General features: G+C 46.6%; 1 protein-coding gene across 2 annotated transcripts; it reads right to left on the bottom strand.

Annotated features, from left to right (window-relative positions):
- Window positions 1-53,960: 53,960 nt before the first annotated feature.
- On the bottom strand, window positions 53,961-122,604 carry NUAK1 (NUAK family kinase 1). Of its 2 annotated transcripts, none has more exons than XM_030856182.2 (7): window positions 122,091-122,604; window positions 92,745-92,865; window positions 77,039-77,190; window positions 74,390-74,455; window positions 63,268-63,387; window positions 61,350-61,482; window positions 53,961-58,535 (listed from the first exon to the last, which is right to left on the bottom strand). In XM_030856182.2, the coding sequence occupies exons 1-7, from the start codon at window positions 122,343-122,345 to the stop codon at window positions 57,382-57,384; spliced, it is 2,001 nt and encodes a 666-aa protein (XP_030712042.1). In that variant the 5' UTR covers window positions 122,346-122,604; the 3' UTR covers window positions 53,961-57,381. The 2 variants fall into 2 exon arrangements, with proteins under 2 accessions (XP_030712042.1, XP_060161635.1); XM_060305652.1 differs by lacking the exon at window positions 122,091-122,604 and adding an exon at window positions 102,019-102,088.
- Between the last annotated feature and the right edge of the window lie 21,575 nt (window positions 122,605-144,179).

The raw sequence follows: 144,179 nt of genomic DNA, 5'->3' as shown, positions 1-144,179 counted from the left end.
CTAGAGCTAATCAATGAATTTGGTAAAGTAGCAGGATATAAAATTAATGCACAGAAATCTCTGACATTCCTATACACTAATGATGAAAAATCTGAAAGTGAAATCTAGAAAACACTCCCATTTACCATTGCAACAAAAAGAACAAAATACCTAGGAATAAACCTACCTAAGGAGACAAAAGACCTGTATGCAGAAAATTATAAGACACTGATGAAAGAAATTAAAGATGATACAAATAGATGGAGACATATACCATGTTCTTGGATTGGAAGAATCAACATTGTGAAAATGAATATACTACCCAAAGCAATCTACAGATTCAATGCAATCCCTATCAAACTACCACTGGTATTTTTCACAGAACTAGAACAAAAAATTTCACAATTTGTATGGAAACACAAAAGACCCCGAATAGCCAAAGCAATCTTGAGAAAGAAAAATGGAGCTGGAAGAATCAGGCTCCTGGACTTCAGACTATATTACAAAGCTACAGTAATCAAGACAGTATGGTACTGGCACAAAAACAGAAATATAGATCAATGGAACAGGATAGAAAGCCCAGAGATAAACCCACACACATATGGTCACCTTATCTTTGATAAAGGAGGCAAGAATATACAACAGAGAAAAGACAGCCTCTTCAATAAGTGGTGCTGGGAAAACTGGACAACTACATGTAAAAGAATGAAATTAGAACACTCCCTAACACCATACACAAAAATAAACTCAAAATGGATTAAAGACCTAAATGTAAGGCCCGACATTATCAAACTGTTAGAGGAAAACATAGGCAGAACACTCTATGATATAAATCACAGCAAGATCCTTTTTGACCCACCTCCTAGAGAAATGGAAATAAAAACAAACATAAACAAATGGGACCTAATGAAACTTAAAAGCTTTTGCACAGCAAAGGAAACCATAAACAAGACAAAAAGACAACCCTCAGAATGGGAGAAAATATTTGCAAATGAAGCAACAGACAAAGGATTAATCTCCAAAATTTACAAGTAGCTCATGCAGCTCAATATCAAAAAAACAAACAACCCAATCCAAAAATGGGCAGAAGACCTAAATAGACATTTCTCCAAAGAAGACATACAGATGGCCAAGAAGCACATGAAAGGATGCTCAACATCACGAATCATTAGAGAAGTGCAAATCAAAACTACAATGCAGGGCTCCCCTGGTGGCGCAGTGGTTGAGAGTCCGCCTGCTGATGCAGGGGACGCAGGTTTGTGCCCCGGTCCGGGAAGATCCCACATGCCGCGGAGCAGCTGGGCCCATGAGGCATGGCCGCTGGGCCTGCGTGTCCGGAGCCTGTGCTCCACAACAGGAGAGGCCACAACAGTGAGAGGCCCGCATACAGCAAAAAAAAAAAACCCAAAAAACAAAAAAAACCTACAATGCAATATCATCTTACACTGGTCAGAATGGCCATCATCAAAAAACCTACAAACAATAAATGCTGGAGAGGGTGGGAATGTTGGTGGGAATGTAAATTGATACAGGCGCTATGGAGAACAGTATGGAGGTTCCTTAAAAAACTAAAAATAGAACTGCCATACGACCCAGCAATCCCACTACTGGGCATACACCCTGAGAAAACCATAATTCAAAAAGAGTCATATACCACAATGTTCATTGCAGCTCTATTTACAATAGCCAGGACATGGAAGCAACCTAAGTGTCCACTGACAGATGAATGGATAAAGAAGATGTGGCACATATATACAATGGAATATTACTCAGCCATAAAAAGAAATGAAATTGAGTTATTTGTGGTGAGGCGGATGGACCTAGAGCCTGTCATATAGAATGAAGCAAGTCACAAAGAGAAAAACAAATACCATATGCTAACACATATATATATGTAATCTAAGAAAAAAAATGGTCATGAAGAACCTAGGGGCAAGATGGGAATAAAGGCGCAGACCTACTAGAGAATGGACTTGAGGACATGGGGAGGGGGAAGGGTAAGCTGCAATGAAGTGAGAGAGTGGCATGGACATATATACACTACCAAATGTAAAATAGATAGCTAGTGGGAAGCAGCCACCTAGCACAGGGAGATCAGCTCGGTGCTTTGTGACCAGCTAGAAGGGTGGGATAGGGAGGGTGGGATAGGGAGGGTGGGAGGGAGGGAGACGCAAGAGGGAAGAGATATGGGGTATATGTATATGTATAACTGATTCACTTTGTTATAAAGCAGAAACTAACACACCATTGTAAAGCAATTATACTCCAATAAAAACGTTAAAATAAATAAATAAATAAGAATCAGTAGCCAAGACAAAGCAAGTTTGGAAGGGAGTTGCAGGGAATTCAATAGGGGCAGCAGGATCTGTGAAAAGGGAAAGATGGGAGGTGACACAGGAGAAGCCAGATGGTAAAATGTCTCGTGTGCCAATCAAAGCAGTACTGGAATACAAAGAAGAGTAAACATGGATGAGCTGTGGATTAGTGGAGTAATGTCTGTGTTAACGTGACAGAAGCTGAGACCTTCTAGATATGCCTTCTCCAAACCTCCGATCTAAATGCCTATAGAGATGCACCAAAAGACAAAATCATCCTCAAGGGAGTGAACAGAAGATAAACAAAGGTTGTCAATTATATAAGTTGTGGGAGAAGTTCCACGATCCACTTCATGGGAGGAGATGCTCCTACAAAGTACATTCTAGAGCTTTGTCTCACGTGCTCTACCTTGAACCAGAAGAGCAGAACCCCCCAAAAGGCAGAAACCAACACTCTAACCCACTCACACTGCCTCTCCCTATGGGCCCAGAATCCAAAGAGAGAGGTGCCCCTGCCCCAGGTACCCAGAAACTGTCTTCGGAGCCAGCCAGATCCCTGATCCTCTTCTTGCCTACATCAGCTCCTTCATTTATAGATCCTTCTAGAAAACACTATTCCCAGCATAGAACATGCTACCATCTCGGGATACTTGGGTGCATTGCAAATGAAAGGAAACAGAACTGAGGCAAGAGGCAAGGGCAAGGTTGTGGGGGGACTTCTCATGGCCTTCAGTCCTTAAAAGTAGCTACAAAGTGCCTATAACTCAGAGAACCCATTGGTGGGAACAGGAGATGACTGGTCTCCCTCAGGCCTACCCACACTTGAAGAAGGGCAAACCTGTATAACATGCAGTTAATAGGCCAAATAAGATAAGAACTAAGTGACCATTGGATATGGTCTCAGTTAGGCATTAGGGATCCTAACCACAGTTGTATTAGTGGAACGATGGGGCAGATTGGAGTGGACTTAAGAGAGAATGGGAGGAGGGGACGTGCAGACAGAGTATAGACAACTCTTTGAAGCAACTTGGCTACAGAGGGAAGCAAAGAATAGAAAGACTTTGGGAAAGTACTGTCACAGAAAGCTCATTTGTTTTTAAGATGGAAGGGATAACAGCACGTGTGTATGTTTGCGGCTTTTGTACAAGAAAAGGTAAAGATTGATCATGTAGGGGAGAGAGGGGAGAACTGTTGGAGATATCCTTGAGTGGTTGGTTTTAGATTGAAATCACATTTACAGTAAGAAGAGGGTAGGCAAAGAGGGTGGGCATGGGTACTGGTACAGCATGGATGGGAGACAGAATTGTCACAAAATAAAAGATTGGGAACATGGACACTTGCTAAATAGATTAAGGTACATAGGAATAACCATTGCACATATTTTAACTCAAAGCCCTAAACTATAATGAAAAATAAGATGTACATGGTTTAAAGTACATAATAAAATAAATATAATGAAATAAGAAGAAAAGTAAAATAGTAATAAACTTCTTATAGTAAAATAATAAGAAGAAGAAGAAGCAGCTGGATCTATTACTCCAGTTTAAAGATTTAAAAGACTAGGAAGGGCTTCCCTGGTGGCGCAGTGGTTAAGAATCCGCCTGCCAATGAAGGGGACACAGGTTCGAGCCCTGGTCCGGGAAGATCCCACATGCCGTGGAGCAACTAAGCCCGCACACCACAACTACTGAGCCTGCACTCTAGAGCCCGCGAGCCACAACTACTGAGCCCACGTGCCACAACTACTGAAGCCCATGTGCCTAGAGCCCATGCTCTGCAACAAGAGAAGCCACTGCAATGAGAAGCCCGCACACCGCAATGAAGAATAGCCCCCGCTCGCTGCAACTAGAGAAAGTGTGCGCGCAGCAACGAAGACCCAAAAGTAAATAAATAAATTTTTTTAAATTAAAAAACAAATAAAAGACTAGGAAATGAGTGGTGGGGGAGGCAGAAAATGGAAAAGTAAATCCCTCAGGTATTCAAGGATTAAGTCATTGTTTGGCCCTCAAATCTGATAATTAGGGAAATATAGATTTCAAGACATTTCATAATCTCAAAACCCACAAAAATCAGTAATAGAATATAAAAACAGAATGCTTAGCTTCCAAATCACTACCGAAGATAAGTAGCAAACAGAACCATCTATATCACCTGGAAAAGATGAGATGAGAGGAAATAGGAGTAGGTAAAAATCAGAAAGGATAAATAAAATTACACATGTGGCACCAATAACATCAGTAATATCGATAAACTAAATGTGTTAATTAACCCTATTAAATGGCAAAGACTTTTAAGGGGTATAAAAGAGAAAAAAGAAAAATATTGAATTATGTGCTGCTTATAAGAGTTTCTCCTAGATGAAAATGGCCTAAAATGATTAAAAACAAAAAGATGGATGAATACATTGTTGACCAACTGACATGCAATGTCTGGGCTAGTGCTGGTGGGAGAATCCATTCATGAATTCTCAGTTTGACACCACGGCAACTAACTCCAGAGAAAAGCATAACCAGAGCCAGTAAAATCAAACTACCACAGTCATTACTAATCTTTTCATCTCCCTCCTGGCTCCTTTCTTTGATTTCTACTGCCTGTGTGCCTCTTACTTGCCCCCAGGATCCAGACCTACCTGGGCATGCTGTCCTACGTTTAAGGTTACCATCGAAGCTCATTGACTTAGAACTGGGCACAAGATCTTCCTTGAACAAGGCCATCCTCCTGTTCTACCAGTGTTCTTTTGGCCACGAAAGATCAATGAAATGTATGGAAGTTGTCCAACCTCGACTTTTTTCTACAAATCAACCTTTTAAATACATGGTCCAGTGCAGAACCCGTGTCCTCAGATACAGAGGCAGACATGAACAAAGAGAAAGCAGGGGTGCCAATAACCAGAGGATACAGAAAGCAAAGCAAAAGTGCGCTGTATATGGGACAAAGAGGGTCATTTTTGACTGATACAAGGTAAATGCCACTGCAATGAAATCACTAATTTTTATGGACCTGGTGACAGAGCATCAGTGTTCATAAAGTGAAAACTGCCATTGCGTTATCTCAGAGCCGCTCATTTCTATTTGTATTCTGCCAGCCTCCCAGTTGGTCTCCCTACCTTCTCTCCTGCAACTCTCTAAACTCTCTCCCTACTGAAGACAGAATGAGATTTTTATATGCAGTCTGTGAGTGTCAGGGCTGTAATAGCAGGGATTACACCTTATGCTGTTCCCTTCTGAACACTCAGCACCCAGTGCCTAAATGTTTTAGAGTAAATGAGAGAGAGAGAGAGTGATGCGGGATGAAGGGGTGGAAGAGGAAGGAAGGAAGAGAGGGAAGAAGGAAGGGAGGAAGGAAGGGGGGAAGGAAGGAAGGATGGGGGAAGGATGGGGGAAGGAAGGAAGGAAGGGGGAAGGAAGGAAGGATGGGGGAAGGAAGGAAGGAAGGAAGGGGGAAGGAAGGAAGGATGGGGGGAAGGATGGGGGAAGGAAGGAAGGAGGGGGGGAAGGAAGGAAGGAAGGAAGGGGGAAGGGAGGAGGGAAGGAGAAGGAGGGAGGGAGGGAGAAAGAGGGAGGGAGGGAAGGACCACTTGGAAGAGCCAAGGACAGAGAACTAGTAAATGTCTTCAACAGGAGGGAAGAAATGGAGTAAGACCCCACTGGAGAGAAGGCGAGAGTCAGTAGCTGAGTGTTTTCTGAGTCTTCTGTTGGGGGAGCAGGGAGTCTGCTCCCAGAAAGCTTCCAAGAGGAACAGGACAGACCCTCAAAGGGATGGAGCAAAGCCAGGAAGGTCTGTCAAATGAACCAAGTATCTGAAACCAGGACATCCTAAAAATCCAGGAATTCTGGTCACTAACCAGATAACCCACATGGGACAGACTGAAACCGTACCTAGAATGAGACCCCAGAAATTCAAAGGGCTCCACTAGAGAAGCAAACTAGCTAAACAGCCTATTTTACTTTCATTTCTCCTTTCAGGGGACATGAATCATTTGTGAGATTTGCAAATTTGAAGAGAAGCATCCATTGGGTAAATAAGGACAGGTCCTGTCACCTGGTGGCCACCATCATTGCAGGCCAGGATCGTCATCTTGTGGCATCCACGGAGGGCGGGCTGCAGGGACATTTGTGCTCCTTCCTAAGGACAGGAAGAAGCTCACATTCCTCCTCTCTGCTCCAGTCACCCTCCCTTCATCCCCTTCTCCCCCATCCCTACCCCTCCCTACACACACACACACACACACACACACACACACACACACACACACCACCCAGCCCCACTCCTTCCCTACAAACAGCTGTGTTCTCATGATTGGAATGATATGAGGTCTATTGATTTGGGGTTAAGAAGAAAATGTTTATAATTCACAAAGTCAGTGAATGGTTTCCTAGCAACTTTTTATATAACTATTATGAAATAATATTCTTTCGCTTTCTCTGTTTCTGTCTCTGTCTCTCTCTCTCCCTCCTTCCCTCCCTTTCTCTCTCATATCCTCTCCTTGACCACCAAGGATTCTTTTTCTGCATTAAATAACAGAACACATTGAGGGTTTTATAAAAAAACTGCAAATCTCTCCCTAGAAAAACACATGTAAATAGATACATGTTCACTCACACTTCTGTACATACAGTATGAGGAGCTCATAGCACCCTTGAAACCTACCCATGGAACTCACTTAATAACCCTTTCCTACACAGGTAACATCCCATAAGTTTGATCCCTGTCTCATCCAGGCAAGAAAAAAAATGGCCATGGGTTGGTTATCCCTGCAAAAATGTGATGAACTCAGCTTACTTCAAACTATCTCCTCCACCCATCTCCAGCATTATACATTCTAATCCCAAAGCATCAGTTCTCCTGCCCGGCAGTATCTCATCTTCCTGCTTCTCCCTGCCTCCCCACAGCTAGCTAGCCAGCAGCTAGGAAATGTGAACACACTTTATGTCCGCCTGAGGAAATGCCATTAACACAAAGCACCTGCAAAGCTTTCCAAAGCCCAGTACGCGTGGCATCAGTCTCCTCTGTGGGCCTCATTCTGCACCAGCCACCGCTGGGCATTGGCGAGAGCCATAGCCAGGTGCAGATGCTGGGATGCTCTCCTCTCCCTCACCTCCAAACACAGCCCAAGGTCGACTTCACTGCTTCACGAGACCCAGGAGCCTCATAAATGTCAGCTGGTCTGGGGATAGCCTGAGGTTCCCCATCAGGCTTCAATATCATCAAGTTGGAGCAAGTCCTTCATCCAGTCCTTTATAAAATGAGAAAAAAATGGAGTAAAGGAAGATATTAACAATTATCTCTTAGTATTTACTATGTGCCAGGCACTGGGTTAGATGCTTGCCCTACGTACCCTTCTTTAGTTCTCATAAAAACCTTCTAAGGTGTCACTTCCAGGAGTCAATATGGTGTGGGAATTAAACAGGCAACCTCTAGAGACAAAGTAACCTGGTTGGAAGCCCATCACTGCTACCTACAAGCTGTGACTTCGGCCAAGTTGTTCAACCTCTCTGTGCCTCAGTTTCTTCCTCTGTAAGAGGACTCTCCTTTTACGTTCTTTACATTATTATTCTAATAATGTTTTAAAACATCTCTGTTAGAGGGGTGTCATGAGGATTAAGTGAGCCATTGCATATAAGACATTTGGAACAACCTCTGGCAATAGGTAAGCACCCAATAAATGTAAGCCAGTACCAATCTACCCATTTTGCAGATTAGAACACAAAGCCTGAGAGAGGTGCAGTGACTCTCTCAAGGTCGCATTTCTAAATTGCATCTCTAGCAAGTGAGTCTAAGGCCTGGAGTCATAAACACTCTGTGATGCCTCCAATCTTTCTCAAATGCCAAACCCTTTGAAATGCTCGCCTTTTCAAAGTCAGTCTTTATGACATCACATCATTCCTGTGATATTCCTGTCCAAAATGCAAACCTGCATCTAACTATAAGGAAACGTCAGATAAATCCAAGTTGTGGACCATTCTAAAAAATAACTGGCTCATACGCTTGACAAATGTCAAGGTCATGAAAGACAAAGCCTGAGGACTATTCCATGTTACAGGAAACTAAAGAGACTTAACAATTACATTCAACACATGAGCCTGGAATGGATCCAGAGCCAGAAAATTTTTTTTTCTTTTGCTATAAAGGATATTAATTCATCAATTGGCAAAACTGAATAAGGTCTGTGGATTACAAATAGCATTATATCAATGTAAATTGCCTGATTTTGATCACTCTAAGAGACTGTCCTTGTTTTGAGGGGAAATACACATTGAAGGATCTAGAGGTAAAGGGACATTGTGTCTGCAACTTCCTCGCAAGAAGGTCAGAAAAAGAAATGATAATATGTATACAGAGAGGGAATGATCAAATGAATGTGATAAAATGTAAATTTTGGGAAATCTAAGTAAAGCATATTGGGAGATCCTTATACTATACTTGCAACTTTTCTATAGATCTGGAATCACTTTGAAATAAAATGTTTCGGAAAAAGAAAGACAAAGAACCAATCTTTTCACTGTCCATGCCTGCCCTGAGCATACTAGCTGTGAAGCATATCTTCTTACGGTCTCACCTATAGACACAGCTTCATTCCAGAGAAGGCTTCCTTGTTGCTGTTAAGACAATAGATTTGCTTTTCTAAGAGGGAAAATACTCCTAAACCATCCAGTGGGCCCTTTACATTAAAAGAGAGACTTTTAAAATTAGAAGGCATTGTTCTCTCTAGTCCAGGAGGATATAGCAATTCCTCACCCCTTTCCCCACGCCTAAAAAATGTTCATGGCTACAGTCATCATCTGACACCCACTCACAAAACCCTCTTTTGTCTGCCAGATTTTCACAGGCTTCTAAAGAATGTGGTGAATTTGCTGTTGCTGAATGTGGTTCATTTGTGTAAAATTCCTCAGCCCCTTTTTTCCATCCTCACTTTCATCATCCCTGCCCTTTTCTCCAATAGGTCACTTAAAAACAGAACCAGAGAGTGAAGGGTGGAATGGCAAAGGTGACGGGAGAGACTGCAGTTCATTCAGTCAGCAAGCATTTGTTTAGTGAGCACCTACTATGTGCTGCCAGCCGGGCCAGGGACCCAGCAGGGAAGGAGGCAAGCCTGACCTGCCCTCATGGAGCTTGCACTGGGAAAGTGAAGTGGGAGCGGCTAACCAAAGCTTGGAGAATGTTCCAGAAAGGGAGGTACAGGGTGCTGGCAGGGCATGTAGGAAGGGAGTCAACTTACTCTGCTGAGGTCCAGGGAAATCTTATGCCTGAGGGATGATCACATGTCACTTAGATCAGAGAGAGTTGGGTGGGGAGTGGGAAGGAAAAAGAATGCTTTTCACTCATAAAAATAAACAGCCATACTTTCTTAAAGCAAAACAAACAGCCCACAGTTAGTAGAAGGAAGGAAATAATACAGATCAGAGCAGAAATAAATGAAATGAAAAAAAAAACAGAAAAGATCAATGAAAGTAAGAGATGGTTCTTTGAAAGACAACATTGATAAACTTTCAGCCAGACTCGCCGAGAAAGAAAGGGAGAGGGTCCAAGTCAATAAAATCAGAAATAAAAAAGAAGTTACAAAATGACACCACAGAAATACAAAGGATCATAAGAGATTACTAGGAACAATTGTATGCCAATAAATGGACAACCTAGAAGAAAGGGATAAATTCCTAGAAATGAATATCAAAACCTCAAGTTCTAACCCAAGCTGAAGTTTCTCCCTCCACACCCTAGCCCTTCCCAACCACTCAGTTCAAGCCACATCCCAGCTAGGAAGCCTCCAGTGAGCGGTGGGGACAGAAGGGTCTTTTCTAGCCCTGCTCCAGCTCCTCTCTTACTGGCTAATGCTGTTTCTTGCCCCTCCAGGGCAGAGGGAGAGCAGGTGTGAAAGGAAAACCCGATTTGGTTGGTGCTGGAAATGTGGCCATCTGTGCAGCAGATGAGGATGCTTTGGTGGTTATTGGAGACTCTCTCCTTTGTACTTCCCGCTGTCCCCTTCTCTGGCAAAGGTGACCTACCCCGGCTAATAACCACCACCTTCTCCCATACACCCCACACCGCCCTCACCTTACCTCAAAGTTCCACGCAGAAGGGTGAATCTGCCATGATGATCTGCCATGGGTTTCCCATCCCTTCCCTGCCACTGTAGCCCTCGCCCTTTGCTGTCCTGTCAAGTGTCACTCAAGCTAGTGTCTCGCATTTAAACTTCTCCAGGCCAGGGTCTGGCAACAGTCCCTGGATTTCTCCAAACATCCAGGCATCCCAAAGTTCTCCCAAGAACTCTCTGACTACACTCAACTCCATCCCAGTGGAGGCCTGGAGGCCATGAGTTTGCACAGCCCAGCCAGTGAGTGGGGGGGCTATGGGGACATATTTGTTTCTTCCTGGTGGCCTTCTCTGCTCTCTGTGAAGGGGAACTCCCAGTCTCTGACAACTTTCTGCACAGAAATCCTCCCTCCCCTTCATTCCGTGATCTGTCTCACCTTCTCTTAAACATTGGCTGGGGCAAGTGCTGGCTACAGATCACAGAGCTCGTTTGGGACTACCCTGTACATGGACAGTCTAGCACAGTGGTTCTCAACTAGGGGCGATTTGGTGCCCCGTCTCCTCCACTTCAGGGACGTTTGACAATGTCTGGGAACACTTTAGGTTGTCACACCTGGAGGGGTGTTACTGGCCTCTAGGGGGTTGAGAGGCAAGGATGCTGCTAAACATCGTGTGATGAGGGGGACAGCCCTTCATAACAAAGAATTATCTGGTCCAAAACGTCAACAGTGCCAAGATGGAGAAACCTGGTCTAGTAGCTCCCTTTCTATAATGTTGCGGGGGAGTGGAGAGGCGCCTCTAGTTTTCAGGTTTGGGACCTTGGTCAAGAGTAGGAAAAAGCTCCATTAGACATCTATCCCTTATTATTTGTATTAAGAGCTCCTGAGGGAGAGTAGCTCTAGACTGGATTAATCTAGCATCTCAACTGTGCTTCAAGAGCCTTTGGGGGGGTGGACGTGGGCTGGGGGGTTCACGGTGTCATGCTCACTGTGCTGGCCCATCCGCTTAGCCTGGCTCCCCTCATGTTCCCAAGATGGCTGCTCTACCTCCAGGTGTCGTCTGCTGACTCCAAGGTCTAAGGGCAGAAAAGGGAGTGATTCCTCCTTACCTATTTAATCCACAAGGATAGCCATTCCCAAAGCCCCTGCCGACACGCCCTCCTAACTCCCTGCCAGCACTGCATCATCTAGCCACACCCAAACCTGCAGTGGCAAGTCGAAGTAGGGCTCCTCGACTGGCTTTCACCAATCAGGATTCGAGGATGGGTAAGGGCCAGCCTCTCCAGAACAACACAGTCACCCATTACCTAAGACTGAATTGTTGTCCTGCCAGCAAGTACAAAGGCAGAAGGAGAGCTGTTGGGTAGGAACCCAACGGTGCCTGCTACGTCCTGATCCGACGTACCTGGCCTTCCCCTCTCACAGCTTAGACAACTTGTTCACACAGCGGCTCTAGGGCAGTGCTTCTCCAACTTCAACACACATCATTGCGGCCTCGGGACAGAAGCTTCTGGACTTGGGACCCTTGCAGATTTTGCCTTATGTACCACTTCATCTGGCTGCTCATTTGTATCCTCATCCTTTAAACGGTAATCATTAAGTATAGCAATTTCCTGAGTTCCATAAGGTCATTCTAGTGAGTTTTCAGACCTGGGGCGTAGGGATCGTGGGAACCCCTGAATCGGTAGCCAAGTCGGATAGGATGTGGGTAGCCTGGATTCACATTCCCACGATCACATAGGAGGAAACTGTAGAGTCCAAATTTACACTTAGGTTTGCACAACGCTGGGGGTACTGCTAACATTGTGTTCATGGGGATGACCCTCCTGCCGCTGTGCATCGTTGTGCAACGAACAAGGGCACTTCCCCAGTGCTGGCCAGACTCTCCCGAATCAGCGTCACCTGGGGCATTTATACAATAGGCGTTCCCAGCCACACGCCCCGAAGATGCTGATTCAGTAAGTTTGGGGTGGGGCCTGGGAATTTTTATTTTTAACAGGCTCCCCCGGTGATTCTGACAATCAGGCGGTTTGGCAAACACTGTGCTGTGCTGTGTTTACCAGCCTCCTCACTCAGGTGTGTCCATCTGCCCGAGAGCCCAGCCCTTCTGTTGCCTAGTTTGGGTCGAGGACCTGACACATTCCTGGGCAGAGTCTCTAAGAGCAGGATATAGTCTTTTCCAATCTCCACACTGTTGCTCAGTCTTACACTGGGAAGAAGTTTAATGAATCGGGCAATGTGAATCCCACTCAGCAAAGCCATCGACAGCCCCCCTCCTGCTTCCTGCTCTTCCTCCTAAATTCCCCACCTTGGCAACTGACCCACCATTCACCCAAACGGAGGAGGCGGGAATGTTAGGCACATCCTTGCCCCACTTTCTCCTTCACACCTCATTTCCTCATCACCACTTCCTAGCGATTTCTACCTCCTACGTAATACCTATTAGGCTCTCCTTTTCTTCTCTTCTTTTTTACTGCCTGTGTGATATCCAACTCCACTTTTCACCCAGACCGGCTTGCTAACAAGGCTTTCCGCTTTCATCCTTTGCCACCGCCCCATAGGAGGCAGATTGTATAGTCCAAAGATGGTTACAGAATCTCCCATCTCATGTATTTTTCTAGAATCTTGCCACTATCCATCAAAAGGTAGGGTTTAATATCCCTTCTCTTGAATACGGGTGTGTTTTGTGACTAATTCAATCAATAGAGTAGGCAGAAGTGATGCTACATGACTTTGGCTAATTCCTAAAAGGCGATTCAGATAACACTTTGCCTACTATGACACTCACTCTCGATACCCTTGGTCTCCATTTACACCTCCACGCCAGCAGTCAACTGCCCTGAGACCACCATGCTGGGAGGAAGTCCAAATTAGCCCACGCAGAGAGGCCACATGAAATGGTCCTGAACCTACACAGAGAAAGAGAGGTGCCTGACCAGCCCCCAGCTGCTCCAGTCCTACACCATTACAACTCCAGCCACCTCTGACTGCCACTGCATGAGAGACCCCCAAACCAGAATTGACCAGCTGTGCCCCTCCCAAAATTCCTAACCCAAAGACATCATGAGAGATAATAATAAAATAATTGTTTTAAACCAGGAAGTTTTGGGAATGACTTTTTTATGCAGCAGCAGCTAACCAGAGCCCCATTCGATGGGCACACAGTGGCCAGAACCGTATGAAACAGAGCTACTCAAAGTGTGGTCCCTGGCCCAGGGCTGGAAAGTGAACTGTATGTTACCAGTTAGTATAGAAATTGAGTAAGTGTTTAGAAGCTTTCACAGGGTGATTTTATGTTTGTTGAATCTAATAATAAAAAAAAAAATTGGACTTATGTTTTGTCTGGATTTGGTCAGACCTGGGTTCAAACAGCAGAAGGGAAACCGCTTTTGATTGGTTGATCAGACACAGCCCCTTTTGGAAACTGCAGGGCATTGAAAAGATGGAGTGAGACCTTGGGTGAGGAAGGGGAGGGGAAAGTGGACCAGGCAGAGACATGAGTATGAGGGGAGACCCTATCTAACGCAAGAAAAAGAGGGACATGTTCGGTGGACTGAAAGAAAGTGACGTGTCTTTAGACCAATGCTCACCTTGCGAATCTCTTCTGCTGCAAGTAACAGAAAACCCTACTACAGTGGCTTCAGGAAATGGTGGTTTTTCTGACTGCATCAGAATCTTGTGGAGACACCTCCATATCCTCTTGCCAGTGGACACTTCTGTGCACACTAGCCAGTCTTCCAAAGGTCAGAACGTACAACTCTTCGAGAGCTTTCTCCAAAGTCGCCGTTCACTCTGCCCTTGGGGGGGGATGAGAAGTGCTGTTCTATACGGGCTCCCACGACCCCAAGCAGGATTAAACTCCGGGCGCCCAGAGGGGTCATTCCTAATAACTCACTCTTTATTGCCTTTCTTCTCTTCGTTGTCTCCTGCCCCATCTCCCTCGTCCACATTTCCTGGGATCACTTACTAAATAAACTACTTGCATTCTGCAAAGCTACAGCAGCCTGAGCAAGACAGAGGATGGTAGGTGGCAATGCTGGAAAGTAGACAGGGACCAGAGAGGTAGAAAGGTGCGGACTTGCCTAAAGACAGACAGAAGTAGTGACGCAGCCGGAATTAGAAGACGCTCCCGGGATGGCGGGTCTGTGCATTTCATGAGGCTGCGCTGTGCTCACTGAGAAGTCAGGAGCAAAATCGCCAACCTCAAGTTGCCTGCAAAATGACCCCGGTGATTCTTCCTACAAAGGACCTCACCCGAATTCTGGCTTCTCATGGTTTCCTCTAGCCAAGCAGCACCCACCTCAGAGCATGTCCGATACTGAGGCTCTGAGACCAAAAAGAAACCAAAAGAGGCTCGGAGAGACTGGGAGTGCCGCTACAAGTATATCCACATCAGTCAGCTTAAAGTGGAAGAAACGGAGCACTTGAAGTCACAGACTCTGCTGTGCGTATGCCTCCTTCATCTGCTTGCTGTGTGACTAAGGGCAATTTTCTTAACGTCTCTGTGCCTCCCCTGTAAATAGACATAAGCTCATAATGCTACCTTGCTGAATCATTTCAAAACGAAACATAAAACATGGAAAAGTGACTTTAAGTCGTGCCTGATATACAGTAGGTGCTCGGTAATGGCCAGTCTCCTCTCTTCCCACACACTCTCTTTCACAACAGAACGAAAAATCAAGCAAAGATGTACTGACCAAATAATCAACTGCATTTGTCTGGCATTTCTCAGCCCGCTTGCTTTGCACGATTGTTTCTATGAGGCTAATACCTCATTACAATAACTCTACACTCTAATACCAGTGGGCCCATACACAGAGGCCCAACTTTTAAAAAAAAAAACCCATTATAATCATGGCTAGTGGGCTCCCCGGTGGTTTGACCAAGAGCCAGGCCATAGTCAAATAATCAAACTGCAGATGCTGGGATAGCAAATCAGCTTAAATGTAAACAGTGGCAGAGACTCAAACTACAGAGGGGAGAAGCGAAGAGGAGGCTTGCACAATGTTGGAATTTCCCTTCCATGTCCTCCCAAGTTAATTGGCCCATAAAATAACCAGGCTTGTTAATGAATAATAAGCTCATTCCTGAGAGGCACCTGGGTCAGGCGGTCACTCGGGGCCCGCTGGCTGTTGACTCTGCTCTTTGAGCTGAAAGGAACCCCAAGGGTGACGTGAAAGCAGAGGCACTGTGATCTCCATCCTACTGACTGCTCACGGCTACTCGGCTAGTTGGAAACAGGATCACAAGTCGCAGAACCAATCAGCAGAGGGAAGAAGAGGCAGATCAGTTTGGGGAGCCTGAAGCTTATACTTCGGGGTGGGGGGACCTTTTTGAGAAAAATCACACAAAACTATGCCTATAAAATATGCTTGGCCATCCAGTACCGCCTTGAAGGAAAGAGTGGTCACCCCAATACGACCTAGCCCAAGGAGTGTGAGGGGAGAGGGAGAGAGGAGGAAAGAGACAGCAGACTGAGTCCACTGCAGCTAAAACCGCTTACAGAAACACATGGCCAGGTGAACACAAAGCCAGGGCCACCCCAGGCAAGTGAGGGACCCCAAAGCTTCAATAGCTTCATTGATGGAGATGGAGAACTACGACCTTGAACTCCTGCGTTTTCCACATTTTGCTTCCTGATGTCATTCCATCAAACCAAGAACCTGATGCTATCTAACTTCAGAGCTGGGCTGCCAGTAAGGGCGCGGTTTAACTAGTCATGGTGGGCAGGGCAGAGGATTCCCAAGTGTGAACGAGGGCACCTGAGATCGTTTCCAAAACCAAACCACCAAGGGCTTTTGATTCCCCAGGCTGTAGTTCTCTCTTCTATCCATAAGAAACTATTTCAAAACTAAATACTTCAGGAAATAGGCAGACACCAAAGCCCAATTCTTCCAAGGAGCCTGGACATTCAAAGAGAATTGTGGTTTAGACCCTCACCGGGGTAGGCTTTCAGTGGCTGAGAGCATCATGGTTAAAGGTGTAGGCTTTTAAACTAGGCAGATTTGGACCCGAGTTCTGGCTCTGCTGCTTGCTAGTTCTGTGACCTGAGATAACTTACTTAACTGCCTTCAACCTCGATTGCCTCTTATGTAAAACTGAGGTGAAGATAATATCTGTTTCGTAGAGGAGGAAGGGTTAATTAAGATAATTCACATAAAGCCCTTAGCTCAATTCCTGACACATAATCATAGGAGACAGATTCAGTGGGATTAAGAATAAATTTACTGCCCCTTCCTCTAGGCTGAAAGTTTGTTTCCCCCCAAAGGCGGGAAGCCCCAGCCCCCAGGGGAGATAGGGCTTTAATGGAGGTAATTAAGGTTAAATAAGGTCATAATGTGGGTATCTGATCCAATGGGATTATGTCCTTATAAGAAAAGACATCCACCAGACAGCTCTCCACCATGTAAAGACACAGGGAGAAGGCAGTTGTGTTTAAGCCATTAAGAGGGCTCTCACTAGACACCAATCCTACTGGACTTTGATCTGGGACTTCCGGCCTCCAGAACTATGAGGAAATAAATGTCTTTTGTTTAAGCCACTCCATGCACTATCTGGGGATAGCCAGATAGCCAATCCCCCCACCCCCTCTTCCAGTTAGAGGGGTGGTCCAGGAATCCAGGATGGCCAATCAGAACACTTTATCTCTCCAGCCACAGTGAATGGACAAGAAGTGGACACATGACCTGAGCCAAGCCAATCAGTCTTCACTGAGACTTTTCTGCTAAAGCAACCTGGGAAGATAACTTCCTGTTTATGTTGGTTCTTGGGAGGATGTGTAGTTATGGCTTCCAGCGGTCGTCTTCCTCCATCACAGGGAGTTAACCTGTCTATAGGAGGAGAAAATAAAGCCAATACAGAGAGGGAAAAAGAGCAAAGAGATGAAGAAAAAGAGGGCACTCTGAAGATGAGTGTGGCCTGGATCCAGCTACGCCTGAAACCTACATTGGACTTCCCAGTTATGTGAGCCAACAACTTTTATACCTTTTCCTGAAGCTAATTTGACTTGGGTGGTTGCGGGGTTTTTTTGGTCACTTTTGTCAAAAAGAATCCTAAGACACTTCCCATGATATGCACTCTGACTGAACATTTTTGGCCTCATTTGGTCAGATGGGTCACCACTGGGCAGCATTCTGCCACAGTACGTCATACTGAAAAGTGGCCATTCTCCCTTGCCACCAAGTGGCATGGATGGCATCACGCCTACAGACCTCTGCAAAGCACGTGGCTGGCCCACACCACAGCATTTAAAGCAGGAAAAACCAAGTCAGGCTGCTCTGCTTAAGTCTATTCCAGGAAGCTTTAAACCTACAAGTGCAGTTATCTGAGAGAAAGTTAGAGGAGTCTGCCAGCCGAACAGGTTCAGCCAGAGGGAGTGGTCAGAGTTTTCCTGCCTCTCCCCAACAGGTGGCTTCCAAAGCTGGGACCGCGTGTCCAGCATCTGCTCTGGAGAGAGATGCAGTTTGTCAGTCTTGGCTCCTATGTGCTGATGGGGTCGGCGTAGGAGGAGCCGGCACTTCTATCCACAGGATACAGAGAAGTGAAGCCAGCTTGATTTGAAGAGTGTCCAAGCCATCTGATGTGGGATCAGAGGGCACCGGCTCCTGGGGAAAGCACATTCCCACGTGTTTTTCGACAGCCCAGTGCAAATGGAACAGAGCCACTGCTGGGCCGCCACATCACTGCCCCAGCCTTGTGGGTGACAGCCCACCTGGGAAACAAGAAAGCAGAGCTTGAGAGCATTTCCTTCCCTCTCAACCTGTAAGAGGCTTTCACAGATGTCAGCTCATTTGAGTCTCCCTTCGAGCTTAAGGACAGGAGGAGGGGACAGGGCAGGGGTGAGCCTCTCCCATGTTTTACCTGGGGACACTGAGGTTAAAAGAGATTAAGTTGCTTCGTCAAAGCCACACTGCCAGTCCCATGCTTCAGTTTCCCTGCCTCAGCCTTTTCCAACTGTGCCTTATCTAGGCCCACTGACCCATCCTCCCGCAAAACCCATGAAGGCTTAAGCGATCCCTGCATTGTCCTGCCTGACCTGCTTGGAATGAAGCAGAAATTTCCTCAGTACACAGACAAGCACCCCGACACATGCACACATTCTTACGCATCTACATACACACATGGGCTTACACTCATTCACATGTTCACAGGCATGTACATATGCTCATACGTTCATGCACCCAGGCTTATCGCAAACACATACACAAATACCAAGGCAGGATACACAACAAAAAGACACACACATTCACCTATGGTGTGAATGTACCCTGGCGCCCCTTGAGGCAACTTCACAACACTGACCCCTAGAACTGATGCCTGCTTTCCTCTGTTGAGCTGAGTCTTCCAGCCTGCGACCCCCTCCGCTACACCCCCTGATTCTAGTGATTTTATCCAGGACCAAGATCTGAGTTTTCTTTACTTACAGCCTCTCACTGATGCTCCAGGGCTATAGATCCGTCATGACAGCTGGAAAAAAATGTGTCACTAACATATGTGGAAACGCAACAGAGAGGAGGTATGATCCAGTGGCAAAACCAGTGACTGTGCACTCGTGCCGAAACTAAACAAGGAGAGAATGCAAATAAAAAACCGTACTCCATATTCACTAAAACAGATGATAACTTCCAAATAAATATTAACAGATCAGATTTAGCACTGTAATAAAAGAAATACAAGAATCATGAAGAGAGACGTGTATCATTGTAATTCATTACATTAACTCATTCAAAAATACTTATTGTATTGTTTGGACATTTAACTCTTTGCCAATGTAGTACTGGCTCAAGTACAGAGCAACAGAACAAAATAGATGGATGAATATGATTAAGCCTACAAATATATTACTGGAACAGGAGATTCCAGAGACAGATCCATATCTAGACACTTACCATACTTTTTAGATAAAGGTGACAATTTAAGAAAGAAAAGGACCATCGAATACATGATATTGACACAATTTCTCATTTACAAGGGAAAAAATAAAATTAGATCCTACTCAATGCCATCCAAAATAATATATCCCAGATGCTTTAGACTTCAACATAAAAACCAAAACTACAGAGTATCCCCCATAACAAATGAATTCAGATATAGCACGACCAGTGATTGGCAACTAATTCTCATCTTCAGCACTGGAACACCAACCCCACCTCCTAAGTGACAACGTTTTGGGCCCTGCTTCCAGGACCATAATGGGGTTTTAGTATACCAGAAGAGAACTTGCAAGAATATTTTTACAACCTTGAGATGGTGAGAAGGCCTTTGTAAATAAGACACAAAACTCAGAAGCTGTAAAGGAAAGATTGACAGACACAACTACAGCAAAATTTAAAGTCCTGTTGCATTAACACCAAGTGAAATTCAAAGGTGAAGCACTAAAAACAAACCAAACGTTCTCAATAGAGTAATCACTAGTAAATTTGATTACATAATTTACCCTACAGCCATTTGATGGAATCTTAATAGTGGTTACCAAAACTAATGCAAAGTTATATACATATATATACAGGTGTAGAAAATTTTCCAAGGCATAGAGCTAAGTGTCAAAAATGAGCCACAGAACTGGATAGAGGGATAGATAACAGATGATAGATCTCACTCACATTTAAAGAGCATGGCCTGGAGGGGTGGGATAGGGAGGGTTGGAGGGAGGGAGATGCAAGAGGGAAGAGAGATGGGAACATACGTATACGTATAACTGGTTCACTTTGTTATAAAGCAGAAACTAACACACTATTGTAAAGCAATTATACTCCAATAAAGATGTAATAAAAATAAAAAAAATAAAGAGCATGGTGAAAATTATTAGGGAAGTTCATAGAAAATGGGCAACACTCATCCATAATGAATTATGAACAGTTGTTATCTCTGAGGAGGAGAGTAGGGTCAACAGATAAGGGACAAATTTTACTTTTCACTCTTCAGCTTCTGGTTATTGAGTTTTTACAAAAAGAAAGCATTCGTGAATTTCACGTACTATGTAAGAGACAAAGAAAATCATAACATGTGGAATCAGTCGGCTGCCATCCTGGCTCCGACGTCTATCAGCTTTGTGAGCTCTGGCAGTTGGCTCAGTCAAAATGGGGCAATAACACCTTCCTCCTAATAATGTTCTGATCACCAGATAAGTTATAACTACTGTTTATTGAGCACCTACTGCATGCCAGGCTCCTTAAATGCACTATTGCCTTTTAAATACATTATCATGCTGAACTATAGTGGCAGCCTCGTAGCTACTGTGTTTTGCATGTAAGGAAACTGAGGCCCAGAGAGGTGAAGTCATTTGCCCAAGGTCACAGAGCTGGTAAGGAGCAGGCAGAGCTGGGAGAAAACCTAGATCTTTTGGACGCTAAGATCAATGCTGATTCCTCCCATATTTGCCACTAGAGGTCCTTTCGTCTTCTCGCTCAGATGGGTGGTGCTTACACTGGGCTTAAGCAACACTCTAGAATAAATCTTAGACTAGCTCCCGGACAGCCCCCAGCCTAGACCCTGCAGAAGGGGGACCAGGAATTACTGACTCATAGCCGCAGCCGATTGCTCACAGACAGTGTCTGGAGGCGCCTATCTCCCACTTCCTCTGAAACAGATAACAATGGCTATTTTAGTCTGAAATGCCCCTGGCATAGACACACAAAGAGTAATAAATCTGGATGGAAAAAAAAAATCCTTGTAAAATTGCAGTCAGGGACTTGCATTTTAAACTCCCTTACCCTGCTACAGCCAGTTGGGACACCCACTCTGGGGACCGCCTGCCAAAGAAAGGAGAGAAAGAAGACCAGGAGACAGATACCACAAACAGGGGCAGGCTAATTAGAACCTTTAGTGGCAGAAGCTGAACAGATGTAATTAGCCAGGAATGGCTACTTGGCTATTTGAATTGTTTACAGCAAGGTACAGATTTCCCTCTGTGAACCCGAAATTTTCAATATACCTACAAATATTAACCTACCCCTTTCAAGGATGTATTACATGCCAGGAACTGTCCTAGGAATTTCCACAAATTAACTCATTTAATCCCCACAACAAGTTAATTATTATCTCAAATTTCCAGATGAGGAAACTGAGGCACAGAGGAATTAGGTGAGTTGTCCAAGGTCCCAAAGCTTGTAAGTGACAGGCCCGGGCAGTCAGACTTCAGGATCCATGCCCTTCACGGCCGCGCCACACTGTCTCTCAAACACTTGGTGGGCGGCAGGGTTGGGTGGAGTAGGGAGTGTTGCTTTGCATTGAAATCAAAGTAGGAGCTGGAAGTCAGGTCGGGGTTAATGTAGTTCAGAGAGGTTAGTCTCAAGGCAAAAATGGCTTGGAGGATGTCAAGAGTATCCAGAAATCTGCAGGAGAGTGCTGGACTGCCCGGGGAATGGAACGAGTTTTCAAACCAATCTTATCTGGATCTCAAGGGTTCCAGAAACCCAGCTGTTGTCTGAGTTATGTTTCTGAAGGACTTGACCATTTTCTCTCCCCCAGATCTCTTTGGGGGTCAAGGATTCCTACTGTGTGCTGGGCCTGGCGTCCTCGGGTCCTTGGCAGCTGGGCCCCTCCCTTCTAGTTCCCCTTTCGGTCTCCAGTTCTAGTACACCCTTGTCCTCGCTTGATTGTGTTGCGATTTGAAGGGATCCATCTCCCCTCTGCCCCATTGCCCCCAGGGCAAAATACCTCAAGAACTATAAACACAGAAGTCAAATGGAGGATAAACTGCCAACTTGGTGTTGTCTGGCTGGAGAACACGGCTGATACCCCCCGGCTGATGCGGTTCCTATGACTTCCCCCAGTGTCCAGCCCAGTGCCATCCAATCAAACTTTCTATGATGATGAATATGTCCTGTACCTGCGCTGTCCAATAGGTAGCCACAAGCCACCTGTGGCTCTTGAGCAGTTGAAGTGTGGCTAGTACAATGGAGCAAGTGAATTTTAAATTTGTGTTTAATTTTCATTTTAATAGCTACATAGGGCTAGTGGCTACTGCTGTGAACAACACAGCTCTAGACCTTGGAGCGCAACTCATGAAGAAGAGCCAGACACCACGGCAGCAAGAAGGGGAGCTGCTGTTTAATACCAATTGAGTCTGTATTAGTATCTACTGCTGCTGTAACAAATTACCAAAACCTAGTGGCTTAAAGCAACACACATTTTTTATCTTATAGTCCTGAATGTCAGAAACCCAACATGTATTAATTTCACTGGGTTAAAACGCTGTGGTCACAGGGCTGTGCTCCTTTCTGGAGGCTCTAGGGGAGAATCTTTCCTGCATTCCTTGACTCACGGCCCCTTCTTCCATCTTCAAAGCCCCCAGTATAGCATCTTCAAGTCTCTCTCTTTCCTTATCACATCACCTTCTGTCTTATAAGGATGCTGTGATTATATTGGACCCACCCAGGTAATCCAGGATAAGCTTCTCATCTCAGGATCCCTAACTTAATCACATCTGCAAAGCTCCTTTCACCATGTAAGGTAACGTATTCAAAGGTTCTGGGGATTAGAATGTCGACATCTTTGGGAGTAGGAAGCCATTATTCTGGCCACTAACAGAGCCCTATCCTGGGACAGCAAGAGATGCACTTCCAGAACTGCCTCTAAAAACTGTCTCGGAGCCCTGATCCAGAGGTGTTTACTCCACTGGGGGCTGGAGCTGGAGGCGAATGCAGGGCTAGCACCCTGCTCAACTCTAGGGAGTGCCATTTGCCCTCATTATGCAAAGGACCACGTGGACTTTTGCAATGCACAGCACGAGCAGCTGCATGTGGGGACCCTGGGAGAAAACTTGCTCTATAGACAGACCATCATGAAGGAAGAAAAAGGGGAAGAGGTGAGCATGCATATTCACTTCCTTCTCCTGGTTTGGCCAGTCAGATTAGATCCTCTTCATCCCTTGGGGGAAGATTCAGTGAGCAAAGGTAGGAAATGCATTACTTCCAAATACTTTCACCTCCTGGAAAGTGGGGCAAAAGTTCCTCATGGAAATGTGAGAGCAGAGGAAAATGTTTCTCCTAAAGGGCTTCCTGGCTCAAAGCGTCCAGACTCTACTTAGCCAAAGATTCCTCTCCACATCACAACACACGCCCGCCACCTTCCCACCCCAAACGCTCCTCGGACTGATGCAGCCAGAAGATGGATAAACCCAAAAGTCCCTCATGACCAAAATCACCCTTTACAGCGGCCCACAAAAATGTCCTGTGGGGTTGGCCTTTCCCCACTGCGGAGGACCGAGTGAAATCAGCATTCCTTAACACTCTCTCGGCCTCAGTCCAGTTAACCATACCCCACCTCACTTAAAGAAGAGGATTTGTCATTTTAGCCACAGTTTTCCCCTCTACCCAGTACCGGTAACAAACAGAATTTCTCTGGCTCCAGACCCACACAGTCAGGGGAGATCCAACCACCACCAGATTCCCCCCAGTGAGTTGTGGGAGCCCTCGGCAGGGCTCAGATGTGCTCACCAATGTCGCCTCCCAGCCACCAGGTAGCAACGGACACTCTCTTTCTCCTACTCCCACGATGGCATCTCCTGGCCCTCCTGGTGTCTGGAGGATCACGTCCTCTCTCTCCTCTGACTGCATTATAGGCTGGGGCAGCTCACAGCTCAAGTCACTCTTTGTTCCAGCCCCTCTCTCAAAGGCTACAGTGCTGAGTTGCCTTGAGTCACTGGGGTCTGACAAGAGCTACTGACATGGTCCTCTTAACATCTCCCCCTACTTCGTTACCATGGCCTCTTTCTGGGGCTCTGCCTTAGACAGTGATGAGTGTTAGGAAGATGATGAAACAGGGAGATAATATACCTGTGACTTGAGGGCAGGGGAAGGGCAGGTTGAGGGGCGTGGGCATGATGTCTTCTCTGAGGAACATGATTTGAGCTAAGACCTGAGGATGGGAAGAACAGCCGTGCAAAGGACTTGGAGAAAGAGTGCTCCAGGCAGAAGGAAAAGGTTGTGCAAAGACCCTGAGGCTGGGACAGGCTGGCTTTTGTCTGAGAAACAGAAAGAAGACCAGTATGTCTGGAGCTGAGTGAGAACAAGACAGCCAGAGACAAGGTTGGAAAACAAAAGAGTAGAAAGTGGTCAGACCATGTAGGGCTTTGTCAACCATGGCAAGACATTCGAATGATTCCTAAGTTTGGGGACCTTAGAAACTGAAGAGATGGGGTGCCACTTACTGAGGTGGAGAAGTGGAGGGGAAAGGAGTAGGCTTGGGAGGATTGTGAGATGGAGTCAAAAGTTCTGTCCAGGGCTTCCCTGGTGGCGCAGGGGTTGAGAGTCCGCCTGCCGATGCAGGAGACATGGGTTCGTGCCCCAGTCCGGGAAGATCCCACATGCCGTGGAGCGGCTGCGCCTGTGAGCCATGGCTGCTGAGCCTGCGCGTCCGGAGCCTGTGCTCTGCAATGGGAGAGGCCACAACAGTGAGAGGCCCGCGTACCGCAAAACAAACAAACAAAAAAAGTTCTGTCCAATGGAGACAGCAGGGACTGACCGTCAGAACACTGGACACTTGGGATCATTCACCCAGCAAGAAAGGTGGTTTGAGCAAGGTCGCCCACTCTCTGCCGTGATGTCCCTCTAGAAGTGGTCAGATAGCATTCTGGCTGCAAAAATAGAATGAAACCCACAGATGCATGGATAACTGAAAGGTTCACTCACTTCTTTAGAACTAGCCCCTCACTCAGTCAGCTAACTACATCCAAAATCTTAAAGCAGCCACAACTTAAGTGGTATGGTCTTATGCTTCCGCTAAAAATCTTCTAATGGTCTCCCATGCACTCAAGAAAAAAAATTCATGCTACTTATCCAGATGTTAAGGCAGCTCTAGCAGCTGTATCAAGCACCTCAGTGACAAAACCCAACAGAAGTTTAATTCTTACACTTGTGCTATGGACTGAATGCTTGTGTCCCACCTACCCCAGACCCACTCAAATTCATATGTTGAAGCCCTAATCATCAGTGTCATGGTATTTGGAGCTGGGGCCTTTGGGGAGTAATTAGTTTTAGGTGAGATAATGAGGGTACAGCCCCCATGATGGACTTAGTGTCCTGCTAAGAAGAGGAAGAGACTAGAGCTTTCTCTCTCTCCCTCTCTTTCTCAGCCATTAGTGGATACAGCAAGAAGGCAGCCATCTGCAAGAGAGCTGGCACCCGATCTTGGACTTCTCAGCCTGCAGAACTGTGAGACATAAATGCCTGTTGTTAAAGCCACCCAGTGTGTGCCAATCTGTTATGGCAGCCCAGGCTAAGACAATGTCTAAAGGCCAAACAGGTGTTCCTGGTCAATGGGCAGCTGACATCCAAGTAATGATTCAGGATTCGGGCTCCTTCCATCTTATGATTCCACCATCTTAAACATGTGGTTACTAAACCACATTGTGGTTGAAGAAAGAGCATCAAGCACTGGGGAAATGGAGGTGCCATTGGCTAGAACTCAGTCACGTGACCACACCTAACTGCAAGGAAAGCTGGGAAATGTAGTCTAGCTGTGTGTCCAGGAGGGTGAGGAGGACATCTAATGGACCTGCCCTCCATGCTTACAATGTCCCTCACAATCTGGCCCTTCTACGTCTCCAACCTTATCTGCCAAGATTATCCCCTCACCCAATATGCCTCAGCCCCCTTTCTGTTTCTTGAATACCAACACCCAAATCTCCCAAGTTTTTCTTGCTATGGAACCTTTGTACAAGTTGTTCATCTGCCTAGAAGCCGTTCATCTTCTCCTGATCTCTCACTGGCTGAATTCTTCTCGTCAGTTTCATCTTTATTTAAAGGACACTTTTGCCCTAGAAATTCCATGGCATACGACTTTCTGATATATTAGCCAATTTCCTAAGTCCTTAATATATTTCATAACTTTTTTGCACAGCAAGCTATAATTGCAAAACATCAGTACTTCCAACAAGACAAATAAAAAGAAATTATATGGACAAATGTCCTTATGGTGGTGATTGGGAAATGGTATGGATTGAATTGTGTCTTCCCCAAAAACTTATGTCAAAGGTCTAACTCCCAGGACCTCAGAAGGTGATGTTATTTGGAGACAGAGTCTTTACAGAGGTAAGCAAGTTAAAAGGAGGCCATTAGGGTGGACCCTAATCCAATATGACTGGTATTCTTAAAGAAGGGGGAAATTTGGACACAAAAGACAGATCCATAAGAGGGAAGATGACGTGAAGAGACACAGGGAAATGTTGGCCATCTACAAGCCAAGGAGAGAGGCCTGGGATAGAGCCTTCCCCAACAGCTGTCAGAAGGAAACAACCCTGCTGACACCTTGATTTTGAAATTATGGCCTCCATAGTATCTTGTTATGGCAGCCCTAGCAAGCTATTATGGGAATATCTTAGTTCATTTTCAAATTTTGGACTGAAACTAATCATGAGTTTTTCTTTATTTTTTTAAGTTTGGCACATGATTTGAAATCTGTCTACCATCTCGGGTAGTACAATAAAAACTTCACAGCCATAGCTATAGAAAAATGATTAATAAAGCAAGATATTCCCATCTATTGCCAAATGAAGTTTGGAGTCAAATTGCCAAGGTTTAAATACTGGCTCCATCACTTGCTGCTGTGCCACCTTATTTAACCTCTCTATGACTCAGTTTCCTCATCTCTAAGTCGAGGATGATCATATTAATACCTACCTCATGGTGTTACTATGAGGATTAAGTAAGCTAGAACATACAAAGACATTAAAATAAAACCTGCCCATAGGAGGTCCTCTATAAATATTAGCTATTACAATTAGTAGTGCAATTTGATTTCTTGTTTGTAAAAATCACTTACATATATATATGTAATATGTATAGGTAAAACTTACAGGTGTATATATATGTATAGGTATTTATTTATTCATTTATCTATAAATATTTTTAAATTTTTGATAAATAGCAGTGATTAGGTCTGGATGGTAGGATTACAGGTGATTTCTGTTTTCCCTTTTTTTCTTTGTATTTATTAACTATTCTACACGAGGCATGTGTTACTTACATAACATATTTTTAGGGATTTTTTTATTATTCTAGAAATGTCTTTTGAGACTCCAAAAATTATATTGCAACACAGTGATATATACAAGTTGATCACCAGCCAGTGAACAAAAGAACATTTTCATCTCTGCCACCCGGGCTTGGATTGTTGGTTTCAGGGAGAGAGAGACCTGCAACTTTGCTGTTGGCAGGGTTGAACACTTCTTCCTGTTCTTGGACTGGTTAGCATGGGGAGGAGAGGTGTAGGGAAAAAAGAAGCGTCCATAGACCACAGCCCAGGAACAGAGGGGAAAGCTAACCCTTGCAGATGGTGATCTGACTTTTGATGATTGCTCCCTCCATATATGATGTGTGTCTACACTAGGGATGTCTCAATTACTTACTAACTTATGTTCATTATATTTATGAATTCAAGAAACATTTACTAAGTACCTACTACACACCAGGTCTTGTGTTGACGATAAAACGATGATTCAGATGTAGTCCCTGCCTTCAGAAAGCTCATGTTGCTCTTGACATTTTGTTCTTTGATAGTTACACAACCAGCTGAGGAGACGAAATCAGACATCCGAAAACAGAAAACATTCCAGTCCCACAAAATGCAAGCATTCCGTCTGACACAGGTACACCCCTGCCAGGTTAATAATAGCTAATAAAACACATGTATAAAGCTCTTTGCAAATTTGATAAAAGGCATTGTAAAAGAGCCTGGCCAATGTGGAGAGGTACATAGATGATCAATAACAAGCGGTAATAATGGGATAGCTTTCTATAAACTCTCTCTAGACTCTCAGGCCTCAAGCCAAGAAAAACCTGCTGCTTCACGTCATTGTTTCCCAAAAGCCGAGCTGCCTCCTTCTGAAAGCTCTTCCTGTGGGTTGCTTTCTTTTTGACCTGCACTGCCTGTTATCCTCAAGATGCCTGCAAGACACAGGGAGAGGCTCTGCAGCTGAGGAAGTTGAGAAAAGAAAAAAATTTCTGAAGCCTGGGAAGGAGGAGATGAACAAGTCCTCATCACCTCCAATGTCACTGCCAGCATGACCATCATCATTCTCGTCTCCAGGAGATTTTACTGAGCACCAACTACGTGCCCAACATGAGTGAGGCTACAGCATGAGCAACACAGAGGAGGTTTCTGCCCTCATGGAGTTTCCATCCTCATGGAAGAACGACAATAAAACAATTCCAGAGAATGTCAGATAATGATAAATGTTATGAAAGAGATAAGACAGGGTCATGTGGTAGAGAGAAGCTTGGGTCCTCAAGGGGGAGAAAGCTTAGATAAGAAGATGAGAGGAAAGCATCCTTGGAGGTGAGAGCCTAGAGATAAGAAGGAGCCATAAGGCTGAAAATTCATGCGGACAATTCTCCATGCAGAGGGAACAGCACATGAAAAGGCTTGGAACTTGCTTGGCATGTTGGAGGAGCCAGAGAAAGACTGGTGTTTGCACACTGTGTACTAAACCACAGGGAGGGGAGAGGAGATGGGATGGGAGAGATCTGAGGGGCCAGAGCACGTGGGGCCTGCAGACCATGTTGAGGAGATTGGATTTTGTTCATAGTTTTACTGAACACCTATTATGTTCCAGGCATTGTACAGACACTCTCTCTTTAAATCTCAGGGTAACCACACAAGGTCCGTGTCATGACCGCCATGTTATAGATGAAGATGATACAATGCAGAGAGGTTACAGGATGTGTTCTATATCCCACAGTAAAGGGCAGAGCTGGGATTTAAATCCACATTTGTCGGACTGCAAAGCCCGTGCAGCTAACCACTGCACCACGCTGGGTAGAAGGATAGGATTTTAGTGGTTACAGTGCCTCTGTGTTTTCCCCTCTCCTCCCTCCTCAATCCCCCCAACTCTTTCCCTCAAACATCTGTGGTATGTGAACAATTTGAGGGCTGGGGCAAGGCAGCTTCCCTAGAACCTTCCATGAATCTCAGAGCCCAGGACTCTGCATCAGCAAGCAATTCTGACCCTTGAAGGGGAAACTTCCTCTCCCTCCCCTGGAGTAACACTCTCAGCTTCTCCAGCCCCTCTCCCACCTCTCCCCAGGGAAGAAGGGGGCACTTAACCTGATAGGTGAGGTTGAAAGGAAGCCCTTTCCCCTCCCCTCCCCTCCTCTCACTTCTCCTTTCTCTTCCCTTCTTCTCAGGACCGTGTTGCCCACTTGGAGCATTCATTCTGCTCTCCCACCTCCCAGCAGCTCTGATCTCACTGGGTAATCTGGTGGAAATCTGTCTCTTCCAGGGTTAGTATTAGGACGCCCATGAGTCTGCCATCTGATCCAGAGCTAACTCATCTCCTGCTGCTTTTTGAGGGACAAATGGGGGGAACACTTTGTAGGGGGACCATTAATGCTCAAGGTTGTGATGCCATTATTAGGCACTCACTGCACACCACCATCATCAATGGGCCTCTCTGCTCAGGTCCCCTGGGCTGTGGTTGTCACATCAGTAACAGTTGAGTTAATAATCTGAGCTCTGGGCTTCCCTGGTGGCACAGTGGTTGAGAGTCCGCCTGCTGATGCAGGGGACCCGGGTTCGTGCCCCGGTCCGGGAAGATCCCACATGCCGCGGGGCAGCTGGGCCCGTGGGCCATGGCCGCTGAGCCTGCGCGCGTCCGGAGCCTGTGCTCCGCAATGGGAGAGGCCACAACAGTGAGAGGCCCGCGTACCGCCAAAAACAAACAAACAAACAAACAAAAATAATCTGAGCTCTGCTTACCTCCCTGCATTATTGTGAGGACAAGCTGAAACAAGATAGTGAAGGCAAGGTGGTCCCTAAAACCACAAAGCCCTATTAATAAGGGTGGAGGGAGGAGAGCATGATTAATACATATGTACAGACCTCCTGAGAGTAAAAGTAGGATCTCAGAACCAGGAGTAGCCGGAGAGGGCAAGAAGCATGCGGTGCAGCACGTCTTCAGAAGTAAGCAGCAGGCAGGGCGGGGGCTTTGGAGTTAGGGGGACCTGAGTAAGAAGCTCGGTGGCTCTATTTACTGGCTGTGACTTGGGCAAGGGACTTAACCTCTTGGTCTAAGTTAGCCTCAGTTTCCTCATCTGTGAAATGGATGCATCATCTCTTCTTCTGCAGGCTCAGCATCCATGGTCCCTTCTGGATATAGGCTCCTGAGTTTCATTGCAAGACCACCTGCCTCCAGTCTCAGCCCATGTTGTGAAGCTGACCTCACCCTCAGGTCCAAGTTTGGCATCTGACAGAGACCTGAATGATTTGAGCATGAAATTCCCATAGCCACAGCGAGTTGTTCAGAAACCAACATGTGAACATGTGAACCTATTCTCATTCTGAGAACTTTATCAGGAAGAGAGAATCTCTTCAGATTGTGAAGTGGGTAGATTATAATAAAACTGGAACTTCTAGAAGACGTGTTGTCACAGTAGGCGGCCTGGTTGAGAAGCAGATCCAGGAGATGCAGAAAATAAGAGCAGGACTCGATGACATTTTCTGAATCCCTGGATCTAGCCATGCAAGAAGCCAAGACTTTTCCAATGCCAATAAATAAATTATCTTTATTTTGATGAAACCAGTTTAAGATGTCACCTGTTGCCAAAAGTCCCAACTAATAGAGCATTTAATTGAATAATACATATATTCCAAGGGCTTAAAGCCATGCCTGGCACACAGTAGCTACTCAATATCTGAAGACCGTTATTCTCAAGCTTACATGACTCCACCTTGGTGATGAGGTCTGAACTGAAGGTCTTAGGGAGGCCTGTGTTTTGGGAAGCAAAGGAGACACTAGCCTCCTCTGGCTCCCTGCCTCCCTCCAGGAGCCTGTGAAGTATCTCTGATAGGAGCCTCTGGCTGCCTGCCTGTCTGCCACACTAAAGTTCACATCATCCCCAGGACACTGAAGGAAAAGTCTCACCCCTTGTCCTGCCACAAAACAGATGCAGTGACTGCCTCCCCCATTATATCTAAGCCAGGGTTTCTTAACCTTGGCACAAGTGACATTTGGGACCAGATGATTCTTTTTTTTTTGTTTTTACATCTTTATTGGGGTATAATTGCTTTACAATGGTGTGTTAGTTTCTGCTTTATTACAAAGTGAATCAGTTAGACATATACATATGTTCCCATATCTCTTCCCTCTTGCGTCTCCCTCCCTCCCACCCTCCCTATCCCACCCCTCCAGGCAGTCACAAAGCACCGAGCTGATCTCCCTGTGCTACGCGGCTGCTTCCCACTAGCTATCTACCTTACGTTTGGTAGTGTATATATGTCCATGCCTCTCTCTCGCTTTGTCACAGCTCACCCTTCCCCCTCCCCATATCCTCAAGTCCATTCTCTAGTAGGTCTGTGTCTTTATTCCTGTCTTACCCTTAGGTTCTTCATGACATTTTTTTTCTTAAATTCCATATATATGTGTTAGCATACGGTATTTGTCTTTCTCTTTCTGACTTACTTCACTCTGTATGACAGACTCTAGGTCTATCCACCTCATTACAAATAGCTCAATTTCATTTCTTTTTATGGCTGAGTAATATTCCATTGTGTATATGTGCCACGTCTTCTTTATCCATTCATCCAATGCAGCTCAATAACAAATAAACAAACAACCCAATCCAAAAATGGGCAGAAGACCAGATGATTCTTTATGGTAGAGGCATTTCTGTGCATTGTCGATATGCAACAACATCCCTGGCCTCCACTGTGACAACCAAAAATGTCTCCAGACATTGACAAATATCCCCTGGAGGAGAAAAACAGTCATCCCAGTTGAAAATCACTGATCTAGACCAAAGCCACGAATGTTAAATCCATCAAGTAAACTTGGTGGTGAAATGTACAGCCCAGAGACCCCAATATTTTCAAGGGCACAGCAGTGTGAGGTTTGGAGAATTTAATAGGCAGCTTGGAAATGCAACTTACATGATAGTGGTGAGGGCAGCAACATAGGTAAAAATTAAAACAAAGCTTCTAAAGGCATCATCTTCTTCTTCATCGCCATCATCACCATCATCTCCTTCATCACCATCCTAACAAGCTGGCATGTATCATGTGCTACCAGGCACCTTTCACTTCTTATCTCTTTAAATCCACATAATAGCCCCATCATATTCATAAGAGGAATGACTATTAGAGGTGAATCACAGACGAGTAAACAGAGGTTTAGAGATACATATGACCTTGTATACTCAAGGTCATACAGCCATCAAGGAGCAAATGGCAGGTCTGGGATTCAAACACAGAGTCTGACTTCACAGAGCGAAGTTTTAACCAAGATACTATACTTGGATTTTGTCTGAGATCCTGTCAACTGAATCTGCTGAATTTATCTAATAATAACCCTAGGTGCATCAAAGGAATTCCTGAGATGTAAGCCTAGATAGATAGATAAATAGAAAGATAGGTAGATAGATAGATAGATGATAGATAGATAGATGATAGATGACAGAAAGATAAAATCAGAAATATGGAACCAGAAAAGTTCTTAGATATTATTGAGGTCTGTCAGTCCCGTCCTGGAGACCAAGTATACCAGCACTACTTACTAGATACCGATTAGAAGCCCTGATTGACTATCAGGGCTATCATAAGAATTCCTAAAATGTGATTTTATTATATTATAGTTAGAAATATTTATACATCTGAATCATAAATAGCAGAAAAAGAAAATTGGTTATTATTTAACAAACAGTCTGTTCAGAAGACAATATCTTTTAAAACACAGAGAGAAAAGGAATTGGAAAAAAGTCCCCAGGCATTGACAAGTGTGAGACCCTACTCCAGCCCATCTTGTTGCTTCTAATGAAGGTGGGAAATTATGGGAGCCAAGTTGGCCAAAACTGTCAAAGAAAAACTCAATTTTTCTAAATTCACAGTCCTGAGGACATTGCCAGAGGAAGATGTGCCGGTACAAATGTATTTCTTTTCTCTAACTATAAGCGGATTGAACTTTCCAAAGAGCTTCTTACTATGGCCGGTGAGTTGGCCAACATTTCTAGATATGGAAACATTCCCAGAGAACCTCATTAAATGTTCATGTGACCAGCAGGGGAATCTAGAGAAGACAAAAGAACAAAACCACCAGCCTCCTTCATCCTGCTCTGACTTGGGCAAGAGTAGGAAGAAAGGCTGGCTTGGCCAGTTCACACAGATCATCCATGTGACATGTGCTCATTTGCAGATGGAAACAGAAATCCTGACTGTGGCCATTTGCTTATTTACTGATCTCCCCTCCCAAGACTATAACCTCCTCTTTGTACCTCTAGTGCCCATCATCCTTCTTGCATGTAGTAAGCACTCCAAAAATGTTTGTTGAATTAATTCATTTTTTTATAGAATAAGGTATTAGCAAACAATGATTAATATGGACTTAAAAGACCAGGTCTCAAATCCTGGCTCTTACTGGCAAACTTTGTGACCCTCCCATCCCTGATCTAGGTCTCATTGCCTTATCTGTAAAATGAGTAAATTAAAAAAGTAAAAACTCTATGCCATGTTGGTGGAAAGGTAAACATTTCAGAAACATTTCCAAAAGCAATCTGTCAGCCCTGAGTGAAATTAAACGTGTCCAAGTCCTCCTGGGTATGTATATCCCAGAGAAATTCTGGTTCACAGTAATGCTTTATGGTAATGGTTGGCGCCAGGGGAAATTACAAGTTAAACATAATGAATGTGGTCTATGGAACACAATGCTACAAAGAGAATCGACAAAGTATACATCCCTAGAGCAGCGTGGATAGACTTCAGAGGGGCAGTATTAACATGAAAAATAAGCAAGCAGCCAGAAACACAGAAAACACCTACACCCTCACTCATAACAAGAAAAAAAAAAAGCCAATTAAATCTATAGTAAGATACCATTTCTCACCTATTAGATTGCTACAAACATACAGGTATGATTTCACTCTATTGGCAGTACTGTGGATTAACTGGCATCCCATGCATTTCATCATGTAAAGGATGCAATCGCTATGGAGGGGATTTGAAAATATCTCATAAAGGGATAGAGCATTTGTCCTTTGACAAATAAGTCCATTGCTAAGAATCTACACTGGAAACGCACCTCCCTAAATACAATATATACCCAGGGTTATTCATTGTGGCATTGTCTGTAACAATAAAAAATGGAAGCAACCTAAATTTCCAACAATAGAAAACTGGTTGAAGAACTATTGTACATGGTCACAATGGGTTTCTATTTAACTCGAAAAAGAACAAAGAATTGAGACTTCCCCGGCAGTCCAGTGGTTAAGGCTCTGTGCTTCCACTGCCAGGGGAGGCGGGGGGGGCGGGGGGGGTGGGTCGTGAGGTGCAGCCAAAAAAAAAGAAGAGCTCTATATACTGATTTGGAGTAACTCCAGGGTATATTATTAAGTGAAAAAAACAAGGTATAGAACACCTTGTATAGAACATGTTTATACATGTACTATATTTCATGAAATGAGAAAGAGAAATAAGAATATATATACATGTATATGTGTTTGCTTTTGCCAAAAAAAAAAATTTGCCAGAAACCAGTAATAAAGTTACTCTTACGAGTATGAGGACCAGAAATAGGATGGAAGGGTACAGATGGAAAGGAGACATCTCTGAGTTCAACTTTTAATTTGGTTTTATCTTTTGAACTATGTGTCTTACATATTCAAAAAATAAACTGAACCGAAAAGAGGGGGAAAAAAGACATACTCCAAAATTGAAAACAAACTTTTGAGCACAATATCCGAACTATTCATCCTTAGTGGGATCTATTCTAAGAACCAACACAATAAAAAAATTTTGCAGAGAAATCTTAAACTTCACTCAGTAGCTTTATTATTAATAACAATATTTGTGTGGTTTTTTTTAAAAAAACATGTATTGTGTGAGAAAATAAGGAAAGAATAAGATTTATAGCATAATACTATTTGTGAAAATTAAAAACACATACACCAGCAGTATCTCTCAAGGACACACCCATATGTAAGGATATATCACATTAGAATGAGTACCTATTGAAGGGAGAGAGAATGGACATGGGTGTTAGGACAAAGGAAGGAAAAAATAAAACAAAAGAGAGGTTTTGCCGGGACTAATTATGATAATGTGCTATGAGCTGAGAGGTGTGACTTCCAAAATTCTCGGACCACGAGGGGAAATGTAGTACAGATACTACCTAAATAAAGCGAATGGGTTGACTTTAGTAGTTGCTGAGGTTTCTCCTAGCTCTGATCTAAATTTCAAACAAAGAGAAATTGACAAGACCATGAGCTACATGTTGCCATCCTTTTATTTCCAGAAGCCAGAACAATGTCTAGCTTGTAATAGATGCTCATTAAATGTTTACTGAATAGATGCATATCAGTTATGAATTGCATTTGACTGTTACTAACACAGATGGAACTTCATAAGAAAGAAGTTTACTTCCCTCATACCTAAAAGTTGTCTCGAGGTAAACAGTCGAGGGCAAATATGGTGAACCCATAGTCACTGGGTACACGGGCATCTGTCTTTCTGCTCCACTGACCTCATTCTATGGCGTAGGCCTCAAGGTCACATCATGGTCCAATACGAATGCCACAGTTCCTGTCATTTCATCTGCATGACAGGCCAAATGAAGGGGGAAATGTGAAAGATCAAAGGGAAGGAAAAACAGCTCGTCCCCTCCCTTTTAAGGAAACTTTCCAGAAGCACCAAACAACACTTGTGATTACATTTCATTTGATATAACTTAGTCACTTGGTCACACCTAGATATAAGGGCTCAGTAAGGGAAGCCAGGAAACGTCGTCTTTTATTCTAGATGGTGTGCCCAGCTGGAAATTACTGTTTGTTACTGAAGAGAGAAAGTTAAGAGGAGTTTGGCTAGGCAGCTAGCAGTGTCTGCCATAGGAGAAGGAAAATAGGGTTTTTGAGCACAAACTACCTGCCAGGTATTTTAACAGACTTTGCATGTCTATTACATGGCCATAGCGCATGAGATATGCTCATATTAAAAATTTATTTCTGGTGTATCTGAAATTCAAATTTAATTGTGCATGCTATATTTTTGTTAGTGAAATCTGGGAATCCTACCCCCTCAGGTGGTAAAGGCTAGCAATTAGCTGGGAGACTATATGGTTTAGCAGCAAAGCAAGCTGACTCCGGTGTCTGAGTACGAGGGTTCAATCCCCACGGGTGATGGGACCTTGAATAATTTCTTAGTGTTTCCAGTCTCTTCCTATGCTTCAGGTTCTTTGATTGTAAAATGAGGATAATCATAGGCTCTCTTAGGGTATAGTTGTTAGGATTGGATGAGCTATGTGAACAAAGTACCTGGGACAGGGTGTGTCTAAATAGATATGGCAAGTGGGTTTTGGATAAAGAACCCGGTCCATTATCTTGTCCCTCCTGGCTGTCACCCCAACAGGCTATGGTCCAGAGAGCCTCTGTTACCATTGACCCTCTATATTTCACAGTCATTACTATTGCGAATTATAATGATTAATCATAACAGCAGTAATTTTAATCATGCACCCACTGTGCTTTACAAGGTAGGAAAACAATCTCCCTCATATTAGCTCGTGCGCTCAGCCTCCATTTTCTCATCTGTAAACTAGCAGCTGATGTAACTAGAAACTGAGATCACGTGTGTTGAGTGCTTGGCACATGGTAGGTATTCAACAGTCCTTGTGCTTTATTACCGTGCCCTACTGCGTAGCCCTAGGTGTGCACCAACTATCGTGTTTATATATTGAATCTTTATTTCATATATATTTGGATATTGAATGCATATTAATATCTGAATATATATTGAATATATAGGTTTATATTGAATATTTATTTTATTTGAAATAAATATATTAATATATTATATTGAAAATTTATCATAAATAAATGTCTAAATGAACCAATCCTTGTCAGTGCCACTAGTCATCCTCAAAGATAACTTTTATAGGGGGAATCATCCGAGGCACCTTTGAATTGGGGTTCCCTCTCTTGGGGGTCTGAGCTTAGCTGTTTCCATTTAGCCTGGCCCTCACGCCAGTACAGTAACTCAGACCTTTTTTTAATCACTGTCCTGCGCCTGGTCGTGCTCCCAAAACCCCGAGTCAGAAAATAGGCTCCAAATGAGAGGAGGTTTTTGTTGCTGTTCTTTCTGGTGTTGGCCTGGCTCAGAGCTAAGAGAATGTGGGGCAGGAGAAGAGAGGATATGGTGAGGATGCTAGGTGGTGCCTGGGGTGCTGAGCGCACCAGGTGGGTCCCGTGACCCACGGAATGCTGTGACTGCTGGCTATTCCCGGGTGAGAGGGATTCTCAGGACTCCGGCCCATTTCCTGGCGATGCCAGGTGGAGAAAGACAGCAAAGGGGATGGGAGAGCTGGTGTCTGGTGTGGGTGGGCAAGACAGACAGAAGTCTGAGGCTTCCCCATGGGGTTCTCACCAGAAGGGCCTCAGACATCCCTTGTCTATATTTGAGGTTGAGAGAGGGCAGGCCGTGTCACACAATCAACAACAACCAAAGAGGACTGACTCAGAACAGATGTTAGAAGGCATATTTCACCAAATAGGGAAAGTAAAGTTCTGCCACACCCAGGCCTCACAAGCCAATGGGTCAGAACTGTATCTGGCCAGATACACTTCTGCCCACATTCAGTCTATCTACCCAGAGTCCTCCGGACCAAGGACCAAATGGTACGTACCTGCCTCATCTTTCCTCGGAAGGGATCAGAACCTTGACTTTCACCCAGCTGAAGTCACAAGAGGGAGAACCCAAGTGATGGGCTCAAGACTTTGGTGGCCTGGCTTCAAGTTTTAGCTCTGCCCAGTGCAAGCTCAGGAATCAAGAAAGCAGGTTCACCTCCCCAGGGCCTCAGTTCCCTCACCTATTAAATAGGGATCATAGTAACCCCCTGCTGGGTTGTCATGTGGATGAAATGAGTCGATGTAGGATAATTTGTCACTAATTGTGAGTCATTTTCTGGCTTCCCAGCATCGGAAACGTCTAGGCCTATGACCCAGGCCAGAACAATCAGACACACCTGCCCAGGATCTCAAAACTCAAAATAAGGATCCTCGGAAGCAGGGAAGGGGGAGAATTCATTTTAGCAGCTCTGACCAGGGCCATTGCCTTTTCTAGGGCAGCGGTGCCCAGTGGCCGGAGGTAAGACCTGGCTGTGGTGGCAAAGCCAGCATGAGGGCAGTGTCCAGCCGTGGCCGCTACAGTCTTTTCAGCAAACAGGCTCTGTGGCCCAATTTTGGCTGAATTCTGGCCACTTTGCTTCCTTTATATCCCCAAGCTTTCCGTTTTCCAAGACTTGTTTCCCAGACTTCCTGGAGATTCTGGGAGCTGCCCCATATTCTTTCATAAATTCCTTTTCTGCTCAGATCAGCTGGAGTTTCTTTCCGTTGCTTGCAACTCAGAGCCCTGTCCCCGGCACAGCAGTGGGAAGGACTTGCCACAGTGCCTGGTCAGCAGCAGGCGTTCAGCACATGCGCATCTCCCTCGGGATTAGTCTTCTGGTCCTGTTAGTTTGCCAGGGCTGCCAGAACAAAGGACACCAAATTTAGGAGCTTAAAGCAACACCCAGTTGTTCCCTCAGGGGCTCAGGAGACTGCAATCAAGGTGTTGACAGAGCTGCATTCCTTTCTGGAAGCTCTGGGGAAGAACCCACTTGCAAGCTCATTGAGAGGTTGACAGTTCAATTCCTTGCTTCCGTAGGACTGAGGTACGGGTTTCCCTGACATGTGGTCTCCTCTATCTACAAGCCAGCAACGGGTATTGAATTCTTTTCGTGCTCCCAATCTCTTTGACTTTCCCTTCTGCTTTCTCCTGCTGTGAAGGGTTCGTGTGACTATTTGGGGCCCACCTGGGCCCATCTTCCTACCTTCATGTCAACCGATCCTAACCAAAATCACATCCATGAAGTCCCTCTGCCATTAGGGCTGGACTCTTACGGGGGCTGTAATTCTGCCCATCACCCCCTCGCCCCCCAACCCACTCTGCCATGCCTCAAATTTCTCCCCTTGCTAATGAAACAGCAGTAAAACATTGACCAGGTTAAACGGGGTTTGCATCCTTAAATGGGTTGATTGATTAGTCAAACCTCGAGTTATTCTACAGAGACAGCACTGCACATGTACAAGACGGGAGGCCGGGTCTCCAGGATGACCCGGGAATCTTCAGTCCACAGAGCTCAAAGAATAGAAATGCTGCCACCAGAGCCCTTCACTAAGCGAGAAGTGCTTCAATAAGGAAATTCTGGCCTCCAGCAGCCCGAATAGCTAATACGGACGGATTGGAGACTAGCCAATCAGCCTCCGAGTTTGGAGACTAGCCAATCAGCCTCCAAGTTTGAAATTCCCCTGACCGTTTAAATTTCGCCCTGGACGCTGGATCGGGGAGATAGGTTTGCGAGCTTCGCCTTCTGTCTCCTTACCAGTGGACCTTGCAATACAGCTCTTTCTTTTCTCAAAAGCCAGCGCCATGATATTGGCTTCTTTGCGCATCAGGCAGCGAGCCCCTCCTCAGTAACACTAAGACTGTTGATCTCTCCTAGAAAATGTTTTCAAGCAAGGTCTGATCTGCATTTTAGAAAGACGACTCGGTGGCAGTGTGTACGAGGGAGTGGGGAAGGAAGAAAGCAGTCGGGGAAATCAACTGGTGTGGGAGAGAATGAGGGTGAAAACCGGGGGCCTGGCAGTGGAAGCAGACGGCATGGAGAGTGATGGAGAAACCATCTGGTAAACGGAGGTCGGGAGGCGGGTGGGGAGGAGAAGCCAGGCCGAAAGAAGGCTGGTTCTTCCCAGTTTCCATCCTTCTTATCTGGTGCCATTAAGCAAAATGGGAAACCAGGGAGGAAGAAAAGCGGGTTTGATGGGTGGGAAAAAATGGTTTTAATTTGAACGCATTGCATTGGAAAGGCCTAAAGAATATCACAGTGGGGCTTCCCTGGTGGCGCAGTGGTTGAGAGTCCGCCTGCCGATGCAGGGGACGCGGGTTCGTGCCCCGGTCCGGGAAGATCCCACATGCCGCGGAGCGGCTGGGCCCGTGCGCCATGGCTGCGGAGCCTGCGCGTCCGGAGCCTGTGCTCCGCAACGGGAGAGGCCACAACAGTGAGAGGCCCGTGTACCGCAAAAAAAAAAAAAAAAAAAAAGAATATCACAGTGAACATGCATCCCCAGGTCCCGGGAGGAAGCAGGGGGACCTTGAGAAAACAAAAGTTAAAGCCAAAAGCAGTGAACACAAAGACAAGGGAAGGCGGAGGAACTCAGAGGGAGTGGAAAGTGCAGTCACGGGAGGGAGGATAAGAAGAGTCTCAAACATACTGACAGCGCTGCTAAGGAGTCAGAACCTGCTGGCTGTGCCCAGTCCGACCTGTGATTTTTAAGTCTCCATCTGCTGCGGAATCATGCACGTTGTCTTCCTGCCCCATGAAACAGTGGAAAGATCATGGGCTCAGGAATCCAACAGACTTAGGTTAGTACCTTAACCAGCTGTGTGGGCTCAAGCAAGTTATTTAACCTCTCTAGGGCTCAGATTCTTCACACATAGAATGAAATCAGTAATACCTGTCTCAATAGGCCTGTTGCAAGTAAATTGCCTATTACAGTGCAGAGTAGAAATCCAATCGATGTCAATCCCTGTCCTCCAGCCTAGCACACACGCCTGTGGATCTCTTTTCAGAGGCAGTTAAGGTACAGCCAAAGGCCCCAGCGCCAGAATGACAGCGGTGAGCACAAGCCTTACGGTGAGAGGGACTGAATTGCCACCTGTCTTTGCCACTTCTTACTAATATAACCTTAGACTCATTATCTGACCTCTCTGAGCTTTGGTTTCCTGGTCTAGGAAATAGAGGCAGTAGTAGCATGTGCCTCTGCTGAGGATCTGCCCTGAGCCCGTCCAGATGTACTCTCCACCTTTTGCCATCTGCTCTGAGCCCTTGGAAGGTGACAATTACATCAGCAGATATCCCTGCCCGCTGGCTCCGGTTGAAGCTCAGCTGAGGGGGCGAGCTGGCAGATGAGAGGAAGGGAGAAGAGTGACGTGGCCATTTCCAAGTTTCCTCCCTGCAGGATCAGTGTGGAGCAGAGTATGGTGCCGAGGTTGCCAGTCCCAGGGAAGGGTTCTAAACACTTCTGCCCACTGCATCTTGGTGCCAGAGTCACCAAGAAGAACACGACGCAGTCAAGTACTGGTTGGAGCAAAGCTTTACTGACACAGAAAAGAGACAGGACAAGATCAGCTTCCAACAGTGGGTGTGGGTCTCTCCTGGCTGGCAGGTCTCTCCCAGTGGCTGATGCAGGGCAGTTGGCCTACGTGCACTCCTCTGTGCCACCGTGGAAGGAAGGACAGCTACAATAGTGGGGCTGGCTGGGTGCCATGTGACACACATGCTGTTAGACAAAAGAACACTCATTGTGCCTGAAGCAGGGAACGCTAATCCCACCCAAAGTGGTAGGCCCAGCGCAGGTGGGGTGGGCCCTTTCTCTCTCTGTAAGGTGGGGTGGGCCCTTTCTCTCTCTGTAAGGAAGCGGTCCTTAGGCAGCTGAGCGGAGGCTGAAAGACTGCCGACCAGAGACTAACTTTCCCAACAGTCCCCTCAGGCTGCTGCTTCCCTCGATGACAGCTCCTATCCTTCCAGAGACAAGGACCTGCCCCCTTCCTCACATCATCCTCACTATCGCTCGCTACTTCGGAAACTGTCCTTTTATTAAAATCTCCAGGTGTCCTGTTTCATACCAGGACCCTGCCTAAAGCTGATGAGGAATGAATTGATAGATGCCGAGGGCTTAGAAAATTTTCTGGCATAAACACTAAATGGTAGCTCTTACGTTATTTCATAGGGTTCTCATGAAAATTGAATGAGATAATTTTTGTAAACTGCTCGGTAGCGTGTCTGACACAGAGGAAGACCCCAATTAATGGCAGTACTAGGAGAGTGTTTATTCCTTTCGTGTTGACAAAGGGAGAGGAACTCCTTTTCTACTTAACAGAGGGAATGTTAGAAAGAGGGACACATCTCATCCTTCTCTTCCCACTCTCTCCTGCAGCACAGAGTGATCGATTGTCTAGCTGGTGAGACCAGAAAAGGGGCACAGGGCAAGGTCACCCAAGGCCTTTTGGGGTCACTCTCTTGCTCAACACCCATCCACAGGAGTCCCAGCTTCTTCCCTTGGTCCCAGGTGAGGTACCCTACGTGGAGGAGGCTTCTCTGCCTCTGACAGCTAGACAGGTTCACCTGAAGGTAAGGAACAAAAAAAGCCGCATATGGCCTAAGGGCCAAGCTGTAGTCGCTAATTTTGCCTGATCATCAATAAAGCTAACACCTGGGTCGGTTTCTCAATGGAGTTAGAACCTGGCGCAGAAAAAGTGAAAATTGTTATCCTATCCTACACTAGAAGTTGATTTGGTATCATCATCATCATCACCATTATTATTATTATTATTCTACCAAAAGATAACTTGCAAACAAAAGAGAAGCAGCATTCATTGCTTGGCTTTTTGAGGAAATATGCCATGGGAGCCTGTTTTGCAAAGTCTGTCCGACCCGGGTCTCCCCATACAGCATGCACCACAGTTCTTGTAGTTGGGGCTGAAGATGCTGTGTGTTCACACTTAACCTTCCTTAATATGGTCAACACTGTGGATATTTGTTATCCTGGCTGCCGAACATCTCTGAACGCTCATCCTTTGTCCAAAGAAGTCCCCATCTTATGAGGTTTAGTGCAAGGTAGAGGTTACTGTAGAAACCAGATAGTCACTTCCCTTGCCCCTAGGGTACAAGCATGTGACCCAATCCCCACCAATTAGACAAACCCATGCCCAGCTTTGACCCACGGGCAGGCCCCACGTGTAGTCTATTCTAGGAAGGGCAGTGGCAGGTACCTCCAATTTTCAGTGGCATCTGTGACAAATATTGTATCATTAATGGCCTGCCCCCAGCATCACCCTGTCAGACGTTGGCAGGGCAAGGGACAATGTCTGTGACCACTGGGGCTGGCGGGGGTGTCTCCACCTAACGAAGTCTACAACAGAACCGTTTCTGCACTTGCAGTCTCAATGTCTGAGCCTCTTGAAGGTTCTGTGTTTACTAAATAGTCTTTAATAATTTCCATTTCTTCATAAAAGAACCAGAACTTGTTTCTAATGTTTGAAGCTAAGAACTCTGACTGATAGAGCCATTGAAATGACAGCCCCTTGGACCGTGAACAACATGAGGGCAGAGGCCAAGTTTGCCTTGATCACCATTGTACCACTAAGAGTTCCCTTTGGCTTTATCTCCCAGGTTATGCTCAGAGACTCTATCAGTCAAGAATTCTTTGGTTGCAAGTGACAGCAATCCAAAGCAAAGTAACTAAGAACCCCCTAGAAAGGGACTGACTCCCATAACTGTAGTCTTGGGTTAGAGTTTGCTCTAGGAACAGCTGAACCCAGCAGCGCAAACGATGCTACAGTGCATATTCCATGTACTTTCTTAGTTCTTTTTCTTTTTTCTCACTTGGCTTCATTCTCAGGCCATCTTTCTTATCACTTGGTTATAAAACTGCCACCATTAGTACCTCTAGGTTTACCTCATTCTAATGATAATTCCAGAAAGAAAAGAAAAAGAACACAAATCTCTCTCCCAACATTCACACCTGATCACCCAAATGGCACTGATTGGCCTTGTTTGTGTTTTGGAGTAAATCCAGGACCACTCACTGGGCTCAGGAGAACAGGAATTCCAACTAGATAGAATGGGTAAGGAGCTTACCCCTGCAGTGTAGAAGGCAATGACAGCTGGGTGACGCCCCACTGGAGTCGCGTTGCTTTGGGCGGGACTGTTCCCCAGAGTGATGCAGAAGTGACAAAAAGGGCAGAATTCCACCTCGGAACCATAAGTAGCACAGAGTTTGTAGTCAAAAAAAGCTACTAGAATGGAAAGGAAACATCTCCTAAGATTAATACAGTTCGCTATCTCTCCTGCCTCACTGGCCCACATACACACACAGAAGGAAGAGGATTCAGACAGTTCTGGGGGCCCTGGAAAATGGCAGAGGAGCAATCCCAGTATTACTTAGGGGACAAAGCTAACGTCTCTTGTTACACCAGGAGGGAAAGGAAAAACCACGAACTGAAGCATAAACTTCCTAACTGTCAGGACCACGTCTGGCAGGCAGTGAATACCTCATCATTCTCAAATAGACCGTAAGCTTCAGGAAGCCTTCAGTAAATATCCTATTATATTGACAGGAATAAAGTTGAGAAGGCGTGGGCTATGTTTGAGGCAGTAGAGGCTGAAAGAGAAAAGAAAAAATCCTTGTTTCTGATGTCCCTTTGTATCTCACTCATATCCAGATACTGAAATTGAACCACCGCAATGAGCCAAGTATCATATTCCCAAAATATCTGCCAGACATTCTTGCCATTTCAGCCTCATTGAATTACTGTGTGGTGCAGCCTTAGAAATATAAATCATGGAGAAGCAGGAAATACGTTTATTTCATTAACCCATCTAGGCCTTCATTTAAGGCCTGCTTAAGCCTCTCTTAGAAACAGCTCTGCAACCTCACCCTGCAAATATTGGGTTGGCCAAAAAGTCCGTTTGGGTTTTTCTGTAAGATGTTACAGAAAAACCCAAACGGACTTTTTGGCCAACCCAATACATTGCATTTTGTTTTCCAGCAGCAGCAAACCTGGTGATAGACTATCCTTTAATTCCTGCCTTTCCTCAAAAGTCCTCTCTTTCCAATATAGTTGCCCAAATGGAGTGCAGAGCTTTAAGATGAGAACATCTTTGTACGGTTTCGTTTGTCATTTCTTGGTCTCCCGGGCAGTCGTTGGCCAGACTTGCTTCTCACTTCCATTCCAATCAACCAGTCACAAAGGGGAAGAAATTATTCCCAAGATTGGCAACAAACATCTGGATGGCATGCAAGAGCCCAGATGACCTTCGGCACAGAACTTGGTGCTCCGTGGAGGGGTTGCACAGACAAAATGTTCAACTGATCGCACGAGTAACGAAGACAGATCATTCGGTCATAGCAAGCAACTTTGCATGCTTAGATGACAGAGCAGATTTTAGGATCAGAGGCCCTGGAGTTAGATGGCCTGAGCTCAGATTCAGGCCATGCACTTACCAGCTGGATGACTTTTGAGCCCATGACTGCCCTTCCCTAGCTTCCATTTCCTCAGCAGTATTAATGTTTACCTCCAGGGACTATTGAGAGGCAGCCTCGAGGAAAAACTGTGTATAGGGGGAAACTATAACCTACAAAACATTACTCACTTTGTTATTATTATGACACCCAGACCGAGGAAGGCAGGAGACGCATACTTAAGTGGCTCTGCTTAAGGTAACATTTCAGAGTATATCCTTGCCACGTTTCCTGTGAGAATTCCCTTGCTTTCTCATCCTGTCCCGTTTCCCAAGAGGCCTATGTTGTTCTTCATTCTGATTCTCAGCACTTAATACGTTTCTCCTAAAACATTCATGGCTGGCTCAGGCTTAGTGGCTTGATGTGTGATTCCTCCCAGGGGTATTGACGTTTAATAGGGAAGGAGACCCTAACTTCTCTCCTAACCCCTAGAAGCTTCACCAGGGTCCTGGGAGACATCCTGAAAATGTCACCATCTGGGCCTTTCCCACATGATCATGTTAAAGGTTTGGGAGAGTGAACAAGGAGAGGAAGACGAAAGCAAAAGAGAACCCGTTGGGAGTGACTTCTTGCTCCCCAACGTGAAGAAGAGCCTAGTGCCTGGAACGTGATAGCTGTTCCATAATCTTGAATGGATGAATAAATGATAGAATGAATGAACGAATGAACAGATAAGTGAAGAGCTGCCCCAATAGATTCTTCACTCACAAGGAAAACATCAGTGCAAGCTCACTTTGGCAGGGCACCTCTGAGCAGTAGCCAACTACCATGGCAAACTCCCTGACTAATCATTTTTACTGGAATTACCAGTAAGCAGAATAACTGACTTGCCTTTCACTGATTGGATTTTTACCTGCCTTCTTTCTGGAATGTGTTTTTAAAAAGAGGATGGGGGTGGTGAGGAAGAACACGATTTTCATAACAGTGAATGGCACACGCTTTGAAGTCTGTCATATCTGAGGCTAAGACCCAGTTCAGCCATGAATTATTTCTGTGATTGGGCAAATGACTAAACTTCAACTTTTACTTCTATCCACGAAGGAGAAACTCCTGTGGGATACTCCTTTGCCCCACTGTTTTTAAAAAAAAAAACCCTGCAAGACAGAACAAAAATATTAAACAGTTGTTTTCAGACATTAGACAACAAGCAACATAGGTCTATGATCTCCAAAGGAAAGGAAAAAATAAGGTAACAATTTAACCTGGAGGCAGTTTCTGGTGAGAATCACAAGGAGGGGGAACCCAAACAGAGAAAGTGACAGCTATCAGGGAGACCAAGTCAGCTAGATTTGGGGCACAGAGTACTGGAGAGGAGGGCTCTATGCAAAGAAAGAGCTCCAGAAATCTGCAGAGGGATACCTTGAGTTTTTAAATACTGATCTGCTAATGTGTAGGGAGAAAGTCTGTGAGGCTGAGCAAAGAAAAATAACATAATAAAGAACTTGTCGAGGAGCAGCAGGCCAAAGGACTTCTGAGATCACCCAGGGCTGGAAATATTCAAACTCCCACCAGCCAGAATAGAGAGATATTGCTGAATTCATATATGTACCCAAGAGAAACTTTAGAGATGAAAATTTCACCGGATGGAATTAAAAGCAGATTAAATGCTACTAAAGAAAACATCAGTGAACTTGAAGACATACCCCCTCCAAACAAATCCAAAACAAAGCAGAGAAAGAAAAAAAGACTAGAAAAAATGCCAACAGAGCCTCATTGTCAAAAAAAAGAAAATGTGAACAATATCAAGCAGTATAACCTATGTAACTAGAGTTCCAGAAAGAGAAGAATAAATACAAAGAGTATTTGAATACATAATGGCAATTTTAAAATCCAAAATTTGACAAAAACAATGAACGTATAGATGTAAGTAGGTCAATGAACCCAAAGAAGGATAAACACAAAGAAAACCGTACGAAGAGAAATCACAATCAAATTGCTAAATAAAAAGTGATAACTAGAAAATATGAAATGTTGCACAGAAAAAAAGACATACCATACATGGAGAACAAAATTTTCACAGGCTTCTCATCAGCAACTATGAAAACCAGAAGACAGTGGAATGATTAAAGAACAAAAGATAAAAACTGTCACCTAAAATGTTATAACCAGAGAATATCTTTCCAAACTGAAGTTGAAATAAAGATTTTTTTTCAGACAAACAAAAGCTGAGAGAAGTTGTCACCAGCTAATCATCACTAGAAGAAATGTTAATGAAAGTTTTTCATAAAGAAGGAAAATGATAACAGAGAGAAACTTGGAACGCAGAGGAGTGAAAACACAGCAAACATGAAATTATGGTAAACATAAAAGATATGGCCTGATTTTTAATTTTTAAGATAATTAAAAACAAAAACAGTAATAATGTATTGTGGGGTTTAAAACATGTAAAAGTAAAACATGTGAAAACAGTAGCATAAAGAACAATGGGGGAAATGAAAGTGGCATAATATTGGAAGGTAGACTGTGATTAAAGATGGATGCAGTAAACCCTAGAGCCATCAATTTACAAAAATAAGAAGAAAATCTGTCTTCACGCAGCTATGTAGCTGCAGAAGGTCTGGGGGATTTCTAGCAGTCCTCAGACCATACCTTGCAAACCGCAAGAAAAAAAATCTCTCCATATGTTCCATAGTGGGGTTCTGTGGCTTAAGATGCCCCAGCTACCTCTTTACATCATCTCTAGCCATTCTTCCTACTGCTTCCTCTGCTCCAGACACCCGGGTCTTTGTTGTTTCTTGAGCCCCTCAAGTGTACTCCTTACCCGAGGCCTTTGCACTTGCTGCTGTCCTCTGGCTGAAGACTTTTTCAATACGGAGCTGTAGGGCTTACTGCCTAAGTGTCACCTAATCAATAAAGTTTTCCCTGTTGACCACTCTACCAAAACTACTGCCCCTCATCCCACCCCCATTTCCTTGTCCTGCTTTATTTCTTCCATTGACTTATCATCATCTGTCATATTATTTATTTGAATGTTAATTGCCTGCCTCCTCCCACCCACCACTATTCTGGATCCCCAAAAGACCTTACCATGTGATTATGAGTTGTTTCTCTCAAAGGGGAGGCATTTTTCCATGCCTCTTAGTTCATCATCATTATGCCCAAAATGGTGTTTATGAGAAGTCAGCCTAGGCAGCACCCACTACCACGGACCATCTGTACTTCACAGGGGTTAAACCCACAACCACGTCCTCTTTGGAGCTAACCAGCAGGCCTGGTTCAGAGGTCTGTATCGGGCTTTCTGCTTTGCACACATCCTTTTGTGTAGACTCCAAAGTCTGATGGCTGAAGCTTCTGCAAGACGCTAGGCACGGCTGAATCAGATGTTTTTCAGCTTCAGTGATTCACAAGTTCCAATTTGCAGAACTTTCTCAAGATAGCTATTTTGGGGAGCTCTTTTTCTCCAGCTACCTCTGAAATGAACTGTTCCCCACACTCAGTTTCACCTAACAGCAAGGTGTTCCTCTGGAAGCCCAATCTGGGGCCATGCCTGTATAATGGCCCTGGTCTAGGCCTTGAAGACATGGCGATGCTCTGTGTTTAGTGTGATAAAAGTTGCTGTTGCAGTGCCTGACCCCAGGCAGGTCCATGCAGCCAAGCCTGACATCCTGTGTTTTCATGTAGCTCCAAGAAGTTGCTTTGTGCTCTCAGCTCTCTAGAAGCAGGGTCCCCTGAGGCACATCAGCACAGGAAAGAATTGTAGAGCTCTCTTGGGGGGTACATGTGAATACACAGTTTTGGACAGAAGGGACCCAGCCACTGAAGACATACTGTCCCATCTACTGAGTTCTAAGACACAGCAGGTTCTCAGGATGGGGAAAGACTCACTCTTCCAACCCATTTCACTCTAGAGTAATTCAGAAATCTGAATCAACTCTGTTAACTCCATCTGCTGAGATTGGGTCTTCTAGAAGCTGATACCAATGGGGTGCGGGGGGATGGTCGCTCTCCTGTCCATGTTTGTTTGGAGAATGCACAGACTTGGGCCAGTGTCTTCATTCCTCATGCTATCTGCTTAGCTCCTGCAGGAAAATGCCACTTCCATGAACAGGGATGGTGACAGGATGGGGCATATGATCAAGGAGCCTGACTTGAAGAAGGATCATCTCGGGCGCACAACAGAGCAATTAAAATCCTGGGCTCAGAATCCGGTCAGCCCACCCTGTATTTGAATCCAGCTCCACATTTAACCGTTGGATGACCTGGGCAAGTTACTGCATGTTTCCAACACTGTTTCCCCATCTTGGAGGTAAGGGAACACGAGGAACATTAAAAGAGGCGATGTATTAAAGGGTAGGCACACCGCCTGCAGCTCAGTCAGCACTTGGTAACTATTAACAATAATGCTTTCTGTTTATGCTGGGACCACCACCCGCCAACCCACGGTGAACTGACAGAAGCTGTGACAGGCATTGTTATGTGCCCATCTATTCCATTTTACTTCTCACTTTCTAAGTACTATAGACTTGAAGACTATGCAGGAAGTTAGGTTGGGGTCAGGTGACTGAGTTCTGGCCAGTGGGATTTGAGCATAAATGATGGATGCCACGTACAGCCCTGCTCCTTAAAAGGCCCTGACTTGTGCTTTCTCTCACCCCCATTGGCACAGCTGGAAATGAAGGACCTCAAGAAGGCAGGACCACAGGATGAAAGAACCGCAGGACGAAAGTGCCTGCATGGAGACAGCATGACAGGAAGAGCTGCCCAAGCTGTACTGCACTGGGTGAGAGTAAGAAATAGTCGTTCACCATATTGTGCCCCTGACATTTCAGGGTTTGTTACTTTCACATAACATAGCCCATCCAGACTAATTCAGAAATGAAAACTAGCTCAGGGAGTGGATGGAGGAAACTACTGGTGAAGATGCAGTGGATATTCCCAGTCAGGTAGAGATGGGCAGTGTAAATTTTCATCAATAAGAAAATAATTGTCATAATTTTCAAACAAAATTGATTGCTAATTTTCTATACAATTCCCTACTGGAACCAGAAAGTTGTAATAGCATGGGGCAGGTTTTATGACATGAAAACCTTAGACCCCACTTTCTGGTCTTTACAGAGCATCACTGCTGCTCCATTTCCATACCCCAAACTTCACAGGATTCTGAGGATTAAAAACATCCTCTCCATAAATTTCAGTAAATTAGCAGTGAATTTCTGCAGTGAAAACATATCCTTCTTTTAAAATTGCATGTGTCTCATCTGGGGACCACCTGTCAAAGGAAGCAGCCACTTGTAATTAAGGATACACAAAATCATAAATGATCACAGCCAGTTCATGTTAGAATGTGGCCACAGATGTTTAGCAAAACACCAGACTTCCTGGACCATGGTTGTCATATACAGATGGACCAGATATTAACCCTGTAAAGCTCTGTTTTGAAGACATCAAGGCCTTTGCATGTACTGTTCCCTCTGCCTGGAACGCTCACTCTTCATATAGCTAATTCTTCATCTTCAGACCTCTCCCCAAGGGTCCCTCTTCAGGTTTGCCTTCCCTGACTACCCTTTATACAAGAGGTATCCCCTCCCTTAATTCTTGACTCTGCACGCTATCCATTTCCTTTATAGCACTTACACAATCTGTAATTTTCAGGGATTTTGTTTACTTGTTTATTATCCATTTCTCCCCCTAGACCTACGTAACCATGAAATCCACCATTATCTCTAGAATTCCAAATATATGAGCTAATAAAGCCCCTGTAGTGTTTAAACCAGTTTCAGCTGAATTTGCTGTTACACCTGATTTTTACAGCTAAAAATCTTCCTAACAAATCTCTCTCCTTTCTATAGTATCTTTCCTGATCTTTTGTATATAAATTAAAAATCTTGTATGTGTCAAGTCCTGTATTAAGTGATTTACTTAATCTTCACAATAACTCTGAAAGTTAGGAATCATTTAATGCTACTTTATAGGTGAGGAAATTAATGTCCAAAAGTTGTAACTAACATGGGTTACTTTTTGTCAAGCTTGCATCCCTTCTTTTGGGACAGGTGCCCTCCCCAACTATGTGATTCTGAGGGAGTTGTCATTCAAGTGTACCACAAGGGTAGGCACAGGATCGAGGCTAGCCAATTGGAGCATCTCTCCACCTGGACTCTGTGACTGGGCCAGAGGGAGACAAATGACCCAAAAAAAGCCAATCACAGTCCTTTCTTGGCACATAAATGCTAGGATAGTAAGAATCTCTCTCTGACTCTAGGATCACACAGTAAGAAGACCTCATAACCCTGTTACTACCGGGAGATCTCTTGCTGCCATGCAGAGAGAGCCTGCCTAAGAATGAAGCCCACATCCAGCGACAGTGAGCAAAAAAGAGGCCAAGGGCATCACTTGAACCCCTGGATCCAGCTGTGCCTGAGACATGCATCTTGGACTTCTCAGTTGCAAGAAGCAGTAAATTCGTCTTATTACTTAACATGGACTAAGTTGGGTTTATACCACTTGCCACTGAACAGGATGAAGTGAGCACCATGTAGAAGCTCAATAAATATTAATTCTCTTGATTTTCCTCAAAGTGACCACTTCCCATTAACCTCACTGACCTATCAGTTGACAACATGTCAGCTGTGCCAATCCAGCCACCCCTATTTCCTCTCTACCCCTTGCATGTCACATTTGGTCCAGCCTCTAGAACAGGCATATGCTATTCCTCCTATCTGACTGCCAAATTATGCCTTTCTAAAGGGGTTCACTTTTATTTTTTTACTTTTTTGTTGACGTATAGTTGATTAACAATATTGTGTGTCAGATATACAGCAAAGTGATTCAGTTTATTTTTCCAGATTCTTTTCCATTCTAGGTTATTATAAGATATTGAACATAGTTCCCTGTGCTATACAGTAAATCCTTTGTTTATGTACTTTATGTATAGTAGTTTGTATTATTAATCCCATACTCCTAATTTATCCCTCCCTCCCTCTCTTTTCCCCTCTGGGAGCCATAAGTCTGTTTTCTATGTCTGTGAGTCTGTTTCTGTTTGTATTATTTTTTTAGATTCCACATAAAGTGATATCATGTAATATTTCTCTGAGTTACTTCATTCAGTATGATCATCTCTAGGTCCATCCATGTTGCTGTAAATGGCAATATTTCATTCTTTTTATGGCTGAGTAGTATTCCATTGTGTGTGTGTGTGTGTATATATATACACACACACACATATGTCACATCTTCTTTATCCATTCATCTGTTGATGGACACTTAGGTTGCTTCCATGTCTTGGCTATTGTAAATAGTGTTGCTATGAACATTGGGGTGCATGTATCTTTTCAAATTAGAGTTTTCACCTTTTCCAGATATATGCCCAAAAGTGAGATTGCTAGATCATATGGTATCTCTATTTTTAATTTTTTAAGGAACCTCCATACTGTTCTCCATAGTGGCTATACCAATTTACATTCCCACCAACAGTGTACTAGGGTTCCCTTTTCTCCACACCCTCTCCAGCATTTAGCCAAAGGGGTTCACTTATAGGTGAACCTCCCCTTAGTCTCTTATCCTGCACGACTGACAGGCCCATTTGCTAACAGCAGTAGAGACCAAAGCAAGAATTAAGAGTCTCCAGACCAGGCAGATTGTCTCAAACGTCCTGTTTTAAAAGTCAGTGAATACTGCCCTGTAAAGAAAGGACCATAGTTTCCCATTCATAATGAGTTTTACTCTCAGGCTAACTTCACAGAAATACTCTCCTTCCTTCTTCAAAGCCCTGTTAAGAGTTTGGCAAAGGTAGCAATAACATACCCACGAGTCAGATGAGAAAACTGAGGCCCAAAGAGGTGAAGAAATTTGACTCAGTAGCCATCATCATGTCCAAACTGGAAAGTTGCACTTTCGTTGGAAAGTCAGACTTCTCTTGCTTGGATCCCTAGCACTGATATTCAGTGCACAGCATGACTCTCTAACATTAGAGACTAGGGGTAGGATTGGATGTCATTTGATATCATGACGGGGATCCAGGAACTCCTCAATCTTACCCTGTTATTCATCCCTCTTTCCAAGAGCTTCCTGAGGGTCTGTTAGCACAAAAAACAATGGCAAATGGGACTAAGGACGGCATTTTATTATAGGCAGAGCAGTGGCCTTCCCCATTAGGAAATATGGCCCAATGATTTGGACTCAGAGCAACCATATGATCGCTTTGTCTGCCCTTGGGATAGAGGGAGGCCGAGGCAGGGGGCAGGCAGAGGAAACTGACATGTGGCGAGCAAGTATGGCTAAGGGTTAACCTTTGATGCCATCTCTAGTCCAGACTGTGGGAAAAGGGTCAACTTTTTGGAAACCAGAACTGAGAACATGTAAATTTGGAAGCTATGGGGTAAGCCAAGGTGGGTCATAAAACCAGGGAGGAGAAAGTGAGGCTACAGAAGGAGAAGAATGAAACCGGCATGCAAGGAGGAGCAGAAAAGAGGGACTGGGTCCTACTTTTCCAGTTTCTGGTTGCAACTGCACGGCCAGCTACATTTCCTCTTCTGGGAACTTCGAAGAAATTCCCCCTTTGTGCTTAAGCTAACAGGTGGGTTTCTGTTACTTATACCCATTCTGTCATTCTCTTAACTAAGAAAAAAACAACCAAATAAAGAAGCAACGTCCCAGTTCAGTTCAGTTCATGGCAATTTATTTAATTTAAAAATAAAAACAGAAACAAAAACAAAAAACAAATCAGTTTCCAATGAAAATACAAACACTTTGGGTGGTTATCCAGCTTTTTTTTTTCCCCTGTAGGCTGTCCTGGGCTCAAACCAATCAAATGAATGAAAACCAATTTTGACTGGAGACATAAAGCATGTTGCACCGTTTAAATTACACCAATATATTATTATAATACCTTTGAAATGCCTTTCAGACCAATAAATAAAAAAAGACAAATTCAAATAAAAAAGTCAACTTTTTATTACCAAAAAAAAATAGAAATTAAATAAAAGTCACAACACGGATTAAAAAAAATGTGCAGTCAAGTTTCTCTCTTTTTTTTTTCTTCTAGGAATGATACCATGCCAGTAAATCCCTACAGAACATTTCCAGTTTGGCAATAAGCAGTCAGTCAGTCATTCACATTTGTACTCAAGACCGCAGGCGTGGCCAACACTCACCAGAGTCTCACCCTGAAAGATGCACCTTGCCATCTGCAGAAGCAGCACCTTGTAACAGGGATGGAAATTCAGAGAGTACTTGGCATTTTCATTTTGCCTGGGGTCTTGAAGCACTTCCTGAAAACTGATCATGCCTTGAAATTTACCTGTAACAAGAAGTATAAGTCTACTCCTTTGGCAGATGTGTAAACTAAGACACTGAAAGGCCCACAGAGGCAAGGAAAGGACCAGGAGAGCTGACCTTGAATCTCCTGCTTGGTCCACCAGGTCATCAAAGTGTCTCTCACTTGTAATTCCATGGAAATGAATCAAGCATAATTTCCTTGGCTGGGATTGGCTGGAAGGGATGATAGGACTTAATCAGGAAGCAAGGGAGCTGCTTTGAGGGCCTGTCCCTCTATTCCAAGTTTTTCCTTAAAAGGACAGAGTCAGCATCACGTCCAGAATCAGAGGATGTTAGCAGAATGTCAGAACTAGGCAAGGCCTGAGAGACCAGCTAATCTACCCCTCCAGCCCTCACTGAAGGGAAAACTCAGCCCCGGAGATACTGCAGGTGCCTAAGGCCACCAGCACACCAGGATTAAACTCAGGGTCTCTTCCTCTGAGTGGAGGACTGTCTTTACCACAATCCACTGTCTGGTTCTACTGACAAAAGAGAACATACATGTGTTTTGGGGGTGGGGGTAGAATGACGTTCCTTAATAGTGTCATTTGTACTTGAAGATTGTAAGGATGGAAAATACCAAACAGACACAATCACTTGGGCAAGAGGAAAATACACCAACCAGTAGGTAGGTGTTATACCTAAGTCATACTGACAGCTACCAACCAGGCTGGCTGCCATGCGTGAGGGACCAGCAGTGTGGCAGTGCAGGCTGTCCAGAAGAGGTTGCGTAAAATGAGACAAGGAGGGAGCTTTAGAGATTGCAGAATGCCCTCCGCGCACCCACACGCCGCATACACAGTTTGCTAGCTACGGAATTTTTTTCCCTTTGAACCTATCTTGGAGTTCAGGAAGGAGGTGGAATTGAATGAAGGGAAACCGGAAAGCTTCCCATATTACACTACTCAGCTCAACCCGAAGGGACGCACAAGCCAAAGCCCCAGAGCTGGTGACAAGGGGAGAAATGGAGCCATCTCCTTAGGGAAAAGGGCAGTTTCATTCTAATCAATGTTCTTAGTACCTGAAGGTGAATGCCTTCTCTTCTCCCCATGAACTATGATCTGTTGGTTTTCCCCAAAATACCCCCAAGACTAGTTCTCCTTAAATGTCTAGCTGGCTTTCAGAAGTCAGCCATCCTGAAACAAAAGTTTCAATTAGCTGGGGCCAGTAGAACCTGAAGTTGTCCCAAACTCCCAAATAAGACCATTAATTCCAAACTCGGTATCTGAAGATGCCCCACTGTGGGCGTGACATCTGATCACCTGTAATCCGGGTGTCTAGAAGTTACACTATGTTAGCTATGTTACTTTTCAAGCTAAGAGTCCTGTCACACCTCTTTTCTGCCTCCTCCAGAACCATCTGGAGGACTTCCAGGGAAGTGTTCCCTCTCCGCTCTGCTTCCTCCCAACCCACTCTGCTCTTGAAGCACCTTATTCATCTGAGTGGCTGGAACGCTCCCCCTAAAGCCTAGGAGTTCTAGGCAGGTAGGACACAGAATACCTAGATTCGTACGGGGAAACACCTTCCGCCTGACTTACCTTTCCTCATCCAAATACCCCACCTACACACTAACTCCCTAGAAGGAAACTCGCCTACCTCTGAGGATTCTACCCTTAGTGGATGGGGAAACCGTTTGCTACGAGTAAACAAGGTTAATGGTTGAGCGAGTTACTCCTTTGGGGACTATGGACGATATCACATCCAATTCAAAACATTCACACAGGTCAGAACCCACAAGGCAGCATTCCAGTTAATATTGAGATGTTAAAGAAATGGACAAGTTGTCCCCTTGCTGGTGTGGATCAACTTCCACTCATCTGCAAAAGATCACAGAGGGTTCCAAGCTCTGTTATACACCATAGTTTTGACCTCTGACACCACCTCTTTTTCCCTGTCTACCCTTGGAGGTTGTGCTGAAGAGCCAGGAAGACACCAGGAAAGAAGAGGCAGACAACAGAAAGCCAAAAAATCACCATGGGCTGGCTCTAAGTCCTTAGCAGTGTTCAGAGCACTCTCTCTCTGACCAAGGCCCTGTCTTCCATTCAAGGCAGAGTAGCAAATTAACAAATGCCACACCAGTGGCATGAAAGAGATAACATAGATCCCACGGGATCTACACTAGCACTCCCAGGCCTTAGCCAGGTCAAGGATGGCAACTACACGGCAAGAGTGCTACTGCACCCCTTCCCATCTCCATGGCAGCCATTACTATTCAATCACAGCACTCCTTCCCACTGTCTGGGCTACTCAAACCAGCACACCCAGCAGCCCCTATCCATCGATTACCGATTCAAGCTCAGATGAAATCTACGTGCCCACCCCCTGCAGGCAGACCAAGCCTGCTAACGCGGGAGGAGAGAAGGAGCGAGCTCTGAGTTCACTCAGAGCAGATGGCCCCAGTCTGTCTTGCCCTCCTCCAGAAGCACGTGGACGACTTCTAGGGAAACGTTTCCTCTCCCATATGCTCCCTCCCCACCCCCTAAGTGCTGGCCAACACCACCTCCCCTGGACTCTAGGAGGTGCCGTAAAGCAAATGCCAATGAGGATCCCACTTCTGACTGGCAGTTGGCAGGACTGGCCAAGAGCCCACTTCTCCCTCATACGCACTGGCTCAAGGCTGCAAATTTGGCCAAAGCAAGACAGCACCGATCCTTTTTCAGTCTGTTGTCATGGCCAGCAAAGAGGTAACCAGCTCTGTCCATAGCCCAGTCACCACTCCCACTCCTCCCTTGTACCCACCCCGACCCACCCCTGCACCCTGGGGAGCTAGTTCAGTTTGTTACAGATCTCCAGCGCTTTCTTGTAGACCTGAGTCACATCGTCCATGTCCGTGAGGAGGGAGAAGCTGCTGTCTCCCAGCCGGTTCCGGTACCGCTTCAGGTACTGGGGCCGGGGCCGGTTCTGGAGCCCCTCAAAGTCCTGGATCTGGAGGAAGTTTTCGGCAGAGACGCAGCTGCGGATGCGCTGGCGGGCAGGGCGATTCTCCTGCAAGTCGAGCAAGTCGAAGGAGTCGCTGGACAGGACGCTGTCGTCGCTGATGACGCTGGAAGGCCGGCTGTAGCTCCGGGAGAGGCCCTCGGCAGGGATGCCGGGCTCCAGCAAGGATTCCAGTGTGGGCATTTCGGGGCTGGCCAGGGCCGGGTCCATGGTGCCCTCTGAGTACTTGCTGCTGTGTTTCAAGATGCCCTTCCTGTGGCAGGAGAGGCTGTGGGACGTCACCCTGGCCGGATCCGGGGGGCTCGGGGAGGGGATGCCGCCACCCAGCCCATCGTTACTGTCCAGCAGCTCCGAAGACTCGCTGCGTTCCGGGGACGAGTAGTAACCCGATTCTCTCTGCTGGGTCTTTTTCAAGATGCCTTTCTTGGGCATCGTGGCCGACTGTTTGGGGCTGAGTTTAGCGGGCACCTCCGCCTCGGGGGCGCTTGGCAGGGGCACGGCAGTCCGGCACAAGTCCTGCTCCAGCTTGAAAGCGGGGGGTAAGGCGGGGCTGACGACGCCTTCGATGAAGCCGGTGCTGTGAGAGCGATGCTCGCTGTTGCTCCGCTTCTTCAGGATCCCTTTGGGCCGCTTGGAGCTCACCTTGGATGGGCTCTCAGGCACCGAGTCCTGGCCGGACTGAGCAAAGTCGCTCTCCTTCTTGGACTTCTTCAACGACCGCTGCCGCTCCAGCATGACCTCGGGGGCCCCGGGTTTGGCCAAGCCCTTAATTTTGGCTTCGGCCTCAGCCTGTAGCCCTGTGGAACGGTGGTGCCAGTCGATAATGCGGGCCAAGAGTGGGGACTCGGCGCTGTGAAGGGCATCGCAGTCGCAGACGCTGCTCTTGTAGCCCCAGTTCACCCACCAGTGGTTGGCAATGTCCTCGATGGTGGCCCGGCGGTCGGGGTTCACCATCAACATCCACCGAATGAGGCCTCGGGCATCTGTGGGACAAGAAGCAGAAGGAACGGTACATTTTACGGGAGTTTTGGGCTTTCCAAAGCGGACGCTCCGGGGGCGCAAAGGAGACACACTCATTTGAGGAAAAGGCCAAATGGAGCCCTGGTGCAGCCACGCCATGGAGCAGGAAGCCGTAGCCTTCCAGACTGTCCATCAGGAAGCGTCATCAGGACTCAGAGCCACAGGCCAGTGGGCTATCAGAGCCCGGCATGTTTCTCCATGCTACTGACGGAATGTCAAACTGCTGCCTTTCCATCAACTCAGATCTGTATAAAATGGGGAAGGCCAGGTAACCAGGAAAGAATCCAGACCTGACCCCAAGCAGGGCCCCACCATTCCTTTGGCGGATATCATTTTACTAAATGGGAAAACAGGTATAGATTACCATGGCTTTTAGTTCTCCAAAGTTAGGTTTATATAAACACACAGCGCTCAGGTCACCAGGAAAATGTGTCAGCACAAAAAGGAAATTTAGGGCTGAGACGGCAAGGAAAAGGCTTCTCATCAGAGAGGGAGAGACAGAGAAGGATGGAGAGGTGTTCACACCTGGCACGCCTGGGCCTTGAGAGGGGGCCATCCCCAAGGCTGGCCGGGCCTTGGCCAGGCTTGGAATCCCACACCCAAGTGCTCACCTCCTGTCCCTCTCTGACATAAGCCATAGCCTACCAAGCTGTCAGATCAGGGAGCTGATCTCTATCTGCTATCCGTTTACGGCCTGTCTGAAAAACTCCATTTGTCAATTTCTGCTGCCAAAGAATTAGGGGAAACCCCAAAGGGATGTTGAGGAGGCCACAGGAACCAACAGACTCTCACAGCTTATAAATCGCCTTTTAAGATCAAACCGTGCTCCCCAAATGGGGGTTGAATTATATCCTGGGAAGGCGCCACCTCCCCTCAGCTACTTATGTAGCTAATGAGTAGCTGGCCGGGACCTGGCAATGGAGCCAGGGGTGAGCTGCAGCCCTGAAAAGTAACAGGATGTTCATTCATTCAGTCAATAAATATTTTCTGAACCCCTGTAGTGCACCAGAAACTGTGTTGACACAAGTTAGCTGGTCAGGCAAAAAGCCTCCCATAGATTTCACCCTGAATTTGCTAAAAACAAACAAACAAACAAAAATACGCGGGTTAGCTTATTGAAAAAATGTACAGATATAGATATCTGCGTATCTATACCTGTTTATACATATGAAATACTCAGTGCTCATTATTCACAGATTCTGTATTTGTAAATGCGCCTACTCATTAAAATGTATTTGGAACCCCCAAATCAATACTCAAGGTGCTTTCCACGAACTGGCCAAAAATGTGAATTACCCCCCCACACACAATGCGCATGTGTGTTCCCAGCTGAAGCAGAACCAGGTGACAAGGCACTGCCTTCTTGTTTCTGCTCTCATGCCGTAAGCAAGTGTCCTTTTCACAGTCCGTTTAGTTCATGCTTTTCACATATTTGCGCTTTTTATTGGTGATTTCACTGTTTAAAATGGCCCCCAAGCGTGGTGCTGAAGTGCTATCTGGGGATTCTAAGGCCAAGAAGGCAGTGATGTACCTTACGGAGAAAACATATGAGCCAGATAAGCCTCATTCAGGCACGAGTTAAAGTGCTGTTGGCCGTAAGTTCGATGTTCATAAATCAACAATATATTTTAAATGAGGCGTCTTTAAACAGAAATATACATAAAACAAGGATATGGATTGATCAGTTGACAAAAACGTTGTGACCAGAGGCTCCCAGGAGTCGAGCCCTGTATTTACTCCCTACGAGCAGTGCTTCAGTATTCACAAACTCAGCGTTCATAGCAATGTTATAGGACACAACTGCGGCAAATAATGAGAATCAACCGTGTGTGTGTGTATACACATGTGGGATGCGCGGACTGCAATATACGAAGTGTCTGTTAACCACATTCCAAATATGGCCACCTGTACACACCCCTTCTGCACTCAAACAATGCTCTCCCATCAAGAGATGGAGCTTATGGCCTTGGTCGCTTTGACCAATAGAACGTGGCAGAAGTGACATCATCTGGCTTCCAAGCAGACGTTAAGAAGGCCTGGCAGCTGCTTCTTCCTCCATCTTCGAGCCCTGAGCTGCTATGTAAGAAGTCCACGCTCCTTCCTAGAGAGAGAGGCCTGGGGAGGCAGCTCATGGGGAGAGAGCCCACACAGAGGGGCCCCGAGGTGTCCCCACAATCGGCCCCAACTCCAGCTACCATCTGATTGCAACTGTAGGAGAAACCCAAGGCAGGCCAGAAAAGCTCTAACCAATCCAGGGAATCAAGAGATAACGGCTAATAGATGTTGGTTAAACTGCTGAGTTTGTTTGGGTGTGGGAGCGGGACGGGATAGACTTGTTCTGTGGCAACAGGTCATGAAACAGCACCCATGTGCCACACCCCCCGGCCAGGGCAAGGTGTGCAGAAGAGCAGCTGCCACCCTTAGAGTCTACTGAGGGGGTCTCATGTCTACGTGGACTGGAAGGGACTTCACGTAATACCTTTTCCAAAATGTGAATTTACAGTGGAGAAACAGAATCTAAACAGGGTAAGGGCCTTGCCCAAGTTCACACAGCAAGCAAACAGGACTCCTAGCCAGCAGAGTAGAACAACTGTTCTGGAAATATCACAGCGGGAAGGGTTGGGGAAAGTGGCCTAATAAGCCAGCTCTGCCGGAAGGCAAAGATCTGGGGGGAAGAAAGAGGAAAAGCGGGAGTCTTCTTACAGACATGGACACAAAAGGAGAAAGCGTGAGCTGGCCTTGCCCGGCTTAGCCGCCGACCCTCTGTAGGCACACACCTGAGGGCTGCGTGGGCTCCCGGTACTCTCCGCTGCTGATCTGCCGAATGAGGTTTTTGTGATCGAAACCATCGAAGGGCATCGTTCCATACACGAGAGTGTAAAGCAACACGCCCAGGGCCCAGCTGTCCACCTGGAGCAGAGAGACAAGACATATAGGAGCTGGGAAGTAGATTCCCTTCCAAACCATTAGCATCACAGACCACGAGCAGCCACCCTCAGTGACCCCAGGAATGGAATTTAGCACCTGGCAGACAGGTTCCCACCACAGCCTGACACCTGATACGCAGTGCACCTGGGGCCTGTTTCAGAGCCTGACTTTTTCGTTGCAAACTGAGACCAACGGTTCCAACCCATAGAAGAACTTTCTCGAATAGACGATATTCTTTGATCCTCACTATAATTTTGTGAAACAGGTAGGGGCCCCGGATTATTTTCAGCCCTATTTGGCAGATGAGAATACTGAGGCCCAAGGAAGTTAAATGGTTTCTCCAGAGGCCCCTCCCCATCCCAGTGATGGAGGTATGACTGGAACGTGGGGTTCTTGACTCCTAACCCAGGAATCCTGCACCTTCTTCAAATGGATCAGGGGTTGCAAACTCAAATGCTTACAAGAGCCAGGCAGACAACAAACATGAACAAAGAAAGAGAGACGGTGGGGTCCCACGTGGAGTGTTGGTTTGAAGACAAACTGTAGAGGGCATTCACCCATCTTACACAGGCAGCCTCCTCTGGCTAGTTGCTGTCACATAGTAATATAGGCCCAGCACTGCTAGATCCTTTGTTTTTTCAAGAGAAGTCAGAAAACAGACTTTTATGCGAAATCTCCCATTTATTAAATGTTCAATTTTTTTTTTAGAAAGATGGCCAAATAAAGCACTCTTGCTGGCCAGATCACAGGCTGCCAGCTTGTAACCTCAGAAACGGATCATCGAGGATCAAAGCAGCATTCATTATCTGTGATAAATTTACAGTGTCAAGTTTCTGCAATGTTGTAGATTGGACCTTAGGCTCCTCCCTTACATTCTTGTTTTGGAAAGACTTTCTCCTTACTGCAAGTGATGGAGGATCTTGGCATCCATCTCTTTACCCTCTTGCCCTGCCCCAAACACTCTCAAACAGATAAATACTTGGAAGGAAACATTTCAACCCACTGAATGGCTGCTGCTTAAGGTATCCTGAGTGGATGAATCTCTCTATAAATAGAACTATCTCTTTAAAAGTGAATAATCAGTCACAACTCACCCATTTTCAAAACAATATTTTCACATACCTGTGTCTTACAACGGCCCTGAAAGCTTTAGGCACACAGAGAAAATGTATTTCTCATGAATCAGAAGATGCAATTAAAATGTATTTCCTTGATCAGAAATACATGCTGTCAAAGATACACGCAAAAAGGTTCGCTGCAGAGTGAGGCTGTTTGCTTTCTGTTTTGCTTGTCTTATTACAATAGGGAACAACTGAAAACAATCTGTCTAACACTAGGGAAGTGATTAAATAAATTACAGTATATTCATACAATGAAACATCATGTCATCGTTAAAAACCATGTTTTCAGTAATAACAAATTCAGAAAAGTCACAATTTTAAGTTAGCAATAAAAGGAGAGATGTACACCTATAATAGTGACCTCAATTGTTTGAAATACAAGATCTACACTGGAAAAAAAAGCCTAAGAAGAAGTCACATAAATATTACGTGGTTATCTCTTGTGGGGAGATTGCAGGCAACTTTATTTTCTCTTTTAGGCTGTTCTGGATTTTTCTCCCAGGTGTGTATATTATGGCTTTTATAATCATATAAGGAAACTGTTTTTTGTTTGCTTGCTTTTATGTTTGGTTTTTTAAAGTATTCCTAGGTTCAGTTCTTTTCTCCTCTCCAGCCCCCCACCGTACACACCAGGCAAGCTGCTCACCTCTGGCCCTCGGTAAGGCCTCCCGTTGACAATTTCGGGAGAGGCATAGAGTGGGCTCCCACAGAACGTTTGCAAGAACTTGTCCTTCTGGTACAGGTTGGAAAGCCCAAAGTCGGCAATCTACAAAGAGGAGCAAGACCCAGGGAGCCTGTTAGCGTTACAGTCAGCGTCTGCATCGGCTCAGCTCACACCACACGGACCAAAGCAGCTGAGGCGCCCCTGCGTGGCTCTGCCAGCTGGGTCACCCTTTTCTTTTTTCTTTTTTTTTTTACTTTATTATTTTTTATTTTTTTTAAACATCTTTATTGGGGTATAATTGCTTTACAATGGTGTGTTAGTTTCTGCTTTACAACAAAATGAATCAGTTATATATATACATATGTTCCCATATCTCCTCCCTCTTGCGTCTCCCTCCCTCCCACCCTCCCTATCCCACCCCTCCAGGCGGTCACAAAGCACCAAGCTGATCTCCCTGTGCTATGCGGCTGCTTCCCACTAGCTATCTACCTTACGTTTGGTAGCGTATATATGTCCATGTCTCTCTCTCGCTTTGTCACAGCTCACCCTTCCCCCTCCCCATATCCTCAAGTCCGTTCTCTAGTAGGTCTGTGTCTTTATTCCTGTCTTACCCCTAGGTTCTTCATGACATTTTTTTTTCTTAAATTCCATATATATGTGTTAGCATACGGTATTTGTCTTTCTCTTTCTGACTTACTTCACTCCGTATGACAGACTCTAGGTCTATCCACCTCATTACAAATAGCTCAATTTAGTTTCTTTTTATGGCTGAGTAATATTCCATTGTGTATATGTGCCACATCTTCTTTATCCATTCATCCGATGATGGGCACTTAGGTTGTTTCCATCTCCGGGCTATTGTAAATAGAGCTGCAATGAACATTTTGGTACATGACTCTTTTTGAATTATGGTTTTCTCTGGGTATATGCCCAGTAGTGGGATTGCTGGGTCATATGGTAGTTCTATTTGTAGTTTTTTTAAGGAACCTCCATAGCTTTTGCACAGCAAAGGAAACCATAAACAAGACCAAAAGACAACCCTCAGAATGGGAAAAAATATTTGCAAATGAAGCAACTGACAAAGGATTAATTTCCAAAATTTACAAGCAGCTGGGTCACCCTTTTCTCTGCAGCCCTGAGCTTTCATGAAAGGATCAGTTGACATAACTGGGCCAGTGATTCCCGACTGCAGTCCCTGGCACCCACTGCATGCTCTGTTACTTAAAATCACTCCTTGCAAGGACTCTATTTTCACGTCAGTGTAGACTTGTCCTGAGAAATACCCACAGAATCACATGCTCGATGTTTCTGATGAATACTACAGTGTGTAACTATTAATCTGAGATCCGTCCGTCTGTGGCCTACCTAAAGTCTTACTGCCTTCCTCCACAGTGGTATACGTACCTACCTGTGCACTGGACATCACCACCTTTTATAGACCTATGCACCAATCAGAACTGTATTCTGCCCACCTTGGGACCCTAGATGAAATGGACCCACAGCACCGGGTTCTGAGTCATCACATTGCAGCCCAAACTCTGCCACTAGCCATCTGTGTGACATGGAGCAGGTCCCTTAGCTACTCTGAGCCTCTGTTTACCACCAGAAAATGGAAACCCATGATCCCTATCCTCTTCTGGATCACAGGATTATTGTGAGAATGATTAAAAAAAAAAAAGAATTAATCAAGGTGAACGAAAAAGTGCCTTGAAACTTTGTCTACAAGTTCCAGGCAAATGTTTTCCCTAACCTTGCTTCTCTTGTATCGCACACCCCTTGGAATCACTCTCTTCTCCTTTGGCTTCTTGAAGTGTTTTACTATCCTTTATGGCAGCGCTCTTCTGTGTGTGTGTGCACCTCTTCATATATACATATAATGTATATATGTTACATGCATATATGTATTATCATATATGTATAATGTATATATTATACATGTACATATCATCACATATATCACATACATTCATATAATATATATTACATATGTACTTACATATGTATGTACATATGTATATACAAATATATATATTATATGTATATAAATTCACCTTGCCTACTAGGCTGAGTCCCCCGAGGCAGGTGGCAGGTTCCACATCTGCCCCTCATCTCTGTAACATCCACTGCTTAGCACCTGCCCTCACCCAAGAAACACCTGTCACCAGAATAGGCATTATATTTTGAAAAGCACAAGACAATTAGTAGATAATACAAAATAATAATAGTAAACTTAGTTACCACTTACAGAACAACCTCCAATTATCAGGCATGGTTCTAAGCACCTTACACTCTCTAATCCTATCTAAAATCCCATTCACACAACCATGTGAATGTATTTCATGCCACTGACATGGTACATTTAAAAGTGGTTAAAATGGTAAATTTTATGTTATGGATATTCTATCATAATTTTTTAAAGACCCACTTAACAGATGAGAAAACTGAGGTTTAGGAAAATTAGGTTATTCGTCTCAGGAGAGCTACCTAGCAAGCAACAATGTAAACCGAGTGTCTCTAAAGGTTCAAACCACTGCCCAGCGCTGCCCCTGGGTAATCTGCAAATCTCACCCAGTCTAAGCCAGCCGTCCACGCTGAGCCTCTGCGGACTTCTGCCCTTCCCCAAACTGATTTCCACTTGAAGCTTATAAATAGGATGAGTGATTCACACACAGCCCAGCTGAGGCTCTGTTTTGAAGGCAGCGCCCAGAAGAAGGCTACTTTGTAAAAGTCACCCCTGAATGAACGGAATGGCACTGAAAGCAGCTGGCGCACAACCGCCCTCAGAAAACGCAGTCTCGGGGCTCAGCTTGCACTTAATTGCCCTGAATTCCACTTTCTTATCAAGGACCCTGACTGGCTTGCAGGAAGTTGGTTGCAAGCTTTATGAAGTGTGCCCTGTCAATCAGGACAGGAAGGGACCAGCTGCAGCCCTGGAACATCCCGAGAAGTCGGCTAAGGCAGGACACAGCACTGTGAACGTCGGCGGCATCTGGGGCACTGCATGAGCTTCCAAACACAGGCGCACACGCACACACACGTGAGAGGCACCCGCCACCACCACGTGCAAAACCCCACACACACACCAGGAGTGCTCGAGTCTGGGCATCCCTGCTTTCTTTGTAGCCCTTCTGAGAAGTGTGTTTATGTTACGGCCCACTCCCATCCTCACAGACTAATGTTTATCAGCCTCTCCCAGTTAAACTGTCATTGTTGCTGACATAAGATTAATAGAAATCTAGATTAGTCCCTGTTCTTGGCACTTCAGTGGAAAAGAAATATTAACACACACACACACACACACACACACACACACACACAGTTCTCCATCCTTGAGCCACTTAAACTTGGGCTGCAGCTCTAAGATTCCACGCCGTATGGAGCTTATATCAACTATAAGACGGGAAATGGCCACTGTATAAAACTTCTCAAAGCCTCAATTTCCCATCTGTAAAATGGAGGTAGGAATAGTATCCAGCCCCACGGTGTCATAGTGAAAATTAAATGATGTAAAGTATGTGCCAATTACTATTTTAAGCATTTTACAAAGTTGGAGCTCAAATACATGTCCCACCTTTAAATCCAACTGGATAGCTTTATTAGCTTCACGATACTCAAAACAATACTGGTTTTCCATTGGAGGTAATTATGTAAGGTTTCTTTTTCAAATACACATGATTTCTTAAGTGAATTGCACTAAATAAAAGTATTAAAGTGAAATAGCACAGAAGATACTAGGAAAAGGCAAAATCCATGAAGAGAACAAAAGAAAAGACATTTGGGAAATTTGGGAAATAATGATTTTAAACATAATAAAACAAAAAGGAATCCCAGAAATGGTTCCAACCTGGAAGAGTCGTAAGCGGTGAACTAATCCTGCCCCTCGCTCTGTAAGTGAAGCAACTGAAGGTTACAGGACTTAAGAAGCTCCGCTGAAGGTCACAGACAGAACAGCTACGTGAACATTGGGTTCTGTACGATTCTCTGTAACAGAACATCAGTTGTGTATCGAGGGTGACTCCACCAACGAGGCATCCAGCTTTGCTTTCAAAGTTGTATTTTGCCGACACGCTGGTAACCTTTGGAGAAAGGTAACCACTTTGCTGGTGATGGGCTGTTGCCCTGCCCCGTTCAGAACCACCCTCTGTCCTCACACTGGGCTATTCAGTTCAGCCTGGACTCTGAAAAGGATATCAACACTCATGTCCTTAATTTCTAGAGTTTTTGTTGTTTTCAAACCTTTCTACAGGTGTGCCCTGCTGGATGAAAATCAGAGTTATACAAAGTGGGAAGTGATTATTCACATTTCAAAAGAATTAACCTCACTACAACATGGATGAACTTTGAAGACATTATGCTAAGTGAAACAAACCAGACACAAACCGATAAATATTACAGAATTCCATTTATGTGAGGTACTTAGTGGAGTCAAGTTCATCAAGACAGAAGGTAGAAGGGCGGTTGCCAGGGGCTGGGGGAGGGGGGAACGGGGAGTTAGTGGTGAATGGGCACAGAGTGTCTGGTTGGGAAGATGCAAAAGTTCTGCAGATTCATGGTGGTGATGGTTGCACAACAATGTGAACGTACTTAATGCCACTGGACCGAAAACCTAAAAATGGTAAGCTTTACGTTACATATATTTTACCACCATTTTTTTAAAAGGGGGTTAACCTCGGATCACTGTGACTAATCCCTGCGAGCTCACCCAGCTTGCTGATGACTAACCACTGGGAAAGGATGCTGATGTGGATGATAATAAAAGCAACGGTCTGACAGTCATTTGCAGTGTCTGACAGGAAGTGCACTGCACAGATCAGAGGTTGTGGAGCCAGAAGCACCTGGGGCTAACCCTGGACTTGGCACTGCTAGATCATGGGTGGGAACTGCCACCAATTTCCTCATGGGCAAAATGGGAATAATAATAGAAGCCACCTCTAAAGCTGTTCTGAGGATTGAAGACACGCACGTAAAGCCCCTGGAAGAGCCCTGGTACTGGCTGACTCTATGAACTACAGCCGTTAGGATAACGATGGTGGTTGGTCTAGTTAACAATTGTTTGCGCAGAGCCAATGCCCACCGAAGACCCAAGAGAAATGACTATGATTCATTTCCGAAATAAGCACGTCCAGCATGAGAGGCTGTACCGCACGACAGGAGAAGTAAGGGATGCTGGGTGTGAGTTCAGATCCTGGCCTCGCCTTCTACCGGCTGGACCAGCAACATCAGCACCAGCTGGGAGCCCCACCCCAGACCTACTGAGTCAGCATCTGCGTTGTCACACGGTCCCCAGGGGATTCGCTGCCCGTCCATCACTCTGAACCTGTGTTCCTTCAACTGTAAAATGAGGGCGGGGGGTGATGATTATAATGTAACCTACCTCACAGGGCAGATACGAAATCAAATGAATTGATAGATGGAACGTGCCTTAACCCACGCCTTACACATGGTAGGCCTTCGGTCAATGTTAAGCGATCACTACTTTCACCTGAGTCTCAGTTTCCTTTGTTGGAAAAGGGAATTGCAATAGCCTCGACCACACGGTGTTGTGAAAAGCAAAATCAGATTAAATGAGATAATAATAATAACAGCAGCATTGCTACATGCCAGTCATTGTTCTGTGAGCACTACGTATATTAAAACCTAACAACCCAATGAGCAGGGTTCCGCTGTTATCTCCATTTTGCAGATGAGGAAGCTGAGGCCCAGGGCAGGAAAGCGGCTGGCCTGAGGTGTGGGTGAAGAGCTGCACTGGCTGTAAAGCTCCACATTAAGGGGATTTAGTGTTCTCGGGTGGCTGAGGAGGAGACGGGCTTTCTGTGTCACTCTCCAGAAAGACACACTCCATAGCTCTGTCGGGCCCTGGAGTTCATTGCTGTGGCCTTCCCGTGACAGCCTCGCTCAGGTCGTCAGGAAGTGAAGGTACGGAGTGAAATGGTGAGCAAAAGTGAGTGGGGTCAGCTTGTATCGTCAGATCTAAGGTTACACCTCCTCTCGAGAGAGATGGGAAATAACGGATCCCAAGCCATCTGGGGAAGCTCTTCACTGAGGTACCTCCAAGAAGCAGCCTCTCAGGGGACGCGAACACACAATCACCCAGCTCATTCGACCCTGGCAGCCCCGCATGGCTACTCTGGCCACAGTGACTCAGGTAACCTGGCCATGGCCACCATCAGCACTTGGAGAGTCTCCCCCAGGGACAGCTGTCTGCAGGCTGCCTATATACAAGGTAAGGCCAGCTGAAGCAAGGATGAAAAAAGTGGCCTCCCCTTGTGAGTGTGAGGATGCTCTGTTGGATTTAGGGCAAATCTGGGTGGGTGTAGTAGAGAATTTATCAGGTGCCCGGTCTTTGGAGTCAAATAACCTTAGGTTTGTAAGGCAACCCCATTGCTTATTAGCTGCAGGAGCTTCCTCATCTGTAAAATGGGGGTAATCAGACCCACCCCAGTGGAGATATTCTGAGAACCAAATGAAATAAGGCGTGTGGAAGGTCTGCCACAGGGTTCTGGCTTCTAGCAGGGGCTCCAAAAAGGTTACTTTCCTTGTCTAGCCTCCATGCCCTGCCCTGCTCCTGTGCTTGCTGCTCCTTCCCCTTGGAAGCCCATCATCACATCCCTTTCTATCAAACTCCTAGCCATCCTTCAAAACCCAGTTCAATCGCCGCTGCCTCGGCAAAAGCTTTCTGATCTGCCCATAGTTCAGACCCACCACTTCCTCCTCAGCACTTCCACGACAGATTACAAAGGGACTATGAGGCACACAGCAGAGTCACCTGGGCCTAAGAGATGAGGATCAGGGAAGGCTTCCTGGAAGAAGAGGCCTTCAAGCTGAAACTCTAAGGAGGGGCAGGAAAAGAGCAGTAGGAAGAGCATTTCAGGCAGAGGCAACTGTGTGTGCAAAGGCCAAAAAGTCTAGTGGATTTGAGGAGTTGTGTCCTAGGCAAGGGAGCTTCTCTGACTGCCCCCCACCCCCCACCCCCTATAGCTCAAATAACACCTGTCATTCCCCATACTCATCCCGCATGGATTTTCATCACCTCCAGAGAATTACACTACGTATTTGTTTATTGCTTGTGTCCCCAACTGGAATTCTAAGTCCATTAGGACAGGTACCTTACCCTCCTCATTCACCTCTGTATCCTTCTCACGGCTCATTATTACTGCTGGTTTAACAACAGCTAGATTCTGAGCTCCAAGAAGACAAGGACCTGGCCATCTGGTTCACTATTAAATTCCCAGCATCCAGCACCATGCCAGGTACACCGTAGGAACTCAGTAAATATTTGTGGTCAAATAAATAGTGCTCACGGGAGGTATTCAATTTGCTGAATGGATAAGTGCAGGAATGGAAGAGTGAATGCAGGCATTCATGGATATGTATGTATACACGCACATACACATAAGTGGACAAATGAACAAACAGATGAATGGATTCATTAATGCATGACTGCAGCATCCTCACATTCATATAGTCAAAGCCCAGAGGCCTGTACCCTGAGCTGCCCTTCTTGGCCTTGTTAAGCCTCGGGGTTTCCATCTTGACTTAGCCCTGGCCATTCAAAGCTGCTCTTCTTATCCACAGCAGCAGGCATTTCCATTGTCATCAGGGGCAACGGGCCATTTCCCCTATGTCCCTCTACTCTGAGCCCTGGGAGCTCACCAAATTCCCAGCCCTCTTTGTGGAGGTCTGCTGACCCTGATGCCTGGCCCTCTTCTCATTGTCAGGCACTTTTACAGGAGCTGTCTATGGGAATTGTCAGCATTCCATTCTCCCAGAGAGTGGGATGTGAATCTGGCCCATTTTTATTAATTGCAAATTAATGCTGTGCTGGGTGTCTATTTTAGTAGACATGCTTCTCCGCAAAGTACAGAATGCAACCCAAAGAAGCACATTGCTCTCATTCTTTCTGCCGACCGACTGTGTGAATATTTTTAGAAGCCACACCCTCGCGCAGTGGCCAGAAAAATAATTCCCAGTGCCAGATGCGCTCTTTGCAAATCAACATCAGGCAGGGAAGGGGAGAGGAACAAGAGCCATGGCTCACACCAAAACTGCAGCGACAAGTTTCAACCAGTAGCATTTTTATAGGTCTTCTGGGCAAAAGCCCTCCACCCTCGAGATACGCAACATGGACCCACATTTTGAGAAGCACCTCACTGCTCATACTCTGCTGGTTGGTAACAGGCCTTCAGGGTCAGTGGTCCCCCGGTGCAGACACTGATGACATGGACTCTCTTGAGCATGGAGGCCAGCTTGTGGCCATGTGTCTGCCTGCCTTTGCTACGAGTGCCCTTTCTAAATATGTTTCCAGCAAAATGCTGAGTCAGGAAGAGTTGAGCATATGCAGCCGGAAGACAGATCAACAGCAGCTGAAACACATTTTCAAAAACCTTGGAAGTGGGTGTAAGACGATATAAAGAGAATCTGCCTGGAAGTCAAACATGTGAGTTCTAATCCTGGCTGTCACCCCTTCACTCCAGAATCGAATAGCTTAGAGTACCGACTTACGGCGGCGTGTGACAAGCATTGCGCCGCATTCCAAGGAAACAAAGACACAATGACATACTGATTCATTGTGTACGACCTTGCGCAGGCACATCACTTAGACTTTCTGGGCCATAATCATGAAAACAAGGGGTTGGAAAATGACCCTCAAGGTTCTTTCAAGCTCTAGGATTCTCAGATCCTCGTAGGATTCCTTGAACAAGCAGAAGAAAGGAACAGCGTCAGAGAAAGGGGAGGTTTTCGCGCGCGCGCGCGCGCGCGCGCGCGCGCGTGTGTGTTTTACCTTGGTAAACGCCAGGAGTAGACATTCTTAAGGATTCAGAATCCTAAGGAAAAAGGACCCAACCTTACTTTTTATAATGTTCTATGTATCTGTTATTTCCCTACCTAATGGTTAGGGACCCTGGGATGAAGGACTTGGTCCTGGGAGCTGGGAGGCCCCCATCATTGCCCTTGTGCTTTATGCAAATGAGCCGTTCTCCCAGGCTCCTGCCCATTGTTCCCCGCACAATTGCTTTCAGAATGGTGACCATTCTTCTCTTCCATCGGGGAATTCTATGACTCCGTAGGAAGCTATGTGCCTTATCACTTCTGGGACTACATCATGGGACCATGAGGTCAAGCTGTACCACAGAACCCGATCCCCAAGTGACAGGCTCACATTCCAGGCCTTGTAAAGACCACATTTCGTCTTGAGAGCTCAGGGGCAGGTGGCAGGAAGACTCTGCAGAGAAAGTTACCAGGGTGGATGACACAAACCCTTAGAATGTGCCCCTCAGACCAGAACCCAATTCTCTAGCCGTGGCCTGACCACCGCGCCCCAGCACCTTCAGAGAGCTCACTTCCTGTTCAGTGCCCTCCGCAAATGGCCAGCCTTGTCAGCTGGGGCCTTGGATATTAATAGGTGAGTGCTAAGTGCTTTGACCACATATTGTCTAAAATCCTCACGTTTGTCACTGACTGTCCAGGGCTGGCATCCTTACTAGACAGATGTGGAAACTGAGGCTTAGATATGTGAATAATTAATCTAAAACACTGCCGTTAGTAAGGGGCAGGGTTGCACTGCAAACCCAGGCCACGCAACTCCAAAGCCACCGCTCTTAACCTTGACTCACTGCACTGTGCTTAGACAAAGCCAGAGGCAGAGCATCTTGTTCAGTCCTCAAAACAAGCCCGTGGGCATTACCCTCTCCCCATTTTATGGCTGAGGAAACAGGGTTTTAAGTGGCTCTCGCGATGTCAAACAGCTAGTAAACCACACAGGACGGAATTTTCTAACTCTGCAGCCACTGCTCCTTCTGGAATAATCCAACCACTTTGCCAGAAACAGAGAGACCCTGAGATTTCACTTCCTGTTCCTAGAAAGACTAATTTGACCGACTGTTTCCTCCTTATTCTGTGGGCTACGGAGAAATATGTGATCACGGTCAACCTCTCACAAAAAAACAAGAGGTCACCCGGATGTGGCTTCCAGGGGCCTCTCAAAGGACGATGGTGACTAATGGTTGCCACCGTGATCTGCAACCAGAATGCAAACACCAAAGCAACTCCAACCGTCCCAGCAAGGAAACAGCCTCCCTGTGATGCACTCCCTCAACGGAAAGCAACAACAACAAAAAAAGGGGATGATGCAAGGTCACTCCCATGCTTGGTCCAGGGACCAGGGATGAGGCACTAACGTCACCGGCGGCCAATGAGAGGGACCCCTGGTGCTGGGAGTACTAAGGCCATTTCATAATGAAACCCATGCGGCAAGCTCCAGTTTATTTTGAAACCGTATTTGCTTACTTTGCAGCCATGATCAAAAGGCCATTCGGAGTGCTCTGCAGGGGGCACTTGAACCCTGTCGGCCAGGAGAGCTTTCTCTAGCTCCGTCAGCAGCCCGCATTAATACTCCCCGTGAGAGTCAACCCCATCACTTGCTGGCATGTTCTTTCCCAAAAGCCACCACCGCCACCATTTCAGTCGGCTTCCCAGTTCCACAGCTGGCGGGGGGCGGGTGAGGAGACAGGGGGTGGAAGTGACAGAGAAGTGGCAGGGACAGATAATAAATTGCGGGCCTGCGGGCAAATTCCAGCAGAATGGTTCAAACTTGGGCTCAGTGGGTCAGAGAGACAGGGGCTCAAACCCCAACTCCACTACCTACCACTGTGTTATCTCAGGAAAGTTACTTAACGTCTCTGTGCCTCAGTTTCCCTATCTGTGAAATGATGTAAATAACAGTATCTATCTCGTGATTGCTGTGAAGATTGAATTTAAGTGATATCGGGCAAAGATGCTATGAAACACAAACGCACTAGGTTATTGTTGTTAAGTATTTTGATGGTGCTAATTACAGACTATGAGCTTCCCGAGGACAGGGACTGTATTCTAGTCAAATTTTAGGACAATGTCTGGCATGTAGTTGGAGATCGATAAATGCTTGTTGAGTGAATTCAACCACTGGAACTGAACTGAGGGCTCAAACACAGTGATTCTCCCCACCCGCCTGCCGGGAAGGAAGTGGCCGCCTTATTCGTAGGCTGCAGCTTGGAGCAGAGTGTAAGCCTTCAACCAGCTGTAATCCCCAGGTCTGGCATATCAATCAATGAGGCAAGAGCTTTACCTTAATATTACAGTTGTCATCGAGCAGTATATTTTCCAGCTTCAAGTCCCGGTGGACCACACCATTCTGAAATGAGAAGACAGGCAGGGAATTGAATGGGAGCAGTTGGGATGAGAGAGAAAGTGGGAGAGGGGGAGGAAGAAGGAGAGTGAGCAAAGGGAAATCTTTGACAGATTAAAGAAATGCGTCAGCGCCGGTGGTCTTCACCCCCATCCTTCAGGGCCTCTCTCACTGTCATGAAGCTCCCTGCCAGCGACCAGCACAGCACCAGCGACAGGAGAGCATTAGTCACTTGCTGTGTGGTTAAGGGAAAAATGACAGGAATCCATTCTCCCCCAGAGCCTGTAAAACAGCGGGGGGGATTCTTTGTCGGAATGTAATTCCACTGTGTGAAAGCCGTATAGTCCCAGGCAGTGGCAAACATTGTCTGTCTGTGATGCGATTCCCAGGGAAGCAGCAGATTTCTCTGCTGGGGACTCAGAATGTGGGGCTCACAGACCTTGCTTGTCTTGTCTGTCTACCTGTCTCCCCAGTGCCTGGCTCAATCTGTTCTGACCCAGGAAACCATGCAGATCTGTCCTGAGGATAACAGAAGCATTCCCAAGGGTTATTTCCTAAGCAGCTGGAGGCAAGGTTCCTCTCTGCTGGGCAAGACTCAGTGTGGAGTGAACGGTGAAGGTGGGAGAGGCCACTGAGACCAAAGCAAGCTGCCGCCATACGGTGGGACCTTTCCATGCAAGCAAATGCTGGCAAAGCTGGCAGAGGAGCCCAGTGACAAGCAGGCAGACAGCCAGCTGAATGGTGAAAAGAAGTCCTTAACCACCAGGCTGTTGGTCTATACAGCAGTAACAACTGTCCTGCTCAATTCTTTTCAAAACCCAGTGATCTTTTAAGGGGATGGGTGAGCAGGGGAAGAGGAACTGAAAGAACCAGCTATTGGGGCTGGGAGGACGTTTTTAACATCATTCAGCATAAAGGACCTTGGCAAGTGAAGCTGCCCTTTCAAGAAAACCAACTGGCTAGGAATTCTTTGTCTTCCATTCAGGATTTCTTTAGTTCAGAATCTGCATGTTCACAGCTAGTACTTTATTGCTTATTTTCCTTTCTATTTGACAGTTCCTAGTATCTCTAAAGACACTTGAGACTGGAGAGGTGAAAACATGTATTTCTACCACTCTTTCTAACCCAAACCTTCAGGGATTCAGAAATGCACAAACCAGGGCTCCTGGAGGAAAGATACGGAATGCAAGGTAGCTGATTTTGTTTAATTTTAACTATTGGGAGTAGTTTGGTTTACACTGTTGCATTCCCAGTTTTCATAAGATGGAATGAGCATACTAAAGCCCCATTCATACAAAAGCCAAGTTTCACACACTTCAAATAGTGAAAACAGGATCTGTGGTGCTTTATGATGACGCCTGATGATAAAATACAAAACACTGTGCGATCTGAATCATCAGTGCCTTTTGAGTCAACAGAGAGAAGTTAAATAATGTCCACACGGGTGAAGGGTTTTAGATTGTAAGTAATTAGAAGATGATCATTCCAGAGCTGTTCTCAGTTAACCAGCGTATTTAACAAACCAGAAGGCCCCGTGCTACAATCATTCAAATGAAGAAGCTGACTCTATTTTGGATGGCATGTTGGGTTCAAGTCACTACTGTCCTCAAAGTGAAGGACTGTTCCAGGTGTGCAAAGTATGAATGGGATGGAAATCAGGACTAAAATGATAAATAATAATTTGTTGAAGTATGGCTTGGAACTATCTGTGTACTTCATTCCCTTCTCCAGAGACCAAGGGTAGCTAAACTGGCTGGATTAAGAGCACATCCCATTAGTTGTGTTGCAATAAAATTGTACATGTGTGTATGTAACCTCTGTGGATATAACCTACGCAAGGAAAAGAAACCAGGGCATAGAAAGGTTCGGAACCTATGGCCCGCTAATTGCACTTCTGGAATTTCTCTTAAGTAAATTATTCAAATGAGAGGAAAAAGGTTAATGTATAAAGACGTCAATCGCTATTTCTAATAACCAGAAATTAGAACCAGCCTAAGTGTCCAACAATCACAATCATTCCAGAGACTTTTCAGTAACATAGGAAAATGTTTAGATTAAAATCCTAAGTGAAAAAGCAAGACAGAAATGTAAAAATACATGCAGTGTGTACCACATTGATTGCATATGGATTGCATCCTGGAAGGGAGAAAGGTCACTGGTGTAAAACTGGCGAAATCCGAGTAAAATCTGGAGTTTTGTTAATAGCAATAAATGAATGTGGGTGTCTCCATTTTAGCAAGTGTCCTACAATCCTGTAAGATGTTAGCATTAGGGTAAACTGACTGAGAGGTGCATGGGAACTCTCTGTACTATCTCGGAAACTCTGCTGTAAATCTAAAATGATTCAAAATTAAAATTTTGAATGAAAAATAGATGTGAGGAGCAGGGGGAATAAGATTGGAAAACAACAAACAAAAATGTCAATAGTGGGTTATCCCTGGATTCTGGGTGACGGTGATTTTCTTCTTTCTGGTTTATGAATTCTCCATACATACTACTATGAACAGATGTCACCTTCATAATATGAACAGAATCACGTGATGCCATGAAAGCCGTCTGTGAGCAAAGCTGTGGTAGGGCCGGCCGTACCTTGTGACAATGGTGCACGGCGGAGACGATCTGCCGGAAGAAGTGTCTGGTCTCCCTCTCGCTAAGGCGCCGCCGCTCGCTGATGTAGTCATACAGCTCCCCTTTGCTGGCGTACTCCATGATGATCACAATCTTATCTTTGTTCTCGAACACTGCGGGAGGAACGGCGATACACAAACACCCTGTTTAACTGACAAGCTCGCTAATAACTACAGACCGTGCGAGAGGGGACAACAGAGATGTCGCTGGACAAACAAATCAGTCCACAGCGTCACGAGGAGATGGGCAAGTTTCCCAGCCAGGTGGGCAATGACACCATCGCTGCTGTTACTGGACTTGCGTCTGTAATATCACGGGGAATGTGCCTCTCTCTTCTGAGGACCCCACTACTCCCTTTACCAGGTTCATTTCCCACAAGAGCCTCCCCCCAGAACTGCCTCCCTGTAGATGGGGAACAACAAATACGACTACCATTTATTAACCATTTGATAGGGACCAGCTACCCAGACCCCAAAACGGGTGGCGAAACTTGTCGTCTCTTTGCTCAAAACCTTCCAGACTTTCCATTTCACTCAAAATAAAACCCGAAGTTCCAAATGTGGCCACCAGGTCCTACACGCCCTATGGACCCCTTTTAGCCCTCTTACATTTATTCTGTCTGCCTCACTAGCATCTAAATGAGGGTTGGTTTATTTCATTCACTGACGTACCCCCAGCACTCAATGCCTTTTGGCAAAGGGGCTCAATTCATATTTATTCAATGAGGGAATTCAAAACCTCACAAATGCATTCTGGACCATTCTACTAAATAACTACATGGCACTCAATGCTTCTCTCTCCCCCAACCTGATATTCGCTAGCAGTAATGCTCAAACTCTGCTTGACTGAGTCCTAGGAGTTCCAGGCAGATGCCCCTGGGGGTAGGTCAGGGGAGATCATGAAGGACAGGCTCTAGGTCCTCAGCTCCGCCCCAGCCGAAGCCACTCCACTGCTATCTGCTTTATAGTTGGGGCTTTACCAAAAGACATCCTTTGAGCAAAGACAAAATAAGAATTGTGTTGAAATCCATCCTTCCAAGGGATGTGGTATAAAAACGTTGGTAGGGTACCCAAGACCCTCCTTCCCTGAAGGACCCCTGCCTACCTCCCTCCATCTCGTCGGCTTCTTCCACTGCCTGTCAGGCCCCCTATGCCCACTGATGCCAGACTGTTCACTGCTTCTCCCAATCACACACAAACACACTGCTGTTTCCCACCTCCATGCTCTGCCCTCTGCCTTTACTCCCACCTGTCTTACCTGCCAGGGACACTCCAACTCATCAGTCAAGGATGAACTCAAATCTGATGCCCATGTTGCCTCCCTTCTACTTCTCATAACGGATACTTGCAACACAGCACTTTCGAACTGTGTGGATATATTTGCTGATTTACATATTTATTTCCTCTGCCGGGACTGTGAGCCTGGACTTGGAGAGGTAAAAACTGTAGTTTTGGAATCAGACACTCCTAAGTAGATTCCTAGACCTCCCTCTTACTTGCTGTGTGACTCTGGGGGAATTGCGTACCCTCTCTGTGCCTCACACTTTAGTCAATGGTAAAATGTGAATAATATCAGTAAGTACTCCCTAGAATTGTTGGGAGGGTTTATTGATATCAGGTATGTGAAATGCTTACAACGGGGCTTGTACTTATGGCATACATTCAATAATGTTAGTTATTATTGTTGGTATCACTACTATGGGACCCCAGGGCCTAGCACTGAGCCAGACACACTCGATGAACTGGAACGTGCTCTCAGCCTGGGTCCCCTGTCCTCCCATACCTTGTCACTGGCTGCTAGAAGCTCAGGCTCCTCCAGTTCCTTTTTGGCTCCTTCAAGTCAAGCCAAACCTCTCTAATAAAACGAAGCGGGGGCTTCCCTGGTGGCGCAGTGGTTGAGAGTCCGCCTGCCGATGCAGGGGACATGGGTTCGTGCCCTGGTCCGGCAAGATCCCACATGCCGCGGAGTGGCAAGGCCCGTGAGCCATGGCCACTGAGCCTGCGCGTCCGGAGCCTGTGCTCCGCAACGGGAGAGGCCACGACAGTGAGAGGCCCGCGTACCGCAAAGAAAACGAAAACAAAATTGGCTGCTCCCGCATCTGCTGGCCTCGGTGTGCCCTGCAGCTTTGGCTCTTGCCAGGAATTTCAGCCTGTTGTGCGCTTTTCATTAACAATAAACTTTGGAAACTGGAAAAGCTGCCTCAAGATGCATGGCTCAGCCTCTAAAAATGATAAGAGTGACAGGTCCTGGAGAGGGCAGTGGGTTTTCTAATTTTAGAAACCAGTGGGGTCAGGGCGGAGGAGGAAGAGGGAAAGTACTTCGACAGGGAAATAAACACGGAGCCTCACGCCCCCAAAGAGTCTGATGCATCCTTGCAGGAGGTCAAAGCCACTGGTCCCTTCAGTGACCCTCAGAAGGTGTGGGTCACCGGCTGCACGCAGACCAAAGGACTGTTTCAGTGACCAGATGTATCCCTTTCCAACCGGCTAACTTGGTATCAAGGAGATATAAACACAATTCAGTTCGACACAGTTCAATATGTCCAATGTTTTACTAAACAGCCTCCATCAGTAACTCCTTCTGGTCCTACCTCTAAAATAGAGCCTGATCCTGTCCACCTGTCTCACGTCCCCGGCCACCCCCTTCTGAATGCTCTCCCCTCTGTTCACTCTTGCCTCTTTGCTGGCTGCATTTGGAGGGGGTGCTGGGGAACAGTTCCCAATGCATGTTTCATAGAACACTAGTCCCACAAGACATTCTGGAGGAAAAGAAGGGTTCCATGGTAAAACATAGGTAAAATATTTGGAAAATGCTAATACTTGTTCACCCCTTGGAGAACCTAGTTTCTTTAACTCTGAGTTTTGCAGGGCGATTTGGCCACTGCAGTACTCCTACTGAACTAACTGGGAGCCAGTTTGGGAAACAATGGATGAACGAGGCGATAGCCTCACTGTTGCTGGTAGGGCTGGTGGGCAGCCGGGCGAGAGAACTGTCCACGGGGCCAGGCCTGGCTCTGAGATCCCACCCCTCAGTCCTCCAGCAGGAAGCAGCTGGAGTCAGGGTCAAGGCCCTGGTTGCAGCCCTACATTTCTAGACTTGGGGCATCAGTGATTCATCCAGGAGGCTATGTGGTATTATACATGAAGCTTCCTGAGCCCTTCCTAATAACAGCAGCATTTACTGAAGGCCTACTATGTGCAGGCACTGTACCCATGGCATTTTGCACGCATTATTTCATATGGCTTCGGTCCTATGAGTATCTCTGTTCTACAGATGAGAAAGCCCGGGTACAGCAAGGTTAATAACTGCCACGGCCACAAAGCAAGCTCGAGGCCTGGGCCCACGGTCTGATGGCACACTCCACCCTCTTAGCCCCTATACTGCTATCCATATACATCAACCACTCTGAACCTCAGTCTCTTCATCAGTCAGATGAGGCTAACAACTTCCTCACACGGTAATGGGGGATTCAGTGAGCTCATGGGCCTAGCACCCTGAGCACGGTGCCCTGGCCACTGCTCAGTCAATGGGAGCTATTCTTATAATTACTTCATCTGCCTCTTAGGCAGCTCTGGCAAACAAAACCCTATGACTTTCCTCTCCCGGCCGGCATCACTCTTTAAAACATGCTGTGGCTCCGCAGAATCACAGGATTTTCGAGCAGGAAGAACCTTAGAGATCAGCTATTATTTTTCCAGAATAGCCCAGGATTTATAATGTATAACAGCAAGGCCTTGGGAATTCGTCCTGAAGAATGACTGGCTTCCGCACCCCTGGCCCACGACTCCTTGCCCGCGGTGAGGTCCCTATCCGCCAGGTGACAGGAACACTCACAGCCATTCTTCTGGCAAAAAGGGCTGCTTCCCTTGGGTACTTTTACAACTGGTTATTTATAAGCCCAGAAATCTTGTCTGTGTTTTTGTTATTAGTCACTAAGCAAAAGCTTATTTTCCACCAGTTGGGAAGGGTTTCCTTTCTGAAAAATGAAAGCCTGTGTCTCTTGGCCAGACAGTTCTACCCAGAAGCCCGGTGGCTCCAGGATGGTAGGGAAAACTATGGCCCTTGACATGCCAAGCCTACCAGGAAAATTAAACCCCTGAATAGAAACTGAGCTCAACTTGAGTCAGCCCGCAGCGCAGGGGCCAGGTCCGTGTGGTGCAGACCCAGGTTTCTAGAAGAGCCACAAAAACTTTACAAAGCACCCATGACATGCATGGCGCTGGGGATACTGGAAGAAATCTTTACCAGGGTGAGAAGCGGAGGAAAGGTCAGCCCGGCAGAAGGAGCAACATGAGTGAAGGGGGGAACAGGAGCGCCGTAAGCGGGACCCCCAGAGGGGACAGGTGCCAGGGACTAATACAAGAGAAAGAAGCAACAGCCTATGAATGAAACACAGAGGCCTTGAAGGCCCCCAAGGGGCTTGACAGACACGCAACCAAACATCGCCAAGAACAATGAACATATGGAACAAGGGACAGGGTGGCAGCCAGGATCCTGGACCCATGAAAGAGTGCAGGGCTCACATCACCCCAAGAGCCTCCCCAGTCAGTGATCTCTCCTCTCCTGGAAGGCTGATTCATAATCACCGTAGTTAACACTTACTGAGCAACTACTGCATGCCATGGATTGTCACATCCAATACTAACGATCCTATGAGACATTAATATCACCCCTACTTCCTAAATAGAGGACCAGCGCTCAGATCTAGAAACAATGTGGCCAGCGCCCCCCCGCACGTCCTCTTCGGTCACTAACCATCGCCCCTAGGATATGTATATAAGCCAGTATCATAGATTCGTTTTGGACTTTCAGTTTTCTAAAAATGGAAGCATACAGTATATGCTTTCGCGTCTGGCTTCATTCATTCAATATTATATTTGTAAGAATAATCCATGCCATTCCATGTAGTCAGAGATCGTCCATCCTCGTTGCTGTAGAGTACTCCAATTTGTGTGTCATGCTAACTTATCCATTCTACTGGTGAGAGACATTTGGGTTGTTTCCAGGTGAGGGTCATTACGAATCATGCTGCTATGAACATTCTTGTGTGTGTCTTTTGATGCTCCTCTGTATGCATGTCTGTTGGGCAGATAACCAGTAAGGATCTGATCCCAAATGTGGCTGACTTGAAAGCTTATATTCTCGCCATGACTCCCCACCACTTTCCTCCATCATAGGTTTGCTCTCCTTGCCTAATACTCAGTAAAGATTCTCCTTCATTAAGGAGAACCAACATCACTCCCTTTTCTGACAATGCTTGTTTATCAGCCTATCCGAAGCATTTACCTGAACATTTTGCTATGTGTTAAAGGAGATACAAATGTAGCATAAGACGGTCTTTGTTCTCAAGGATTGCTATCTAGTTGTATAAAACTAGTACTTATAAAATAAATCAAATGCTAACCCGTGGGATATAGACTTTAAGTCCCCAGATGAGCAGCGAGAACGATGGGTGAGGCAGCCTGAGTGGGCCTGAGGAGATTCCTAGAGAAAACAGGCGTGGAACTCTCCTTTTGCTTCTACTGTTCCGCAGAAGGGCCTTCTTCCCGGATACCCACTTGAATTATTCTTCTTGTTTTCTGTTTATTTTCCATTTCAAGGGAGAGTGGGAATTGGCTGCTATATAGTAACAGCTACTTCTCCCAATTAATTCTGAATTTCGTCAGATGTTCAGTTTGACAGTCCAGTTCTGCCTTCTGATTGTCTGGCTTTCACAACCACGCTAATTACCCAACTCCTAACCATTCCCTCCCTTGGGGTTAATAACACAACTTGTATAACTTGAGAAAATGCATACGATAAAAACAGTGGCCTGGCCTGGGAGAGACGCCGATGAGTGAGGAGATCTTGAAATTTCAACCATCCACTGGTCATTTAGAGCCAAATACGAGGCCATGTAGGAAGAAAATGGGCTTGGGGAGGGAGAGGGTGAGAATCAATCAACAGGACGTTCCATGAGAAGCAGGTTATAAAAAATGGAGGCTCTCTTTCTGCTTAACATGCAACCTCAAGAGAGGAAGACTCGTCTGTTGGTTTTAAGTGAAAGGCCAAGAGCCTAGGATGGACCAGTCTGAATTCTCTTCATGCCTTTGCCTTCCATCGACTCCATCTCCTAAATCACTTCCAGGGTGCTGCCATGCGCTCCATGGCAGGGCCTCCTCACATTAGCAGCATTTTTATTCCTTTCCTAAGCCCTCAGATAGAAGCACCATTCCACTCCTCAGGGTGCTCTCTTATTAAAGTTCAGGAGGATCCTCCCAGAAAGTCATTTTCTTTTTCATTTCAGAAATGGAGTGATCTTTCCTTGGCAAGAACTGTCTGCAGCCTAGTTGGGTCATTTAGTCAATACAAGATTCATACTTTAAGAGTTCCCTCCCCAGAACTAAACTTCAGACACCTCATGGGCTTAGACCTTCATAAAATGGTCCTCTAATCCCTTAAGTCTGAAAGCCCAGGGCAGTGAGAGTGAGAAAATTAACCTAGACTGGCAGCTCTCCCATCATCAGTGAGTTGGTCAGAGTTGACCCAATGTGCTTCCTGGTTTGGACAATGAAAGGCTCTTTAGTTCACTCATTGTCTTTTCTTAAACCACAACTCTTTCTGGATGTCGGTTGGCATGCCCCGGGAGAACCAGAGTCAAGAAGGCCACCCATTGCCAGCAGTGGACTCCACAGAAGGCAGACGAAATGAAAGAAAGTGTATAAGCTGCCCGAGGAAGAGCAGATGAAAAAGGCTGGCCAAGTACCATTTACTAGTGCTATCTGGGGAGACCAATAGCAAACCCTAGGAGGGCAGGGGACATGACCAGGATAGAGGGGCTGTCTGGGAGAAGGAATCAGGGCGCCATGTAGGACCAACCATTGGACTCCACCCTCCTCTACAGTGAACTTCTGGAAAAAAGCATGCTCCCCCAATTTGCACAGTGAAGGGACAGAAATCCCACCCTCTGTGAAAACAGCCTTAGTCTCCCTCTCCTGAGAATCCCCACAGGTGGCTCTGTTATATGGTTTCACCCCACCCTTATCACTTAGGGTGGAAAAGACAAACTTGTGGGCATCACACCTCTGGCTCTAGCCACTGCCTGACCCTAAGGTATGGCTCAGGACCATCTTGTCAACCCTAAATTCTAGTCTGCTTCGTCGGGCAACAGAGTGCAGAGCTTAAGAGCTTGACTCCCGAAGCCAGGCTACCTGGGTGCAAATCCAGGTCCTGCCATTTACCCATCTGAGTGACCCTGGCAAGTTACTTAACCTTTCTGTTGCCTCAGTTTCTTCATCTGTTAAAATGAAGCTTCTATCCTCCTTGTGAGGATTACCCCAGCACGCAGCAGTAAGCAGACATGTTAGTGTCAGCTGTTATTATCAGGCAGCAAATCTTAGTTTAAGAAAGAAGAACAAACAAAGACATGCCTGGCTCAAATCCAGGATTATTATGGATCTGCATTGGCAGAATCCACACTTGCGATTGCATTTGTGCCCTTGAGGGATGGGAGAGGGGTAGGAGAACAGAGGAAAGAGTGAACTAACACAAAGACATCAAAGGACTCCGCAAGCCTGGTTCTCTTAACTGCGGTCCATTCTTCAGTCCCCAGTGGTATTCCAAAGCGCAGATGTCAATCTTGGAGCCGTACCTACCAGATGAACCCACTGTCAGAAGTCACTGGAGGGGGCGGAGCACAAATTCCCAAATCAAAAAACCCTCAAACTCTGCAAGTTAGAAGTTATAGTTCATCTAGTCCAATCCCCCTTTCAATATCCAAATCTCCTCTGTAGAGTATGGTCACTGTAGAGACCCCCGCTTCTACACTCCATGAGCCTTCCTAATTTGCATGCTCGGCAAATTAACAGAGCCATCCCAGTTCATTCCAAAAGACCCTAAGTTACATGGCAATACAGTTCCTTTTTTTTTTTTTTCTTTAAAAATCAGCTTCAAGTACTAGTGGTGTTATTTGAGGCACTAGAAAATATTGAATTCCAGGAAACCCAAGAGGGCGAGGCAGGACAGCCAGGGAGTAGCATTCGTGTTGGGTTGTTTTATTTCTAATCTCCAGCCTCTAGAAAAATGACTTGGGTGTAATCAAATGAAAACAATGAAAATAATACACTTGAAGGTCAAATAGCTAACTTCATAGGAAACTCATTAGAAACGTGACTGGACAGATTCACAGCCCAAGAGCTTGTTTGTCTGATTATAAGTGAAGAAAACTCTCTGGAGCTGTGTGATTAACGGGTGGGTCCTTCATTTGGATGCAGTCTGAAGAGACTTCATGTGGAACTTGTGAATCTGACAGCAGAGGGAGTGTGTTAAAATGCTCAGCAATTCGCCATGGGTTCAGAAGAGTAAACACAAGCATAATACACCACTTTGCCAAGTTCAACAAACTGTTTCATGGGGCTCTGAGTCCCTGATGAGGGCAGCAACCAAATGGCTGAGGAAGGAAACCCAAGCCCAAAGGTATCGCCCACGGCTCACTGGTGACAGCTGCCAGACACATGTTCTGCTCTGGAATCCACTGATGACAAATGATCGGACCAAGACAAGTTTCTAGAGCAGGGCTCACTTCCTCCTGGTTGGAGGATCAAGCCCATCTTTCTCAGACTGGCCAATTAAATTGAAATCCCTAGGGGTGAGGCCCAGGCTTCAGCATTCCTTCTTGCAAATGCCCCATGAGGTTCTAATGTGCATCCAGAGTTCAGAATCACTGAAATGGACAATCTGGCCTCAACCTTCTCTGCTACCACCTCCCAATAGAAGTTTCTATTCCAGCCAGAAAGGACCTCTCAGATCTCTAACTCACATCACATCAAGAATGATCAGTATGGTTTATTGAGCGTGTATCTGGGACCAAGCTTAGCCATTTTATTCATTATCTTAATCCTCACAATCTTATCTATAAAGTAGCTAGCTATTGACCCCATTTTACAGCTAAGGGAACCAAGCCTCAGAGGGGGTAAGTCACTACCCCAAGGTCACACAGTAGCAATTGGCAAAGCAACTGATTAATTCAAATCTAAGCCCATTTGGACAATGCCTACATATTCACCCTGCTAGACCAGTACCTGGCATATAGGTGCTCAATACATCTTTGTAAAATGAATGAATGAATGAATGAATGATTAAGTAAGCAAATGAATAAGAACACGGGGTAGTATTAGTGACCCACAGACCTTGTTAGATCAAATCAGCTGTCCCTTGGCTTCGAAAGAGCCTAAGTCAGGATTTGCCTGCTGCCTGAAAACTCTGGATTGAGCCAGAGAAGAAAAATGTTAACCGCTTCCATTGTAGGTATTTCCAAATCACTGACGCTCGCAATGAAGCCCTGCTTTAGTTTCTAACCTACTGAGCAGGGGTTTTTCTAATATGGTGCTTCTCAAACTTGAGTGCATCAGAGTCACCTGGAGGGCTGGTTATCACACAGAACATCAGGTCCACTTGCAGGGTTTCTGATTCAGTGGGTCTGGGATGGGGGCCCAGGAGATGCTGATGCTTCTGGCCCTGGGTCACCCTCTGAGAATCGTGCTCAAGTGTATTATTCGGCAGTTTATCGGGATCCTGCCATCCTCAAGGGGTTCTCTTCCAGGGGCAGCAAAAGTTTCTCACTCCAGGACCTCTGCTGAGTTCTGTGGAAACAACTTGCACTGGTCTCATTGCCTCTGGCCACAAGTTGCAAGGGAGGAGAAGGCAGGAATGCCCGTCATCAGAGCCTGGATTTTTAAAGCAGTGATTTTCACCAAGAGACAAGAACTAGATCCCCTTCCAGAAAGATCTATCAGAATCTCATAAGGCACAGGTAGCTTAAAAAAGCATATTGTAATGTATACTTCTAAGAAGCTGGGAGGAGCTTTTAACTGATAGTAAATTCATCCAAAACGTCTCCACAGTAGGAGTTCGGAGAATTTAGTAGAATATGGACTCTTTTACATCTTCTCATGGACAGCAGGCTTAAGGCTCATGGAGCCAGGGCATGAAACTCACATGATTATTAAAAGAAACACATTTGCTTGCTACTGTGTTTTTGAAGTTTGAGAGACTCTCCCAAAGGCAAGAGATCACAGCTGACAAATGCCAAATAGCCATCCTACTTTGTCCCAGAAAGCCAGGCTCACCCTTACCTAAGACAGGGGATGTGATGAAAAGGCTGGCCAGTCTGGCAACTCACAATGTAAAAAAGGGCCGAGAGAGAAGATGCAGGGCCAAGAAAAGAGATTTCCAGGAACAAAAAAAAACACAAGGGCATAAAAGTGAAGGCACCGGTCCACTCTCCCCACTCCCCACCTTTTCGCTTTTACAGGCTGGACTGTGCTGTTTCCCCCAAGTGTTGGACAGCAAGATGCTGGGCCGTGGTTTTGCAGACTGAGTCTCCTGGGCTTCCAAAGGGGAAATGGGGGTGAGACAATGTGCCTTTGATGTTTGAACTTGGGTCCTGAAATCAGAACCCCAGGCAAAAACCGTTTTTCTCTCTTCCATCCTAGGCAAACCAAGTTGAAAGCTCCGGGGCACTTCCTTTTCAGCTGTTCTTTCCTTATTGTCAATTACCTCCCTGCTGAGAGAATGGAATTCCTTTGACTGAAAACAGGGGTCCATCCCAAGATAGTGCCAGAGGTTTCTTTCTTCCTTTTCTCTCTCGATTAGGTTACCCTTATAGCATCACAGGCTAGAAGGTGTATGTCTATCCTCTTTTATTTACTTAGCATTAGAAGCCAGTTATGGTTGGTGTGTTTACACAGAGTTGACAAATTTGAGGGTCGATCACCTTCACCTACGTGTCAATAGGAGAGTAACCCCAGGATCTGGTTTGGGAAAGAAACATTTAAGAGGAATTATTTTTGAGATCTGGTGAACAGCAGCACTGATTCAGTGAAGCTGCAGGTTTTATGAGCCTGCAGGTACTGTGAATAATATACAAATAACTTACATTTCCATGAACTGCAGCTGAGGAAACACTTGACCTATGAATTTACTGGACTGGGGACCCAAGCTTCTTCCTAACACGTATGCAGAAACATTCTCTAAAATACCCACCAAGCTGGGATTTAATACTCTCACATATTTAAGACAGTAACCTCTATGAAGGCCAGGAATTATCTGTATCACAGGGTTTAGGACAAGCCTTGCCCCCAATTAGGGGTTGCTGCAGACCACCAAATACCTGGTTAGTATCAGCAGCACAAGCTTCGGAGTGTCGCTAAGTTCAACTCTCAGATCCACCAGTTACTAGTAGTTGGTATAACCTTGGAAAATGCACTTAGCCAACAAGCTGAATTTTCCTTACCATAAAATAGGGATCTTAACAATTCATCTTTCATGGATATAAGGATTAAATGAGATCATACATACACATATCCTAGCACAGGGTAAACACTCAATAACTCCAAGCTATTATTAGTATTACTTTCAAGTGTTAATTTTAAAATGTTACTTCCTTCCTCAAAACCAGTGGCATCCCCCTACTCCTGGTGTAAAAAATCCATACTCTTTCCTTTAGCCAATGCGGTCAAAATATGGCCCTCTCCAATTTCCTCTCTCCTGCCACCCTATTCAGTCCCTCAGTCTCAGAGGCCCTCTGTCACTTCTCACAACACAAGCTGCTTCCCTCCTCTGAGCATCTGCACATACTGTTCCCTCTGGCTGGAATGCCCAGGTCTTCAAAGAGCTCACTCCTCATTCCATTCAGGTCTCAGCTCAAAAGTCACTTATCTGTTCGCCTGTCTATTCACTAAATTTCAGCTCCACAGCCCAGAGCCTGCCTTGTTCACCTCTGCATTCCTAGTACCTAGAACAGGGCCTGGCACGTAGTAGGCACTTAGTTTTTTTAATGAATGAATTATTCCTCTGGAACTAGTTATTTCAATATCACCTGACTGTACAGTCCAAAATGGTGCATTCCCCACATGAAACCCCAAAGGTCCTAAACGTACAGGGTTAGGCGCATCATTGCTTTGTCATGTTGCTGCTATTATTGTTACTGCTACTGCTGCTTTTGCTAGGATGTGTGTGTGTCTGTGTGTGTGTGTGTGTGTGTGTGTGTGTGTGTCTGTTTTAAATCACAAAGGTCCTTGTTGAAGAAGAAATTGTAAAGTTCACTTAGCTAATGTCCAAACAGCCAATTAGATGCCTGGGCACTGATTTTTCACTCAGAAAATTAACACATGTCTGAACTCAGCTAAGGCTCCTGACTGGCCCATCAAACGACCAATCAGCTTCCAGGGAGAAGGTTTCACTTTGTGAGCTACAGAGGGACCAGGGTATTAACTCACAGACTCAGTTCCCACCACCATTGCTACCTTTGCACTGCCCCTGCCACACCCCAGGGTTGAAAAGGAGGGAAAAGGCCAGGCTGAGGGGGATGCCTGGGGCACAGTGGTGGGCTGCAGAGCCAGCAAAACAAGACACAAGGTCAGAAATACAGGGCTGAGGCCTGGCAGAGGGAAAAAAACAAGTGGGGTAAGAAGACCTGTGTGCCAGGGCCACCAACTAGCCAGCGTACCCAGTATTATAAGCTGAATATTCCCAGCCCCACTGCAAAACAAAAAACAAACAAACAAAAAACCCTATGTTGAAGTCCTAACACCTAGTTCCTCAGAATGCAATCCTATTTGGAGATAGTCTTTAAAGAAGTAATCAAGTTAAAATGAGGTCATTAGGGTGGGCCCTAAGCCAGAATGATTAGTGGCCTTCTAAGAAGGAAAAATTTAGACACAGACACATACAGATGTGAAGACGCAGGGAGAAAATGGCAGTCTACAAGCCAAGGAGAGAGGCCTTAGAAGAAACCAACTCTACTGACACCTTAGTCTTGGACTTTCAAGCCTCCAAATCCAAGAAAAAATAAATTTCTATTGTTTAAGCCACCCAGTCTGTGGTAGCAGCCCTAGCAAACAAACACACCCAGGGACTCATGAACCTTCCAGAGCCTCAGTTTCCACAACTACGATGCTGTCCAATATGGCAGCCACTAGCCAAATGTGGCCATTGAGCTACTTGAAATGTGGCTAAAGTGTCTGAGGAGCTGAATTTTTATTTCAATTAATTTTAATATCCATCTGTAGCCAGTGGCTTAGACAACATAGTTACATACTTAATTTCAGAGGATTTACAGACCCCCTGTAGCTCACTCATGAAATATCCTGTCAATGGACCCCAGATTAAGAACTACTTAGGATGACTATGGGGTCTTCATAACAATGACCTTTTTGAGCTTACCAGTATATGTATCATCTCATTTAATCCTACTGACAAACCCTAGGAGGGGGTAGAATTGTTATCCCAATATAGGTGCAGTCATTGAGGCACTGAAAGGCCCACCATCCTGCTCAAAGTCTCAAGTCTGGTGTGAGAACTCAAGCTCTTCCCCGACTCCCTAAAGCCAGTTCTAAGGGTTTTATGAATTGAAGCCCAAGCTCTCACCTGAGGCCTTGGTGAAAGTTATTTCTAGTCACCCAAAGAACTTTAATTCACGCTGATACCCATCTTTAAAGTTACGAGCAAGGGCTTCTCTTCTTGAAGCCTCCAGCAGGGGCTGGACTAAGGCCTTGACCTTGATAATAGGATGTTCTTCCATTGAGGTTCATCTCTGGCCTTCCCTTGGAGGGGGACAGACTCCTGTTCCCCATTCAGCCTGAAGGATTCCCAAGGTCAAGGAGGGCATGATGCTAGTAAAGAAGTAGGCTTCTTGATGCCAGACTTCTGTGACCACAGACCTGTCTCCCAAATAAAGAACTGGAAACTTCATGCTGGATTAAAACTCTGCTTCCTGGTAAAGAAGCCTCCAGCTCTAGGCTAAGAAATCTCACAGACCTGCACACAGAGCACGTGACCCACACTGGTCCACACTATGCATGATGGCCTTCAGGTTTCCATGGCAACACAAAGAGCAAAAACATTCCACACTTAATAAAATTCACTCTCATCCTGCATTTTGTATCTCAACGCACTTCTCACTTCTGGAAATTCCCCCCAATTACCAGGCATATTCAGATTTGTTTTAGCAGCCTGGAATTCTACTTTTGTCAATTCTTCCTCCAAAAAACTCCTTCAAGGCCCAGCTTGGATGCCATATATTTCCATGAAAACTTCTAAGCTTGGGCCTCCTTGGTCCCAGAATATATTGTTTACATATCTACGGCAGGTCCTGGGCAGGGCCTGGGACTCTGCATTTCTAACAATCCCAATTTATGCTGATGCTTCTGGTCCAGGGACTGCAGTTTGAGACTCACTGCAAGAAATGTTTGTGGAATGAATAAGTGACTGAATAAATGCAGATTTCCCCCTTAAAAATCCTATCTCCAAGGGTCCCAAAAATGAGCTTTAGAAAAATCAAGATAAAAGATATTACCGGCATTTACTTCTACATGAGGAGCCAAAATAGAAATAGCAGGGGGAAAAAAGCATAGCAAAACCCAGCAGGGAACCAGAAGAAGGAAAACTGAAATATCAGAAAAACTTTAGGGTCACCGTCTGGTTTCCTCTTAGCCCTTACTGTATAAGTTATGATGAACAGACCAGAAATTAAAAATAGGTTTATTTTTCTGACTCAACCATATATTAAAAAATATTCTACAGAAATGTTTTGACTCAGTAAATCCAAGACTAGGGATTTTTCATAAGAAAATAATCAGAAATGAATGTAAACATGATGTACAAGGAGAGTCTTTAAAGCCCTGTTTATAATAACCAGAAATTTAAAACAATTTATATATTTGACAAAAGAAAATAGATCCAATAAATTATGGTATGTCCATAAATGGAACACTATAAAGTCTTTTAAAATGTCCTTATAGTGGAATATTTATTGATATAGGAAGAGATGCATGATATAAAAAATGAAAAAAAATCAAGCTAAAACCCAGTATAAACAGTATGATCTAACTCTGGATAAAAACCACATTACAGATATAGAAAAGTAGACTAAAAATATAAATATGTATAAAGAGCCATTCATCAAAATGAGAGAGCAGAAATTATTTTTAAAATTTTAACAGTTGTATTTCAATCATTCCTGCCATAAACACATGTTGCTTGTGTAATTTTTTAAAGGATAGTTTTTTTAAATGACAGACTGGGAAGTTTATACTCTCCATTTCTTCCCATGAGGAACTAAAGAGTTGAAGCATGAGCACTTTTATAAGCTCTTCCCCTCCCTGTCCTTCTATAAACACCAACAACTCAAACTGCATTTGCAAAGTATCTGTCACACCAACAGATCCCTCTTCTTCCTTGGCATTTCTTGGACCTGCTGGAAGTTAATTCCTAACTCAGAAAGGCTAACTTTGAATAACTCATGACACCACCCCTGAAGCATCAGCTTTGGGGAATGACATTTACAATAGATCCACCGTTACTTGGCCACCCAGAAAACTGCCATTTTCCAGAAACCACGGCTGTCTCACATAGTGGTTTTCAATAAGGTGGGTTGCTTAGCAACCACCAAGAAACGGGGAAGACAGAAGGAGGCACCAGCCACAGCTACTTTATCACCAAAGTGCGCTGTGCTACATGTGTCTGGTTGCACTCAAGGTAACCAAATAAGAGATAACACCCAGCTATTTTTGCATCATGAGGAAAAAATACTTGGCTCCTGCCCAGAAGGGCAATTACCTAAAAATCTTGGCAGGCCCCATGGTATGAGAAATGGTAACTGATACGGGGGTGAAAAAAAATCACTGACCTTCATAAATACTGATGATATGAGGATGGTTGAGGGATGACATGATCTCAATCTCTCGTCTGATGTGAACCATGTCTTGTTCATCCTTAATTTTGTCCTTACGAATGGATTTTATAGCAACCTATAAAGTCAGGAAATGAAATGTTACTCAGAGAACTAAACAGATGCAAATCAGCCATTGGGAGAGTTTGGAAAATAAATACAGATGTTACTTGTTGGCAGAACCGACAATAACCAAAACAAAGCTTCGAAATACCCCCGTCACATCTTTCATTTATAGCAAAAACACCCTTCTCCAGACAACAGAAAACATCAGGTTTTAACAGCCTGGGTTTGGGATGGTGGCTTTTTTTTTTTTTTTTTTTTTTCCCCCACAAAGCAGAGGGCTGCTTCACGTGGCCAGATTCATTTACTCTAGGAATCCTGATCCTTTGAAAAAAGAAAAAAGGAGAGCTTGGTTTACAGGGTGTCGATGACTAAACATGGAGAGGTGAAATTAGCATCACTCAGCCCCACCATGCAGCTGCCGCAGTGATGGATAGAAAAGGCTTTACTGCGTGGCCTGTCTCAAGGCCAGTTCTGCTCAAACCTTGGGTTTTAAGACTCCGGCTTATGCTATGCTGATGCAATTGCTCAGAAGCCAAATCCTTCCTACATCCTTCCTCTCACTAAGGCACCTTTGACAGCAAGTGATTCGACCAAAAGGCCCTGCTTGAGAAAAGTCAGAGTAAAACCAAGGAAGCTAAGCTAGACTCCCTGCCCAGCCCCAGTTGATTCCAAAAGCTCCGTGCCAATGTTGTCTGCAAATCCAAACTGCAGAGAGTTGCCAGGGCCAAGGCGCAGAGCAATTACTCAAAAGAAACACATAAATAAAAAGACATTAAAGGACAATGGGAATCTAATAAGGAAGAAATATGTTTGCCAATGAATTCATCTCTGCTCATAAACAAGTTGGTTGGTAATTTAATCCGCCTTGGCTCTAAGGGGGGCAAAAACTACTTTGGCGGAGGGGGTTAGCCATGGGTAACAAGGAAACCTGCCAATCGATTTGCTGCCAGCTCTGAAAGCCTGCTTAGTTCCCTCCAAACTGGTCCTCTTGTGACCTCGACCCTCACCTTAGCAACCTTTCCTGGATGAAAGGAAGTAAAACCACCCCTCGGATTGCAAAGGCTCTGGAGGAAAAAGTCCTTGTTAGCAGCAGCCCAGGGCCACACCTCGCCTATCACAGGGTCAAGCATGGGCGGCTGCAGCAGGAATGCACTCACACCTGTGATCATCTGAAGTTTCCGACTGGGCACCAGATCCCCGTGCAGCGCTATACACGGAAATGTCTCTAAAATACAACCGGTCCATCTGTGACGCCACAAGACTTAGGAAGCTCTTATTATTCTTGATTTTGCTCTTTGCTGGTTAAATCAACCAGCAGGTCCCCGGATTTCTCCTTTGCAGACCTTTCCCCAGCTGTCATTAAATCAGTATTGGTGTCATTCATTACCTGACCCTACACTAGTGGGGATCTTGTTCACTGCTTTCTCTCCAGTGCTTAAAACCATGCCTGGCGCGTGGCAGGCCTGAGAAAACACTGAGTGTGGGCAGGGAGGCAGGTACATAGAGAGGGAAGGGGGAAGGAGGGAAGAAGGGCAGGGGGGCAGGGGTTGATGTTATTAGGTGGATGAGAGGCCAGACCAGGGAAGTGATAGTAGAATTGGAGCAAAAACGGAGGGACCACTCCAGTCAAACAGCACCACCAAGACAGGCACGTCAAGAAGGTGACTTAGGATTTCTTTGGCGTCCTACTTAACGTGGGCAATTGAGGAATGGGGAAAGCAAACAGGAAACACAGGACGCCCTGCTGTAAACCCAGGGGCAGGTAGCACCCTCCCTAGAGTGTGGATGGACCACGCGTCTGGGGAGACAAGGAGGCTGCACAGAGATGAATGAGCTTCCAGCTTCAAGGCCCCCTTTCACCAGGGTGCCAGGCCCCCCAGCTCCCCCAGGCCCTCACGACAGCCCCATTCAGGATGCAGCAAGAAATGCCTGCCTTTGCTTACGTCAAATGTAAAGACATGACTTGAAGGCTTTAATTTATCTGAGCAGGGCCTGCGATCCTGGGAGCTTGCGCTGGAGGAAGCCGACAGTGAACGCACTCAGGCCGTGGAGGATGTGGGTGGCTCTTGGACCAACTCCTACATTCCTCCAGGAACTAAAGATGGGCCGAGTGGTGAAACTACCCCTTTGATTATACAGCAGGCTGAACTTGGCCTTGAGGAGGCCCTATTGTCAAATGACAATAGAAATAAATTCTTTCACCATCCAAGGTCAGGGGAGGGTAGTGACATTCCAGGGGTTGAGAAAATAAGTGGACTTGTCAATCCCCCCAACCATGGAGCGAGAGGCCAACGGTCCCACGGTGTCTTTGCCAGAGGGATGTTTCCAGCCCAGTGTGAAGAGGAAAGTGCCCACATTCTAATCACACCCCGCTCGGCACTGAGGAAACTAAAAGGGCTCCATAAATGTTAATAGCCATGGTGGTTGTCCCTCCACAAAAGCTTCCCTCTTCCGACAATGAATCTTCTATTGAAAGTGTAAAAGAGGGCTCATTCTGCCCCCTATTTCAAAGGCGTGGTGGGAGACAAATGCTAGAAATCACTGAGAACTGTCAAGGCCAGAGGGGAGACATTCAGTTCAACTCCCAAGAGCGGGAGATGACTCACCCAAGGTCATAGATCCAATGAATGGCCAACCACGAAAGCAATAAGGATAGAAATAATAGCGGCATTCACGACGCACTTAATATATGGTACAGGCACTGTGATAAGTGCTTTACACACCGCCGGATCTTTACATCCTTATCATTCAAGCTTCAGCTCCGTGGTCCCTTAGGGAGGCCTTCCCTGACCCCTCTACCTGATAAGGACACTCCTGGCCTTATACTCTCCCTACACCTTTCCCACACCGTCTGAAATTATCCTGCTCCTTTGTTTGATGCATATTCAGCCTGAGGCCAAATCCAGCTCCCAGGATGTTTCCATAGGAGCCAGATAGCTAAAAACGGTTGTCACATTTCTGAAGAGTTGTTTAAAAAGGAGAATGAGATCTAAAAATGCAGCTTCTGTAACGTAATGCAGTGCCTCCTTTGTGAAGTTGAAGGATAAACTGAGCCAGCACACGGTGAGGCAGCATGATGGTTAAGGACATGGCCTTGAGTCCTGGCTAAAACCACTCACCAGCTGTGTGACCTTGAGCAGGTTGCAAAACCTCTCTGTGCTCCAGTTTCCTCATCTGTCAAGCAGGAAAATACAGGACCTGCCTCACAGGGCCCTATGAGGATTAAATGGCTTAGAACATGCCTGGCCCAGGATAAGGGCTTAATAAATGTCAGCCACATTTAACCCAGAGACAATACCCCATAAATTCCTCCGGCTTCCTCGTGGGGCAGCAAGTGAAGGTCTAGGGAATGGAGACCACATTTGTTCCCAAAGTGCAAAAAGGGCAGGAGAATCTCTCTCCTGGGTCTTTAAATTGTACCCTCATCAGAAATGTCTGGAAGCTCAGAACAGCTGAGCCCACATGAGCATCCGTGGCTCCTGAGTCTGAGACCAGACAGGAGGACGAACAACTGGAACCCGAAAAGCAACCTCAGGGCCACTTCCCCTTTCTCCTTCCAATAGTGGCCAAAGGCTACCAAAGAGATACACAGAGATGCCCGATATTATGGAGCAAACCTCCTCCCCAGTTTTCCTCAATCCTCACCCACATCTACAAAGAAAGACAGAGGTAAGGAAAGGGCCCAGCAGGAAGCGGTTACCAAATGTCTGAAATCATACACCCTCCAAAAAAAAGTCCAGTTGGTTCCTGCAGGCGCTGGAGAGATTTCACTCTGCCTTCAAAATGATTGAAGCTGGGAACTCAGGTGTTTAAGCCCAACGCACAGCCCAGCCCCTTTCCTAAGTGTTCCCAAGTCTAGACATCACCCGTGTGCCTTATAAATGAGGCCACCCTGTCGTTCAATGATTAAACCTTATGGCTGTGGACCTGCAAATTCTGCCCTGCGGTGCCTGACTGTTTAAGAGGCAAAAAGCCCGGCCAATGCTGATCCCTTGCTAAATATAACAGCCTTCTCTTCTGCAGTGGTTGTTTTTCCTTTTTTGAATAATCACCCAGAACTACCTGCTCTGCAGCCTGCTGGGCTTCCTTTTCCACAGTGGCCATTGTGAATGTTAAGAGCTCGGGGATCTAGGCAGGGCTACGGGGAGCAGAGCAGTATGATGAAAGCTCAGGCTTTTGCTGGCTGGATGACCTCAGGCAAACCTGAACCTAACAGGTCTCAGTTTCCTCGTCTGTAAAATGGGGTCAGCAAGTCCTAACTCTTGGGGCTGTTGTAAGGAGGAGAAGTAAGGACAGTGCCTGGCCCTCAGGTGTTCACTGAATGGCAGTGACTATAACGAGGCCTGTCAGAACGACACGGTGATACAGGGTCTTGGGCCACATTTAAAGGGGTGACAAGCCCACAGCACATCATCACATGGGCCTCTCCCCTCCCCATTCCTCCCACACACATCCTCCCCTTCCCCACATTTGTACTGAGGCAAGAACAGGTTAAATTTAATATCCAGCCTGCATGCCTACACAGAGCAGGGCAGCCAGCCATCTTCCTGGGCTGCTTTGGGGAGTGGAGAAAATTCCGGGCAGACTGTGTGTATTGTATTTGAGGCTCCAACCAAAAGAATCACTACCCTCTTCCCTCCACAGCCACCTCCCATGGTGCTCACTGATTGACATCTGTCAGCCTAAAGAGAGGCTGTTCCAGAACAGTGCCTCTCTAAGGGGTCCCGGACATCTGGTCAAAATGAAGATTCTGAATCCACAGGTCTAAGGTGGGGCCTGGGATTCTGGGGTTCCAGCAAACTCCCAGGCGATGCACCAGTGCTGTCAGCCCAGGGACCACACTTGGAGTAGCAAGATCTTAGTGCTTTGTCTTTGGCCTAACAGATCAACATTTTTAAAGCAACGGCAATATTCTTAATAATAACAGTAACTAATATCTAGTATGTGTTAACCATGTGCCAGTGGACTTTACCTCATTTAGTCCTAACTACGACCCCATTGCACAGGGGCACCTAGGCACCGAGGAGATAAACATTGCCCAAAGTCACACTGCCTGGAAGAGATGGAGCGAGGACTTGAATCCAGGCAGGCTGAGCCCAGAGGCTGCTGATTCTTGAGGCTGTGGATAAAGTCGGGACGGACAGCAAACATGGCAGGTGACAGAATCTCTCAAAGGATCCCAAACAGTCCCCAAAGCCCAGTGTGATGGGCCCCCTCCAAGCAGATGAAGTTTTTTACAGGGTCCCATGTGAGGTCCTGGGAGGTCAGGAGTCGGGGACTGAGCAGCAGGGAAGAAACAGGGCCATAAAACACGGCATTAGCATCACTTAGTGAGAACAAGTTTGAGTTCTAATCCCGGCAACAGGAGCTGGCAGCTTCCCTGCCATTCACAGGTGTGATCTCACACCCGGCCACGTTCCACTGCTCCACGGGAGCTGCAAGGCACTGAGTCAGAGGCAGCTCAGGGGACCTTTTCTTACCGAGAGGCCCAGAGGCCATCTGCAGTGGGAATGAATGGTTAGCCAAGTCAAGTTGGAGGCCAGCGTAGGGCGTTCCTGCTCTGGCCTGGTTGATGGTCCGAGTTCAAGGCAAAGGCACAGCTCCGCATGGGCCCCACGGGTCCAAAGCTCCCCAGGATCACCAAACGGCTTTCACTTAGAAAGGCTGTGCCCGGCCATCACCACGGTGACACCAGCCAGGAGGCCACCTTGCAGCCAAGGCCCCTGATTAATTAAATGCCCCCCAGCTCTTTGTGAGGAGTCTGGCCAACTCAGGACAACACTCTAGCAAGTTGCCGTGATGCAACGTTCAGCCCCATGGAAACCCAAGGCAGCTCCACCGTGGGCCTCTTCCTCTCTGGCCTGTTGATTCATGTCAATGTGTGGGTGTTTCTTCAGACAGAAGCAGGTTGGAAGCCAAGAGTTGTATCAGCAGGCTCTGAGGAGAGGCGTCCTGACGCCAGGGAGCACAGCATATAGAAGAAAGACCTTTTTCTTCAAAGAACATTATCCTACCATTCGCCACCACCAGCCTTTTAACCTTCTAAGAGGTTCTGAACATATAATCCTGTGTAAATCAGCTCTCAATCCTCGATTTCCCAAAACTCCCCATAAGAGATGGTGTTTCCTCAGATGACCCTGATTTTTTTTTTTCTCCTGCCATGAAAAATGTGTTCTATCTCCAGAATTGAAACAGCAAAGCAGATTTTTATTTGACCGGGCCAGGGCCCACTTCGGAGGTCCTCAGAAGGGCCTGGGATGTTTCTATCTACAGATACAGTCATCCCTTGTTCTGGACCTGCCCCCTTCAAGGGCTGAGCGAAGAATGTCATTATTGCATGTGTCGATGCCACAAGGGAAGTGGAATTAATGACTAAGAAACTGCAGGCAGATTTACACTCCCTGTATGGCGCTGAGGTTTGTAAACAGGAGACAGTGGCCAGGGCTGACCGGGCAGGCACCGATGGAAAGTTAGTGCCAGCAGCAATGATAGAGCAAGCGACAAGCCCACCCCGAGCATGCAGTTAGATTCCAGGAGACAGCACTTGGCCAAAGGCTGGCTGGTGTACCACCTGCGTCAGATCCTCCGTCTGGGGAGGAAAGGGGGATGCTGACTGCCATAATGCAGATTCCAGGGTCCAGCCCAGACCTATTGAATTCGAGGATGAGGACAAGCTGGGACGGGCACTTTTTACAAGCTTCCCCGGTGATTCTGCGGCACTCTTTAGTTTGACCTTAAACCACAGTCAATGTGGCCGGGATGGCACTCCTTCTGTAACTTAAATACTATGCAGTCATATTAAATGCTCGATGATTAAGGAAAATTCATGAACTGCCCATCTAGAAAGAGGGGAATTTAAAACAAGCTACTTCCTTGAAGGGACTCAGTGACCTGTATTCATTTGCCCCTGGGAAAGGGAAGGTTTGTTCCCAGAGGACACCTGGCTCATCCTAGCCCGAGGCAGGCCTGTGGATGCCCGGAGGCCACGGAAGCTGGCTGCTCATGGGTTACTTCATGCTCTGCAGGCCACCTGGAGCTCCCACGCCTGGTCAAAGTGAATGTGTCCAGAGGATGAGAGAGGAGGTGAGCTCCGGAGCCCCCCATCCTGCTTGCTCTGTGAGAGAGGGTCTAGCCGGGGCTGTGAGAAGCCCCCTCTTACGGGGATCCGCTGGAAATCTCTTAAGAAACCATCCCAAGGCCCCCTGCAGGAAATGGTCTCCAGTAGCACAAGAGATGCTCCACAGGCAACACCAGCATCACAAAAATACTGAAAACGTGAGGCTTGTTCAGCTGGGACTCGAGTGGCCAAGCAGGGGGTGATTTTTGGACTCTCGCATTCCTGAAAGCCAAACGCAGCACCAACTCAGAAATCTGAAGCTCAACGACTCTTCTTCCAGGTTTCAACAGCTCTGGGGGGAGGGCAGACCAGACCAGAGGGCTGAGGTTACTTCTAAGGTGGACAGCCTCAAGTAGTAGCATCTGATCACTCTGACACTGTTTATACCGCAGCTTGAATAAGCTTAGGATTGTGCAACTTCGATTTACCAAGCTCCAAGCCCAGCAGAGCCCCAGCCAGAACTGCTAAGAAAGCCAGCCTCAGCCCCTTGGCCCTGGCATCAGTCACAGGGACTTGGCCCAGGTGCCCCCTGCACAGGGAGGTACTCAGACAAACATGTCACAGCCTCAGTTTCCTCATCTGCAAATAAGGTGACAAGAGCACGGACCCCACGAGGTTGCTGTGGGGATCGTATCAGATTGTGTATATGATGAAGGGCGAGAAGGCATAACCAGCAACATCATCACTGGCAGATGTTAGAGCTACAAGGGCCCCAGAATGTTCTATGCCAGCCCCCTCGTTTTACAGATGAGGAAACCGAGTCCCAGGGAGATTAAAGTACAGGCCCAAGTTCACGAAGCTAACAGCAGTACTGGAACGGCAACAAGCGTCCTGATTCCCACTCCACTCCTGGATACATCATACCCTGGGTGGGGATTCCTAACCAAATTCCAAACCACAGCTGGCAGCAGGACTGAAACTGCCACCCCAAAAAAAAGGGTTTAAATTCACATTTACATGTGAGGCAGGCCCCAGCACAGTGAAGTCCCCAGAACTGCTGCATTATTAATAAACTGAGGTGGGGGCGTGGGGCGGAGGTGACAGCCACTCCTAAGCGTGTTGGCAATTTAGGACCCGTTTCACAGCACGATGCGTGATTTCATTTCCATCTGACGCCAGGGGGCTGTCCTCACACAGACCTGCTGGGGACACTTTTCAGTCCAATTCAGTCCGATCCTTGTTCCAATATCTGAAGCTTGATTTGATATCACACGTGAGTAGGCATACCTGGGCGGTTCTTCTCCCATTATTTCTTAATTCACTGAAAACATTGCTTTTAAATATTAACTTCAGGCGGCCACTGAATCACTGACCTTGGGAACCAATGAAAAAGGGACACAAAAGACCAAAGAAACATTAGTTTTCCAAAGGGAAAGGAAATTAGCCAACTGAGTTTAGCTGATCCAGGTAAGCAGAACAAAGAAAAAAAGAAAGTTTTTTAATTTCTTAAGATGGTAGGATACATGTAACACACACACACAAATTAAAGGGCATGGCTTTAAATTTTATATTTTAACCATGGGTGATTTTAAAGATAAGTGAAAGAGAAGAGTCCTCAGAGGTTATTTTTATACTGACAGAATCCCTCTTAGGCGAAAAACAGGCATATAGCAATTAGAGCGCAAAGACGGATCAGAGAGGGAAGAGATATGGGGACATATGTATATGTATAACTGATTCACTTTGTTATAAAGCAGAAACTAACACACCATTGTAAAGCAATTATACTCTAATAAAGATGTTAAAAAAAAAAAAAAAGACGGATCAGACAGGGAAGGAATAAGAGCCCGGGCTGCAGTCTGTCCCCGCCCCCACCCCCAGAGGCCTCATTCATCATCTCCTCACAAGCAGCAGCTTCTTTTCCTTCCAGGAGAAGCTCTCAGCTCTCAGTGTCCATTATCCCTGCTCCACAGCCGCTTCCCCCCCCGCTGGACCCCCCCATCGCCCTCCACTCCCCCCCAACATCCTCTCCCCACCCCACCCCCCACCCCCCCTCCCGGCACAATCCATTTGGATGCTTGTCAGCCCGCTAATTACCCCCCGGCCAACCTGCTACCAGGGATGTTGTCACAGAAGCACCTCCAGCTACAAAGGCACAGCCCCCACCCAGCTCTGCCAGCCCAACCCCCAAGGCGCATGCTCAGTCCCAGGTGGAAATTTCCTGCCACCCCATCAGGCCGGTTGCCTCCATGGGCCTCACCCACACCCATCACTCAGTGCCTACCCTCAGGGCGGTTGGGGCAGGGGTCTGTGGTCATTACAGGGACTTAAGGAGCAGCCTGGGTGTGTCCATGCCCCTGGACATTTATGCTTGTCATTTCCTCTGCCCGGATCCCCCCACACCCTACTGTCTGCAACTAACTTCTCCAGCTGACCCCCTCCTCCGCACCCAACCCCTGCAATAAGCCCCCGAAACGCACATATAGGTCCCCTTTCCTAACCTTGCTCACCATTACTTACAGGCTTCATTCACACAGAGACCGTTTCTGTTTTATTCATTGCAACATCTCCACTGCCTGGCAGGTAACTGGTGTTCTGTATACGCCAAAGAGCTGTGGCTGACATGGTCCCCAAGTATGAAGAAGGACCTTTATGAAACCATACAACAGTAATAGGGCATCTGATTCCACCCAACGCAGCCCCCAGCCCCCTGCCACTGAGTCTTCTTTGACCTGGCTAAACTCTCAAGTGCTGAATCCCTGCTTGTCCCAAAATCATTGAGCCTCAACTTGCTCATCTTTAAAATGGAGCAATAATAGTGCCCACTCCAGAAAGGCTGGGAGAGAATTCACAACAATAGCTAGTGGTAATCATGCTAATTCCCAGTTATCAAGCCCTTACTGTGTGCCAGGCACTGGGCACCATCCTCAACATCCTCTCAACAGCTCATTCATGAAATTCTTACTAAAAGAGTATTTCTGCTTTCTCAGTGAATTTAAACTGAGTCTGAGGAAGGTGAAGTAACTTGCCCTAGGGCACACAACTAATGAACAGGAGAGCTGGGTCTCGGGAAACCCAAAGACCACACTCTGAAGCTCGGTAGCAACACTGACAAAGCACGTAGCACAGCGCCTGGCGTTTAGCGGGTGTCTGTAAAGAAGGCTGAATCGGAGTCTCCGGAGATGCAGGCGCCACCCAAGCCACACCGCACCGCCTTGTCCCCACCCCAAGTCTTTTCTTATTCAAATCAGTCCCATCTTCAAAAGCACATCCACTGGTGTTTCTTGCTGCTCTCTGCAGGGCCAGGCAACACAGCTGAACAAAAGGCAGAATCAGACCAGAGGGTCCGGGAAGCACATCCCTAAAATGCAACAGTGAGTCAATTCTCCAGCAAGCAATCCTGGGAAATCTGCTCTAGATAAGGTACCGATCAAGGTCCTGCAGATCATGGACCGACCCCTCAAGTTGCTTACAATCCCATGGAGAGGGCAATGGACAGGCTCTCCCTGCCCTGCACCCATTCATCCTTCTACTAGTAGGAGCACCCTGACATTGCACTGGGGCCCACCCCTATCCCACTGCTAAAGAGACTGACAGTCAAGATACTGCACCCTCCCCATGCCAATGGGGAGACACATGACCTACAGTTTGGCCAAGGAGATGCTCTTCCTAGGACTCTGAGACCCTTCCCAGCAAAGTGTTCTTTTGTGAGATCACAGGCAGAAACTGATGTAGAAGTCCTTCCAGGCCTCATTCTCCCATTTCCACCCTCAAGTCTCCCTCATGCTCCTAAGAGGAGAATTGAGTCTCACTTTGCCCAGAGTATGAATTTTCCCATCCCTGACAAGAGCCAGGAGAGAATCTCCCCTGTCCTCTTTGCTCACTCATGTCATGTGCCTTACACTCCATCATCCCCTCCATAAGATGGGCCTCTGACTACTTCACTTGACTGGTACTAGTTGAAATACCGTCTTCAGGACCCATCCAGATTAATTCTTACAATAATTTCCTCTCTCACCCCAATAAAGACATAGTAAATTACTGTGGAATTTGGCCTTTTTTTCTGGCTGACTGGGGGTTCAGTCAGGTTGTTTTGACCAATCTTGCAGGAAAGGTGCAGAAAGTCCAACGATATTCCCTGCCAGATAATATTCTACCCTATAAAATATTACCAGTTGTTATAAACTGAATTGTCTTCCCCTCCCCCCAGCAAATTCAAATGTTGAAGCCCTAACCCCCAATGTGACTATTTGGAGGCAGGGCCTTTAAGGAGGTGACTAAGGTTGAATGAGGTCATAAGGGTGGGGTCCTGATCTAACAAGACTGAAGTCCTTGGAGGGAGAGGAAGAGACCCCAGGAGCACGTGCTCACTGAGGAAAAGCCATGTGAGGCCACAGGGAGAAGGCAGCCATTTGCAAGCCAGGAAGAGAGGTCTCACCAGAAACCAACCCTGCCGGCACCTTGATCTTTGACTTCCAGCCTCCAGAACTGTAAGAAAATTAATTTCTGTCATTTAAGCCACGTAGGCCATGGTATTGTTACAGCAGCCCAAGCAGACTAATATGCCAGTCGTTGTCTGTACTACCTAAATCACAGTCAACACATAATATAACAAGAGGGAGAGTCATTCACGGTCAATACCAGGAATAAGAAGCAGAGACGGCAGGATAGGAACCCTCATTCACCCCTGCGTCCCCAGCAACTAGGGAAGAGTCCGGTCCCATAACAGACATTCAATAAACACGTGTTGAGTTGAACTGAATTAAACATGCTGAATCCCATCAGTCATAATTTTTATAAGAATGTTCACCCAGGGCTTCCCTGGTGGCGCAGTGGTTGAGAGTCCGCCTGCCGATGCAGGGGACGTGGGTTCGTGCCCCTGTCTGGGAAGATCCCACATGCCGCAGAGCGGCTGGGCCCGTGAGCCATGGCCGCTGAGCCTGCGCGTCCGGAGCCTGTGCTCCGCAGCGGGAGAGGCCACAACAGTGAGAGGCCCACGTACCACAAAAAAAAAAAAAACAAAAACAAAAGAATGTTCACTCATCCACCCACTACCACCAACCTGGGCCAAAATCTACAAGTTGCTGATGTCAGATTCCCAATTCCACTCTGGTCCACGTTGATTCTATACTTGCGGGTGAGACCGCAAACCCGTGTATGCAATACCAAGGTGTGTAAATGGCCCCCCCACCATGTACACAGTACCATCTCGCTTTATTTTACTCTCCCTACCACCCATGAGACAAATTACTTATTTTGCAGGAGAAAGAAACTGATCCTGCAGAAAGGAACTCTCTGAGTCCCCACAGGTCATAAAGGCAACACCCCAAGTTCCAACCCAGGTACTTGGATTCTGTGGCCAATACTACCTCCACTGGGCCACACCTGTTTCCAAGTGTCGTGAAATCCATGCAACCACGGGGTGAAGGAGAAACACCCCAAGTCCTGGCACTGTGATGCTTCTTTTCTCCATTGTTTAAACACCTGGCACTGTGATGCTTCTTTTCTCCATTGTTTAAACGAGCTCAGATATCAGACTGTTCAAATGTCGTGGGCGATCTGGCTGGGGAGCTAATCAGAGCAATTTGAGTGCACGGCTAAACGAGGACACCCCTTCCTGGACCAAGCCCTGCCTTTATGGCAACACTTCATAAGAACCATTCCCTTACAATACAACTGTCAAATCCAGCAACCGCAGGCCAGAAACATCCCAGCTGAACCCCGCCAAGCTGCTTTCTGATGTACTGTACACACAAATACCAATATTCCCCAGATGTTCTCCATGTAAAACATTTGGTTTGAGACACAGCCCTCCTTTCCCAAAAACTCTTACATTTGTTTAATGGACTCATACAGTTCAGCTAAAATATCCTGGAGCAGACATCTGAAGCCAGCCAGGCTCTGATGCAAGCATCCCATCTGCAGAAAAGAAGAACAAGTAAATAAGACGGTCCTCCCCAAGATTTATGCTCCCTGCATCTTTAAGCAGGTCATAAAATGTAAGCTATGTACGGATAATAATGCAAGTTGCTTTCAAGTGTGTTTCTGAGTCCATCTCGGTACTAATCTAAGACTGATGTTCAAAAGGGCAGTGGGTCTGGCTGGCCTGCTAAGGAGGAGGCCACACTCTGTTTCTTACTCCCTCAGAAAAGAAGTTAAAAAAATCTGTCACTTGAGCAACCTAGATGATTGAGGTGAAGGTAGGTTTTCTCTTGGTTTTAGTTTTCCAAATATAGCAATAGCTCCTTTATTCCAAAGTCACTTGTCCCTCCGGAACACAGGTAAGATGTGGCGAAATGAGAAATGTACTGGACCTTGAATCAAGAGACTCATCTCAGCCACATACTAACTGAGTGAGCCTGGCCGGGTCAACTCTCCCCAGAATGGCTCATTCTTTTACAAGAGAAAACAGAATCTCATCAGGTTCATTGTCAGGGCCCATTCAGCTCTGAAGACTGTATGAGAAAGGAAACGAACTCTTAGAAAAGCCACCCCAAGAAATGGCATAGACTCCATCCACTGAGCCCCTGAACATGGTCACCCAATGTTTTCCTGCTGACACAATTCTAACAAGCTTGTCATGGCAAAGCTGTAGAGAAGTGGAAATATGGAACTAGAAAGCCACTAGAGACAGCCTCCCTGGTGGAATCAAGACAGGACGACTGGCTTTTACCTTTCGTCTTTAACTTTTCTGTGTCTTGTGAGTTTTCAGTATTGAGCATGCATTATTTTTGCTAGAGGGAAAAGAAAAATGTTATCATTTAAAAAAGGGTCACAAAAAGGCATGGAAGCTGATGAAGGAGCAGATAGACAAACTATAAATAGCAGACATGAGAACTCCAAAATACAGTACTGAGAACCATTTAGAAGTTCCCCAAAAGACTTCGAGAAAAGGTTTAACTACCTTCAAGGTACTTCGTTTTAAGAAAGCAAGAAAGTGTGCATCCAACTGAGAAAGATTTCCATAAGAAATGGCTACAATTTTTTAAAAGATTGGCTTGTATATAAGCGAGCTTCAATTACCTGGAAAACTATATTTAGAGCTCTCTATTATAACCTTTCAGTATTTCCACTTAACCAATGCATCAGATTAACAAGAATTCTCCACTTTCTTGACTGGGCTCATGTCACGTTGAACCCTAGGGGCCGCTGGGCTGCTCTCTGCTTCTTCCACCCTCTTCTGTTTTACTAGCCAACTCCCCACCACCATCCCAGCCAAGCCAACTGCCCCAATATGGCAGCTTCTATAGTCCATGGAGCACCTCATCCTCCCAAAACGCCAGCAAATCATGGTGTAATTGTAACTTCCTCCATTTGAGGATAAAGATCCCCAGATTCATCACTGCCAAGAAAAGGCAAAATGCAATGAGACAACATACAAAAAATGCCCAATACTGTCCAACATACAGTACGTACTGCAAAGCCCCTTTTAAAATTATTATTATTAACAAATAGGCCACACGCAGAAATGTGTGTAAGAACCCTGCAGTGAGACCTTCAAAATACGAGGTTGAGAGGATGGTGTCAGAGGGCAAAGTGAGACAGGGCTTGGGAGAAGAGGAACAGCTGTAGCCTCTTTTGAAAGAGGACATTTCGGGTCACCCCAGTAAAAGAAGTCCTTCCAAATGTACTTCTGTAACCCCCAGGGAATCGATTTTGCAGGACGGAATTATTTCCCTGAAATAAATAGACACACAAAAGTCGCCACAACTGGAGCCTAACAAGAAAACAAGCCAGCTGCTGATTTACAAGCAGCGTCTGATGCAACAGAGCAAAAGGTCCGCGGCTCAGGTCCAGCGGGATGGCTCTGGACACACCAGCCCTCCGTGGCGGAAGCACACTGGGAGCCACATAGGGGAGGGGCCTCACCTTGCTGTGGGCAAGGTCCCAGGTGGACCAGGCATGGATGGGACACCTTCAGGAGCGCAGACCCTTGGGCCTCCGTCATCACCATGCTCCACCATGGTCTCAGCTCCAGCCGTGCACCTAGGCGTCTGTTTAAAGATGGTGATGCCCGGGCCCCACCCACAGAGAGCTGCTAAAAGGTCCCTATAGGTGATTCTAATGCTCCGCCGGGACTGAGAACAAGCGGTGTAGCTGGAAGAGCCCACAGAGGGGTCAGACAGACCTGAGTTTTTAACTCTGGCGCTACCTTGCTTACTTGAGCAAATCAGTTACCCTTCCTGAGCATCAACTTTTTTAACTGCAAAGTGGGAATAACGGTCCCTTCATGACAGAGCTGCTGTGAAATAAGATGCTGCACGTCAACGGCCTCATGGAGGGTGATTATTCTACAAATGTTCTCTCCTCTCCCTTCGCTCCCCTTCTTTCAAGGTTCTCCCAAGTGGGTCAGGAGTTCTGGGCATCTCCCAACTCTAAGGGGCTTCCTGCCTTGCTAGGTGGGAAAAAAAAGGACGGGAGCGAGGCACATCTTTCCTTATGTTGGCTGTCCCCCATCACACATACAAAATACACGCACTCAGAACCCCTACTGGTGAAGTAGCCATATTATTCTACAGCAAAACTATGCAAAGAATGGAGAGTCACAAGAAGCAAAATGAGGGAACACCTAGCTTGTAAGATTTGCTTTGCTTTTCCTGGCGAGAGGAAGACCTAACCTGGGTGTGACACTTCCTCGGGAAGTCCCTGCCTCTGCCTCTGTCTCTCCTGTTAGCTGCGAGCCTCTTACACCTGGCAGCACAGGGGTGAGGTATAGTAGGCCCAAGGGAATGTCTGAATTAATTATGCTCTTTGAGGCCAGGGATGGGCATTTGCAGATCAACAGAGCTCCTAAGGCCCACACGTGTTAATCCCCTCAAAAGGCATTTCCTAAATATACCTGACTCTGATTCTGAGCAACTGGCAGAAAAGGATATAAAGGCACATTCGGCATTTGGGGGGCAGCAGCTCAAGGTCTAGTGACAGAGCAGCAGCCCCGCAGCACTTCCACGCTGGCATTCCCCTTCAAGTAGTGCAGACGTGGGCCAGTGACTTAATTTTCTGTGCCTCAGTTTATCCGCTGTAAAACGGGGATGATAATGCTGTGCATCTCTCAGGGTTACCATGAGGATGAATTAGGTCAGAGATTCAACGTGCTTAGACTACCGCCTGGCACAATTCCTGCTATGTAATTGTTTGCTATTATTATTACTCCATGGGAAAATAACAGGCAAAGAGACCTCAAACTACGGTTCCAATATAAAGGCGTGGGGTCTTAGGGCCCTCCAGTTATCACAAAAGAAGGTGAGGACTGAAGAAAGTGGGGGGTATATCCTCAGACGAATACAACGAGCTTTCCATTACTGTGTTTCCCAAGGACAGACCACGGACCAACCCCATCACCTTCCCTTGTGTTATCTGGTTAAAATGCTGAAGATTCCCAGGTCTCCCTAAGTCGCATCCCAGCCCTGCTGGACCAGGCTCTCTGGGGTGGGTGCCAAAGATGGTGCATTTTAACTGGCACACCCAGGAGATTCCCATGTCCCCACAAATCTAAGAGCCCTTAGACTGGCTAAGCTCATCAACTAGAGGGTCATGTCCGTTTGCCCACCATCATAGCCTGAGAGGCTTGCACATAGTACGTGCTCAACAAATATCAGATGAATCCATTCAAGAGTTACAACTCAATAAGTAGTCAGTCAGTTGTTTTGAAGGTGGCAGGCACATGCAAAGCAATGCTAAACCAGACAGACAACTTCATTCATTTATTCTAAAAATCTTCACCGTGCTTACTATATACCAGGCACTGTTCTAGACAATGGAGATGCAGAGAAGATGATGAATGAGGTTGTTTAGAGATAATTAAAATGGTGACAAGTGCTGTGAATGGAGCTAATAAAGCAAGGAAACGGGTGGAGCATGTCTCTCTGTCATTAAACTCGGCCTCTAGAACAGCGCCACCCTTTAGAACTTTCTATGATAATGGAAATGATCTTTCCTGCATTGTCGGATGGTTGCCACCAGCCCCATAGGGTTATCCAGCACTTAACATGTGGCTAGTATGCCCAAGGAGCTTAAGTTTTTAATTTTATTTCACTGTAATTAATGTTAACTTTAATAGGCACGTGTGTCCACATGAGACAGCACAGGTCTAGGGGCGGAAAGAGATTAGAAGACTGGAAATTATAACACAAAGCACTCAGTGCTATGAGGGTGAGGGAGGCGGGCAGAAGCACCATGTGTTATCAAATGCCTCTCACCCAATTACCAGATGACCTAACGTTCTCTGGCTCTCAGAATTGAAAGAACAAGGTGAGGTACAAGGCATTGTACTTGGGCTGGATCAGTTTATAGGCCATGATCAGTTGGAAGTGGTATGCAGCCCGGCCAAGCCCCAGAGACTGTGGTTCAAGAACACACCACCATCCACAAAGCCTGCCCACAGCTGCCAGAGAGATCTCTCTCTTCCCCATCATTCCGCTGATGGTCATTTTGTCCTTGGCTACAACGTCCCACTGGGCCCTGCATGGATTTTACGAGATTTATTCGCTTCAAGCATAAGTACGGATACAAGCCTCCTAAATTCCACCGGAAAATTGGTGGCTAATCCAAACATTTCATAAAATTAGAACTCATTGTGGGGCTGAAAGGAATTCAGACTGTGCCGCCACCAGAGAAATGCAAAATATTTGTTATAATTTTTTCCTTTGTGAGCTGTTTCAAGCAGCAAGTGCTTTTTCAGCTTGAAGTTAAAGGAGGCGCTGGGGCGGTGGGGGGAAGGAATGGGAGAGTTTTTGTTTTTGTTTTGTTTTCTCTGTGGTTTGCAAAAAGTATCACCAGATGATGAAAAATCGAGGAATCCTGCTGACTCCCTAATCCCTCGGCCAGCAGAGATAATAAACTTTCCCCATCTCGGCTGCACCTTGCCTTTATAAAGATGGTGTTTTTCTTGGAAAATGGTACATCTGCTCCTTAATTTTCTTCTTAGGCTTTAGCCCCAGAATCTTTCCTATGCTGAGATTTCATCAGCAAGAGAGAGACGGCCATCATTCATTCAGGCATGCGTGCAGGCACGTCACCAATACTGATTTGCCAGGCACCATGCTAGGCACTTGAGATAACACCAGTAAACAAAACTGGTGAAAATCCCTGCCCTGGAAGAGCCTGCCTTCCAGGGAAGGAGGACAAACAAGGGAGGAGTTGGTGACTGCCACTTGCAATTTGGAGACAAGACCTGAAGACTCACCAAATGCAGAAACTGGATGGGGCTGGAAAGTAAGCTCCAAATCAGTCCCAGAACTCTCATCTCACAGAGAAATTAGCTGAAGCCGTAGAAGAGGCGTAATTCGCCCCAGGTCACACAGCTCAAGTTGTGGCAATGGTGGGACTGGCCCCCAAGCCTTCTGACAACATCCCCAGACTCCTAACACTCCACAGCCATTCCACAAACATGAGGTGCCTTCTTCCTGTGCACCAGGCACAGAACCAGGCACAGGGAGGACATAACTGAGTAAGACACGGAATAACTGGCTTCATGGAACCAAGGTCCTTCAGCTGCTATTTTCACAAGCCTGGACACAGCTTCTCTGAGCAGTAAGTCTGGGTTCAGTGGGAGTCCACCCCACAGCGTGTGGGTGAAGGACCAAAGCAGGAAGCTGCAGAAACCTCCAAGGATCCGCGCCCATGAGAGGCCATGGAGCCCAACGATTACAACCTTGACCCTGAAGTCAGACAGCCCAGCCCTAGGTCCCAGCTCTGTGACTTTGGGCAAGGCTTGTGACCTCTCTAAGCCTCTCCTTCCTGGTCTGCAAAATGAATGTACTAATAATACAGGCTCAAAGGAGAGGTAGCATGTAAAGTAGTTAGAACGGTGCCTGGCTCACACGCGCCACTCAATAAATGTTTCCTGCTATTACAACCGTTAGGGAAAGGATCTTCCTTCCGCTCTGGACCTTCCTACACATTCAAGAAGGTGGATACGACTCAGTGGAGATTTCCACTTCATTCCTCCCCTCTCCAGGATTTCTGCCACGAGCTGCCTGCACACCCACTCACACACTGGTTCCTTCCCCGAGCATTCCATTTGATTCTGCCTGGGAAACAGATATCAATTAACCACAAGGAAGATGCAAAGCGGGGTTCTCCCTGGAGCAGGTGCATCACTGCCCTGCCTTTCCACCCAAATACATTCACGTGCTGGGCTCTGAGCTCACCAGACCAACCCGAGTATCAGCCTCTTCCCTCCCACGGCTTCTGCTAGTTGGAGAAATAATTCACTTTCTAATCTACCAAGAGCTAGACAAGGTAGTAGCGTTACATCAAGGACCACTGAGAGCTTCTCAAAGTTTGCTGTCTTCTCTTCTGATACGGAGAAAATCATGGTTGCATAATGAATGTACTTGATGTAAAGGGATGAAATTCTAAGAGACCAAAGCACACACAAAAGAAATACAATAGGGAATCAGTGTCCTTAAATGGACCAGCAAGGAGGGGTAAGCGTTGACCACAAAGGCTGGGGATCTAGAAATGACAAGGGGCAGCTGCACGTTCTAGAACCAAGAGGTGGTTGAGCTCCTTTGGGGCAGAGGCTGTTCCCTGTTGCCATTGCCCAGCCCCACCCCACCACCTCCCTGGTGCCCACACAGGGCCTGGCACAGCGGTGGAGCTCAGCAAATATTTGAATAAATGTGTTTAAACGTGCAACCTGGGAGAGGCAGAAGGAAAAATGACAGCTACTTCTACTCCTCCTTGGAAGCCGTCTAGGGTCATCGCCGAGAGCTCAGACAGATGTGAATTTCATTCCTGCCATCATCCCCCGGTCACAAATAGTGTGTCCCTGGGCCTCAGTTCCCTCTGCAGTAAAATGGGGGTTGTGAGAGCATCTCTCTCACTGGGACGGGGGGTGTCTAAGAACGACCGGGAATTCAGTGAGACGAGGCAGGCAACACACTCACCCCAAGACCTGGTGAATATAAAGCGCTCCACAGAGGTGAGCTTGATGGACTGATTTCATCTTTAAGGATGAAAGACTAGTAAACATACCGGTCAATTCTTCCTTTTAAGTGAGGATGCCAAAAACATGCCTTCCACTGGGGAGAGGGCCCCTCCTTAGTCTTCTCCTCCTGCCTGGAGTCTTGCCTCCACCCGCCTGTCCCCAGGTAGAAGGAGCTCCCTGGATGCTGAACGCCCCCCCACACACACCCCGTCGATGCTAAAAGCACTGGGAGACCCAAATGCACAATGGAGAGCAGAGGCAGCCACAGGCCTCCAGCCTCACTGGGACCAAAAGCAAAGTCCCCTAAACGCGAAGTCGCTAAGGAATGAGTGAAGATCCCTCCGAGCAGCCCAGCAGGATATGAGTTTGCCTTCCTCTGCATCCCAAATGATAATGGCTAATTTTTATCGAGAACTGGCTACATGGCAGGCACAGTTCTCGGCACTGTCCCTGACAACCCAGGAGGCAGGTTCTATTATCATCCCACTTCATAGATGAGAAAACTGATGAGGTTCTTTGAAAATGAGAACAGTCTAACTCACATAGAGCCTAGGCCAGAACTCACTTCACAGACATGCTTAAAAAGCAATGTCTGCCTTGAACTGAATGGGAATGCAGACTCTCCTCACACTTGACAAAGCCTGCACCTAACAATCTGAAAAAGGTTTTGGGAGCTGAAGATACTTCCCCTTCCCGCAGCAAGACCTCCTGCCAAAAACCAGGCAGTAGGAAATGAAGTCTACGTTTCACCAGTTGCATTCAGCGAATCCCAGGATTCTCTTCCTATGCGCTGGCAGGGAACTTGGAGAGCATTTTGTCTTGGCCCCTAGATTTACAGGTGAAGAAAGGGGCTTCAACACCTGGGCACCTACTCTGTGATGCCCTGTGTCCAGGCTGCCCAAGGTACAAAGACAGCTGAGACCCCATCCTGCCTTTCCCAAGAGGGCTCCTTCCAAGGATAACATTCTCTGTGGGCCACACACTTTTCTAAGAACTTGACGTACAACTCATTTATCCTCACAACCACTCCCATGTCACAGATGAAGAAACCGAGTCAAGCTGACCATCTCAAATTTACACAGGAGGTTGGAGCAGGGTCTCAAACCCAGGCGCTCAGAACCAGCCCACACTCCCTTTGGATTCCTGGATTGGATCGTCCACTTCCCTTCCACCTTCCTGTGAGTGTCATTGGCAGCTGGGGTGAATCATACGTGAGCTGAGCCCAACTCACAATGAAATGACAACAGCCAGCAAGGATTCCTTCCAATCTGCACCCATCAGCTGCTTGTGTGGCTTTCGAGCCACGTGAGCTACAAGGAGCATGACACCAGCGAGAGGGAATTGGGGACTTAAGGAAACACTGACAATGCAGCAGCTCCCTTTTTTTAAACTCCCTTTGGCCGCAGAGTTGCAAGTTGCGCCCTGAGCCATCTGGACACCGCCCTTCCCCTCCCCTTCCAGGGAAGGAGGGAACCTACCACAGCAGCCTCTTAGCACCCTCCCACTGGAAATATCCAGCTGCCTCTCAATACCTCTAATGAAAGTAAGCAAAGTGGCATTCTTTTCTCGAGTTTAAAAGGCGAATCACGCTGGTGTTTTTTCCAGACATACATTAAACTCCGCACTCCAGCCGGTTTACAATTCCTTAAGTACTTGATTTACAGCCCAGGGAGAAAATGTTTTGAAAATCTTGCAAATGCATTTCGTGTCTCCAGCTTGCCTGCTCTGCAGAGCTGATCACCAGGGATTCTCAGATGGGGGGCCGGCGACTCCCGGAAGTGTGGGAGTGACCCAAGGAGGCCACAGAGCTCCAGAGAACCACGGGGAGCAGCCGCCAGGGGTGGGAACCGGCTTCCCTCCTCCTCCCTCCAGCCGTTCAGAGCTGCAATGGAGACGCACCTGGCCGCGTGGGCCCTCCACCGCGGTCCACCTGGTGGTAAGGAGAGGGGTGACCCAGGGCAGGGTCACCCAAGGGCCCTTCCCCACCTTCTCAGGACTGCTGGTGCACTCTCGATACGCTGTTCATTCGTGCATTCATTCATCCATTCATTCATTCTTACTGAACACCTACTATATGCCTGGCACCCGGCTACAGGCCAGGATGCCGTGGTCAGACAGTGACCCTGCTTCCCTTCTAATGGGGGAGGAAGGGGAAGCTGTATACAGACAAAGCATCAAACCCACAGGCTCTGAAGGAAACCGACACAGGGCCAAGACAGGAGGACAAGGGAGTGAGAGTTTGGACAGCCAGTCAGGACCTGAAGGATGTGGCAGATTCAGAGTTTAAGTCCTCAGCAACCCATGGGAGGGTTTAAAGCAGGGACAGCCACGACCTGGTATAAGAAGGCCACCAGGTGCTCGACGCTAGTACTTCTCAACAAAGTAGTAATACCAGCTCTGGTTTTCAAGATACTATGCACAGGATCTGCGTTGCAAGCTTCCAAATCCTACTTCTCATGGCACTCGCACTTGGTCGGATATCGGTCGCCGCATTTTCAAGATGAGAAAACAAAAGCTCAGAGGACACGTGCGGCTTGCCCAGGATCCTCCAGCCGCCGAGCCGCAGGGAGGCAAAGGAACCCAAGTCTGCCTGATTGTACAGCCATGATTTCTTTCTCCTCATTTATATACTCCCTTGCCTCATTCTCAGACTCTTCCAGATGCGCTCATGACACGCCCCAACTAAGTTCTCGGGACCTCAATGGCAGGTCATATTCTGCTCTGAAACTTCCCACTGTCCTGGGCACTTTAGGAAGCCCTCGTGAAATACACCCGGTTTACTGCCAGATTGAAAGGAAGAGGGGTACCACCCCCAGCGGAGGATGTGTGTTCATCACGGGGAATCTTCAGCCCAGCCCCGGGTTAACATGCAGTTAACAGCTTACCGGAGAGCCTCGCCGTGAAGTCAACATCTGGCTGCTTCTGGACCACTTCCAGAGAATTTTATCAATACAGCCAGACTCCACTCACGGTGGGTCATCTGGCCCAGCCCCTCCTGTGCCGGGGCCTGGGATCTTCTCATTCCTGCGCTGTACAGTGGCGTCTGGGCCAGCGGAATGATAAATGCATTCTGCTTTAAAGCAGATACTTCACAAATCATAACTTACAGATGCTCCAGGACTTTCATGTGGGAAAGACAAATGAGACTTAGGCTGTCTGACTCCAGAGCCACTGAGGACAGGAAGCCACAGCCAGGAAGGCTCTCTCCCCCCTAACAAGCTCATGAGCAAATGTAACAGAAAGAGAATTCGTGCAGGGAAGGGTCTGCCTGGCTTTGCAGACTATGCTACGTAACCCGCCATTCATTTCCAGCCATTGTCTTTCCTTGCCCACAAATCGGAAAGCTCCTTGAGGTCGGGGGTGGTGACCTCCAGCCTCCACACCTCCTAAAACAGTCCCTCGCTCACTGTACTCGCTGTATTCCCTTCTGTGCCATCCTACAAGCCTTTGCGCGGGACCTACTATGTGCCTGGCACACTGCTAGGCACAGACAGTAGGTCCAAGACGGTTAGAAGGGGCTTCCCAGCAGCCAAGACACCTCAACTCAATCCTTATCTCCTGCGGCTTCCCAGGAGGAAGTGAGATCAGACGTCCTGGAGTGGGGTGGGTGCATTTCTGTCTGCAGGCCGGGAAGTGAACCAGCTGACCGCCCGAGGCCCCCTAGGGATTCCAGAACCTGAGGCTGCTGAAGGCATAGAGAACAAAGTGTGTGCCCAGGAGGAGAGCTCTCTGACCTGCTTCATCAAAACAGACCCGTGGCCCAACAAGCAGAGGTCTCTCTCCCCCAGCACCGAGCTGAGCCTTATCTTCTCACAGCTCAACTCCTGCGAAAACCTCCAGGCTGGCTCCCTGCTCCAAGCCGGCACACCAGACCCATGGGCTCGGAGCCCCCGCTGCGATCAGCGCCCAGCTCAGCCCACCTAGAGGAAGGGAGCTGGCCAAGGTCTCTGCATTCACGCTGCCCGGGTCCAGACCCTGGCTCTGCTGCTGCGTGTGACCCTGGCAATTAGCGAACCCCTCCGTCTCTTCATCTGGGAAATGAAACGATTGCAGGATTGTCACGAGAATTAAATTAGTTAAATGGACCTGGCACATTAGAAGCACTCAAGAAGAATTAGCCGCTATTATTATCATTATTATTATTAAACGGTATTATTATTCCCCCCATCCCATATCACCAACCTTGCCTCCCACTATGTCCCAGCATACACCCTGCATTCCAAGAGATCTGGCCTGCTCACCCTGGAATCTGCCCTCTGCCCGAAAGCTTCCATATTTCAGTCTTCGGAAACCCAAATCAAGGGTCATCTTCAACAGCCCCTGCCCTCCTTAATCCTACAGTACGCCCTCTCTCTATACCCTTCCTGAACAACAAGAAAACCCCCCAGGAGAAGAACCTCCCCATGGCTAATCTTCCGGCACATGAGTGAAACACCGCACCCAAATCCAGAGGTCACCTGCTGTGCATCAAAAAGAAGGTTTTCCACTTCAACAGCAGCAATGGGTCTCAACATAGATAAACCTGTCTGACACTGCCTAGCTATTTGATCCTGGGCAAGTTACTTAACCTCCCCAAGCACTGTTTTCCCCACTGGTTAAATGGGTCTAACAAGAGTGCGCACCTCTTAGGATCGTGGTGACGATCAGAAAATGTCCGTAAAGCACTTAGCACAGCGTGACACACCACAAACTCTCAAAAGTATCCGCTGGTTGTAATAACAGCGGCAGCAGCAGCAATACAGGAGGGGGTGTTCCTGTCTAGCACGGAACTCAATTTAATGAACTGATCTTCGATGAGCTACATTCCCACTTGAACATCTCCAGAAGTAATCAATTCCTGTATAGAAGAGGTACCCATGGCCTAGCAACTGCTCACTCTGTCTCTTCCACCAGACTGTAAGTTCCTCGGGTCTTATCCATGTGTATGTCCCAGAATTTAACATGGTGAGAAGCATATGGCAGATGGTAATAAATCTTTGTTGAACTGAGCAGAATTAGCTCAATAGTTGTAAGTACATTTCATCTTTGCTACTAGATTATAAGCTCTTTAAGAGTGAGGCTCGTGTCTTGCTCCAGTAAAGATTTATTAAATGAGTGATGGAAAAATACCAAACTAAGAATCAGGTTTCTTAGACCCAGCCCAGTCACTCACCAGCTGTGCAACCTCAGAAAAGTCACTTAACAATTCTGTACCTTATTTTTCCCGCCTCAAGGGTGAGAAGTTTGGACCAAGTGTCTGCCGAAGTCCCTTCCCCCCTGAAACTGGGTTTGGGCCTTAGCTGCGACAGGGCACCTCAGCCACCATGCGTATGACAGCCACGCGCAGGCCAGCTTACTAATTTGCAACCCCGATCTGCAATTTTCCAGCACCAGGCTATCAATAACTTTGGGCCAGTGCTTAAAACACCCGTTTTTAGTCAAATCATCCCTTTGCTGGGCAAGGATGCCCCATCACCCACGCACCATGGCAAACTGGGGGCACGATTTGCCCGCCAGCCCTGCCACTCCCATGCCAGACCCCTCCCGGAGACCTGCTTCCTGCTCACACCACGTCACGTACTGCTCACAGGAGCTAACCTGGTGCAGAGGGAGAGTTGAACTTAGCCCTTGACGGTGAGGTGATCGCATAACACCTCTCCCCAAAACGTTGTTTGTTTTTGCCCTTGAATTTTTTGGCAGTGCTCTGTGCAGCCTGAGGGTCCAGGGAGTTTGGCTCAAAGAAAATGCCATGTTATAACATTGGGGCTCACTACACAGCCCTGCCTGAAACTGTATCAAAACGAAAGTTGTGCAATAAACAAAGCCCAAATTCAAGGCCTTAGAAATGTGTTCAGATCCTACCAGAATCTGGCTGACTGTCGTGGCTTCCTACGGGTGCACTTCCCTAATTAACCTGAAAAGTTGATGATTTCTCCTTCCTCTCTCTGAGTGAGTTAACTGTCCAATGCATCATGCCTCTCTGATGGTCTTAAAATCTAAATGAAAGTCCAAGCGATATGAGAAAAAACATCTTTTAAAAGAGGAAAGTAAATTTGCTAATTTCCCTTTTTGAGGTTTTCTATAGGTTATTTTATTCAATTCTCACAACTAGTCCATGAAGTTGGTACTATATTAGCCCATTTCACAGATGAGGAAGTGGAGGTTTCTGAAAGTTACATAGCTTGCCCAAAGTCACAAGGCTAGTCAGGGATCAGTCAGGACTTGAACGTAAGCCAGGACTCTTAGCCCTTCTGCAAGAGTGCCTCCTTTGTGGGGCTTGTTAATCTCTGGAAGAAGCCACTTTGAGTCCTTTCTCGTGGACATGCTCAGGCAGCAGCAGCAAGACTACATTTGGGATGAAGAGGGGAAGATGCCTGGACCACGCAGAGGGCTGGACTAGCCAACTCCAAGTTCCAGACTCTGCAACTCTCTACGGAACTGCCTTTCACGGAGCGCTGATGCTGCATGGTATTTTGCTTGATTCAGAAGGCCCTTGCAGACGTGCAATTCTTATTCTTAAACACTTCTCTGTCTCGGGGGGCTGATTTCACAGCATCTAATGGAGCCTGACACCCAGCACCCGATTTCCGCCACTCGCATTGGCAAAGGAGCTGACAGTCACAGCTCCTCTCGGGAAGTGCTCTGAAGGGCGTGGGGACAAACGAAAATAAAACATCACTTCACAATTCTACCCAAAGACCTAAAAGGTAGAATTGAGACAGCGTGCTCTGAATTCTCCTAAACTGCACCCCAAAAGCGAATTGCGGATGTTTAGTGCATCCTCAGAACCAGAAGAAAACTCCAAGTTCACACTTCAGATGAAAATTCCTTGCTGCTCTTGACAGCTTCTGAGTCACCAAGCACTGTACAGGCAAGAACAACTTGCTGACCAATTTTTTTTGATGTTTGTTTTATTTTCTGTCCAGTCAGGCACAGGGAATTTTCCACCTGACAATTCTTGTTTCTCACTTAAGTTCTGACACCATCTGTGAGCAGTGTGCTCAGCAGGGGAAGGACTTGAGGCCAAGGAAGGCTTCCCTTCACCCAACCTCGGTTTTCCCATCTGCTTAATGCAGGGTTTTCACCAGATGATTTTGCTAACATCCTAAGTTTATCTATCAAGTAGAAAGCAGTCTGGGGATTGCCAGTTTCTGGATGTGGATATGCTACCAGATTCAAAATCTTTGCATAATTTTTGAGTAAAACATGAGATGGAGCTGAAATGAATAGCACAATGGGAAACTGAACTAGGACTGGACAATACCAGAGCAGGACTCAAATCTTGCGGCTGTGAAATGAGCCTCTTCCGTTCTCAGGGCGCCCCCTAGTGGCCACTCGGCTAAATCCCGACGGAATGCTCAGAGTTTCTGCAAATAAAGGGAAAGACACCCACCAAAAGAGAAAGGCAGGCTCCCGTCTACTGATGCAATCCCTTTCACTCTACCCTAGTCCGTGGATCAGACAGCAAGACAAATACCTGAGGCCCCAGTGAAGCTCGGAAAGATGTCTGCCATAAGACAAGCTTTCACTCTTGCAGTTAGTGGCAGCTCCCCAGGCTTCTGGTATCTGTGTCCCCTCACAAATCCCAGACACACCCTTACCACTCAACCCCTCACAAGCTCACATCCTCAACCTGCAGCTCCAACTGCGTCTGGTTTTCATTACTCCGCTTTCCAACTTCCCAGCGCGATTCTTCAACAGCTATTAAGACAACATGAGCAAGGAGCTAGGCTTAGTTTTTGCTTATTCAACATCCAGCCTAGGGAATATCACCTCAGACGAAAAGCATGAATGAAGTGCACGTTTCTCAGCCTCCTCTTCCACAGACCTGCAAGTGTGCTCCTCAAAGGTCATCTTTACAACCATCTCCTCTTGAAATTTTTCAACCTACAAAAATGGCACCTGCCCTCTCAATGACTTGCTTGCTATGGAATTTGTTGATAGGCGACAGCTTAAAAATACAAGGTACAATCTCTCAAATTTCCAATTAACCTATAACAGACTTTTTTTAGGCTATAGGATAAAGCCGTATCAACCCAAAGAGTGAAGCCTAGAATGAGGGAGTTACCCAGGTAACCAAATATTTGAGAATTGGGGGGCTGAACTTTCTGCCTGATGCCCCATTTTGTCCACAGAACTGTCCCTGCAAAGATGCAAAAGAGAAATACTGACATGAACCTACCACTTCATCCAACAGTCCATTTTGCTTTTTCCCTATGGTCATTTGTTAAGTTTATAATCAACCTGGGACGTGAAACAGCCCCCAAAAGTGTACACAAGGAGTGCCATAATTAGTTCCTGACTTTGGCCCCAAATCGATTAAAATCCATCTGATATGCTGCAAATCAAAGAACCATGTTAATTTCCTGCCACACACCACACAAAATCTTTCTGCAACAGTCAGTCACTTTGAACCCAAACCTCCAGCCACAAGCAGTGTGGATTTCAAGGGCCCGTTCTGCAGAAAGGAAAATGACAACACACCGAGGTTGGGACAATGCAGAGACCCCAAGGCACTCGAGGCGCTACTTGGGGCTGTGTAAATGGTCTTGGGACCCTGGCAGGGTTTCAGCTGTCACAAAGAGTGGGGGTGGCTGGGGCAGACCCCTTAAGCAATGTAGTAGCCCTGCAGCCAGGGCCTGAAATGCAATTGAGTCTGCAACTCAACGTCCGTGTGGCTGTCCATGCCCTAGGCATTTCAGTCCTCCCAGAAGCCAGCAACAAACTGTCACAACCCTCAGGCATGCAGCAGCCTTTACTTTTGTCCCCTAACCTTCTCTCTTAAAAACAGGCAGGAGTGCGTCCTCCCTTGCAGTGACAGCAGCATCGCGGTAACGGGGAGTGGGAGGATGCAGGGGAGGGGGGTCTCATTCATCTACAGGACATGGGGCTTGGGAGACCAGCTCCGAGCTGAGTTTGTGGTTCTGTCTGGAGTTAAAGCAATAAGGCATTCCAGGGAATGAATGCGTGCCCGCGAGGGAGACCCCAACGGTCCCGACGTTGCAAAGTGTTTGCAAATCATAAACACTACTTTGCTGATGGGATCAAAACCCCCAAAATATGCGCAGACAGGATGTAACAAGTGTTTCGGGAGAAAGACACGCCTGAGCCACGGGGAGCTGGGGGGAGAGTGAGGAATCTGTCTGGGGGTTCCCGGGAAGCCCCCTCTCGGACAAGAGACCCTCCTCTGCGCCCCAGACCCCGCCGCGCGCGCGCTGGGTCCCCAGCCGCGTCTAGCCCGAGCCCCCCGGGTTTCCCCCCAACTCACCACTCGGCCCGAAAACCTCTCGGTGGCCCTCTTGACTTTGCCGTAGGTGCCTTTGCCCAGAGTCTCCTGCAGCTCGTAGCGGTGTTTCAAGTTGTGCTTGTGGTGATGCCGCTTCACCCCGTGCGGCTTCCTGGGCTCCGGGGCCGCCGCCGCGGGGGCTGCTGTCGCCCCCGCCCCCGCCTCCGGAGGAGAGCCCGGAGCCCCCGGCCCCAAGTCCGGGCAGTCCCCGGCCGCGGCCGCAGCGGCCCCCTCCATGTCCGAACGCGGGGCGAGCCGGGCCGGAGAGGGCAGGACAGGGCACGGCGCTCGCGGTGTCTGGGTCCCCGCCGAGGGAAACCTGGGCGCGCTCAAGGTCGCCCCCGCAGCATTGGGTAGGCGGCCGGCTCCCGCCCGGGCTGCGGCTGGGTCACTGGCGGCGGCGGGGACCGCACATCTGGCGCCCCCGGCGCGCACGATCCGCGCACCGCCCACCAGCCGCGGCGAGCTGCGGCGCGTCGGGCGAGGTGGCGGCGGTGGCGGGGGGAGGCGGTGGTGTTCGCAGGAGGGAGGGGAGAGGGGTGGCTCCGAGCGCAGGAGGGGGAGTGTTATGTGGGGCGCCGCGCCCCCGGACCCCTCCCCGGGAGGACGCGCAGACGGGGCGGGGGCGGGGGCGGAGGCGGCGAGCGCGGGCCGGCCCCGGGGGAGGGGGCGAGGGGCGAGGGGCGGGGCGGCCGGGGCTTCCCCCACCTCCCGGGACCCGGGGCCACCCCGAGCTGGGAGGGGGACGGGTGCGTGTCGCGACTCGCCCTTTGTGCTGCGCCGCCTAGGCCGCGGCGGCGGCGGCCGGCGGGCTTTGTCCTCGCTCGGCCGGGACGGAGACGGGGGATTCCCAGCCCGGGCGACCCCTCCCCGGGCGCGCCCGCCGCAACTACCGCGGGCCCTCCGCCGCCGCCGCCGCCGCCACCGCCACAGCCTCCTCCGACTCCTGCTCCGGCCGCTCGGCCTCCCTTCCTGCCCGCGACCTGGCGGCGGCTGCGGCGGCGGCTCGCCGAGCCCCGGGGCCGGGCAGGCGAGAGCGCTCGGCACCGAGGGCCGCCGGGACCCTCTCGCGATCCGGCCGGGGGCGCCGCGGGCTCGGGCGCCCCTTCATTTTCTTTTGGGTGTCGCCGCGGCCGCCAGGCCGGAGACTGGGGAGAGGCTGGGGGAGGGGAGCAGCGCGGGTGTTGGGTTACAGGCGGTGAGTCACGGCCACCCCGGCCCAGCCGCGGTGCGCACCCCCTCCGCCCCACCGGGGCTGGCACCCCCGCCTCGCAGACCCCCGCCGCGGCAGCGGAAGGGCTGCTCGCCCCGGGCAGCTGCGCGACCCCGAAAACCCCAAGAGGGGCGCGCTGAGCCCGGCGCCGCGCCCTCCCCGAAGCAAGGCGGAGTCGGGGAGGGAGGGAGGCTAGGAGGCTGAATCTGGGGCCCGCCGCCGCACTGCCGACCTCCGGCAGGGCGACGGCTGACAGAGGAGGAGAGCTGGGTGCCCACCCTGCCCGCCAAGGCTGCCTTTGGAGGTGGGCAAACCAGGGGCCTCGAATGGAGCAGGGTTGGGGCCTGCTGAAGCCAGAGGTGACTTGCAGGCCTCTCGGCCCCTTGGGCCGTTAGAGTTTTCCTTTAACTGAAATGGCCAGATCCTGGACATGGTACCAGGCACTCTACCCGCCCCCCCAAGCGAGGGTCAGGCAGGAAGGACCTACGTCTGCAGCCAGGCTGCCCCGTTCTTCTAAGAAGGAGCGAGGAAAAATAAAGAAGGCAAAGGGAAAAGAAGCCTTAGGAATTTTTTTTATAAATTGTTCAGTATACCAGACTAGGATGGGAAGAGTGAGGTATGAAGGATGTCTGGTGCGTTCTGCAGATGGCTTGGTGGTTCTTACTTTTTCACCAGTGAGCTGGGCTCGCCCTTCCTCTGCAGCTCTCAGGTTCATCCCTTCTGCATTCCTGCTGTCTTCACTCCTGTCTGTCCCTTATCACCTTACCGAGGACTCCAGCAACAGCATGTCCTCCCCGCAAACCCCCTCCCTGCTGCCAGAGTCATGGCCTATAACACTGCAGTCATCATATCCTCTCTGTGCCACACTCCTGTGCTTGGTATTCTTCTCTGTCCAAACTTCTCTTCTACTGATGCTTGACATAAACCCCGCTGTCCCTTCTTGCCTTCCCCAGGAGCACACTGGTTATCGCTTAATACAAACACAAAGGCCATGTTTATTCAATTCCTATTCTGTCCTCCACGCTTGCAGGGCCTCTCTGCCCCCATCCTGCAACTATTCTGCTTTTATACAAAGTCTGTAGATTAAAAAGTCAGAGTGAGTAACATGCAGGTTGAGCCTGGCTTCCCAGTGGATAGGCTGTGTGACCTTGGTCAAATGACTCAACCTCTCAGAGCTTCAGTTTCTTCTTCTTAAAGTATAGATTAGTGGGTCTGTTTTACAGATAAACAGATCGTGTCTGTAGCGGTAATTAAAACGGTTAACCAAATATTTTCTGGGTCTTTCCCTTCCCAGGGACATGGTAAGAATCTACTACCCCATCCTCTTGAAATTAGATTTGGCCGTATGACTTGCATGGGCCAATGGAATGAGAGCAGTGATGTGCGAAGCTTTTAAGGATCAATGGGCAAATGCCCATGTCTGGACAATCCTGCAAGTTCAGTCTTGGCAATCTTATCGTGACAACCATGAAGTACAGAGAGCCTCCGTCATCCAGCCTGGGCCTCTGTAAAGATGGCAGAGCTGTCCCAGTTAACCTGCGTTGGAAAAGTAGTGTGAGCAAATATTAAACACATGTTAAACCAGGGAGATATAGGGGTTATTTATTATAGCAGCGTAACGTTGCTTATTCTGGCTGATAGAGATGCTCCCAAGTGCCTGGGACTTAATCAGTATTTGTTGCATGAATAACACCTACCATGTACGGAACCTGTTTTATGACAGGAAACCCTGTTTTTGGTTGAGGAAACCATATCAGAAAGGTTAAGTAATTTGCCTGGGATTACACAGGCTGTAAATAGCAGTGCCGGGATTTAAACACTACCTGTCCAGTTCCAAAGTGTATGTTGTTCTTCCACATATGCTGTGCTACCTCTCCTTAAATGGGAAGGATGGAAACAGTACAATGCCTGGCACACAGTCATGCCCAAGCACAGAGAGTTCCTCTCCAGACTGAATTCCTATAGCATTTATAATTTGAACCACACTTCAGCACAATGTTCTCATGCATTGTGCTCAAGTGTTTTCACATAGATAAAGCATTTCCTCCAACAAGATCCCAGGCTCCTTGGTTAAGAACTTGAGTTCTGGAGTCAGACTGCCTGGGTTCAAATCCCTGTTCCACCACGCATAACTGAGCATCTTGGACAATTCTTTTCCTCCTCTGCCCTCGGTTCTCTCATCTGCAAAATGTCAATGGTAATAACATAGGAGGTATTGGCAGGGGTAACAGTATGTCCCAGGGGGTTGGTGTGAGGATTAAGAGACATAATGTATACACTCAATAAGTCATGGCTATTAATATTATACTTATTTTTCGTCTTCTTAGGGCTCCTACTAGAATTCATGCAGTTACAGGCAGGTTGATCATACTGCCTGATTAGCCTCTGATTTCTGGCTTCATTCTGGATATGGGACAAATGTTGTCACATCAGCAGTTGGAAGCATGACATCCACGCTGTCCTACAACGTATATTTACATAAGGCTCCCTACTTGATTCTTTACTACACTTTCTATTTTCAAAGCAATTTAAAAGAAAGAGTGTTTGCTCTCTTGAGAAATCTTTGTTCAGAAAACATAGTAATACCAGTTACGGTTTATCTACTGTCTGCCACGACCTTTATATGTATTACCTCTAATCATCATAAAACCGCAAGATGGGTATTATGATCCCCACCTGGCTGTTATGATCCCCCACTTGGCTGTTAACACTGAGTCTCAAAGAGGTTAAGTTACCTGTGATCGGGCTTTGCTCTGACCCCTGTTCCAAGCTGCCTGACATCCCAGCTCATATCAATGAATGCATATGCTTTGGTTGACACGAGTCTTCCATTTTTCTAGATGAGGTTTTGGAATGTTACCTAAGGTTGTGACATTTCTAACTTGTGTTGTCTGGTAGACGACCTACAATAAAAAGCAACCCAGGCAGACGCTTATTCTTCACAGTGGCGGATTTCTAGATGCCTGCCAAATATTCATGCTTCTTCCACAGCTGCTCCACTGGGGATATATTTCCCAGCCTCCTTTGCATCCCACTGTGGCCATATGACTGGTTATCTCTAGTGAGATGTAAGCAAAAGTGATATGCATTACTTCTAGACCAGGGTGTTGAAAAATGGGTATACCTTCTCCACTTTGCCTAGCTGGAAGCAGAGGACTCCAAGGCCCCAGAAGATGATGCAGTCAGCAAATAAAAGAAGCCTGTGTCCCTGCATCACCTTGAAAAATAAAGTCACTCTCTGACCAGGATATTAGACTGGTGCATGAGTGAGAAGTAAACTTCTATTGTGTTAAGCCCCTGAAATTAGAGGGTTTCTTTGTTACAGCAGCTAGTACTACCCTAACTAATACATAGAGCTTATACTGTCTGTATTTACATATAAAAAGCAAAATGGGAGATTATAACAACCCTCTGAATAGCTGGAACCCAAAATGCCACTTTTATGTTCTCTGTCCACTTGCTTATTTAAGAAGAAAGCTTATTATTTGGAGCAGGAGTTTTTCCTTTCATTTTTCCCAGGTTACAAGTATCTGTGATCAAACAAGAGTAGTATTCAATAGTCATAAAACTAGTAAGAAACAAATTTAGTCATTCAACAATATTTCTTTTTTTCTCACTACATACCAGGCATCTGGGGCTGAGAATGCACTGTAACGAGACAGGCCTAGTCTCATCTTCCTGACGTTTCTAGTCTGTGGGTAATAAACACAATTTACAACATTCAACTGACCTCCAGCCACCAGACTTCTTGGGAGAGCCCAGGCTATTTGAATGTGGAATATAGACTTAAAATAAAAACTAAAATTTCCTCAAAAATCGAAACAGAAGCTGTGTTTCTCTCTACGCTAAGTGGCTAGAGAAACAGTAAAAACGGTGGTTAAGAGCGTAGGCTCCAGAATCAGAACCAGCTGAGTTCAAATCCTGGCTCTACCACTTTCAAACTGTGTGATCTTGGGCAACTTCTTTGTTTCTCAGTTTCCCCATCTTTAAAATGGGACACTAATAATACCTAGCTGAAAGGGTTTCTGTTGAGGATTGATTGAGTTAATGCAAAAAAAAAAAGGCACTAAGAACAACACAAGATGACACGAGATAGCGTCCAATAAATGTTGGCTGTTATTATTTTTTGCCATTTTCCCACTGGTATTACATTATGTGTATAAAAGGATACAAGGGAGGACCTTTTCAGGGGGGCTGACAGATGACACCAGGAAACAGAATTTTCAGTAAAATCCATTGATATTACGAGGATTCAACTGAAATAACCCAGACTGAGATCCTACTTTCCATTCTCCTCTTCTCTTTGGTGACTGAGGGAACAAAAGGGTCCTGTTGGGAAAAGCATCACTTTGGGTATCCACCGGAGTATGCGGACAACCAACGGGACAAGTGACAGCGCTCCTGGCCCCTACTGTACCCAGAGGTGGTACTTTGGGCAGGTACCTTCGCCTCTCTGTGGAATCCTGTCATCAGGCGAGATGCCCCTCGGGGCTGACAATTTGCGATCCCTTTTGGAGATTTCAGTTCTACATTCCCGGCACATTCCTTCTTTTCCTCCCTTCTTCATGCACGTGTGAAGAGAATGGGGCAAGTGGACGATTGGCAGCAGCTCCATTTGCTTTGTTTTCTCTGTCCTAAACTTTATACTGAAAAATAAGATACCGGCTTCCTGTGGGAATACAACAGCGGGGATTCGTTGGAAGGTTCTGTTATCGAGAAAAGAAACTGAAATGTGATAAATTCCCCATCAACAGGGAAAACGCTGGCAGGACTCCAGCAGGAGCAAACAATACCATACCACCCTGGAAAGAGTGGCTGCCAGAAAGTCAAGAGAGTACACGTGTCACATGCAGGGATGCACTGGGGTCATGTGGGAAGAACTCTAACTGGCTGCAGTGGAAAAGCCTTTGGGTTTCCTTGAGGTTACATGGGGCGTTCGGGGCAGGTTGGGGAGATACAAAGAATTCTCTATGTTTTGCTCCCTGCATGGGCCAGTGCACTCAGTCACGTGAGCTAAGTGCTTACCATGGGCTCACCGTGATTCTAGGTACTCGGGATACAGAAGTGAACAAAAACGAAGCCCCTGCCTTCGTTTGGTTTATAGATAGACGAATAAATGTATCACGTGTCCGGTAACGGTAAGGGCTAGCAAGAAGAATAAAGCAAGGTAAGGAGGTAGAGAATGATGAGGGCAGTAAGGAAAAGGCTTTCTGATAAGGGGACATTTGAGCAGAGGCTCCAAGGAAGAGAGAGAATATACCATCTAGGTCTCTGGGGAACGATATGCATATCAGGGGGAAGACCCTCCCAGCCATAGGGTCTAGTAAGTGCCTTGAGGCAGGAATATCCTTGGCCTGTTGATGGGACAGTGCAGCGGTCACTGCGAGTAGAGTGGAATAGGAGTTGAGTCCCGAGAGTTAACAGAGGACCCAATCCTCTAGGGCTTTGTGGAGTGGTGGGAGGACTTTGGCTTTTATTCTTTTATTTTATTCAGGCAGGAAGCCATTGACCAATCTGATGAGAGCAGTGACATAATCAGATTTGGGTTTGAAAAGTCTCCCTGCAACCACTGTACTGAAAATAGGCTTGAGGAGGGAGGGAAGTGATTTGGAGAGGCACAGGGGAGGTGACTCTGACAGGGGCTAAGGAGAGGCACCCACAAGAACTACAAAGCAAGGACTATAGCTCTTTAGGCAGTCTCCTTTCTGCCATCCTTCCCCCACCTGGTCACCATACGACGTTCCTAAAACAAACGTCTATCTGACCCTGTATCTACCTCTTCTACTGATCTCCTATGGCCTTCAGGGCAAAGTCCAAATTCCTTGGCCTAACATACAGGGCAGCTTGACAGGGTAATGAGAGCATCAGCATTAGCATCAGAAAGACCCAGATCAGAACCGTGGTCCTACCTATCACCAGCTGTGTGACTTTGCCCAAGGCACTCGACCTCTCTGACCTTGGTTTCTTCTCCTTCCTCCTTGTCCTGTATATTATGACCTTCATGTCTCTGAAAGCAGAGACTTTGTCTTGTTCCCTCTGTATATTCAGCATCTAGAACAATGACTAGCACATAGTAGGTACTCAACAAGTTTGTGTGGAGTCAACGAATGAGCTAATATAGGCTAATACAGGAGAAAGCATCTGGCATAGTGGCTGCCACGCGGGGGACCAGCCATGTGTCTTTCTCTTCCTGAGCAATGCCGGCTTCTCTTTCCCTGCAAGGTCTGACCGTAACGACCCTCTCCTGATTCAGATCCACACCACCTCCTTCCACCAAGCGCCCATCGTCTCTGGGGTACTTCTCTCCACCTTTATACGTGCTGCACCCGATGCCTGGGACACCCCCCTTCCTGTCCTCCAGACGACAAACTCCTACTCACCTCGGACACCTAGCTTAAGATATCACTCTGCCTCCGATCCTGTGCTAATCAGAACTGAAGGCTCTCGCTCCAGAACACTCAGTTCCTGAGCCTATTACAGCGCTTGCCTCATGGTAGTACAGTTATTCGATTATGTGCCCAGCTCTGCCCAGTTGCCTGAGAGCTCCAGGGTAGTCAGGTCTAGAACAGCACCGTCCAACAGAAATATAATGTGAGCCATGTATAGCATTTAAACTTTTCTAGCAGCCACATTAAAAATGAGTTAAAAAGAAAAACGAGAAATTAATTTTAATCATATATTTTATTTAACCTAGTATGTTCAAAATATTATTTCAATATGCAATCAACATGTATTCAATATAAAAACTTATTGATGTGATATTTTACATTCTTCTTTTGCATAATTTACACCTACAGTAAATCTTAATTCAGAGCTAAGTTTGCAATGGTTAAACTGAAATGTAACCCTAGCAAAAAAATAAAGTTGTATTTAACAGAAAAATATTTTCCACTACCCCAAGGTTTTATAATTTGAATTTTAGTTAATTGCATGAAATTAAAATTTTAGTTCCCCAGTCACACAGCCGTATTTCAAGCACTCAATAGCCACATGTGGCTAATAGCCATTGTATCCAGCGGTACAGAGCTCGATCTTATTCTTCGTTCTAATAGACGTATAGATCTGCCTGATAACGTGTACCATATAAACATCGGATGGATGGATGGATGGATGGATGGATGGATGAATTTGACTACCTTTACTTCCTCCCTAGTTTACCTGCTTATTTCTTACTCTGGAAAGGCATACCCCCAGAAAGAAAGAATGAACTTAAGAGAAAGGTAAATCCATCGAAGTCTTCCTTGGACTCCAATTTTTCAATTTGCCCCATTGGGCAAAGTTCAAAGGCATTAAAGTTATACTCTCTGACTCACTTCCACACAACTCAGCAACCCAGCAGCACCTTCTACTGTTGCTCAGATGTAACCTTGCCAGTGGGGTCTTTCCTGATCATCCTGTTTAAAATCGCAGCCCACCCTCTTCTCCCTCACCCCACCACTGGTGCTACTTACCCCCTTTATTCTTCACCATTGCATTGACCAGTGTATAATATTACACAATCTACTTATTTGTTGTGTCTGTCTGGACAAAGCAGAGATTTTTATCTATATTACTTGCTCATGAATCCCCAGTACCTAGTATATAATAGGTGCTCAATAATTATTTGTGGAATGAATGAATGGATGGATGAATAATTTGAGTTCCAGCTCTTTCATCTGCTAGTTCCATGACCCCGGTAAGTAATTAAAGATTAAACCTCAGTTCCCTCGTCTGTAAAATGGGTATTATAGTAATACTTACCTTTTAGAGTTGTGCGATGTGATCCTGCGGGGTTCATGCTTACCTTATATGACTAAATAAGATGCTGCCTATGAAGTGTTTAAGTATAATACCTACATAGGCATGCGGTAAGCACTGACAAACTGGGAGCTGCTATCTTACGGTTTAATTAATAATATTATTAAATTTATTCTATCAGCTATAACAACCATGTAAAGCAATTACAGTTTCCCAAGTAATTCTGTCCCAAACAAACAAACAAAAAAAGTTAGGTCAGGGAAAAATAGGCCTGGGCTCTAGATACCCTACATAATTGCCTATATTTACCTGTCCTGTTTTTGTTTGTATTTCTAGCCCTGGGATATGGGTCCTTCAGCCAAGACCCAGGGCAGCTCAGTGTCAGGCCCTACGTCCATTATGTTTACTGTCACCAGGGACTTAAGCTCTAAAAGCAGGCTCGATAGGGAGGGCATTCCAGGCATGTCACCGGTCTGCCTGTGATGGCAGAAGTTCTTTGGTCCACCTGCTCTAGAGCAGTTCCCCAGGCCTTAGACAGCCCGGGGCCTGACAGCTGGGTCCAACCGGAGCCAGGCTGCCCAGGCAGCCAGCTGGTGAGGGATGCGTTAGCTGCCTTCCCAGCAGATGAGGCAGGTGCCCCAAATTCCTCTCAAGGGTCTGCTGTTCCAGCTCCTTCTGCAGCCTCATCCTTTGAAACCCTTAATTGAACAGGCACATTTCCAGTCTCCACTTCCCTTCATGCTCTCTGCATCCACCGGTTTCATTTATTCATGAAGCAAATGTTCCTTGAGCATCTGTAAGGTGCACTCCTTGTGCCAGGACTGGGGATCAAGAGTAATCAATGGAGTCCTCTGCTCTCGGGAAGTTTCTAAGACCTCCCATCAGTATCTTGCTTGACAGTTTACAAAATGCCTTCACACAACTGGCTTCTTTTCATTCTCATAATGATATTTTACTTGGGATTAGAGATTTTTACTTTCCCCACATACACTTGATGTGCTAAGAGATTGAGTGCCTATCTAAGCTCTGGCAGCTCACAAATGGGGAGCCAGGACTCAAACTCAGGTATTTTGGCTCCACCACAGCTAGTATCCAAGCAACATCACATCTCGCAAACAGCAGTTCTATAAAAACCACAAAAAGTCAGCTCACTGAAAGATAAAGGCCATTTGAGTGGCTCCAAAGAGAACTGCATGTTTTGTTTGGAGAGGAGAGAGACTGACTCCCTCCCCCAACAAGACAGAAGAGGGGACATCTGGGAAACAGCCAGGAATTCGGATGAATTGGGAGTCTCCCCAGATCTGTCTTCCCATAGCCCCTCCAATGCAAGCACCCCACTAGGGATTCCTGAAACCTCAGAACTCAGAGCCCTGACTGCCCAAATTAACAGGATGTGGACCAAGGCAGAAAACTCATGCCCAGGTGTGAACCACACTCTTTTTTCCGCAGAAGTACCATTTCTTGTGTTCCTCCCTTGAAACCTGAAGTTCTCTGGGAGAAATTCCAGGTGGCTTTATGAGAAGAAACATTTTCCCACAGCACCACCAAGTGGCTGAGCCTCTGCCCACGAAAATCTCTATGAAACAGGCAGAAGAACTCTAGTTCACTTCAGGGCAAGCCAAGACACAAAATACCTAATGACCAGGACAGAGGAAAAAAAAAAAAAAAAAACCTTGGCAAAAATGGAAGTGGAGTGGAGAAATTCAGGGGCGATCCAGGAGGCATGGATGTCCTCAGGAACAGGAGAAGGCAGGCAGTCAAAGCTCTTTATCAAGAAGCAATTTCAGGGACTTCCCTTGTGGTCCAACGGTTAGGACTCAGCGCTTCCACTGCAGAGGAAGCAGGTTCGATCCCCGGTGGGGGAACTAAGATCCCATATGCTGTGCAGTGCGGCCAAAAATTTTTTAAAAATTAAGAAGCAATTTGGCAGAAATTCACAGACTACTAGGGCTGCAAGTGGCCAACACTTCCCTCTTTATAGATGGGGAAATGGAAGCTCAGGGAAGTTCATGCTCTTACAGGTGGGTTATAAGAGCGATGATGTCCCCTGTGCAAAGCGCATCCCCTGTACGATCTCATTTAATCCATACAAGCCTAAGAGAGAGGCATGTGTGCTCCCCAGTTTTATGAATAAAGATAGAGCAGGGACCTGCACCACCTGTTTTGTGTCTTGCACAACCTAAGGCTGATTTTCACATTATTAAGTCGTTGGAAAAATAAAATAAGAACAGTGCTTTATGATATCTGCAAATTATATGAAATTCAGATTTCAATGCCATAAATAAAGATTTCTTGGAACACAGCCATGCCCATTTATTTATGTATGTCTATGGCTGCTTTTGAGCTATAAGAGTGGAATTGAGTAGTTTCAACAGAGGCCATATGATCATCAAAGCCTAAAATATATACTACCAGGCAGAAAAATTGACCAGCTCCTAGGACAGACTCAAAGAACTTGAAGAACTCAGGGAGAAGTGATGTGATGGAAAGAGAATAGAAGATGGAGTCAAAGGACCAGGTCTGCCACTAACTGTGTGACCTGTAAAATGGGAGACAGCAATACTCCATCGTAGGGACATTGACAAAATGAAAAATAAACGTGGGGGGCATGTTTGTGAAAGTCACTTGTGAAATACTTTCTACATAGTCCGTTGCAGGGTTTCGATGTCCTTTTTATAAGGAAATGGAATGCACGGAGCTTTCAGCCTCCAGATTAGAATACAGCGAGCCAGAAAAAAAGGGCAGGACAAAGAACCCCTCCCTGGCTTCAGCTTGGCTTCCTGCTCTTTCAAAAAGAACAGCCACCTCCGGACTTCCCTGGTAGCTCAGTGGTTAAGAATCCCCCTGCTCTCACCAAATTGCTTGGGTCCTGGGTCTACCTGCTGGTCAGAGCTCCATTTGACTGTGTGGCGCCACAGCAGCCAGCTGCATCTACCTAAAACAAGCGCAGCCAATGTCGAAGGGAATAGAGAGCAGAGGAAGTCCAACGTAGGAGAGGCCATGTACATGGAGAATGAAAGTTCTGGATCTGAGTCAAAACCCAGCTCCCTCCATTGCTAGCTGTGTGACCTTGGGCAAATTGCTTGATTTCTCTGGGCCTCAGTTTCTGCATCTACAAAATGGGAACAATACCTAACAAATAATTTGGGGAGGATTATATTGAAGTATGCCTTGCATCTGGCACATAATAAGGGCTCAATTAAAGGGAGATATTGTTACTTTTTACTGTTGGGACAGCAATTTCTCCTCATGCATGTTGGTAGCCCTCTGCCCCTCAGATCAGAACTATGAAGACCCACCTGCTAAATGGGAATGAAGGAACTAACAAGCGAAAGAGCAGCACGCTTCATTTGGTCCTCCTGATGACGTCCAGGAGAGTTGTGTTATTGCATTATCGTGTCCAAGTTTTACGTGAGCAATGTGAGACCCGAGAGCCCACGTCATCCATAGAAATGTGGAATTCAAGGCAAGGGTTTAGATTTTGGCTTCTGCTTGAGCTTCTGTTTCCTCATCAATTAAACAGGTATAATCATCAAACTTATCTTACTGGGCTGCTCAGGGCATCCAGTGAGAGGAAGGAATATGAGAACATCACTTTTGTGACTAGTAAATGTAATGGTTCACTCTCCAAGCAATGTACTTAACAAGGCACAGATTGCCTGGTTGACTTTAGCCAAAGGGATGAAACTCTAATTACAGAATTTCAAGCATAGCCAGATGAGCTCAAGAAGTGTCAGTGCAGGTGAAGGAGAACTTCCCTTTTGCAAACAAGTCCCATATGGCAATGTTGGCCAGGGGTGATCTTGTCCTCTAAGGATGTTTTCCTGGATTTGTAAAGTCCAACCTTGATTATGGCTCTGGCCTCTTGAGTGAAACCTATAAACAACAGAGTTGCAGAGACAGTGGACCCCACAAGCTCCATCCTCATTATTTTAGAAGTATCTGGCATAGTCCCTGTTTACAAGCACCTGGTCAGAGCTACAGGGGTTTAAGGCTACAGTGAGCTGGGCTTTGTTCATTGCACTGGCTCTATAAGTAGAAACCCATCAGAGGACGCCTTTCAGATTACACCCACACACACACACACAAGATTACTTAACATTGAAAGATCTTGCAATATAAAATTATCTAAACTGTCTAGACTAAACCTTCACCTTAATGCAAACACATGTATTCCTTTGGGATAAAAGGCCTTATTGGTGCCTTAATGTCCAGTAAGGTACCTGTAGGAATCAGTCACCTGTAAGAATGGACGTTCTCCCTCTCACCTCAGCAATTGTCTCAGCCATCAGTGTGGGTTGGATCCAGTACAAGAGTTCTCATGAGAGCATGATTCAGAGCCTCTGACGAAAGTCTCCCAAGGGTTCCTTAGGGCAGTGGGGAAGGGGCATGCAGAGGGGCACCACACAGCCCCCATCGTGTCAACAAATGCCGTCCAGCTTTGAAAGCTCATGGTTCCCGGGCTCCTTTTCTGTGATTGGTTTCACTGTAGTGCTGCTGCTCACACTTTTGCTCTGATTGGCTCTATGCAAATAAGCAAACCCTCATATGTTGATCCTAGGTATGTTGATTAGTGTCCATGCTGGCTGTGCTTCCCCCACCCATCTCTCTGTCATTTATGGAGGTATAAATTAATCTACCTTAATCTGCTGATGTTGAAAAGATGAGGCAGGAAGGCAGTTCTCATGAGCTGATCTGGATTCCAGAACCAGGACTTCAAGATAAAAGCCACGCATTCATATACTCTGTACACCCCATAGTAGGTGTTCAATAAATATTCTCTTTCCTGGTTTGATTTGCTACCCCCATCATCTCCCCCAACCATGTGGCTGTTTCCCCTCCTTTGTACTTCCATATCATCATTGAAATGTCCATTTTTTGAAACTATCTGTTTATCTGTTTATCCTCCCCCCCTGAACTGGGCAGGGTCTGGGTCTCTTTTTCACTGTGTGTCACTAGTGCTATTACTATGTTTGAAACAATTGGTGCTAAGTAAATATTGAAATAAGCTGAGCTAAAGCCCAAGTGTGTAACTATAAAGAAATGAGACTGATTTTTTTTTAATTCATTAAAACACATAAATCCAAAATGAATGGTGTCCATTTCAGAGCAGTCACCATAAAGGGGGAGTACACTTGCTGGACCTTTTTTGGGAAGAACCTTTTAGAATGTGGCACATTGTTTTGAACAGCCTTAGTTGGCTGTTAGTTGCACCTTCCTCCTGTAATGAGAGGATTTATATAAGAATGCTTTTAACAACAAGGAACAAAACAATGAAGTAAAAGTGACAAACAATGAAGACATGTTATTATCTTGCATGACAAGAAGACTGGAGGTACATTGTTCCAGAGCTGGCTCAGCAGTTCAACAAAGACATCAAGGACACAGGCTCTTTCAATTCTTCTTCTCTTCCATTCTTAGTTTATTGGTTGTTGTTTTTTTTTTAACTTTCTTGGGTTATTACCTCATGGTCACAGATGGCTGCCATAGTTCCAGACATCACATTCTCATACTATGGCTTTCAAAGTAAGAAGCGTTGGGGTGGTGTGAGCCCCTTCATATGTCTGTCTCTCCTTTTATGGGAGATGCAAATACTTCCCAGCCCACCCCCTCCACCAGAACTTTGTCATATAGTTACATTTAGCTGCAAAGCAGGCTGGGAAAGCAAACGCCAGGCATATTCAGGTTCCATGGAGGGAGGCAGGGAAAGACAAAAGGGGGGTAGGGGGGCAAGCAAGAAAGGTTCTCAGAGTTTTTATTTCCAGTAGATTTAAAATTCAGTTATAGCCCAAGAAATCCAGTAGTTAACATCAAGGTGGAATCATAAATAATAACCTGTTGAACCCTAAATATATGCCAGCTTTATAGGAAGGAGCAGGAAATCCACGTCATCCTCAAAGCCAAGCTGAGATCTCTAGTCCACCTTTAGCAGTTACAACACTGATCCTCTCACCTCCACCTGATTCCTGTGTTCATTTCTCAGTCGGTTCACAACTAAAAGGGAGGAGAATGCAGTAGGGTCTCACCAAACCCCCAACATCTAGAATGCTCTGACCTCTCGCAAGCCCCCATCTGGCTAACACCTACTAATTATTAAAAATAATTGATAATAATAATAGCTAACACACAATGCTTACTATAGGCTAGTCACTGTTATAAGTGCTTTTCAAATATTAGTTCATTTAAAACTCATGCAAACACCATGAAGTAAGCACTGCTTTTAACATCTGCATGTTAAAGATGAGGAAACTGAGGTATAGAGAGGTCAAGGGACTTGCCCAAGGTCACATCCAGCATCAGAACTGGATTTCAACTTGGGCAAGATGGCTGGAAACTATACTCTTAACCACTCTATTTCACTGCCTCTGGCTTCCCCACACCCCGCTCCCAGGCTGGGTGAGGGGGACCTGTGTCTTATCGGTGTCTGCAATACCCCATCCAAACTGCTAAGGCCACATTGACCACGCTGTATCAGAATCATCTGTTTATGCATCTGTCTTCCCTCTTGGCTCTGAGATGCTTGAGGGCAAGGACTGCATCTTATTCTTACTTTTATCTTCTCTGCCTAATAAGATTTGTGTGTGTGTGTGTGTGTGGTACACGGGCCTCTCACTGTTGTGGCCTCTCCCGCTGCGGAGCACAGGCTCCAGACGCGCAGGCTCAGCAGCCATGGTTCACGGGCCCAGCCACTCCGCGGCATGTGGGATCTTCCCGGACTGGGGCACAAACCCGTGTCCCCTGCATCGGCAGGTGGACTCTCAACCACTGCACTACCAGGGAAGCCCAAAATGTTTTTATTTATTTATTCAGTATTTCCTGAGCATGACTAATGGCAAGCACTCTGCTATTTCATTATTTCTCCCATCCACCTGGTGTCCCAGATGATAGCAGACTTGTAAAGTTAGAATGATAGATTGTTTACAAAAAACGGCCTGCTATCATTCCCCTCCTTGAATCAATTTCCCTACTCCGTGGATCTGGGCTGGCTTTATTATTCACTCTGACCAATAAAATGCAGTGGAAGTAACGTCCAGCCAATTCCAAGCCTGGATCTCAAGGGACCTTGTCCATTTCTATTATCTCTCTCTCGGCCTTGGACAATTGCCACAGGAGCAAGCCTGGACGGGGCCAGTCTGTTGGAGGATGGGAGGCCACATGGAGCAGAGATGAGCCAGCCCAGCTGTGGCCACCCTAGGCCAGCCAGCCCCCAAGTCATCTCACAGCTGACCACAGATGCATGAACCCAACAGCTGTAAGTCATACCTGGCCCAGATAAGAGAAACAGCCAGTCACACCCAGTCTCATGAGCTGAATAAATGGCTATTGTTTTAAACCACTAAGTTTTAGAGTCATTTGTCACACAGCAAAAGCTAACTAATACAATTGGCAACCGTGGTGTGCACAAAAGAGTAGTGAAATTTGCAGTAACCACACACAGACCCTCTTAAGGACAAAGTGAGGCAATAAACAGCCCATCTGCTGCCCTTGTCAGTTAGGTCAAAGACCCCCAGTTCTGCCTCTTCCTTTTTTCCTCTCACTCCGAAGATGAGTCACATGGTCTACAAGATGAGAAAGGACCGGTTCCAAAGGCTCTGTGAAAATAAGCCAGACAGGCAAACAGGACTTTCATTCCAGTCTCCAAGGGTTTTAACCTACTAGCTCTCAAACCCTGAGATAAATTTTGCTCTACCAAGAAATGACTATTGTGTACCTCAAAATTAGAACATTTCAAAGGAATGTTCAACGAATAAAACAAAGTGCTGGGAAAGCCTCTTATTCCTGAAGGAATGAAGCCGGTCTCTTTGGAAGTGACTCGAATCTTGGAGAGGACACTTGCCTGTTTTTCTGGTTAGTGATTAAGGACTCAGCATTTCTATAAAGGGATGAAACCTTGCTGTTCTCTCACCAAGTCTTGGCTCTTCTGCCTCAAAGCTTTCAATTTTCACCTATCAGGTTCTATCTCAATAAACTGAGATAGCTCTGATCCCTCTGGAAGAGAGGAGCTGTCTTTTTTATTAGCTTCTTCATTGCTCTGCTGCCTTTGTATAACCCACATCAGTAGCCTCAAGATGCATTTCTAGGAGTATAAGTGAGAGAACAGAGACAAATCTTTTCCTAGGAATAGGCTTTGTCATTTTTTCATTGAAAAAAAAAATTCTAGTAAGCAGGCAATGTGCTAGGCTCTGGAAATAAATGGGGAAAAGACCCAGGACCTGTCCTCCAGAAGAAGAAGGAAATGGAGAAGGAAGACCAAGAGGAGGAGATGATCTTACAACTACCAATGGTTTTTTTCATTAGAGCCTGGAACTGCCCTGGGCTGGGAAAGACAAGTGTTAAGAAACAAGATCCACTTTCAGAAAGATAACAGTAATTGTTGTTAACAATAACGTTGTTATTGTAACTTCCTTGGTTTGGTTTGGTTTGCTTACTTTTTTGTGGCAAAATATGCATAGCCTGACATTTACCATTTTAATCATTTCTAAGTGTACAGTTCAGCGGCATTAAGTACATTCACACTGTTGTGCAACCATCATTCCGCCATCCATCTCCAGAATTTTTTCATCTTCCCAAACTGAAACTCTGTACCCATGAAACACTAACTCCCCTTCCACCCTCCCCCCATTCGACATTTTGTTTGTGATTTCGACTACTCTAGGCTTCTGGTAAAAGTGGAATCAAACAATATTTGTCCTTTTGTGACTGGCTCGTTTCACTTAGCATAATGTCTTCAAGGTTCACCTGTATTATAGCTTTTGTCAGAATTTCATTCTCTTTTTGAGGCTGAACAATGTTCCATCTTATGTCTATACCACATTTTGTTTATCCCTTCATTCATCAATGGACACTTTGTTGCTTCCACGTTTTGGCTACTTTGAATAATGTTACTATGAGCATGAGTGTACAAATACTTCTTCGTGATCCTGCTTTCATTTCTTTTGGGCGTGTACCCAGAAATGGAATTGCTGGGCTTCCCTGGTGGTGCAGTGGTTAAGAATCCACTTGCCAATACAGGGGACACGAGTTTGAGCCCTGGTCCGGGAAGATCCCACATGCTGCAGAGCAACTAAGCCTGTGCGCCACAATTACTGAGCCTGCGCTCTAGAGCCCACGAGCCACAGCTACTGAGCCCACGTGCCACAAGTACTGAGCCCGCGAGCCACAACGACTGAAGCCTGTGCACCTAAAGCCCATGCTCCACAACAAGAGAAGGCACCGCAATGAGAAGCCCGCGCAGCGCAACGAAGAGTAGCCTCCGCTCTAGCCCCCGCTCACCGCAACTAGAGAAAGCCCGCGCACAGCAACGAAGACCCAATGCAGCCAAAAATAAATTAAAAAAAAAAAAAAAAAGAAATGGAATTCCTGGATCAAACGGTAATTCTACATTTAATTTTTTGAGGGACCACCATGTTGTTTTCCACAGTGGCTGCACCATTTCACATTCCTACTCTCAGGGCACAAGTCTCTATTTTCCCCACATCCTCATCAACAGTTATCATTTTTTAAAAGAATAGCCATCCTAGGGAATTCCCTGGCAGTCCAGTGGTTAGGACTCTACGCTTCCACTCCAGGGGGCACGGGTTCCATCCCTGGTCGGGGAACTAGGATCCCGCAAGAAACGCGGTGCGGCCACACACAAAAAATATAGTGATAATAATAATAATAGCCACCCTAATGGGTGTGAGATGATTTCTCATTGTGGTTTTAATTTGCATTCTCCTAATGATAATGATGCTGAGCATCTTCTCATGTGCTGATTGCTCATCCGTATGTCTTCTTTGGAGAGATGTCTATTCAGGTCCTTTGGTTTTCTTTTACATGACCATATGCTGCCTTTGTGTTTTGTGCCAGGCACTCAAGCAAGCTCCACAGATGCATTATTGTATTGCATTTAACCTCACTACAAGCAAATGAAGGGTTATTGTTCCCATTTTACAGGTGAGGAAACTGAGGCTCCTTTCATGACTTGCTACCTAAGAAGGGCAGAGAGGGCCTTGAGGCAGGCCTGGCTGAGACCACTGAGCCTCACTTCATGTCAGGCAGGGGAGCCCCGTGGGAAGGCAGCCAGGTGGGGTCAGGGGACAGGGACTCAGTGCACCCTGGTCCAGAAGAGCTGGTCTTGGCGCCTCACGTGCTCCTTCCTGCCTTTTGCAGAGAAACTCTTAGCACCTCGGTGAGAATAGCTCCTACCCCCAGAGGATTTTCATTTTCAAAGGCTTGAACTAGAATAGAAATGCCCAGAAAGACCCTCTAGAGGCCCTGACTGGGAAATCTGAATCTAACGTGGGGTGAGACACTGGAGACAGGGCAAGCCAACCCCAGCCCCGCCCCCATTCCCATGACCTGGTGACTGGCTCTTTTCTTTCTTTGCATGAGGAAGCGTTACCCAACTATTCACTAGGTCTTAATACAACTTAATACAATGGGCTGTTGGCATAGCTACAAACTAACTGACACCTACTATATTCCAGGCACTGTTCTAAACATTTTACATGTATTCACTCATCTCATCCTCCCACTGGTCCCATTGAGAGACGCAGAAAGTGAGCCTCAGAGCAGTGAGATAAGCAGCTCAAACTCCCGCTGCTTTCTTTTCCCCCACTGCTCTCAAGTGGTCCAGCCAGCACTCCAACCCAAGTGGTCTGGTTTCAGAGCCTGAACTTAGCTGCTACGTCATACCACCTACAATTTTCTCCTAGAAGAATTTAGAGACAGATAGACATGATAGTTAGATAGGTAAACAGAGAGAGAGAGATAGACAGACAGACAGGTGGGGGAGGGGAAGGGGAGGAAGAAGGACTTTTTCCCCCATTCCTGACTTTTACTTAGCTGTGAAGTAGATCGACCATCAAAGTCATCCTCTCGCCAGCTCCTCATTCACTCCTCCACAGGGGAGGAAGTTTCTTTTACCTATTGTTTGCACCGCCCACTCAACCCCTATCCATTCTGTTCTTTCTCTGACCCAGGGAGGCTGACTCCCCTTGAGTTCTGGCTTTCAGTTGGGTGAAGCCATTGGAGGCACCAGCAAGGGTCGGAGGATGACAAGTGCCCTACTGCTAGCACCTTCTGCATCCTTCTGTGGTCAGGGATCCTGTCCTATAACCCCCTCCGTGGCTACAGCTCCTCTAAATGGAATCCCTCTGCCTTCCTGGCATCCATAGGGGAGGTAAGTCCTTCCAGCTATTGCTAGCCTTAGAGCGCCACACCACTGAGTATCTGTTCCTTAACTCTGCCCGCACCTCTGTAATTCTCCCTTCTCTTCTCTTCATAGACTTTCCGTCCCAGCTCTTCAGACTCTCCCAAGGAGTTCAGACATCAGATGGGGAAGAGGGCTATTTTTGGTGGACCCTACACACACACGCACACATACACATATATACACATGCACACAACCACATGTATATGCATACACACATAGATACATATGTACACACACGTTTGAATACACGCACACGCATGTATACATATACACCCATGCATACACATATATTTACAGATGCACACACACACACACACACACACACACACACACACACACACACACACAGCCCAAATACTGGGAGGACACAAGCCAAAATGTTCACGGTGCTTGTCTATGGGCAATAGGATTATAGATGATTGTTTTTGTTTTTTCTTTATGCATTTCTAGATTTTCTATGATATTCATGACAATTTTTTTTTTAATGTTCTTTCTTTTTTCAAAGAAATGCTGATCCATTGGTGAGAAGGCAGAGCCAATGGTGTGGGGGGTGGGGTGTGGATATATTTAGGGGTCAGGGTTTCTTCTGGTTTCCCCTGAAATAACACTAGGAAGAGAGGGACCTCCCCTGCCTTTGCAAAGACCCCTCCTCAAGACTTCCCATGGCCATGACGGAGATCTGAGCCCACCCCTGCTTCCCCACCAAGGGTACCTTGAGGCCTTGAGCAGAGGAAAGGTCATTATGAGCCCTTCCTTGCCCCCCAAAGTGGCCAGAAGTGTCTGCTAGCCCTCTTCCTGGGCCCTTGTACCCCTGTAGCCCCTGTGCTCAGCTGTGGAGCCCACCCTGAAATCCCCTGCTCCCCACCTGTGAGAGGAGTCAAAGGTGGGCCCAATTCTGAGGATAGCCCGGGCTTCCCAGGCAGTCCTCAGAACTGGGGAGTCAGGTCAAGGTCACTGGGCAAGAAGGGCAAATGGCCCTCACCCAGGCAGGGACTGGGCCCAAAAGCCCACCAGCCCTCACCAGAGTTGTGCAGCGAGAAAAAGGAGTTTCCCACGCCTCAGTCCTCACTTCCATATTCTCCCTGTCACCCTACCATCCCCCTCACTGCACCCAGTTCAATTCTCTCTGGGAACCAGCTCTGAGATCAGAGACACTCCCTGACAACAATAGCAGGTCAGATGGAAAAGTGTTGCCTCCCAGGGGTATTTACATTTTAAATAGAGGAATCTTAGAAAGGCAGCTCCAAAGAGGGCCTTTCAATGGAGCACTTCCTGGCAGTGGTTGGGGCAGTCTGTTGAGAAGCAGAAGGTGTCACAGTGCCCTTGCACCAGACCATAATCAACTTTCTACTGCATTTCAAAGTAGGGTCAACCAGGGCCGGCCAGGTCACTGCCCATGGCTGCTTCTGAGAGGCTAATCTAACAAGGATCTAGCAACACCAGAGGTAGGAACCAGCTATTGAGATGGGAAATTGCGTCCAAGCAAATGAGTCTGCACTCCACCCAACTCCCCAGCTCTGCAGAACCTTCCAGGAAGCTGCAGTCAACAGTTTCTGTGGGTGGCGAACAGCCCCAGGCCTAGAAGTTTAAAATCCTGTGTTCTGCACCCAGCTGTCTCCTAATTTGCTGTGTGATGTTATTAGGCAAGATAAACCTCTCTGAGCCTTGTGTCATGACGGGCAATAGGAAGAGAGTGGATTAGATGGCTCTAAGGTCTCCTCCAGCTCCAGTGTGCTATGATCTCCCTCTCCTTTCCCTCCCTCCCCCTCCCAGTCCCCCTGTCCCTCACATACCCCTGCCCAAAAGAATGCATATCAAAATGAGAGCAGAGGGACTTCCCTGGTGGCGCAGTGGTTAAGAATCTGCCTGCCAATGCAGGGGACATGGGTTCAAGCCTTGGACCGGGAAGATCCCACATGCACCA

The sequence above is a fragment of the Globicephala melas genome, chromosome 10 (assembly GCF_963455315.2).
Source record: "Globicephala melas chromosome 10, mGloMel1.2, whole genome shotgun sequence".
Classification (NCBI taxonomy): domain Eukaryota; kingdom Metazoa; phylum Chordata; class Mammalia; order Artiodactyla; family Delphinidae; genus Globicephala; species Globicephala melas.
Note: the sequence above shows the minus strand (reverse complement) of the source record. Positions and strands in the feature narration are given on the sequence as shown.

Bases quoted from the DNA above. Each gene is read 5' to 3' on its own strand.
- NUAK1 (XM_030856182.2), bottom strand. From the start codon at position 122,345: ATGGAGGGGGCCGCTGCGGCCGCGGCCGGGGACTGCCCGGACTTGGGG. The intron at 74,456-77,038 runs GTACGGCCGGCC...TTCTCATTTCAG, and splicing joins CCGTGCACCATTGTCACAAG to AATGGTGTGGTCCACCGGGA. The intron at 61,483-63,267 runs GTGAGCAGCTTG...TCTCTGCTCCAG, and splicing joins GGCCTTACCGAGGGCCAGAG to GTGGACAGCTGGGCCCTGGG.